Raw genomic sequence first — 125,658 nt, 5'->3', positions numbered from 1 at the left:
AAGTGAATATGTTCATTTTTCAACAAAATAACTACATTTTTAGACGGTTTTTCGCAAATAACTCAAAAAGTAAGTATTTTGTCGAAAAAATGTTCTTAGCAAAAATATAGCCTATAAAAAAGTAAAAAAATGGTGTACGCGTTAGGTCTCTGGATCTCGTAGAACCAGAGTTATAGCCAATGAAAAATAGATTCATATTCACCAAATTTCAAATAGAATATTTCGACGTATAATATCCAAAAAATGAAGCACTTTTTGGGGAAAACCTATTACAACTTTTTTAAAGTGTTTAAAAAAGCTTTATTTCTGTTTTCACAAAAAGTTTCTAGCATTAAATTTAAGCAAGTTACGCTCAAAATAAAGTTGGTCCCTTTTGTTTTTGCAAAAAAAATCTGAGAGACCTCCCCCTAATTAGCAACTTAAATTAAATTAATCGTTACCGCTCCACAAATTATTTTACTTATGTTGTGTTTATATGATCTGTAAGTTTCATTGATTCAAAGTGCTTATTTTTGAAAAAATTTGATTTCAAAGTAAAATTTTTAAAAACTTAAATTTTGAAAAATATGCTTTTTTTCAAAATAACTTAAAAATTTTTAGAGATACCAAAAATCTCGAAAAACAAAAAAAGTCAGATTTGCTTTTCTGAATATCATGTATTTTTTTGTTTTTCTGTTAGACAAAAATTGATTAAGATTTGGTGTTTCTAAATTTGCATACATTCGTGATCAGTGACTCGTTCAACCTCTTTTAACTACAGCCCTTTCAATAATAAGGACTTGGAACCGATGAAACTTACAGATCATATAAACAATATACACTGTGTCCGTAAAGTATGGAACAAATTCTTTTTTAGCTAAACAGAGCATTTTAAGAAATAATCCTGAAACACGTCGATTTTTGATTTTAATTTACCGTGTTTTAAAATAATATTCTAATATACAGAGTGAATTACTTTCGAGTAATGACGTCACCGTCATTTTTTTTAAATAGAACACCCCCATTTTGTCTCAATTTTCGGATTACTTTAGCTGAGCTGATTCCAAAAATGTATCACATGTTGATTCAAGTTGGTACAGGGTGGACAAAAATACAATAGTTTTGTGTGTGCTCATAATATTAAATTTTGATTAATTTTTGATATTAAATTAAAATATTAAATAAAACAATATCAAAAATTAATTAAAATCAAAAATTAATTAAAATATCAAAAATAAAATAAGTATTTTTGATAATATTGTTAATTTAACTAACGCGTTACTATATGAACACACACAAAGCTATTGTATTTTTGTCCACCCTGTACCAATTTGAATCAACATGCGATACATTTTTGGAATCAGCTCAGCTAGAGTAATCCGAAAATTGAGACAAATTGGGTGTTCCATTTAAAAAAAAATGACGGTGACGTCATTACTTACTCGAAAGTAATTCACCCTGTATATTAGAATATTATTTTAAAATACGGTAAATTAAAATCAAAAATCGACGTGTTTCAGGATTATTTCTTAAAATGCTCTGTTTAGCTAAAAAAGAATTTGTTCCATACTTTACGGACACAGTGTATACACAAGTTAAGAAACTTGTGAAGTCGTAACGATTAAGTTCATTTAAGATACTAATTGGGGGGTGATTTTCTCGATTTTTTTACCAAAACCAAAAGGGACTAACTTTATTTTGAGCGTAACTTGTTTAATTTTGATGTTAGAAATTTTTTTTATAAAACAAAAATGAAGCTTTTTTTAAACACTTTAAATAAGTTTTAATGAGTTTTCCCCGAAATCTGCTTCATTTTTGGTTATTTCACGTTAAAGTATTCCATTTGGAATTTGACGAATATGAACCCATTTTTCATTAGCTATAACTCTGCCTCTACTAGGTGTAAAGACGTGACGTATACACCATTTTTTTTTAAAATTTTTTACAGGCTATATTTTTGATAAGAATGTTTTTTCGATAAAATACTTACTATTTGAGTTATTTGCGAGAAACAGTCTAAAAGCGTGGTTATTTTGTTGAAAAAATGAACATATTCACTGCCAAATAACTCGAAAAGTATTGAGTTAGTGAAAAAACTCTATAGAACAAAAGTTATTTAAAATTAGCCAGTTTATCCATTTCCTGACTTTCTTTGGACAAATATTTTCTCACCCCCAAGAGGGGGTGAAAATCACCCCCAGGGCAAAAGCACATATCGGCACAATATCACTTTTTTTCTTTGACTTGTTAGCTATGTGTATGCCAAATTTCATGTCAATCCAAGCGGTTCTTTAAAATTTAGAGGTTTTGCAATATTTTACCGTTAAAGAACGGACTATTATCAGAATATTTATTCGTTATTCATAAAATCAAAAAAACAAAAATATAAATTATTTTTATAGTCTATTTATGTATATAGTCTTATTTAATTACCTAATTAACTTGTATTTTATAATTAAAAAAATTTTAATTTTTTTGAAATGTTTATTAATACATATTATTAGCAAAATTACCTATCGATTAGAAATAAAAAAAATATATTTTTTAGTTACCTAAATCTAAAATTTTTTGTGAACCTATTTGACCGGCCTCAAGAGGCCGCGGCCTCTCGGTGATTGCACCGATTCATTTATATGACCAGCACGCCACTGACCATATCTGATTGAAATCAAAAATAATTTTGACAAATACCTTATAAATCTATATAAAGAGAACATTAAATCCTGCTTTCAGATTGAACTGAATTATCTTACGGGAACATTTCAGACAATTTTCTCAACCCACAAAAAAATGGAAACCTATACTCATCAGGAATTTCTTAATGAATTTTCAGCTTCATATGGAAATTATACATGGGTATTTACAGATGGTTCTTTAGATCCCGAGTCGAGGACAGTAGGTTTTGGGGTACACATACCTTCAATCAATTATAACTTTGCATCCAGATTACACGAGCACACTCAAATATGCACTGCAGAAATTATTGCAAATAATAAGGCAGTATCTGTTTGTATTGAAAAAAATATTAAAGAAGCAATAATTTTTTCAGATGCTAAAAGTGCTATCCAAAAATTACATAACACCATCTGGGGGACAAACAACCACATTGTAAACCTAACTAAAAGACTCATTATTGAGTCAATGGAAGCAGGATTTAATAATCTTAGCTTGGATTCCAGGCCATACTGGAGTAAAGGGGAATACAGAGGCTGATAAATTGGCAAATATAGGCAGGACTTTAAATGTTCCCGCAGACATTAAAATAGATAAATTTGACTTTTTGCCTTTTATTAAACAAAAAATTGTAAATGAGTTAAAGTTGAATGGACAAAGCAGTTTAAAACTAAAGAGAAATGGTATCAACAATGCCAAAGTGATTTTTCTATAAACCCTATTGGTTCCACAAATTCACATTTGTGGATCGAAGGCACTTGACATCAATTATTAGAATGCGAACGGGCCATGTCACACACCAGACCATTTGTTTAAAATTAATTGTAGTGATACTCCTTTTTGTGAATGTGGACAAATAGGAAGTATAACTCATATGTTACTTGAATGCCCAATTAACAAAACAAATCAATTTGACCTGTATCAGGAACTTGTTAATATAGGAAGTCCAACCCCCATTTCAATACAAAATCTCCTACATAATATTAATGACCAAACCTTAAGAAAGATCAATCAATTTTTAACAATCTTTCAAATTAAAATATAAAAAAAAAATAGTTATTTGAAAATCATATCACAATGAATTTAAAGAAGGGAATATGGAAAAATCCAGACCCTTTGAAAAGAGGATTCCCTTCCAGTTAGTCTAAATACGAGGACTGGTCAAGTACCTAAGAGGTGGAGGCCATGAAACTACAAGAAGAAGAAGAATTATATAATATATCTACGAATTTAATCTGTACAATTTATAAGACTATACAAATCAAAGAAAATGTGTGTGTGTGTTTAGATTTATGACCTTGGTTTGAACCAATTGGCCAGCTCAATTTTTTTTATTATTTTCATAGACACAATTTCCTAATTTTAACTGATATACATTATATTTTAATAATTACAAACATATATTACATACATTACATTAAAAATACATACTAATATTAAACACTATTACTAAATACTTATACTAAACCACTAATTGATATTAAAATATTTTTTTTTTCAGCGCTAAGACCTAAACCCGATTCAACCTCGCGGAGGTTTAGGCCTTCTTTGAAATTTTTTTTGCTATTTTTTTTTGTTTTTTTTATTTTGTTTTTTTTTTATTTATTTTTTTTTAATATTTATTTCTTTTTTTTTTTATTTTTTTTTCTTTTTTTTTATATATTTTTTTTTAATTTTTTTTATATATATTTTTTTTACATATCAATTTTCATATTTTTTAAGTGGTTATAAACAATTTTATACAAATTTATATTTCGTGTATATAAAATGGAATTTAAATTGGTAGGGAGAGTAACTCCTACTGTTTGTAGATTCTTATATAACTGTTAAATCAGCATCTGGAAGTTTGCGCAATCGAAAATCACATGCCCTAATGTACCCAACTCCCCGCAAGTGCAGTTTTGAAAAGTGGCCAACCCTAGTTTATTTTTGTGAACTGGATATAAACCATGTTTGTTCCTTGCTCTATTTAAGGTTTTAATGAAGTGCCGATTTGTAATGTCGTTAAACCACGGTTTTCTATAAATTTTTGGTAGGATATCATGAAATCGTATACCTTTAAGAGAGATATCATATTCCAGTTGCCATTGCTCCATTTGTTTTTTCTTAAACCGCATTGTCGTAGATCAGTGACTGGCATTAATGGTTCTTCTATCGTTTCCCCTGTTGTACTAGCATCCTTGGCAAGTCTATCCACTATTTCATTTCCGTTAATTCCATAATGAGCCTTAATCCAAACCAAAGAAATTTGTTTACCTGTATTCGTAAGTAACTGGATTGTTTCTAAAATTTTTATAATTACTACTGATGAAGTGCTTGATAATTTAGTTTGTACTATTGTGTCTACCGAACTTTTGCTATCTGTTAATATAAGGTTTGTTCTAGCATCAGTTTCAAACAGTTTAAAACCATCAGCGAATAGTGGACCAGCGCGAGTAGAGGTGATAGCACTGGTGACTGTATTATGTTCTCTCACTGACCAACTGTTTGCTGACAGTTTCTGACTAGTTTGACTATTTGCAAGAACAAACCTATTATAAACTTATTCTTGTGATGGATATTAATATACCTCAATGCTTGAAGAATTGCGATGAGCTCAGCAGTATAACTAGACATTTTATATCAAAGAAAATACCATTTTATAAATGCAATAAACACAATTGATTTGTTTTTATGCCAAATTGCAAATAAAATGTGACAACTGTCAGATTTAGCTAAAATCACCTAAAATGTCATGTCACTAAAATGTATATTATCACGGACACTGAAAAATGCTCATGAAAAGAAGCATACTATAGGTTTTGTTCCAACTCGATACAAAACCGTTCTTGAATCGTTACGCATGCGCAATAACGAATAATTATGCGCAGTAACACATTTTTAGTTACTGCGCATACTCGTAACCGTTCAAGAAAGGTTTTGTATCGAGTTGGAACAAACCTTATATTATTTATCTATGCCCGTAGCCCAAATACGCCTGAGTTCGCGTATCGCATGGCGCAACTGGAGACCGGAATTTGAATTCTTATTTTTAGGTTATAATGTAGTCCAGGCTGTATCGTCGCCCCCGTTAGGTAACATATTCCGATTCGATTTTGTTGCACAAACTCACTTAAAAAGAGTTCCTTATGACAAATACACATACACAGAGTGCCGCGGTCGGAAAATTGTTTAAACAATTTTTTTAAATAAATTCAAAAAATCAATTTTTTCACTTCGTATATTTTTTTTATTCTCTGGGTCATTATGAGCCAAAAAGGTCTCTTGTAATGTTTCTCTAAAATTGACTGTTGTTGAGTTATACTCGATTTAAAATTTGAAACACGCGAAAATAGCCATTTTCAATAGCCATTTTCAAGGCTTAATAACTCGGTTAAAAATTATTATTATATATATTATATTATGTTATATAAGTCAAAAAGTGACTGAATCAAAGTTGAAAGCCCTCTACAGGATTCTGAAGAAATTTTGTCAATATTTTATTACTGAGCTGATATTTTTAATTGTTAAGGCTATGGGTACATAATTCGCAAATATTTTACGTGTATCCCTACTTTTTCTGTCTTTACACGGCAAATTACGTGTAGTAAAATTCACACTGGTGTGGATATGTAAACATTACTAGAATGTCATTCTACTTGAAAATGTCATAATTAATTTAAAGAGATGGCTTTTGAATGTTCTTGGATAACTGTTATTTTTATAATTGCAAATTATTAATTCAGTTAATAAATGTGATAATTTTTTCACTAACTATGTTTTCAGTGATTGTAATAATTTATTTGTACAACAAAAACTAATAATCAATCGAGAAAAGAGGAAAAGTGTTAAAGTGATTTTTTAATAATATGTTGTTATTTTGGAACGCTTACAATTTTGAACATCTCTAACAACAAAATACTTGGATCACAGGATATATCTGATGTATTCTCTGCTTGGATCTTTCACAAATAATACACAATAAATAACTTTTTATTAAGTTCACGTCTTAAATCAATTATTTATCAAATACACTATATATAAATAATATTTAATCAATTTCTCAAAATATTCCCGATGCAATGTCAAATATTTAAAATTGTCACTAATTGTCAGTGTCTGACTGACAATATATGCTGACAATATTATATTCGGTTGAGTGCGTTGTAAGACAAAGACAGATTTGGAAAATATTACCACGGCATTGTGTTCATTTTTTTCAAATCCTGAAAAAACCAATAAATATTTTTGAAAAATTTAAACGCAGAATGAAAGACTAAATTATTACCGAGGGCAGAAAGTCCCTTAGAATAAATAAAAAGTTTATTTTGAATGAGATATTTGAATTTAAAAATCACACTAAATTTTCTCTTAGTTTTTTCACCCCTGTAACTTATTAAAATAAACATTGTAGAAGTTCTCAGGGACTTTCGGCCCTCGCTAATAACGTAATCTTTCATTCTGCGTTTAAATTTTTCCAAAATACTTATTAGTTTTCTCAGGATTTGAAAAAAATGAATCCCCATTTGAATAGCATTGCAGCCGAAAATACGTTCCGATCCTCTTAACCATGAGCGCTATGTGAGTGCAAGTCAGATGCACCATTAGACGGCCGGAATGGTGCATCTCTTTCGCACTCACTATTGACGGCCGCCTATATGCAGTTAGCGCTCATTGTTAATGATTAAAAATAACAGTTTAGTAATAAAATAATGACAAAAATTTCTTCAGGATCTTGTAGGGTGGACTTTAAACTTTGATTTGGTCACTTTCTAACTTACATAGTAATAATTTTTAACTGAGTTATTAAGCCTTGAAAATGGCGATTTTCGCGTTTTTCAAATATTAAATCGCGTATAACTCGACAAAAATAAATTTTAGAGAAATGCTTTTTTGCTTATAATGATCCAAAAAATCTAAGAAAATTGAACGAATTGAAAAAATAATTTTTTTGAATTTGTTTCAAAAAATTGTTTAAACAATTTTCTGACCGCGGCACCTCCCGGCACCCTCTGTGGATTTGTTATAAGGAACTCTTTTTTAGTAAGTTTGTGCAAAAAAATCGAATCGGAATAATTTATCTAACGGGGGCGACCATACAGCCTGGACTATACAACCGCGAGCAATTCAAACTAATCGGAAATCATTTGGACATTACGAACCATTACGAACTTGGGTCTCCAGTTACGTCACGACTCCCTTCTCTTCAAGATGCGCAATATATTATCTTGTTATTTATAGTATCATGCAACTTACTAGCTGTAAGAAAAGACAGCTTTAGATTATTATTATTATCATACAATAATATCGAGCCAAAGCAGAGCTTATATGGCTCAAAGTACAAAAATAATTGTAGGTCTTAAACTAAATAATATAACATAAAACAAATTCTTACAAAATAAAAATTAAATTAAAGTAAATATTCAAAAGAATTGGTTTTCATAAAAGTTGTTACAACAATAGCAAATTAAAAAAGATACAAAAATTAGAAAGTAAGTATACCTAAAAATTACAAATTTTTTTCTCATAAAAAAAAACATAAAATATATCCTTATATTTTACAACAACTATTTTAACAAAAATTGCTAACATTACACATACAATGTCCAGTTAGTTCTCATCAAACCTGTTTTTGAAACTATTTAAGCTAATAGCCCCTACGATGTCATCACTTAAACTGTTCCATTTATCAAAAACTAGATTTACCAAAAAGTTTTGCCTTACAGTAGTTTTAAAAGGTTCCTTTTTCAATTTATAGTGATGACCTCGTAGTCTAGCATCTTCGCTGATATTAAAAAAATTCGATGTTCCCCAAAATTCTCCCCTAAGAATTCTGTAAGTAGATATTAAATCACCTCTCTCTCTTCTATGAGTCAATGGAGACAACTTAAGCTTTCTTAATCGAGTTTCATAGCTTAATCTTGCATAATTAAAAGGTAGCTTAGTAGCTCTTCGTTGTACTCCTTCTAATAAATTAATATCTCTTTGTAAATGAGGTGACCAAACAGATACCGCAAATTCCAGGTGAGGTCTGACATAACTTTTATAGAGTTTCAAAAACAAGTCTGGAGACATTCTAGGAAAAGCTTTTGATATGAGGTATAAAGCAGAGTTAGCTTTACCGACTACTTTTACTGTTTGAGTAGACCAACTTAACGTTTGGTTGACCGTAACGCCCAAATCATTAACTTCCTGTACCGATTTCAGAGGAACTCCATCCAAAAAATATGTTATATGTGGATTATTATATCCACATTGAACAACACAACATTTACGCGAATTTAATGGAATAGCCCATTTCATGCTCCATTCTGATAGCTGATTAAGGTCACGCTGAAGAGTATTAACAATATCGGGACAGTAATATAACTTTAAATCGTCGGCATATGAAACTGATTTTGACTGCCATCCGCACGTTAAATCAGATACGTACAACAAAAACAGAATAGGCCCTAATATTGATCCCTGAGGGACACCACTGGCTACCGTACGTGGAACACTGCAGTCATTTTCCACTTTGACCGAAAAAGTTCTTTCAGAGAGGAAGTTTTCTAACCACAATAGCAACTCACCACGCACGCCGTAATGTTCTAGCTTCAGCATTAATTTTTGTATGGGTACCTTATCAAATGCACGGGAAAAATCTATATAAATAATGTCAATCGGTTCATATCGGTCCAAAGATAAAGTCCATTCATTAAGAGAGTGAAGAAGGTTGCTAGTTACAGAACGGTTCGGCAGAAATCCGTGTTGAGAGACTGGAATAACATTATGCTCTAACCAAAAGGATATTAATTTATTAGCTATTAATTTTTCCATTATTTTAACTGATGTTGGTGGAACTGTTACTGGGCGATAATTAGACGAAAGGAGTTTATTTCCACTTTTATATATCGGTGTTACTATACCAGATTTCCATGAAGCTGGTATTGAATTTGTTTGCAAAGATTTGGCCAATAAAGCTGCCATTGGAGCCGCTAAACTATCTGCACAATTATGATATAACAAAGGTGAAATATTTTCCGATCCAGGAGACGCAGTAGTCTTTAAAGAACATAATACCTCTCTCACCAATTCAGTAGAAATGTCAATTGTTGATAAACTCTCCATTATTCTATCAGTAGTGGGCAAACCTGAAAACGCAGCATCCGTATCAACTGTAAAAGCAGTGGAAAAAGTCTCAGCAAATAACTCACAAACCTCTTCTTTTAAACATATTTCGCCATTAGATTTTTATAATAACGGAATACCAGTTTTTATACAGAATTTTGATCTAACGTATTTGTAAAAAGATTTGGGACCTCTGGAGCTAATTCTGTTTTCATAATTACTTCTCGATAATCTCAACTCCTTTGTCAATCTATTGGAAAATTGTCTATGTGTAAGTATGTTTTCTTCCGATGGATTTTTTCTTACCCTTTTCCATAAAATGTTTTTTTCTTTAGTCATTGCGATCAGTCGGTTATCGATCCAAGGGCTTCTGGGATTAGTCCTAATAGTGTACTTTGAAGAACATTTATCAATACCTTTATATATAATTTCTTTATATTTATTCCAAGAATCATTACATGAACAATTATCTAAATCCGGCCAAATTACTTCTCTAAAATAGTGATTTAATTTAACATAATCTATTTTACTAAACTCTTTTACTCTTTTTTCATTAATTGCTCCAGTAATGTCCAATTGAGCTTGTGTCTGAAGAACTACATGGTCCGAAATACCTATTGGTGAAAGATAATGAATTTCACTGATAAGTTCTTCCTCATTAGTGATTATTAAATCTAAAATCGAAGGTGTATTACCTTGACGATAGTAGGTTCTTTTACCAATTGGTTTAGATTGGTTTGAAAAAATAAATTGTAAAATGGAGGTTTGAGCCCAGTTACGTGATGATTATGTTAAATTTACGGCAAATTTCAACGAATACGTAACTCGGTGATTTATGACGGGAAAAAAACGTATTTCAGTGCCAAATCATTCACCTATATATTAGTGCTTCCTTTATACATGTTTGAAATTAGAATAATATAAAATCGTAATGACGAATATAGTACATATTTTGTATAGTAGGTATGAATGTCGGTTACATCGCAAAGGTACGTTTATTTCACGTAATAATCACGAAACGGAAATAACTTCCTTTGGTTAAATTTTGAAAAATATTTTGGAAAACAAAATTTGACAACGGTGTTGGTTAAATACGTATCGCTTGAATTTTACTCACTGTATTTTATGGACGTCGAAAAATTAGATGTATTTCACGTAAAAGTAATGTAAATAATACCAATATTTAAACAAAAAGTTTATGATTTCGCTTTTAAAATCATTTAGCATAACTATTTCAATCCAACCTTGATTTGAAGCTGTTATTGCTATTTTTTTCTTTAAAAATATCACAAGGAGCTAAAATGATGTTGAGTCTAATTTTGAAATCGCGCGCGGTGATGACGTACTACCAAGCCTTTCTCCTCCTTTAAATACTATCACGTGACCACGGTACGTGACTAACAAGGACTAACATAGTTGGTTCGAAAACTAAATTAATCGAATAATAGATACGTTTCGATAGGATTATTTTTTTATATTATTATATAAATATTATATAAAATACATAATACTAATTTAAAGTAAGTAGAATAGTTTAACTGTAATTTAAAAATAATCGATTTTTATAATCGATGATCATAACCTCTAATATCAGCTTTTCACAACAAAAAGTGAAACGTAAAGAGCTTTATTTCCCTCGTTTTATTTTAGGCGGGTTTATTTATAATAATGTCTTTCATATTAACGTTTACCTCACTGCTCGAGGGTTGAAGTGCCGATGATGCAATTAGAAAAAACAAAAAAGTGTCGAAGTGTCCTCCTCGAAATAAAAAGTGACCTGTGTTGTGTTTTGTGTTGGCAATTTTTTTAATGTGTCTTTAGGTCGCTACGATTTTTGGTTCATTATCTTATATAACAATAATTATACAAGACAAATGTTTTAAAGTCTCTAAATTCTACTAAATAAATACATTGTTAATACTTTATATATGCTTGTTTTATTTATATCATATGATGATAATAATTACGTGATTCATAAGTTAATTAAGGTCGAATTATTTACGTAAACCGAGGACGTATCTTTCACGTGAATACTAATATATACATTCCCTAAAAGATACGTTAATCAACACGTATTTGCAACGTGAATTTCGCGAAACATTTTATTGCTATTTAAGGTAAATAACACGTCTATTGAAGACGAGTTATTCACGTAATTTAAAGACGTATTTTCAATATGACATTCCAACCAAATTTTCACGTAATAAATTTACGTATATTGGTGACAAATGTACCCAAAATTCACGTAATTAACACGTCGGTCTGTTTGCTGGGGGCTGCCCATGGTTTCTGCTTTTCAGAGCCGCCCGTGGTGTATCCCGAAGCGAACTGAATCCAAGCTGTCGAAGTATGCATATAATAAAAAAAAATTAAATGCGTACGGACGCGTTAGCGACATCTAACTGGACACAGAGAAAATTCTCTATAAGTCGGAGTGCAGAATCCTGGGTAACTATCTGTTGCCTGAGCCTTTACAAATTTATGAAGACACATGCTGATAAATAGCGGACATGGGAGAGCATACAATATACACTAATCACCTGCCCGCTCATCTAGATAAAAATTTCAACAGAATTTTGCATCCTTAGTACTCAAATATGAGTAAAATGGAAAGAGTTTTAGATTAAATTCGATTCGGGGCCACCACCATCAGCTGACCATGGTTTCTGCTTTTCAGCGTCTTCAGAGCCGTGTGTGGTGTAATAGCTTTAATTGATTTCATGGTTTATTTGTGTTTACATAAGCTATATATTTACAACAATATGAAACAGTGCGGATAACAAATTGGAGAACTGCGACCATGGACAAGAGAAAATGAAAAGTTTGGAAATATCTAATGAAATGCGTTTATTGTTGAAATTTATATATTTTTTATAACTTATAAGCTTTTGAACATTTTTCGAAGCAATTTTTCATTCGATACAAATAAAACTTTGAGTTAAATAATCGATGACATTATTTGATAAAGACTTTTTAGTTTTTTCCATTGTAACCTGCTTTAAAAAACAAGAGAACACATTTAACAATAATAAGACAATAAGACTTTTCAACGCTTCTCATTTTTTGTTTCGAGTTTCCGTCATATGTCGTGTATTAATATTATACACGGATTATACGACATATGACAGAAGCTTAAAACAAATGAGAATCGTTGAAAAGTCCTATTAAGGAAAAACCTTTTAAAACAAATTTCTTTGCAGTTTGTTTGATCTTTTTGAGAAAACTGCTTAAAAACAAGTGTTTCATATTACCTACTTACGTAATTTAAAAACAAATTAATACAAATTGCACAGTTTAAATTATTCTCCATTGTGCACTCTCAAATATTTTTTTAAACTTCTTGTTTGACTAATCGCATGAAATAAATTTCACACTTGTAAAGTCGACTTTACATTATACGAGTACCAGAGCTGTGTGGTATATCTTTTCAATATGATGCAAGTCTTCGAAATGCCGCCCCTTAAATATTATTGAAACTTACCTACTAACTTTTATTTTTATTAAAAGATATTACGCAAAATGAACGAAAACTTCTATTTTTAAAACAAAACATACTTTAAATTAAATGAAATATGTATTAACACTACATTAAGTGGGTAGGCGCAAAATTTGTTAGCAATGCTTTTTAAATGCATTCATTTTTTTCGAATCCTGAAAAAACTAATTAGTATTTTTGAAAAATTTAAATACAGCCTAAAAGATTACATTATTACAGAGGCCCGAACGTCCCTGAAAATCTCTATAAAGTTAATTTGAATAAGTTACAGGCAGAGGCGGCTTTACCTATTGTGCAGGGTGTGCGGTGCACACGGGCGCCGGGATGTTGGGGGGCGCCGAGCGCCAAAGAGCGGGTCGTTTACTTTGTTTCAACATAAAATATGCTTTAAAACGATTAATGAAAAATTACATTGGCACTTAGCGCCATAACAGACGGGCGACTGTGGCCGGCCACTCTGTGGATCAACAAAAGTAGTTTACCGTGGGTTCTTATGGCCGGTTCTTCTGTGGCCGGCCACAGTCGCTCGTCTGTGATTCAACGTCCACTCCACATAAGAACCCACGGTCAATCATCGGAAACTACTTTTGTGGATCCACAGAGTGGCCGGCCAGAGTCGCCCGTCTGTTATGGCGCTTATGCGCCATGAAATAATGTTTCGGGGACGTATCAATGGCAAGATTGAGAGGTCGGGAGGCTTATTCCAGAGGCAATTTGGTTTTTGTAAAGGGAAAAGCATGTTGAGTCTATTCGACACTTTGCACAATAGAGGGGATGAACACCGTTGGGTGTTCGATGTTAGAAACAACACTGTTGTTGTTCGATGTTAGAAATGCATTCAATGCGCAGCAATGGAACGAGGTAATGAAGGTAATGGAGAAGTGAGAATGTCCTGGATACCTGATGAACGTGGTAGCGGACTATCTTTCTGAGAGAAGAATTATGGTGGAGAAAGGATCTGTCTTGGGCCCGACGCTATGGAACCTGGCATATGACGGGATGATGAACTGTGGATATGGAGAGGGTACGATTTTCCTTCGCATTCGCGGACGACCTCGCTTGTAGTGGCGGGGTTTCAGATCTTAAATAGCGGGTACGGAACGCAGGCGGCGTTGTGAAGAAATGGATGATACAGTAAGCACTGAAACTTGCAGCAGAGAAGACCGAAGCCATCATTCTGACAGGGAAAAGAAACAGGCAAAGTGTGGAACTACAATGTGCAGGGGCGTGTCTAATACCCAAGAAACACTTAAAATACCTAGGAGTGACGTTGGACCAGAACGGAAAGTGGAGGGAGCACGTGCGTGTGGTGACCCAGAAGGCTGCAAACAGTGCGGCTGCGTTGGGGAGGGTGATGCCCAACATTGGGGGACCCAAATCCGAAAGGAGTAGGGCCTTGCACGGCGTTGTGCAGTCGATCGTCCTCTACGCGGAACCAGTCTGGAATGAAAAGAACTGTATGGGAGAAGAGACCTAGAACTCACTATGGCCGAGAGAAGACAGGAAAGAGAAAGGACAATTGAAAGATGGCAAGAAGAATTGAACAACACGGAGCATGTGGCACAGTGGACAAATATGCTGCTCCCGAACCCAAAATATTGAATGGACTGTAGTCACAGGCGCCTGGATTATTTCCTAACGCAGGTGCTCACAGGACACGGGTGTTTTAGAGCCTACCTCTCTAGGTTCAGAAAGGCTGACACTGATGAATACCTATACTGCAGACACCAGGACACTGTTACACATACGATGCTAGAGTGCAACAGATGGATAGTAGAAAGGAACATAATGGAAAGAGAGGCAGGTGTAAATTTTGTGACAGTGTAATGAAGGTAAAGTGCTTCGGAAGTGATGTCGACCTTGCAGCGGCCATTCCTCTTTCGGAGCGCTGGATGACAGAGGATGGTCTGGTTTGGCAGGTAGGCATTCGGCATAGCCTCGGCGACGAGAGGGCGTTTTAAAGTACCTCTACCCTAAAGTAAAAATGAATCCTGCACTAAGGTCACTCAGGCGGCCTTCTGGACTGAGATGTCTTCCCATGTCTGAGATAAGGATTCCAGACCCTCCCTCTTTAAAGGTGAGGAAAAAAGGTAGGTACTTATTCGAGTATTCCATTTTGACTGCGCGTCTACCAAAGGGCGCCAGGGCATTGACTGCACACGGGCGCTACATGGGCTAGAGCCGCCTCTGGTTACAGGGTAAAAAAAGAGAAAATTGAGTGTAAATTTAATTACAAATATCTTATTAAAAAAACCTTTTGTTTATTCTAAGGGACTTTCGGCCCTCGGTAATAATGTAATCTTTCAATCTGCGTTTAAATTTTTCAAAAATATTTGTTAGTTTTTTTAGGATTCGAAAAAAAAAAAGTGAATGCATTTAAAAAGCATTGCAAGCAAATTTTGCGCCTAGGCTCTTAAGTAACATTTAGAAAAATTATAATGTTACCCTTCTGACTTTAATTTTGGCAAACTCGTCAATCAGATTGGTGTAGTCTAGTTGGGAGAGACAGTTGTAGCAACTAGTGAAAACTATATTGAAATAAATGCTAAATTTTTTAGTTTTGTTTGTGTTATGGAGCTTCGTAAATAGTTTTTAATTTTGAAAAATTTCTTTCCACACTAGCTACCGAGACAGGGAGTGTTAATAAAATTCTTAGTTTACAACTGCATTTGGTCATTTGGGCACAAATAGTGCAAAACCTATATAAAGGTTTCATGTAGTATGGTATCATTTGAAATATATTACGTAATTCGGTTAGAAGATCATTATATCATCCATGGACGTATAAATAAAATAAATCCTCTTTATTTATACGTCCATGATATCATCAGATTTTTTTTCTTTTTCTATTGAAAGTATTGAATCAAGATTCATACAATATTTTTCTAGTGTTTTAGCATTTATTTCCCTCAATTTAAAAATATCATATAAAAATTTAAAATTTTTATTATGAGTTTCTAGAATCGAAAATCGACCAATCAAAGAATTAATGGCAATGTATAAAATATAGATGAACAAATTTATTTTAAATTTAGCTTCATTTGTTAAAAGCTCCTCCACATATTTTTCGTACCCAAGTTAACGCTTTTTTCTCCTGGCCATTGTTTATATAGGGATATATAAACAATATAGGGATATATATAGGATTTTTTTCCCTATACAGGGTGTCCAGAAACTCTACCGACAAACGAAGACAGGAAATTCCTCAGATAATTTTAAGGCAATTTAACCAAATTCATCTAGTCCGAAAATGTTTCCTAAGGGAGCTAGAGCTCTTTGAAGATGGCGTCTTGTAATTAGTTTTTCTTAAATACCTCCAGAACTCTTCCAGTTAGAAAAACGAAAATTGGTACACATATTTATCTTCTAGAGATAAATCGATTTCATCCATTGTGAATTTCTAGTACCAGTCATAGGCGTTGTTTTTGGGTGGGGCAACGGTTATTTTATCGCATAACTTTTTTGTCTTTAAGTATTAAGCATTTTTCATACTGGATTATTAAATTGTGATGTATTCTAGTACAAAAAGGTAGTCGTGTTTTAAGTCGGTAGGACACACCGTTTTCTAGAAAAATCGATTTGAAAATTTTTCGTTTCGTGAATTTGAAAAAAAATTTAAAACAATTTTCAAAAAAAACGGTGTATTTACCAACTTAAAGCAAGAGTACCTTTTAGTACTAGAATACCTCATAATTTAATAATCTAATGTCAATTCTTAAAAAAAATTCTTAAAAATTAAAGACAAAAAGTTATGCGATAAAATAACCGTTGACCTACCCAAAACGGACGCATATGACCGGTACTAGAAATTCGCCATTAATGAAATCGATTCATCTCTGGAATATAAATAAACGTACCCGTTTTCGTTTTTCTAAGTAGTTTTTTTTTTAATTTTTTTTGATATACAAAAAACGAAAAATTTTCAAATCGATTTTTCTAGTAAACGGTGTATCCTATCGACTTGTCGAGTGCTTTAAATCGGTTAAATTATCTTAAAATTATCTGAGGAATCTCCTGTCTTCGTTTGTCGGTAGAGTTTCTGGACACCCTGTATAAACAATGTCCTGGCTCTAATTTTATTTTCAGCTGGAAATTCGGAACTTATATCAAAATTTTCTTCAATTACATTAAATTTTTATTTGGTCATTAGCCATATTGTCTCTAACTTTTATTTTTTTCTATAGTTTCTGACAACACTTTTTTACACAATCTGACAATTTCTTTTATTTTACTGATTATGCCGCCCCCCTGGTGATGCCGCCTGATGCGACTGCCTCGCCGCATCATAGCACGGCACGGCCCTGACGAGTACGCGGATAGGAGCTACTGTGCTCGTCACCTCTTGTCACTCAGGATACGAGCACAGAATAACTAACCATACGAGTAACTTATGTCTACAGCCCATGGACGTATAAAAATAAAAAACGACTACAGCCTGACCCACTACTTTGTGCCGTGTAATTTGGGTTGCCTATAGGAACTTAAATCGGCGAAATGGGCCTGTAAAATAATAAAGTTTTGCTATATGTATTAACCACTTTAAAAATTCACTTTTTAAGGCATGAATGAATCACATATGTAGTACCTTTTTGTAGATGTGATTAAAAGTGAAACTGAGTAGATTTTATTATAAAGAGTGATCTGTACCTATAACTGTGGCTATGCTTGACTTAAAACAACGATTAAACATAAAAAATCACAAATTTTATTTTTGGGAAAGTATCTTAAATAGAAATACCAATGGTGAAAACTATGTAAATACCAAGTATTTAAATACTAAAAATGTACCCAAGTTTTTGGGTAAATTTTTTTCATCCTTTTTGCACATTTCATTTTTTTAACTTGGTATCAGAGTTGATGGACAGTATCTCAAAATTTAAATAATTTTTTGTAGGAATTTAAATACTTTAGACTTTAGAGTATTTAAATACAAAGTACTTATTTATAGTTAGTATTTAAATACTCTACTTGGTATTTAAATACTCTTAAGTCTAATGTGCAAAAAAGATGAATGGTTGAGAAAAAAATTTACCCAAAAACTTGGCATTTAAATGCTTTTCAACATTGATATTTGTATTTATGATACTTTCCAATATTTAATAAAATTTGTGATTTTTTTATATCTAATCGTTTTTATTTTAGTCAAGCAAAGCCACAGTTATAGGTACGTATCACTCTTTATAGTAATAACTTTTCTGTTTCATTTTTAAATACATCTACAAAAAAGTTACTACATATTTGATTATTCATGCCTTACAATGCGAATTTTTAAAGTGGGCAATATAGCAAAACTTCATTATTTGTAGGCCAATTTCACCGATTCAAGTTCATATAGGCAACTCAAATTATACAGCAAAAAGTAGTGGGTCATGCTGTAGACATAAGTGTACGACTTCGGATCGAAGTTGAACGCAAATCGAGTAGCAGTACGAGTTAGTACGATAGCGCCTGTAATTTACAAATAGAAAATGGCGGAACTTAGATTTTCTGGAGAACAGATGCGACAGTTTATTGATTTTTACCGATCATTTAAATGTTCGTGGAATGTAAACTCAAGGGATATCAACAAAATAAATAATTGTAAAGGGACTTAAATAATCATCCAGAAAATAAGAGTTATTTAATTCATTAGCAAATAATATATTATCAGTTTAAATTTGAAATCCTAATAACATTATTACTCAATATTTTGATTATATTAAGTATGTGGCATTGAATATCTGTGTAACTGGGACACGCACAGAAAACTGCAAAGTAAACAGAAAAGCTGTTGTTATAATTCACGGTCGTGTTAAGTAAATATGAAATCATAACAAATACACATTAGTTATACTTACGAAAAGAATGAGGGAGAATATTCAAAGAAAGATTTTGGTAATGTTCAGACGACGCAACTAACATCACATACCAGCTGAGTACTCGTTACTGTTGTTACTTAGTGAATAAATAAATATATATCTACGAGTAATTAGTGTCTTCCAGTCAATCAACCCCCTTGTAGAGGTTGCTACCCCAACAACCATCATATAATGCATTTAAGGCTATTGCAGATATAATGAATATTTCCACATATAAAGTGAAGAAAAAGTAAAAAGAATCGCTCGTATTCAATGTAAACGTTCGTAGTTCTACTCGTAACTCGGATTCGAGTACTCGTAAATGTAAAGCCGGCTTAAGGCTGCACCTACATTGGATCCGACGTCAGTTTGAAAAACAAACTCAAGGTATTAAAGCGTAGTGCCTACACTGCAGTAGGAAGCCTGATCGTAATGAAACCAGCTACTCAGTCCGACGTCGGCCGATATCGGATCGGATCTGAGAAATACGGATCCAATGTAGGTGCAGCCTAAGGCGTTTTTCCAGTGTGCAGTCTCATAATATGTCTTTTCAAAGTGCCTGCTGTAGCAAACAGCTTGAAACAAATCTCACACTTAGGCGTTTCTCCAGTGTGCCGTCTCAAATGTTCTTTTAAATTGTTTTCTGTCGAATACCGCTTAAAACAAAGTTCACACTTGAAGCCTTCAGGTGTAGTGTGCAATATCATATGCTTTTTCAAGGTATTTGCTGAAGTAAACGGCTTAAAGCAAATTACACACTTGTAAGGCGTTTCTCCAGTGTGCAGTCTCAAATGATTTTTTAATTTTGAGCTTTGAACAAATTGCTTAAGACAAATTTGACACTGGTAAGGTTTTTCTCCAGTGTGCGATCTCAAATGTATTTTCAAATGCGATGCACGAATGAACTGCTTAAAACAAATTTTACACGGATAAGGCTTTCCTTCAGTGTGCACTCTCAAATGTATTTTTAAAGCATATGCTTCACTAAATTGCTTAAAACAAATTTCACACTTGTGAGGTTTTTCTCCAGTGTGCACTCTCAAATGTCTTTCCAAATTCGGTGCACGAATGAACTGCTTAAAACAAATTTCACACTTAAATGGTTTTTCCCCATTGTGCGATCTTATATGCCTTTTTAAGGAATTTGATCTAGTAAACGACTTAAAGCAAACCTCACACTTGTAAGGCCTTTCTCCAGTGTGCAGTCTCAAATGTGTTTTTAAATCATATATTCTGGCGAACTGCTTAAAACAAATTTCACATTTTAATGTATTTTCTTCAACGGGTTGACTAATATCTTGTTCTTTATTACATGTAAGTACGGGAATTGTTTTCATACTTTCCAATGTGTTCTCATCTGGGGGAAAACCTAAAATAAAAACTAACATATATTTTTCGCCAAAAATTATACCTGCAATATGTATACTAAAATTGTCACAATCTAAATATTATTCAGTTGTTTACGGCCAATTCCAATTCTATAAAAAGAGAAAATACATTTTATACAATGTAGCATTTTAAAAAAATTCAGTATAAATAGTATAATATACAGCATATTGCTACAAAATTTGTTTTAAAACTGTCTTATGAACAATATAATTTGAATAAACTCTTTTATGAATCTATTAAATATCATTGAGAATCTCGGTTGCAGTCCCCTAGTCCTATATAATGCTTTCCGTTCACACAGTTTACTGCGTAAAAGGACATCTGTGGTTGTTAATTATTTGAATTTCTTGAAAGTGTTCCTGTAAACATAATCCAAGGTTTTGTCGACTTAATTCTGTAAATACGTTTTAAATAAATTCCCCGATTGGTGTGAATTTGAACAATCCTTGAAAGCTTTTTTCTGATTGGATAAATAGAATCGTAAGATGTACGCTTCTGAAGAAGAGTATAGCATTCCAAAATACCGCCATGATGAATAGAAGAAAAATGCTATATTGTTTTGTTTTAAACTCGTCCTATGAACAATAATTGTCCCTTGTATTTTGTGTTGGTAATATCATTCATTTAAATTTTTTTTTTAATTTGTTTAATATTGTTGAAGTTTTTGGTTGCACCCTGTATACATGACTCCTCTAATCTATTTATTTTATACGTAGTTTACGGCACCTGAGTAAACAGTTGCAATTCCTTGTGAAATTCGTTGAAATTCCTTAAAACAGCTACGCATAAAATGGTTTTGTACAATCATCGTATTTTCTTTTGAGCGCGAAGCATCCCATGCGACTATTGGAGTAGGTTTTGAAAGACCCCTTTGAGAGTCTCAACCGATTGGTTGATGAGGTGATTGGAATAGTTCGGGAGAGATGTGCCGAGGGAATGCTTGCGGCGCTACAGAGAAGGAGGATAGTTCGAAATTAACACCTGAACTGCGAGCATCTCGCGCATGTCGAACTCACCGAAGATGGCGGCAACTCAAGTTGAAATAGTTCCAAAAACCCACAACTAGTGTTTTTTTTAAGGATTTAGTCTTCAATGATGTGAAATCGTTCCTTTAAATGGTGTAGTATTTGTTTGGGCGTGACATACTATTGCGTGTTAGAATTTTGAAGCCCTGTGTAGTCAAATATGGTGCAGTTTTTAATAATATGGTTGTTGGTGAGTCTTGCCAATCGTTTCCTTTCGCTGTATCCAGGTTTTTGTTGAATATGGATTACTATTCCTGTTTCCAAGTTTTGCTTCCTAAGCCATAGCGTTTTGTTTTTGATGTGAAGGAGAATACTTTAAAATGAGGTACTGTACAATTTTGAGTATAAAAGAGATTTACTTTCAAGTAAATCTGAAAATTGCAGTAGGTAATATTTTTTGATATTTTTTAGAGATTACTGCTTTCAATATGGTAAAATTTTGTAAAAAGAATGATTGTAAAATGTTAAATATCTAAATACCCTTTGTTCTGTTTTGTTTTTTCTAGCTGTCTAAGTATAATTTGATTAAAGTTAAAGCCTTTATACGCTATGAGCTCGTAGGTAGAGGGGATAATTAAAAATTCGCGAGCGCCAGTAGTGTCAAGTATGTAAGCTTTTACTGGAAATTTGACATAAATGTCACAGTGATTAATTTAAAACATTGAAATTAAAAACATTAATAAGAAATGATGTTAGTTGGTCAAAGCTGTGGTGTATATTTTTACCTTAAATATACTTACGTTTTAAATACTGAATTTAAGTTTTTTTAATATTTCGTAGTATGTAATTATAAATTAATCTAAGCGCCAGCTACACGATAATTGTGAAAGTATCCGAAATAATAATTAATATTTCATTAATAGAACGTTAAAATGATTAGCAAAATGTTTAAAAAATCGATTACAATTTAATTACTTTTTTGCATTGTAAATATTAAGCGAAAACAATTAAATAATAAATTTAAAAATTACCAGTGAAAGTTGCATTAGTAATCCGCTAGGAGCGACACCAGCGAAGCTCAGAGCGTATAATATGTAAATTAAATAATATGCAGTGACATTTGACAGCTATATGACTTTGAAATATGTAGGTCAATCTTGTTTTGAAATACACTGCCCAATAAAGTTTGAATATTTTTTGTATTGGTAAAAGTCATATAAAGGTTATAATTTTTTATTATTGTCATTCCTGTAGTAAAGTCTGTATTTCCTGTTTGAGAATATGTTTTTCAGAATAATAAAAATAGAGTTTTGAAGTTTTAATAAATATTTTGATAATGTACCTATTTTTATTTCTGTAACCCTTAGAAAAATTATTAACCAGATTTCTAATACAACTGTAATTGAGTTTTAGTAAAGGGAAAAGAGAAAATGACATAGAAGCCAAAAAGGATGTAGAAAGTTGCCCAATTAGACCCAAAAGAGGAATCTCATATGAATGTCATCCCAATTGGTACCCGTAAGTACGAACACATGTCCAGTAAGTACCCAGTAGTGAATCAGAGGGATTTTTAAACTGCGTCCTTTTCAAATAGTAGAAAGGTCCTCTAGTAAGTGTAAGTAAGTATCCTTTGTTTATTTGGTAATGGTAGTTAGTTCTTCTAAAACCCTTCCATTCCTTAAAACGAATCCACGACCTACTCACCAAAAAACCAACTGATGCGCCGTACGCAAAAGGACGTTTAAGTGCCTGTTTCTTCTTCTTTAGCCCCATTTCGACCCCCAGTATCCATGTAGTTACTTATATCCCTGACCCCATAACAGCAGACATTTTAAAACACTTCAAGAGAGACACGCTATGCGTGTGAAGCGACATCCAGTCAGTTTCGCTAAAACATCAGCAAGAGAAACTCGCAACGATGCGGTTTTGACACCTAATCATAGATGCCGCCGGCAAATAAATCCTCGAATACCAGTATGCAGTTAGTATAATAGGTTGTGTTTATTTGCGACTGGTATGCTCCTTGTATTGGGTTTTGAAATGATGGTATTTGGTATTTGAATGATGGTCTGCTCCTTGTAATTGGGTTTTGAGAATGGAAAGTTCTGACGATCCAGCGATAATTGTGCAGATACAGCGCAAATAGACTTTTGAAGAGCATAATAATATGCTGTGAAATGAATTGTTGTTTATACATAGTTGCCGTGTGGTCCCTTTATTGAAGATCTGGAGCCCCATAAAATAGACTATTGTCATTCTCCTATTTTGTTTTAAAGTATATGCAAGTAGATGTCCATTTTGTTCCATTTGAACCCAAGGTCAAGGGCTTGTCCAGTGTATTGTTAAAATTGGTGTGTGAGAGATAAATTTTTGTAACAAGTGAAAAGAAAAAAGAAATCCCTTTGAATTTGTCAATGTCTTGCAAAGAAGCCCAAGAAAGGATGTAAGTTTGCCCCGGTTAAACCCAAAAGAGGAATTTCTCAAAGTTTCCCCATTTACGTCTGATGTCCCGCCTGAAAAGGAGATCCTGGTAATGCGTCCTATATCAACTTTAGCTAGGACCTTTCCTGGTTAAGTAAGATATCTTTGTAAGTATCCTGTAGTTTTTTGGTGATGGTAGTTAGTACTTCCTAGACCTCTTTATCCCCTAAACGAACCCATTACCCGACACCGAACTAAACCCTGAGCCGTCGTCTCGCACTGAAAGATTGAGTGCTTTGCTCCTTCTTCTTTAAAGCCCCATTCCGACCCCAGTATCTGAGTAGTTTCTATTAACCCTTTACCCCATCTGAGCAAGCATTCAAATTGCTTCAACAATAGAGCCGAAATATAATTACAATAACAGTACAAGCATTATACTGAATTAAATTAAAATAACAAACAATACAAAAACGTTTTAAACTTACAAAATACGATTAGATCTTAAGGATACATAAGTGGCTTTTAAAATGACTGGTGGTGAAGTTGTCAATCAGATGTAAATCGTAAAAATTTAAAATCGTTAAAAATTATCGATTAAAATCGTTATTTCAGAAAACTGTAATTTTCCGGTACAGGTAGAAAGGAATCTATTTTTAATATATTGTACTTTTAATTATTATACCTGCTATTCAGTATATCTAGTTCTCGAAATTTAACGATTCTACTCAAATACAAATGGCTTTGTAATAGAATGAAGATATGGTTTTATCAAATAATTTGTTGGCAAGTATACATGAAATCGCACATTTTCCAATTGAACGAGGTGGTTCAGATAAGTCGATCTTATTCACAAGTTGGAAACAGCTGCATTATATCATTAATGATATTAAAGAGTAGTGTAATGTCCAGTTGCACCAACAAATAAACGATTGATTTGGATTGCCCGTTTCTTTTAAAATATAATTGTCAACAGTCCCAAACTTATAGTACAATAATTGTGAACTGTCAAATTAAAAACAGAAATTTTAACGATTCTCCCAAAAAATATTAAATTTTAACCTTTTTTGAAAGAAAAGTTATGTGTTTGTTCTGTTATTACATATACAGTCGGAAAAATGAAAGATCACCGATGAACGACCACATCAATCACTTATTTTGTATTAGCTGTCTTTTTCTATAAATAGCAAACGTTTCTTATAGAAAAAGACAGCAAATACAAAATAAGTGATTGATGTGATCGTTCATGGGTAATCTTTCATGGGAGAATCGTTAAGTTTCTGTTTTTAATTGACAGTTTTTTGACAACTATTATATTTTAAAATAAATTTGTTGGTGCAACTGGACATAAGGTTGTTACCTCCGGCTCTCAAAAGAAAATATCTGTAGTTTGCTGATGTTGCCAAAAAGTATAACCCCTCCTACTTATAAATATGAAGCTTAGAGAGACATAACGGAAAAATTATTTTGAACTTGTTTAATCTTGCTAATGTAGAGTAAATGGTGTGGACGTCTTAATATATAATTTGGTATGAAAATGGTTTCCAGTGGTGTACAATTTTTTTTGTAAAAGTGAGATGTAGCGCTACTTGTATTGAAGAATTTTTACAAATTATATGTCATCATCATCGGTGACCGCCGACAGCCCATGGTCACCCGTTGGGGTTTCTAGGCTCTAAAGTTTTACATGGTGTGGAGGCCAGCCACAGGCATAACTCCTCAAAAGTTCTAAACGATATTTATCTAAAATATTACTTTCTTGTTTCTTTTTTTTTGAGGAGGTCTTTTCGGCGTTATGTGTGTTTTGCTTGTTTGACTATAGCTGCCCAGGTTTTTCTTTCCTTTGCTTGTTTTTCCCATTCTCGTATTCCTAGGTCTTTCAGATCCTGGTTAATACCATCAATCCATCTCCACCTCTCGGTCTCTTCCCATTTAATTCCTTTCTAAGTACTTTTTTTGTATTTCTCTTATCATCCATCCTTTCTACGTGTCCTAACCAACTCAGCCGTTTACTTCATATTTCTTTTATTATAGTCGGTCTGTTAAACACTCTATTTATTTCGTGGTTCATTCTTATACGCCATTCTCCATTCTCCTGTATAGGTCCATATATTTTCCTTAAGATTTTTCTTTCCCATCTAAGAAGTTGTCCCTCTTGTTCACTAGTCAAGGTCCATGTTTCTGATGCATACATTACTACAGGTCTCATTACTGTTGTGTATATTTTTACTTTTGAATTAATAGATACTGATTTTGACTTTATGATATTTTGTAGGCTGTAGAAGCATTTGTTTCCAAACGAAATTCTTGCTGTTACCTCATCACTGTTTTTATTTCCTTCTGTTATTGTTGATCCTAAATATTTGAAACGGTCCACTCTTTCAAATATTTGCCCGCTCAGAGATATGTTGCCTTTCGTTTGTACCTTTTCCCGAGTTGTTATCATGTACTTTGTCTTTGAGACATTAACTTCTAGACCCATAGTCTGTGCGGCTTTGCGTACCATCCCTATCTATAGGAGTTTTCCTAAATACTTGTTCCAACGCAAGGTTAAAAAGTGTTGTTGACAGTGCATCCCCTTGTGTTAGAGCTTCATTAATGTTAAATTCATCGGACAGTTGATTTTGGATCCTTACTTTTGCTTTGGTGTTGGTTAGGCATAGTTTTACTAATTTGATTAGTTTTTTTGGTACATTTAACTCTTGCATTACGCTATATCATTCCTCTCCAATTATTGAGTCATACGCTTGTTTGAAATCTACAAATAGATGATATAGTTCGGTATTCCGCTCGTAGAATTTTTCCAGCGTTTGCCTTACTGTAAATATTTGGTCTATAGTTGACCTGCCTTTCCTGAAACCTCCTTGGTAATCCCCTGTTGTTTGTTCCATTATATTATTTAGTCTTCCTTCCAATATTTTGCTAAATATTTTGTATCCAACGTTTAGTAGTGATATTCCCCGGTGATTATTGCAATCTAACTTATCTCCCTTCTTATGTATAGGGCATATCACTGCAATTTTCCATTGCTCCGGCATTATTTCTGTGGTCCATATTTCTAGTATTAACTTTGATATTTCACTCTGTATTCTATGTCCTCCATATTTTAACATTTCTACAGTTATTGTATCGCATCCTGGGGCCTTGTTATTTTTCATTTTTTTATTACCTCTTTTATTTCTGCTTCTGTTGGAGCATATTGGTCTACTTCAGCCTCTCCTACTAATCTTAGCTCTTCTATTTCGTAACGTTGATTTTGTTTATTCAACAGTTCATTAAAATGTTCTCTCCACCGTTTTAACACTCCTTTTTCGTCTGCTATTAAGTCCCCATTTTTGTCTTTGCATAATTTTGTTCTTGGTTGGAAACCATTTTTTTTTTCAAGATTTATTTCCTTATAAAATAGTTTTATTTCATGTTTTTGTTCATGTTCTTCTAGCCTTTCAATCTTATCTTTATTGTGTTTCCTCTTTTTAAATCTTAGATGTTTTTTTAATTGTCGTCTTCTTGTAGTATATTCCTCTTTGGTTTCTTCCGTACTGTTATTCAGCATTTTAAGCCTAGCTTGGTTTTTTTGTTCCATTAGTCTCTGACAGTCTTTGTCATACCATCTTTTTTGGCTAGGTTCTTTGCTTTCCCCCACTACTTCTTTTGCAGCTGTTATCACTGCTTCTTTTAAGACCCTCCATTTATCTTCGATATTTCTGACCTGATTTTCATTTACTTGATTATATTGTTCAATTATGTTTTCTATTTTCGTTTCATATCTTGCTCTCTTTTCCTCATTAGAGGCCAATATATCTGAAGCGTATTTGATCTTTTTTTTTCACCTTTCTCTGTTTCTTTGGCGGTAATTTTTTGTTTATATTTAATTAGCACAAGGTGGTGATCGGAGCTGCTGTTTGCCCCTCTATGACTTCTCACATCTGATATGTCTGAAGCATGTCTTGCTTCTATTAAGACGTGGTCGATCTGGTTTCTTGTTTTCATATCGGGAGAAACCCATGTTTCTTTGTGGATATTTTTATGTGGAAATTTTGTACTGCTTATCACCATTTTTTTGTCTGTTACAAAATATATGATTCTTTGCCCGTTGTCATTACTTATTTCGTGCAGGCTATGTGCACCTATTGTTCCCTGGTATAACTCCTCTCTTCCTATTTTTGCGTTTAAATCTCCTAAAATTATTTTAACGCTATAATTGTTTATATTTGACACTTCTTGGTCTAATCTGGCATACAAATTTTCTTTTTCTTCTGCTTCTTTGTCCTCTGTAGGTGCGTGCACATTAATGAAATTAATATCAAAAAACTTGCCTTTCATTTTCAGAATAGCTATCCTTTCGTTTATGTTAGTAAAGCTTTTTACCGCATGCTTGTATCTTTCACTTATTATGAAGCCCATCCCACCTTGTCCACCTCTTGAATTACCATGACATATTAGATATTTTCCATATTCCCAGATATCTTCGTTCTTCCATCTCATTTCCTGCAACGCTAAAATATCTATTTTGTAGATTTTTATTTGTTCAATAAGGTTTTGTAGTTCTCCTATTTCTCCTAATGTTCTTATATTCCAAGTTCCAATAAAATTTTTCCACTTTTCTTAGTTTTCTTGTTCCTGTTGTACTTATTCACCTTTTTGTTTGTTTTATCCTGTTTTCTAGTTTCTTCCGTACATTCAATATCTATGTCGCCATCGTGGCCACTTTTTATTTCAGCATTACTTGTTGTATTTTGATTTTTTGCGTTAATCTGACTAGAGCTGGGAAAATCCCCCGATGTGCCTTCAGCGGTCAACCGATGACGACGGTCCTGTCCAATACTCCTTGTCCTATTATTGCCCTGACGTTCCCTAACATTACAAGTATGAGGAGTTATGTCTTGGTTTATTATTGCAGTTTGTTCGTTTTTCTGACCTACCTTTACAATTGTGTTATCTTTACCCCTGTTCTTAAAAATAAAGTCTACATCACTATTAAAAACAAAATCAAAATTATCAAATGTTCTCATAAAAAAATCATCATTTCTCTTATTGTACCTATAACTATTACTATTTTCACCCTCAATGCGGACGCCGTCGCCATAATAATTAATCACTTTATCATTACTTTTAAATACATTACTGTTACTATTAAGTACGCTGCAGGCGTCCGCACCGACAGTGAGTATTTCTTTCTCTCTTCGGTTTTCGGCTTTCTCTCTTCTTCCATTGCTGTTTTCGTTTTATTTTCTTTTTTCTTTGTCTCCGTCCAACTTGCTTTAGTTACTTGTTTTTTGAGTACGCTGTTTTCGTTATTTTCGTTGATCTTTCTGTAGTAGAGCTCATTGATAACTCTTCCTCCGAGAGAGATCTATCACCATATTTTCTAACTCTATTCTTCTTCTGATCTTCTATTACTATAGCTTCATTTTCTGTTGATAAGGTTTGCAATTGCATTTAGAAGCAATTTGTTATAACGAATACCTGCATTTTGACCTTTCTCTCTTGCTTCTTTTTGATATTTGCGAAGTTCAATTCTTTGAATTTGTATGTGTTTTGGATAGTCTTCATTTATAAATATGTCTGTACCTTTTAATTTATTTGTTTCTTTAAGCACCTCGTTTTTTTTACTCCAGTTTTTGAATTCTATGAGGATCGGTCTTTTCTTATTAACATTTTTGATACCAAGTCTTCGTATCTCTATAATATCCTGATCTGTATTTAGTTCTACTTGCAATTTTCTTGATATTTCTGAAATCTTATGCTTGATTTGCGTTTTGTCTTCATTTTCGATCTCTTCTATTCCTTGGATGATCAGATTATTTTTTCTTACTTCTCTTTCTACTACTTCTACCCTTCTTTCTTGAATTTGCAATATTGTTTGAAGTTCTTGATTCTTTTCTTTTAACTCTGTGTTTTCTTCTGTTAGTTCTGCCAGTTCTTTAGTGATTTTGTCTTCCATTTTCATGTTTTGTTTTTCCAGTAGGTCTAACTTTAATAGTTTTTCAAGGATCGCATCAATTTTCTGTTCCATATCTTTACTACAGTGGATTTTAGTGTATGGTCACCTTTTTTATAGCAGACCGTAATTACTGTTTTGAACAAAAACGTTACTTATAATGCAAAAAGTTAATGTATTAAAATTGGTTATACTAAAAATTTTTACTTTAATTTTAAGGAATAATTTACTAATTTTGAACTTTTCCTCTTATTAGAAAAATATAATGATATTTTTGAAATCTTTCTTCTCAAACTCTTCTTTGCATCTATTGGTATATGGTTGACAGTTCTTCAGTTTAAATATAAAGTGTACATACCCAAATTCACAATTTTTCTGAGAGAGCACTTTCAAAATCGACTTGCTTGTAACAGGCGGCCACACACTTCCACAAACTCGAAAGGTCTCGAAATTTAACGATTCTACTCAAATACAAATGGCTTTGTAATAGAATGAAGATATGGTTTTATCAAATAATTTGTTGGCAAGTATACATGAAATCGCACATTTTCCAATTGAACGAGGTGGTTCAGATAAGTCGATCTTATTCACAAGTTGGAAACAGCTGCATTATATCATTAATGATATTAAAGAGTAGTGTAATGTCCAGTTGCACCAACAAATAAACGATTGATTTGGATTGCCCGTTTATTTTAAAATATAATTGTCAACAGTCCCAAACTTATAGTACAATAATTGTAAACTGTCAAATTAAAAACAGAAATTTTAACGATTCTCCCAAAAAATATTAAATTTTAACCTTTTTTGAAAGAAAAGTTATGTGTTTGTTCTGTTATTACATATACGCTCTAAGCTTCGCTGGTGTCGCTCCTAGCGGTTACTAATTCAACTTTCACCGGTAATTTTTAAATTTATTATTTAATTGTTATCGCTTAATATTTACAACGCAAAAAAGTAATTAAATTGTAATCGATTTTTTTAAGATTTTGCTAATCATTTTTACGTTCTATTGATAAAATATGAATTTCTTACTTCGGATACTTTCACAATTATCGTGTAGATGGCGCTAAGATTAATTTATAATTACATCTTAAGGAACATTAAAAAAACTTAAATTCAGTATTTAAAACGTAAGTATTAAATTATATTTAAGGTAAAAATATATACCACAGCTTTGACCAACTAATATTTTTTATAATTACTGTTTTTAATTTTAATTTTAAATTAATCACTTTGGCATTTATGTCAAATTTCCGGTAAACGTTTACAGACTTGTCACCACTGGCGCTCGCGAATTTGTAAATATCCCCTCTACGTACGAGCTCACAGCGTATACAGTCGGAAAAATGAAAGATCACCGATGAACGATCACATCAATCACTTATTTTGTATTATAGTCGGTTCGCTAAACTCAGACGCAACTGGCTAGATATTTTAGTCGATAATTTTTTTGTTTTTTGCCAATTTTGCAAAAATTGGCAAAATTACTAACTATTTAGTGATTATTAACTACTTAGTAATTATTTTTTGCCAATTTTACTAGAATTGGCAAAATTACCGACTAAAATATCTAGAAAGTTGCGTCTGAGTTTAGCGAACAGACTATAGCTGTCTTTTTCTATAAATAACAAACGTTTCTTATAGAAAAAGACAGCAAATACAAAATAAGTGATTGATGTGATCGTTCATGGGTAATCTTTCATGGGAGAATCGTTAAGTTTCTGTTTTTAATTGACAGTTTTTTGACAACTATTATATTTTAAAATAAATTTGTTGGTGCAACTGGACATAAGGTTGTTACCTCTGGCTCTCAAAAGAAAATATCTGTAGTTTGCTGATGTTGCCAAAAAGTATAACCCCTCCTACTTATAAATATGAAGTTTACGAGAGACATAACGGAAAAATTATTTTGAACTTGTTTAATCTTGCTAATGTAGAGTAAATGGTGTGGACGTCTTAATATATAATTTGGTATGAAAATGGTTTCCAATGGTGTACAATTTTTTTTGTAAGAGTGAGATGTAGCGCTACTTGTATTGAAGAATTTTTACAAATTATATGTACCTACTAATATTCTCTCCATAGCCCTAAGAAATTTCTAAACAAATTAATATGTGGGATCGGCCATAATGCAACTGAATAACTCAATAATTTAGACATTGAATTATATGGACTCAAAAAAATCAAAATATCCATTTAGTACGCTCAAATTAAATAAAATAATTAAATTTATCAAAATCAAATTTAAGAGGGTAGGCGCAAAAGTTCGGAATAATGCTTTTAAATGTAACTTTTGTCGAATCATGAGAAAACTAATAAATATTTTTGAAAAATTTAAACGCACAATGAATAAAAATCCACAAGGAAAAAGTTTTCCTGTAGTTGGCTGTATACCATGTAATACAAAAAACAATAAAATCCTTTATAAAAGGTATATGTTTAAAATCCCTAAAAAGGGCTACATCACAGAACTAGTTTTCGATTGGTTGACCAATCATCATCAGTGCTTACGTGAAATTTACATGCTAACCACCAAGATATAGTATTACAAAAATATGTGGGTAAAAACCCTTTACAAGTAATCCGTCAAGGAAACATCGGTTAAAAATGCGAACTAAAGGATGGCTGTTTAAAATATTCCATTAATACGCCCCAGGTAACATCTGAGCTATGGTTTGACTTGTTCACATGATGGTAGTATGACAGTAAGTGACGCAGCACAATGAAAGTTTCTTTGGAATGAGATATTTAAATGTAAACATTGGAATTTTGGTGTGGAATCACTGGCTCTTAATATTAAAAGAGGAGTACGGCAGGGATGCCTCTTGTCATCCCCGATTTCAACGTTTACTCCGAAAAAATTTTTAATTATTGTGAACGGTGAAGGCATCAACAATATATGCGGACGATACTGTACTCCTAGTGTCTAGTCAAGAAGATCCGCAAACACTACTTGATAGTGTCGTTGATAATTATAGGGAGGCAGGTCTGGATCTGTAATAAGTAAACAACAGAATATAAAACCGTTTATGTATGTAAATAATACCAAACTTGAGCAAGTTGATAAAATCGTTTACCTTGGACAGCAATTAAATTGTAACGCAGAAAGTCACGGTGAAATTAGATCTACGATAGAGCAGGCCAGAGCCGCTTTTAGAAGGACGTCCATGATGTTATGTAACAGAGATCTAAAATTGGCATTAAGGATCCGCCTACTTCGCTGCTACGTGTTCTCAGTCTTACTTCATGGTGTCGAGTCGTTGACTGTGAATAAAATCGATCTAAATCGCCGTGAGACTTACAAAATGTGGTGCTATAGACGAATTTTAAAAGTTTCCTGGGTGGAGAAGATTCGAAACTTCACAACACTAGAATATCTCAGCAAGACTACTGAGATTATAAAAAGCATCAAGCAGAGAAAGCTAGAGTATTTCGGACACGTAATGGGAGGTCCAAAATATTATGCAAGGAAAAATAGCAGGCAAACGCAGTGCAGGACGAAGAAGAACCTCAAGAAGAGATTGGTATTATGTTGATACAAGCATGCTATTTCGGGTGGCAGTGAATAAAATTAAGATAGCTGTGATGGTAACCAACGTTCTGAAAGGACATGGTACATGAAGAAGAAGATAGTCAGAACAGTTGTTTTTGTTTCTCAGTTTTTTAAAGAAATGTATAAGGGGAAGATGTCTCATATGACGCTCGAACTACTTTATGTTCTAAGTAGGTATATGATTATGATAGCCTCAAGACAACCATGACCAACTTCATGTCACTAATAAATAAGGAACCATTTTGTAACATATATGTACATAACATAAGATTTGAAGTAAAACTTAAAAAGAAATAAAAAGTATATTATTTTTATAATAATTGTCCAATATCAAATATTCAGTATTCATATCCGAAATTGGACAGTATCATTTTATCACCCAGTAGATCGAATGCATTTATTTGTTATTAAACACACACACGTAATTAATTAAATTACATACACATTTGGTCAATTATCAATAATATAATTTGGACATCAGCCAAAAGTTGCTGACATAAGATAAACAATTTACCTTAATTAGATACACAAAATCACGCGGGGCCCGTGTTTACATTGACCCAATTTAAACTTATATAAAACTAAGATCTCTTGTCTAGAAATTCAATTATTATTAATTCATTAACGCGAGTGATTGTCTTCAACGCTCATCATTTAAGTCTCTACTCAAAGTACCCCGGGTCAACATCCATAGTGTAAGTCTCATCAATAAACTCTGCTACTAATATTTGGTGTTTCCATCACAACTTAAAGACCATCTACACTGAGCCAACGAAGGGATAATGTTCATGGTCCTATCGAGAAAAAGAATACTTCAAGGAAGTTTGAGAAAGCCTATACAGTCCACACCAGCAACACCCTCAGAGAGAGACCACTAAACCCGGGAGAACGAGAGCCGATTGCAGAGCAAAGAGCAGTACCATAGCCGAGAGCCGATTGCAGAGCTAAGAGCAGTACCAAAGCCGAGAGCCGATTGCAGAGCAAAGAGCAGTACCAAAGCCGAGAGCCGATTGCAGAGCAAAGAGCAGTACCAAAGCCGAGAGCCGATTGCAGAGCAAAGAGCAGTACCATAGCCGAGAGCCGATTGCAGAGCTAAGAGCAGTACCAAAGCCGAGAGCCGATTGCAGAGCTAAGAGCAGTACCATAGCCGAGAGCCGATTGCAGAGCTAAGAGCAGTACCAAAGCCGAGAGCCGATTGCAGAGCTAAGAGCAGTACCAAAGCCGAGAGCCGATTGCAGAGCTAAGAGCAGTACCAAAGCCGAGAGCCGATTGCAGAGCTAAGAGCAGTACCATAGCCGAGAGCCGATTGCAGAGCCTACCAGAAGCGAGGGACCCTAGACGTCTAAGAAAACAAAAAAAAACCGTAAGTTTTTGAATAATTACAAAATCTTCCAACTGTTACAATCGTACAATTTAACAAGTTTGTATTTTTATTATAATTCAACAATCTAGAACAACAATCTCCACTCTATCAATAGTAAAATAATGTACTTTAGAATGTATACCATATAAATAATACAGGGACAAAAATATATTTGAAAAATAATTTGAAAAAAAAAAGAAACGTTCATAATCATATAGCTTGCTTTAATTTCAATTAAATACTTTATTTCGAAAAAATTAAAATACTACGTAACTTATAGAACGATAAAAGTCCACTCTATATAATAATTTCAGTTAAATTTTCACTATTTTAGAAAATGAAAATATTTTACCTATTTCTGTAAAAATTAATCACATAGATATCTAATTGCCAAATTTGAATAAGATTCCAGTATTAATATTACATATATCATTTACAGATCTTTTATAAATACAAAGGTTCATTAAATTATCCAACCAAAGAATTTCAATTTTAGCGTTAGTGAAATCGTAATACTATTCAGTTTATTTACAAACAGAAATCACTTAGTCAGGCAAGCGACCTACGGTAACGTTGAAAAATTGCAAACTTGACAAGGGCATACAATTACATTTTTATTTATATACATTCTGGCTTACGAGAGAGCGTGATAGTACAGGTATAGTAAATAAATATAATTGTTAATAAGCAGATATTTTTTTTGTGTGAATTTGATGGCCTTGGACTAGCCAATTAGCCAGACATTATAGGCATATTAAGTACATTGCTTAATAAATAAAATACAGTTCATATTGTTTAATATATTTACCGCTGAATTTAAAATTTTATAAAAATAACCATGGAAAGTGTATACGTTAAGCAAGCGGAGATAGGAGCAGAATTAGCGAAACTAGTTTCAAATACTAAAAAGGATTCTCAATCTCGGAGGACTCAACAATACATCCGGGATAGGCAGGAAAAATTAGAAGAATATTGGGCAAAATTTCTGAATAACCACGAAAAGCTGCTAGAAGGAGGTATAACGAAATAAAAATATTTTGAAACAAAATACCATGATCAGGTATTTAAGACATATATTGAGGGGAAAACCCTGTTGGAAGAATATGGAAGGGTGCTGAAAAGAGGAAAAGCACCGAAAGTAAAGGAGATACAGATAAGGAAGCAAAGAATCGAGGAATTATTACGGCCAGAAAATGAACAAGATTTGCAGGAGGATGAAGAGCTGCAGTCAGAGTTAAGAGAATACATGGAAAAGGTGAATACACTAATAATTGAAGCAGCAGTAAATGAGGAACTAGACGCTATAGATAATGGAGAAGTAGAGAGAATAAATCAACTAAAGAGGAGAGTCAGGGAAACCTTGAAGAAAATAAGGCCAGGAATGCAACGGCCAGAATGCACACAGAGGAGGGACGGTGTGACATTACTGCAGGTAAAAATCCCTGTGTATGAAGGCAGGTATGACACGTGGAGAACTTTCCACGATCTGTTTACAAAAGTAATACATGAAAACGACCAGTTATCAAACGCAGAAAAAATGCAGTACCTAAAAACTCAACTAAGAGGGGAAGCCAACAGAATGATACAACACTTAAACATATCCAAGGCCAACTACGAAGTGGCCTGGAACATGCTAAAAGATAGATATGAGAATCCAAGGATGATATTGTTTAAATTGATAGACAGGATGCTACTAGCACAGGAAGTAAAGGAATCTTCTGCTAGAGCATTGAAATCACTACATGACACCTTCCACGAAAGTCTGGAAGCCATAGGAGGGTTAGGAACAGACACGGAAGCGTGGAGCCCATTGGTAGCCCGAATTATCATAACGAAATGGGACAATGAAACCAGGAGGCTGTACGAAAACCACGTTGGAGACAGTAGAGAGATACCGACGTACAAATCGACACAAACATTCTTACAGCGAAGATTCCAGACACTGGAACTGCTGGAGTCAGAAAAAAGACAAGAGAAGCAAGGAGGATCTGGGAGGAAACCAAGAACACGTTGCGTGATATGCAACGGAGATCACGGAGTACCGAACTGCAGAGAATTTCAGGAACTCAATGTAAGAGACCGAAACAGGATGATAAAAGAAAAAGGATTGTGTGCAAACTGTCTAGCACATAAAAAAGAAAAACAATGTTATGTACAATATAGGTGCAGACACTGTGGCGGAGACCATCACCATATGTTGCATTATGAGAAAGGAACCACAGGCAACAAAAGAAACTCCAATGAAACGAAAGGAGAACAAACACAAGAAAGAAATGGAAGAGATTCAAATAATAGAAGAAACGGGTATCAAGCTAATAGGTACAGAGGAGGAAATAATAATCCATACAACGCCAGAGAACAAAATAACGGAAGGCGAGAAAATACACAAGATACCAATGGGCATAGGAATATCAACGACCACCAAAGAGGACAGAATTCAGTAAACTGTGCAAGCCATAAGGAAGGTGAAGCATTACTAGCGACAGCTGTTGTACGCATAAGAGATGCGAAAGGAGATTCACACATAATGAGAGCATTAATCGACCAAGGGTCACAATGCGCATTTATAACGGAACAAGCTGCGACGACGCTAGGAACAACAAGGAAGCCCATACAGGCGACCATATCCGGGATAGGCTCGTCAGGAGAAAAAACAGCCAATTGGAGTATGAAACTTTTAATCGAAACTCATTACGAAAGTGACTTCGAGATGGAAATAGAAGCACTAGTATTACCGAAGATAACAAGGAATTTACCGGAACAGGATATAATTCTACCGGACTATAACGAGAAAAATGCAATACTGGCAGATCCAAGATATTACAAGATAGACTTACTACTAGGAGTAAAAGAATACAGTTACATATTGACAGAAGGGATGCACAGAATAAGTAATGGACTCCTGAGTCAAAACACCAAACTAGGATGGATAGTTTCGGGGATAGCACGAGAGAAGGAGACTACAAAAGCAGAAGTATGCTGTATGATATCCAGACAAGAGATGGACATAAAATAAAGAAATTCTGGGAATTAGAAGAAGTAAATCAGGAAACAAGTTTATCAGTAGAAGAACAAGAATGTGAAGAAATGTATCGACAGACAGTAAAAAAGAGATGAAGACGGGAGATACGAAGTGAGAATTCCGTTTAAGGAAGACGTAACAAAGCTAGGAGAATCTAAGCAGCAGACATTCGCCAGATTGATGCAACTAGAAAGGAAGTTTGCAAAAGACAAACAGTTAGAAGCGAATTACAGACAATTCATGGAAGATTATGAAAACCAAGGTCATATGGTAATAGCAGAAAACCAGGGAGATGGGTACTACCTACCTCATCATCCAGTGAGAAAAGAGGACAGTACTACAACGAAAATAAGAGCCGTGTTTGATGCATCAAGTAAAAGCTCATCGGCAGTAAGCCTGAATGATATTATGCACACAGGGCCGAAATTACAACAAGATTTGACAAATATACTATTACGATGGAGATCCAATAAGATAGCATACTCAGCGGATTTGGAAAAAATGTTAAGACAAATCAGAATGGCAGAAGACCAAAAATATCAAAAAATTTTGTGGAGAAAGGACACAAAGGACCCAATACAAGAATATAACTTAACGACGGTGACATACGGCACGGCCGCAGCACCATTTTTAGCGTTGAGAACAATACAGCAATTACAAGAAGACGAAGGAGCGAGGTTCCCGTTGGCATCGAAAATTGTAAAAGAAAACATGTATGTAGACGATATACTAGGAGGAGCGGAGACAGTGCAGGAAGCAGAAATAGCCCAAAAGGAATTAATACAACTGTTCAGAAAAGGAGGTTTCATTCTCAGAAAATGGTTGAGCAACGAAGAAAAAATAATGGAGAACGTACCGGAGGAAATGAGGAACGTAGACTCCAAGGCATTCAAACAAGAAGAAGTACGGAAAACGTTAGGAATACACTGGTCCCCTAAAGAAGATATAATCACATTCAAAATAGGGATAACGACAGCAAAGAAAATAACGAAAAGACACGTATTGTCAGAAGTAGCAAAACTATACGACCCACTAGGGTGGATAGCACCTGTAGTAATTCAGGCGAAAATGTTCATACAGGAATTATGGGAGCAAAAAACCAGTTGGGATAAAGAATTAACTAGCAACCAACAAAGCAGGTGGAATACATACCAGGCGCAATTAGTAAATCTGGAGAAAATAACATTGCCCAGGTGGAACAACTTAAGCAAGACAAACAGAGTAGAACTACATGGATTTGCAGATGCATCTATGAAAGGATATGGAGCGGTAATCTACTCAAGGGTGTTAGGCCCAGAAATCAAAACGAATCTAATGATAGCAAAATCGAAAGTCGCACCATTGAAAGGAAAAACGACATTACCGAGGCTCGAGTTGTGTGCCGCGGTGCTATTAGCAAATTTAATGAAGAAAACCCTACAAGCATTGAATAGGGAAAACATTGAGGTATATGCATGGTCAGACTCAATGATAACCCTGGCTTGGATAAGGGGATCATCAAATAGGTGGAAAATGTTCGTCGCCAACAAAGTAGAGGAAATAAGAGGCGTTATAGGACCGAAAAATTGGCATAAGGTAGATACGAAGGAAAACCCAGCGGACATCCTCTCACGTGGAAGTACCGCATCAGAATTATTAGAAGCAGAGCTATGGTGGAAGGGACCAACTTGGCTGACTAGTAACAAAACTTTAACGCAGGAATCAGAAGAAATACCAGAGACAAATGAGGAGGAAGTCAAAACGAAAATAACGGTGCACACGACAACGATAAAGGAGGACATATGCGAGAGATTCTCAAATTTAGAAAGAATGAGAAGAGTACTTGCATACTGTAGGAGATTTGCAGACAAATGCAGAAAAAAGAAGGATAGTGGACAAAGTCAGCTGACAGTCCAAGAATTAGAGGAAACGCTATTAAAGGTGATAAAGCACTAATCACAGGCCTACAAGAAATATCTAAAGGACTTAACGAAGTAGAAGACAAAGCACAGAGACTAGAAACCGAATATAGCACGTTGCGAATACAAACGATAGCGTTGCAAGTTATGGAATTCATAAACGAATATACTCAATTTTACGAGGGAATATTAAACCTTCACTATAACCACGGACACTTCATTGATATAGTGAAACCGGGTGAGATAACCAAATTGATAGAGAAAGCAGGGCAGATACTGCCACAAGGGGTCGAAATACGACGACAGCCCATTATAGAAACAGAAGTCAGTCATGACGACAGATATATAACAGTCATCGGCTATTTCATAGTGACAGGGAAAATGAAGTACAGCATGCTGAAAGTCACGGCCATACCACTTAACGTTGAGGGGTCGCTGTTGCGCACATTTGTCGCCCCAAGGAATCTACTGGTCGTAGATTATAACACACTGCACTACTTCGAATTGACCGCAGAAGATAGGGAAAGATGTTTACTGTTGACAAAGACGCAGATAGCGTGCTCACCAACGGCTATAAGGAACATGGATACCCAACCAAACTGCATACTTGAAGAAATTTATGAGCGATCTAAGAATAGCACATGCCCAGTGGTAGCCAGGACAATACAGACAGCTCAATGGAGTAAGATGGGTACCCCCAACCTCTGGCTCGTTATCACGCCAATCACGATACACATATCCATTATTTGCGATGGAAATCGGAGCGAAAGAGTACTGGAACGAGTCACATTCCTGAAACTTTCACCCAAATGTATCGCCCAAACGAAAAATATTACATTACTCCCCACTAGCAGTGGGATGGAGAGAGCGGTAACAAGCTACCTGAAGGCGCCAATCACTCCCGTGGCCCAATTGGTGGCGAGGACACCCCGCAGGTTTAACATGCCTCTAAACACCTACCTGGACATACCAGGAGGAGAGCTACGTCACGCGTTACTTGAGGAGGAAAGTCTAGAACAAGAAATGACGCATACGCAGTGGCAATCGATTCCAGAATCTAATTGGCATTATTTTGTAGCCACCGGGACCATTACTATAATGGTAATAATTGGGATACTCACGTTATGGAAATACCGTCCTGTTGTACGACTATGTCGTTCAGGGAATCCACATACTCAGACTAACGAACAGGAAATACCTGTATTAAGTAGTAATCGGCATAACAATGTACCGTCGACTTCAAAGGCCGACCTCCCACTCTCCACATTTTCATCCAATTGCCCTAATTTTAATCTAGAGATAGAGTCGGACATTGATAGCTAGAGTACGGTTGGAAGATTGTTGATTATTCTTAAACTATTTATTTATTAACATGTTTGAATTTGACTATTTTATGTAATACTTATATGTAAACTTTGAGTATTGACACTTGGGCCAGTTTTTGCCCGATTCCGCAATATGTCCAATATCAAATATTCAGTATTCATATCCGAAATTGGAGAGTATCATTTTATCACCCAGTAGATCGAATGCATTTATTTGTTATTAAACACACACACGTAATTAATTAAATTACATACACATTTGGTCAATTATCAATAATATAATTTGGACATCAGCCAAAAGTTGCTGACATAAGATAAGCAATTTACCTTAATTAGATACACAAAATCACGCGGGGCCCGTGTTTACATTGACCCAATTTAAACTTATATAAAACTAAGATCTCTTGTCTAGAAATTCATTAACGCGAGTGATTGTCTTCAACGCTCATCATTTAAGTCTCTACTCAAAGTACCCCGGGTCAACATCCATAGTGTAAGTCTCATCAATAAACTCTGCTACTATTATTTGGTGTTTCCATCACAACTTAAAGACCATCTACACTGAGCCAACGAAGGGATATTGTTCAATAATAAACATAAGACATTTAACATTACCAGAAGGAGATCTATAACAGTTCAACAATACATACTGACTTATTATTTAAATTTGCTTTAGATGAAATACCATTTATTTCAAAATGCATATCAGTAAAATATTTGTCAAGGCATTACAAGACAAAGTGTATTTTTACTTAGCCAGATTAGAATAAGAATGTCTCTTAGACAGTAGCAAAAAATGAGGAAATCACTGACAAACAATTTTGCAATGTTAATTACAAAAATTGAAATATAATAGGTATTAGTTTGTATCCAAGTTCTCAAAATTTGTGATATTAGATTGTTGCAACAACAATGTTATAACAACATCCTCTAATCATCTATCTTAATCTCTTGTTTGCCTAACCTAACTTAAAATCACTTAACACAATCTAATCAATATCCTTTGTTTGCCTAACCTAACTTAAACTCACCAGACACAATCCAATCCATAGACATACACACAACCAAACTTATATGGAATCATCTGATATTTCTTATTATTTCGTGCGGATTTAAAAAAAAACGAACACACGAAGTCAAACAATATTTATTTTAAAGCAATTTAATAACAAATACATAACAATTAAATAAAACAATAAATATTTAAAAAACAAATTGAAACTAGTTGTTTTAGAGTCAAAAAATTTCAATGTAAAACGAATAATGTTTAAATTGTTTTTATTAATTTTTTTTGTAGTCAGTGTTATCACCTCTAGTCCTTATGCAAACTTCAGTTTGCCTGGCCACGCTCCTAATTATATTATCAACATTTTGTTGTGGTAGGTTGCTCCATTCTTCAAGAGCAGCTTGTACTAGCCGTTTGATGTTTTGTGGATTTTCCCGGCAAGCTCTAACTTTTCTTTTAAGCATATCCCACAAATACTCTATAGGGTTAAGCTAGGGTGAGCAGGCAGGCCATTCCAAACAAGGGATACCTTATGTTTCAATGATGCTTCTAGTCACTAAAATTAAATTTTCTCCTTTTGCACCTCTCCAGAGCCTAACTGCAGGTTATCAACATACCTGTGACCAGGTAAAGTTGATTGGATGAAAATTAAAGGAGTTTTTTTACGGACCACAATTTTTCTCCAGATTATTACAATTCCCCTTTTATATTTGTGAACAGATCTGAGAGTGTTCGTTCTTGCTTGTCTTCCTCGATCTCTAAGTACACGATTTCATGGGTCATCTGATTTTACTTCAATCCTGACTTTATCTGAAAATAGCACATTTTGTCAATTCCCAATGTTCCAATTTTTGGTGGTGAAGACACCAATTTAGGCGATCAATCTTGTGCTGCCTGGATAACTCGGGAACCCATAACTGTCTCCTGCTGTATACTTCTTGGCACGAAATCTTCTTCTTATCGTTTCAACTGAAACAGTTACACCTGTAGCTTCCAAAATCTGCGTTTGGAGCTGCTGGTGAGAAACGGTTGGGTGTCTTCCAGCCGATTGGACAATTAAATGATCGTGGCGAGCCGTTATTACTTTTTGGCGACTTTCCCTTGATTTATTTTTGAGCTTTCCTAGTTCCTGTTTCTAGCATAGGTTTTGGGCAGAATGTCCTGTGTTACGCCTAGCTGTGCAGCTATGTCCCTCTGAGAACATTACTTGCTCCACAAGACCAATAATATTTCCTTGTTGTAAGTTCTATGACCCCACAGGAGGCATATTTTCGTTTTTAGACGCAAAAGTTGATTTATTTATTTTCGTTCAATTTGCAACTCAAGCAATTAACCTATACTGTACCGAGCTGTACAATCTGATTGTCTTATCGATTTATTTACATACATACATAATCGGTTGCCTCTTTTACCATTAGGTGTCGAGGATTCCTCCTTTATATAATACTCTCTGCAAATTTACGCCACTTCTTCCTATCTGCAGCTAAAACTTTTGCTTCTTGCCACGATGTTCCTCTTTTCTTGAGTATTTCGTTTACACTAGTGTTCCAGCTTTTCCTTGGTTTGCCCCTCGTGCTTTTACCCACTGCTTTGGCCTCCCATGTCATTTTCACTTGTCTCTCACCACTCATTCTTATCATGTGTCCAGCCCATTTTAACTTCTTTTCTTCAACTTTTTCGTTGAGCGATTTTACCTGTAATTCATGTCTTATATCTTCGTTTCTTCTTTTGTCTAATCTTCTTGCTCCCACCACTTTTCTTAAGTATCTCATTTCTGTAGCTTGTAATCTTTTTCTTTGTCTGTCATTAAGTACCCAGTTTTCTGCCCCATATATTGTAATTGGCATATATACAGTTTTATATACTGTCATTTTGGTTTTCCTCGATATTTCTTTTTTGTTTAGGAAATTTTTATACAGTGAATAATAAGTTCTCGTCGCCAATTTTATTCTGTTTCCAATTTCATCTTCTTGTGTACCTTTGTTGTTTAACATTATTCGCAAATACTTAAAGAGGTCTACTTGCTCGATTTTTTGCCCTTCCATTTCAATATTTGCAGTTGCTTCTTTGTTGGCTATTGTCATTACTTTAGTTTTCTCCATATTTATTATTAAGTTGTAGTTTTTTAGTTCTTCAGCCCAGATTCTAATGTTATCTGCAACAGCCTTTTCAGTTCTTGCAACTAATACAATGTCATCAGCAAATGCACAGGCTTCAATTTTTATTTGTTGCAAATTTCTATACCCTATAGCGCATTTTTTAGTCTTTTTCCAACACTCTTTAATAACTTCATCCATAACGGAAATAAATAACAGTGGGCTCAACACTCCACCTTGTCTAACCCCGTCGTTATTAGAAAATTCGCCGGAGATTAAGTTACTTGTCCTGACCTGGTTTTTTGTGTTGACATACAAACTCTTTATTACACTTACAAGTTCTTCATCTACTTCCTTGTTTATCAGGCTTTGCCATATTCCTTCTCTATTGACCATGTCAAACGCCTTTTTCATATCTAAAAACGCCAGGTACAGTGTATCGTTTTTTAACAGTGTTTTTTCAGTAATTTGCTGTAGTGTGAATATATGATCTTGTACGCTGTGTGATGGTCTAAATCCACTTTGTATATCCGCCAGTCGAGGCTCAACTATTTCTCGTAGTTTCTTTTCTAGGATAATTTCGTAGATTTTCAACGCTGAGCAGAGAAGTGATATACCCCTATAATTACTGCACTCTTTCGTGTCTCCTTTTTTGTGTATAGGCAGTATTATTGAAATGTTCCAATCCTCTGGGATTTTTTTGTTTGTCCACGCTAAATTTAGTAGGTCATGTAATTCTTGTTTACCCTGTTGTCCAAGATATTTCAATAATTCAGCATCTATTCCGTCGGTCCCTGCTGCTTTACCAACTTTTAGTTTTTCTAGTGCATCTTCAACTTCTTCCATCTTTATTTTAGTTTCATAAACGACTTCTTGCCCTCTTTCAGGTGTTTCATCTGTTATCTGTGTGCGATTCTCTGCTGTTATATTTTCATTGTTTAAAAGTTCCTTGAAATATTCTCTCCACCTTTCTATAATGGGCTCATCCTCAGTTATTATATTTACGTTTCTATCTTTTATCTGCTGTAGTTTAATTTCCGTTTTACTTCTCATATTCTTTAATACTCTATAAAATAATTTTGTACTTTGGGTACTATTTTCTTCCATAGTTCTTCCAAATTCTTCCCAGGCGTTCTGCTTTTCTTGTTTTATCCTTACTTTAACTTTGTTGCGCTGTTCCTTATATTTATCGTATGCCTCTTGATTTCTTTTTTGTATGTACATTTTCCATAGCCTTTTCTTTTCTCTGACTTCTTTTTTAATATCGTTATTCAACCAGCTTGTCTGCTTTTTATGATTATTTCTTCTGGTATACCCGCAAACTTGCCCTGCTGTTTCTAATAGTATTGCCTTAAATCTGATCCACTTTTCTTCCACATTTCTACTTTGTCTTCTCTTTTCAATCCTTGCAAACTGTTTTTCTGTTTTTTCTATATACTCATTTCTTGTTTGCAAGTTTCTCAGCTTATAGGTTCTTATTCTTCCGCTATAGTTTTTGTTTTGTATCTGTTTTCGGTCCTCGACTTTGTTGTTATTCTTGAATACTCCTTCTAGTAGATAATGGTCACTACCTATATCATAGCTTCTTTTCACTCTAACATCTTTAACTTTACTCCTTTTTTCTCGAGGAACAATTATGAAGTCTATTATTGATTTTTCATTTCGCTGGGGCATTTCTCTTGTTATCTTGTGTATTTCTTTGTGTTCAAAGAAAGTGTTGGCTATAACTAAATCATTATCTATACAAAACTCTAGCAATCTTTTCCCGTTTTTATTAATTGTGTGTTCTCCGTGCCTACCTATAGCTCCTTGCCATTTCATGTTATCGTTTCCCACTCTAGTATTGAAGTCTCCCAATATTATGAGTGTTCCCTCATAATCTTCTACTGTCTGCTGTAGTTGTTCCCAAAATTGATTTTTGTCATTTGCTTTGTCACTTTCTCCAGGTGCGTATATTACAATCAAAGTTATAATATCGCTTTTACTACAATTCATTGATACTTTCAATAGTCTCTCATTGATGAACTCCCAATTTCTTATACCTTTTACTTTATCTTTGGGTATCAAACAGGCTACTCGGATAACTCGGGAACCCATAACTGTCTCCTGCTGTATACTTCTTGGCACGAAATCTTCTTCTTATCGTTTCAACTGAAACAGTTACACCTGTAGCTTCCAAAAGCTGCGTTTGGAGCTGCTGGTGAGAAACGGTTGGGTGTCTTCCAGCCGATTGGACAATTAAATGATCGTGGCGAGCCGTTATTACTTTTTGGCGACTTTCCCTTGATTTATTTTTGAGCTTTCCTAGTTCCTGTTTCTAGCATAGGTTTTGGACAGAATGTCCTGTGTTACACCTAGCTGTGCAGCTATGTCCCTCTGAGAACATTACTTGCTCCACAAGACCAATAATATTTTCTCATTGTAAGTTCTATAACCCCACAGGAGGCATATTTTCGTTTTTTAACGCAAAAGTTGGTTTATTTATTTTCGTTCAATTTGCAACTCAAGCAATTAACCTATACTGTACCGAGCTGTACTATCTCATTGTCTTATCGATTTGTTTATTTTCAATAAAAACCTTTATTCTTCACAACAATAACGAGTTTTTTCAAAATATTGTTTGGAAATACATGGTGATTCCATATAAGTTTGGGAGTGTGTATTTATAATACCTACACTGGATATACCTATTTTTTAAAGGATCGAAAACAAAGGGTGAAACTATTTAATTTCCTATCTGAATCATCTGAGGTTTTATCAGGTTTCCCCCCCCCCGCCCAAGGAGGCCATTGTTCACCATTACTATTTAATCTCTTTATAAATAATATTTTCCGAAAATCTTGAATCATCAGTTTTACTTTTTGCAGATGACTTAAAGTTATATAGATGTATAAAATCTGTAGCTGACATACATATATATTGCAAAAGGATATTGACAGGTTATGGGACTGGAGTATACAGAATAATTTTACATATAATGTTAACTTAAGATATAAAAATCAAGTTAGAGACCTGGGCATCACTTTTAATGAAAGCATTAATTTCAATGACCATTTTTCACAGATTACATTGAAAGGTCTTAAACTTCTTGGATTTACATTAAGAAACTGTAGTGAGTTCCCAATTGATGTAACGAAAGTTGTGTATTGTTCTCTTGTAAGCTCTCAATTAGAATATGGCATGCCAGTCTGGTCTCCTATCATCGCGTAGCGCTACAGCCCTGGGTGGGTCCTGGCTGACTGTACAACTTTCTTCCAATTTGTTCGGTCTTCCATCAACCTAGGGTCAAATGGAATGTTCATTTTTTGGAGATCTGCTTGGATGTTATCTCTCCATCGCATTCTGGGACGTCGGAGTGGTCTTTTGCCTGTAGGAATCTCCTCCCATACCAGTCTTACAAGTCTCTCGTTATGAAGTCTGTGCACGTGGCCTGCCCATCTTAGTCGCTGTGATTTAATTTCTTGGACAATATCAGTGTCATTGTAGAGTTCTTTTAATTCGAAGTTGGTTCTGATCCTATACTGGTTTGTGTTAATGTCGTGGTGAGGTCCGAAAATTTTTTTAAGTATTTTTCGTTCAAAACATCTGAGCTTTTCTTCGTTTGATTTGGTCAAGGTCCACGTTTCGCAACCATATGTTAGTACAGGTCTGACGATAGATTTATAGATTTTGATCTTGGAACTTCTTGTAAGATTTTTTGATTTTATAAGCTTATCCAGTGCGAATAGACAGCAATTTGCTGATTTAATTCTGTCTTTTATTTCTTCAGTAATATCGTTGTCAGCTGTGATTACGGCCCCCAGATACTTAAAATGTTGTACTCTTTCGAAATTGAAGGTGTTGACCGTCACATTTTGTCCAATCCTGTCTCCTGTGTATGACCAGTATATCAATTCCTTTGAGAAAGTTCAGAATAAGTTTCTTAGGTATTGCGGTTACAAAATGGGAATTCCAGTTGCAAATATAAACAAAAAAGTAATTTCAGATAGATTAAATCTAACAACATTTTATAACAGACGAATTCAGTTTGATTCTGTATTTATTTATATATTATTAAATAATTTTATTCAATGTCCGGAACTTTTAAGTAAAAGAAGCTTCAATATTCCACAGCATAGACTAAGATCTTTTGAACTTTTTCATATAAACTTTCATGCTACCAATTATGCCTGAAATAATTCATTTGATAGGGCCTTAAGGTGTTAAAATAGTCACTGTGATATAGATCCTTTTAATTTAAGTTTAAATCAATTTAAAACCATGATTTATAGTAAACTCTAGAATTATTTCTAAGTATTGTATTTTAAAGTGTAGTTATAAGATAAATTAGATTAAAAATATAATGTTATTATAATGCTGTAATGGGGTGATCCCGTCTATTTAATAAATAAAAAATAAATAAAAGAAATAAAACTTCTTTAATTAGTTTGTTTAATTTTGTTTAATTTAAGAATATGATTAAAATACCAGCGTTTTGTTCAGTTGTAAAGTGTTCCAGTAAAAGTAAAAGAGATAAAGTGAGTTTTTTTTATAATACCAGCCACATTTAAAGACCGAGATGTTTTAAATCACTATAATCACAATGCACTGTAAACAGAACGACGATATGGGTCAAGAAAACTGATTTTCTGATTATACCGGGTTTTTGCATCCCCTATGAGGGTGTCCTATATCTAGTATTTGAAATTGTTGTAGTTAAAACTGCAGATTTCTTATAATAAAACGAGAAAATAGCAAAAAGAACACCAAAAACACAATGTTTGCCCCTCAGCGACGCTGTCAAAGTCACGTGACCTGGAATGGTCTATACATATCCCATGAGTAACCTATATTAACTGTGCAGAAGCCACATACACACAGCCTACAATACAGCTATGCCCTGTGAATAAAATCTATATACACGGTACCTTGGACCTGACTGCTGTGTATATATATTCTACACAAAGCGCTTAAGGTGTTAAATAGAAAATACATGAATCGTTTATTATTGAAAGAGGGTAAGTACCATTTTCAACTTTTCGAGTTATAGTAAAAACCCCTTCTCTCTTTCTATATGCGTGTCATTTGGTGTTAAATGCAGTTTCGCAGTATAAACTATATCCATGCAGTGTATCAGTGATTGCTTCCTTTCAACACCAAATGACGCGGATAAAGAAAGAGAGACGAGTTTTTTGCTGTAACTGGAAAAGTAGAAAATGGCTCTTACCCCCTTTCAACAATAATCCATTCACATAAAAATTAATGTTGAGTACCCCATACAATGTATTGCTATGTACACTAGCTGAAGCAGAATGCATTGATATTTTGTTTTTAATACTGTGTTGATATGTTTCAGGTTTATGGAACTTCAACCCATAGGTATACTAGTACTCTTGTGGTTTACTTACCATTTAATTCTTCTTCTTTAAATGACGTAAGTTCCTCTTGTTCTATTTCAGTCTTTATGGGGAATTCTTTTAAGTCTAAATCAAATGCACTGTATTCACTCTCTGTTTTGGATTCCTCTTTAATTTCAACTTTATTAATATCCGAAGGTCCATCAACAGCATTACAATATATATCTGCTTGATATGTCTCATCACTAACTTCTTGTTTTACTTCCATTTGTTTATCAAAAATAATTTAACACATAAACAGGGCGACAGGAACTTAGAAAATAGGGTTAGGTTTGAAATTTGGAACTTTGAACATATATGAAAGGAAGAAGAGGAAGGAGTCTTCTTCTTCTCTTCATTTGAATGGCCTTAGCTGCCAGGGCTATCCGGCCAGGATCCGTGAATATAGACTTGAATATTCAAGAGCCGTACCTGAGGTACATCTGGGCTTAAGCTCATAGCTCCTGAATCTGAAATATTAAGAGATAAAAAAAAAACTTTGTAATTGTTTATAAGTTCCATAACTAAAGTTCTACTATTAATGGTCTAGTTCTAGTACTACCACGCAAAACCGCACTAAGCACAAAGCACATGCATTGCAAGCAAGCATAAAGTCATAAAGTTTTTAAGCAAGCTACACACGAGTCATTGTTGATGTTAAAAACTTTTGCACTGCGATTAATGTCTTTGAGTTTAAATTTTTAAACAACACATCAGTTAATGTCGGATCACCTTCTAGTTCCCTTCTAAGCAACTGGGACTCTCTTTGGAACCTAGTACATTCCAATAAAACATGTTGTAAAGTTCCTACACTGCCACATAAACACTGGTTTGAATTCACTACCTTCAATCTAAATAAATGTACAGGAACACTACAATGTCCACTTCTCATACGACACATTTGTGTGATTATACCTCTCCCCAGGTTGGGAAATTTTGTAAACCATGCCTTTTTATATGGAACTGTAACTTGTGAGCAATAAGTAATTCCTTTTGCCTGTCCTATTTGTTGGAATCGATTTTCCCAACCGATCCATAGGTTTTCTTTATATTTAATTTGAAAATCTTTAAAGGAGGCCTTTGGTTCTTCACTAATGGGCAGCTTTCTTCCAAGATTCGCAAGATGGTCAGCTCTCTCATTCCCAATAATTCCAGTGTGACTTGGAATCCATGCAAATTTAATTTCTCTATGTTGTTCATCAAATTCACATAGTTTTTGTTTTAGTTGGAGAGTTTGTGAGTCTATTGCCGCCTTGTAGCTTGATCTTGTGATTTTTTCTAGAGCACTCTTAGAATCACTACAGATGAGGCACTTTGTAAAATTATTCTGTTGGATTAACTCTAATGCTTTTTTAATGGCAAATACTTCTGCTGAGCAAATTGAATTAGCGGAGGGTAATCTTGCTGTTAACTGTGTTCTCTCGTTAAGGTATATCCCAATACCTACATTACCTTGTTTATCTTTGGATCCATCTGTGAAAATAAGTTTATATTCCGACCAGTTATTGAGGTACCATTCCATAAACTTGGTTTGGTTATTTGCTTCTTTGCCCATATTGACAGTTTCATAAGCCATAGGAGAAATCTGAATATTAAGTGGAAAGGAGTGACAAGGAAATAAGGAGCTATGTGCTACCTCATGAATTTCATGTAAAGTATTCTGGAAAGCAGCCAGTATTGGTGGGAAATATTTTCTTCTCCAAAAACTAAAGTAACCCAGAAAGACATTGTGAAATTGCTCAATTGAGGCATATATTGGGTTGTCATAGGCTACTACTTTTAAAATGAATTTAGATGCTAGCCATATTCTTCTGAGATCTAACGGTGTTTCTCCACACTCTGACAAAATTATATGAACTGGAGAAGACCTCATAAATCCCCCCACCACTCTAAGAGCTCTATACTGAACCTTATCCAATTTTGCAAGTAGAGAACGTGCACAACCTCCCAGAAAAATGGATCCATAGTCAAGATGTGATCTAATGTATGCCTTATATAGAGTGAGTAAAGTTGCAGGATGTGCTCCCCACCAAGTTCGACACAAACAACGAATAATATTGACTCCACTGGAAGCCCTCAATGCCATCTTTTCAATTTGACTTCTCCAAGAAAGGGAACTATCTAGAATAACTCCCAAATGAGAAACTTCTTGTTTCCAATCTAAACGTGTGTTATTCACTGATATTAGTAAATTCGGAATATTATTCCTATTTCTATCAAAAAAAATTGCTTGACTCTTGCTAGATGACAGACACATTCCCATATCATGAAGTTTATTAGAAATACTTTCTACTGTACCATTCAATTTTTCCACAACATCCACCCAGCTGTTGCCGGAGCAATAGAGGGCAACATCGTCTGCATACTGAGTAATTAGAACATCCTCTGGCACACAAAATGAAATTATATTGATGACAATATTAAATAGTACTGGACTCAAAGGGGAACCCTGAGGAAGGCCCACATTGGTAGTTCTTGGTCCTAGCAGATTTAAGGAAATAGGATCACGAACAGACACCAAACGATTAGTCAATAAATGTTTAACCAATTCAATAAGTAACCATGGCAAATTGAGATCTCCCAAAGCGTCCAATAATTGGATGATTGACACTTTATCATATGCAGAAGAAATGTCTAACATAACAGCAGCTGCTGGTTTCCTTTTTGAGATATTCATTGAGATTTCATTGACCAGATGAATTATGTTTTCAGACACCCCTCTACCTTTACGAAAGCCAGTCTGGAAAGGCGATAGGATCATAAAATGTTCTACATACCAATCTAACCTTATTTTTATCATGTTCTCTAAAAGTTTACTAACACACGATGATAAAACGATTGGTCTCCAGCCCGAAAGACAATTTATATTTTTATTGGGTTTGGGAATTAAACACACTGTTTGTGATTTCCATTGAGTGGGAATATGCATTCCCTCCTTTAAACATAAATTGAAAAATTTTAACAGGAACTTGATTGCTGACTCTGGAAGATGTTGCAACATAGAAAATGTTATACCATCCTGGCCCGGCACAGTATCCTTTCGTTCAACCAAAACCAATGAAAGTTCGTTTAAAGTGAAGAGTTCACACTCGATAGTATTAGATTTCAATGGGTGAGACGCAATGTCCTCAAATACAGGTGGAGTCAATGAACAAAGCATTTCCTCCCCTAACGATGAATTACTAGGAGTTCTAACTGAGGCTTTAGTGAAAGCCTTATGGAAACTTCTCACTTTTCTCCACATTACTGATATTGGAGTATCAGGTGAAATTGTGGAACAAAACACAACAAATGATTTTTTCTTTTTGGATTTAAGTTCTTTTTTACAATGTGCCCTAATTTTTTTAAAATTAATGAAGTTTTCTAAAGAAGGTACCTGTTTGAACTTCTTGACTGCCTCCCTCTTTGATTTAATTAAAACTGAACACTCTTCATCCCACCAAGGTAATTGTGGTTTATGGAATCTAACACGCTTTTTCTTAGGGATGAACCTGTTTGCTGCGTCTAATATTAGGTTTTGAAAATCTGTGTAAGACTCATTAGGGATGTTGTTAATGTTAGACTCAATATATTGGTTGAATTGTTCCCAATTGGCTTTTTTCACATTAAAGATACTGCGATCTTGAAGAGGGTCATTTCCTTGGGGACTATTTCTATCCTGCCCGTAACACACTACAAAAGGAAAGTGATCACTTGCTCCTATCTCTGGAAAAACTTCCCAGAGGCAGTCCACAGCCAAACCTGGAGATGCTATAGCTACGTCAGGGACACTGTTTGAGTCAGGCGGTGAGATTCTTGTCGCCTCACCCGTATTGAGAAAACACAAGTTATCCTCCTCCAAAAGATCTGCAAGACGATTGCCGTTCGGATTGTTAGATGATGAACCCCATAAAGAATGTTGGCAATTCAAGTCACCTATGAAGAAAAACGGTTTATCACACATTTGAACCAATTCTCTAAAGATCTCCTTACGAAAACGAACATCTGGTGTCTTATACGATCCTATAATAAAATTTTTTTCAAATTTGATAATGATAGCCTGCCATTTTTCAGGCAAGTGAATATGTGAAATGTCTATCCTATCAGCTGCCAGAGACTGATGAATAAGTACAGCTATTCCACCCCATCCATCAATCCTATCATCCCTATAGCAGTAAAAATTGGGAATATGCAAGTGCTGTGAAAATTTCAGATGTGTTTCATTTAGAAGAATGATATTAACATCGTATTCGTTAAGAAACACCATTAGATCTTGCTTATTGTTAAAGAAACCATTAATATTCCAATGCAAAATATTAAATATCATAACTATATATATAATTTGTTACTATTATTTTTTTTTTATTTTTAATATAAAAAATAATATATTATATTATCTGTAAGAAATAAATGAAAATTCAGTCAACACTACTTTTACTAAAATTAGATGTATTATGTGACTCATCAAAACCTGCAAAATCCATATTATTATCAGAGGTTAAATCAACGTTTTTTGAAAATACACTATCCTGAGAATGTACACGATTGCTTGTTAATGAGAGTGCAAAACTTGGGCCTTGTGATCCCGTATACTTTTGTGAATCATTTAATTTGTTTAAAATCGGTAATCTAGGTAAATTTCTGCTTAGATCCTCATTTAATAGAGCTTTATGCGCCTCTTTGTCATAACTAATGTCTTTAAGAATTACTTTATTTTTCCTTTTAACTGGGACCACATGACTTTGACTCTGGAAATGGGGAGTGGAGGATGGGGGTTTTTGAAGTGCTTGAGTAAATGCTCTGGGTGAGCTGGATAGTAAAGAAGGAAAATCCCTACTTCTCCTCTGAAACATTCTCGAATTCTCTGGCTTTTCCTTAATTGGGGGAAACAGCTTGGCAGCTTCAAAAAAGGTGAGATCTTGGAAGACCATTACTTCATTTATCTTTTTCTGTCTTTCGAATTCTTTGCAAATTTTATTTGTGGCAAGGTGATCAAGATCGCAGTATAGGCATTTTGGTACAGAAACTGTGCAGCTTTGTACTGTATGTTCATCGGAACATTTCGGGCATCTTGCTTTTCCCCTGCACTGTCTTTGTGAGTGCCCAAATCTTAGGCATTTGAAGCATTGCTGTACAGGAGGGATGTATGGATCTACTGTTACCAAGTTTGAATATATGATTATTTCTTTAGGGGGAGTTCTTACGTCAAAGAGTAGTTGTACAGTTCCTGTTGGAATGTATGTAACGGTCCCACTGCTATCTAAAACTCTTCTGTTAAGTCTTCTGGCCGATATAATTTTCACGTTTTTTTGTAATTTACTGTCGTTAACTATGTTTTCCATTGAAATATTTATACTTACATCTCTAATAATACCCCTTGATGTTAGCATTTTTTGAGGTATATAAGCAAGAAATCCTTTCTCAAGGATTTCTGTACTATTTAGTACCATATTTGCCTGTTTGGAGGTGTTAAAAATTACTCCAATTCTATTCATGCCTTTTCTACTAATTTCTTTAATTCCAGTCGTACCCATTGTATGAAATACTTTCCCAATATCCATAGGATGGATATTTCCTGCTTTTCCCTTGTCACTCTCTATCATAATAAGGAATGGGCCGAAGTCAGTGTCCTTGTATTCAACTTTTCTTCTACTAATATTTTCAATCCTAGATGATAAGTTATTAACTTCTGTTAACATGATCTGATCGTTTTGGAATTTATTTTTTAAAGCACAGAGTTCTTTTTCTATTAAATTAATGTTATTTTTATGTCTCGGGGCTAGCATGTGTATGGAATTTAAAAAATTTTGCGAGTTCAATGAAAGCAAAGCATAGATCCCGCCCCCTTTGTCAGGGGGGCCGGGAGAGTTAGTGTCCATCTCCTAAGCCAGCCTCTACTCTACTATACTACTGCTACTATGATTATATAAAGGCAAAACTTACAGAAAAGTCCTTAGTATTTCTAATTCACTACTAACGTATTATCCCGTTTTAACTTTTAAATTAACTACTAAATTAATGTTCAAACACTAACTAACTATATCTACAGTATAATTACTTAATTTATAACAATTTTAACGCGATGATTTAAGATTTTTCTAAAAAATAAAACTTGACGTCTCCTGAAGGAGTCACTGTCACAAGATGTGTCACAGGGCGACGCCTGGTGGCCAATTTGAAAAGCATCAACTCTAGCTACTAGTTCATGTTGTTTTATTAGTATGCTTTGAAATGTAAACAACTTCAATAATTGTCATTAGATTGTCTAGTTTATAAATTCTTTTTTTTTTATTTATTTATTTATTGCTTATTTACAATCTACTTCAATACAGTAATAAGTAAATATAATGTATGTTGTTGGCTTGTGGCAGGTGTCGTCCATTGACGACTCTCTGGAATTTACCTAGCAGCTAGGTCTTCTGGCCAAAGTCTTTTCAGACGTCTGTCAACCAGTGGGGGGTTGAATAATTCATCTATGAGATGGTTTGGATGGTCTGCGCTGCGATTCATGTACCTTCTGGAGTGGTCAGCAATCACATCATTGATGAAGGGGATGTTGAGGTCTGCATGAAGGGTTTGGTTTGACACATACCATGGGGCTTTAGCTAACATACGAATAGTTTTTGACTGGAATGTCTGTAGTATTTTGGTGTTGGATGGTTTGCTACAGCCCCACAGCTCGATTCCGTATGTCCACACTGGTTTGAGTATTGTTTTATAGATGGTCAGTTTGTTTTCTAATGAAAGTTGCGATCTTCTGTTGATTAGCCAGCTCATATTTTTAACTTTTAGGTCGAGGTGTCGTCGTTTGGCTGCAATATGTGATTTCCAAGTAAGTTTTTCGTCTAGATGAAGGCCCAGGTACTTTACTTCTGTTTTTATTGGTATAGGTGAATTATTTAGGTGTAGTTGTGGACATCTAATTCTTCGATTTGTGAAATTTACTTGACAAGACTTGTTTGTGTTGACGTTTATTTTCCAGCATTTAAGCCAGTCTTCTAGTTCATTGAGATGATTTTGCAATTTGTTAAATGCTAATATTTCGTTGATGTCTGATGCTAGTATACCAGTGTCATCCGCAAATGTTGCCATTAGTGTATTTTCGCTAATAGGAATATCAGCAGTGAAGATTTGGTAAAGGAATGGGCCAAGTACACTGCCTTGAGGTACTCCGGATTTTATTTGGTGGTAGTTGGATAGAGTACCTTCGTATTTAACTTGGAAGTATCTGTCGGACAAGTATGATTTAAGGAGGAGGTAGATTTGGTCAGTTAGCTGAGTTTTTATTTTAAAGAGAAGACCCTCGTGCCACACTCTATCAAATGCTTGCTGTATATCGAGAAATGCTGATAGACATATTTGTTTCCCTTCTAGGCTCTCTTTTATTTTGTTGACTAATCTATGGCACTGTTGTATGGTTGAGTGATTTGAGCGAAAACCAAACTGATGATCTGGGATAAGGTTTTCTATAGGTATTATTGTTTCTATTCTGTTAAGGATTAACCTTTCGAATACTTTTGATAAAGTCGGAAGGAGACTTATTGGTCTGTACGAACTGGCTTCAGTTAGAGGTTTACCAGGTTTAGGTATCATTATAATTTGTGCATACTTCCATTGCACTGGAAAATAACATAGTCTCAGGAGGCTATTAAAAATAATGGTTATTAAGACGACACCTTTTCTTGGGAGTTTTTTTAAGATTTCGCCAGTTATGAGGTCAAATCCTGGAGCTTTATGAGGGTTAAGCAGGTTGATTTCGTTACGGACTTCATTTGGTGAGAAGTATTTTAGTGGTAATGATAGCTGACAGGGTGCATTGAGGAAGTCTCTAATTTTCTCGTCGTTAATATCGTTGGCCTCTGGGGTGGAGAAGACGGTTGATAGATGTTCTGCAAATCTGTTGGATTTTTCTATATCTGATCGAGCCCAGGCTCCATCATTTTTTCTAATTGGTGATTTCATTACTACCGGCTTTTTGAATTTCTTTGTGGCTTTCCAAAGAGAGTTGTCGTCAAGAGAAAGGTTTGTGACATATCTTTCAAAGGATTCGTTTTTGGCTGTTTGGATAGCGGAATGAAGTCTGTGTGTGAGTCTGTTAAGATTTGTTTTATCTATCGCGTTTCTTGTTCTTTGCCATTTGTGACGGGCTCTTCTTCTCTCTTCTACTAGTGTTCTAATATGGAGGGGTATACTATACCTTTCATCGATGGTTTTTTCCTTTACAGGAGTAGCTTTCCAAGCGGCCTGTTGTATTTGTTCCGTTAAATATTTTACAGCTTCTTCAATATCGTTTTTGTGCTTGAGTCGAATGTCAAGAGATATTTTATCATTTATTTCTTCTTTGAATTGAACCCAATTCGTGTTACTGGAACATAGCCTTGGTGCAGGAGTTTTCCAAATTATATTGGTACTTAAGGTAATCAAGATGGGACTGTGGTCCGAATGGAGATCAAAACTGGGGGTGATGTCGCTGTGTATTTCAGGTATTCCCTTAGTTATAGCAAAGTCTAACAGATCAGGAATTTTGTTGTTATCAGTGGGCCAGTATGTGGGGGTACCAGTTGTTAGGTATTTCAGGTTATTATCTTGTATGATCTTTAATAGATTTCTGCCTTTTGGAGATATCAGTCTTGCTCCCCAGGTTGTATGTTTTGCATTCCAGTCCCCTGCCACTAGGAAATGTGAGCCAAGTTGTTCAAAAAACTCTCTGTATTCCTCCAGATTGATGGTGTGGCGTGGTGGGCTGTAGATAGAAGCTATTGTTAGTGGAAAGGTGAGCGCAGGTACTTTTATGATAGTACTCTGAATTTTGTTGGTGATATATGGAGCAAGTTCGTAGTGTTTTATAGCTGTACGAATTATTACAACTGAACCAGCATGGGCTGTTCCATCTGGATGGTTTGCGTAATAGACAGAGTAGTGTGGAATTTTTATAAAAGACCTCTCAGTTGTGTGACTCTCGGATATAAGTAGGATGTCTATTTTGTTTAATTTTAGAAATAGTATAATTTCTTGCACATGGTTTGTTAGACCATTTGCGTTCCACTCTGCTATTCTAAGTGAGTTAGCCATTACGACGTTCTATTTATCACTGTTGTAAGCATGCTTAGTATCATGCTGTTTTGGTTTATCAATTGTGCAAACATATTTTTAAATTCGTTGAGGAACTCTGTAAGTTTATTTGAAAGGTCTGAATTATTGTTGTTGTCTTGTGAAGAAGTATTAGTTGCTGCAACTTGAGCATATGTTACATGTGATTGGTGTATGTGGTGAGCATTAGTGTTATTATTATTTAGGCTTGCAACTCTAGGTATAGGAATGCTGCTTGTTATATTTTTGTTTTTCGAATTGACTAGGTCTTTATATATAGCACATCCTTTATAGTTTGCTGGATGATTGCCATTACATAAGGCACATGTTGCTGGTGTGTCGCGTGCTTTTTTGCAGGTTTTTGTGTCATGTGATCCTCCGCATTTAACACAGGCGAATGGCCTTAGGCAGTAACTTTTTGAATGCCCGTATTTTTGACACCTTGTGCATTGAACTATTGTATTTTTTATTCTAGGTGGTTCTACTGTTATTATGCAGTTTCGTAGGACTTGTAGGTTAAATATGTTTTTGTTGTTTTCGTTTGGCTCTATATCGACAAAGAATAAGGGCAATGGTTCTTTGGTAACTCTATGTCTAACATTAATTATGTTGCGAACTTTAAAACCCTTATTATTTAATTCATGCGAGATATCTGCTGTGGGTATTGAATGGTGTAATCCTCTTATGACAACTCTATAGGCCCTCTCTTGTTTCGGTTGGTAAGTGTGATGTACAATGTTTTCTTTTCTAAGGTGCTGTATGAGTGTCCTGTAGGTGTCTGAGTTTGTAGGGTTAATTTTTACTGTATTATTTGAAATGGTTTTGGTGTAATAGGTTTCTGCCGCAGTTGCAGTTGAAAGGTTTGCTATCATAGCACTATAGTCAGTAACTCCATAAATATAGATTGGTGGCGGTGAGGGATCTTTTTTGGTGATATTTGTGTTTTGTGTATTTGATAAATTGTCTGTTTGTTCATCTAGATTTTCTTTTGAGAGGGAATCAAATCTGTTTTGTGTTTGGATTTGGTTGGACTTTTCTGAAGTTGTTTGTCTTTTCATCCTTTTTCTCTTATTGGCAACTTCTTGCCAAGGATGTTTATTTTGGTTTTCTGTTTCGTTAAGTTCTATGTCGCTATCGCTATCTGTGTAGTTATTGGTGTTTTGTGTTGATGAGAGTGAGCATTGAGGGTTTGTGGATAATGTTGTGTATTGTGACTGAATAGGGTTTTGAGTGTTTTGAATATTTTGTGCAGTTGATTGACTAGGAAATTGTACTTGGTTTGGTATAGCTATTTGGGTTGGAATAGGTATTTGGTTTGAGCATGACATTTGATTTGTTATCTGGTTAGATGGTGTTTGATTAAAATACAAAAATGGTACTTGCGGTTTTACTGCTGTTTGGTTTGACTGGTTCTGGTTATTTATTGTTGGGACATCCTGTATAGTATTCATTTGTTGATAAATTGGTTGGCCATTATTATCAAATCCTAATAAGTTCCCCGAAGGGAACATATTTCTTTTGTTTGTTTCACTAATCACTTGGTTTTTGTTACTTTTCACTTTAACAATTTTTTGATGCTGATAAGATAATTACTAGTTAATTAGGTAGTTTTACGATAAGGAAGTTCTCTAGCGCTTTTAATGACGGTACATGTTCACGCTTCGAGAATCAGATTGCTACGTTTATAAATTCTTAAAATACATTTTAAATTCAAGATCCTGAACTTTATTTAACTTCTGCTGCGCACAATAGTATTATAAGATACTAATAATACTAATATAGGAAAACTGACTTTGTCATTAATTTGTGTACATATTACATATTTGCGGTCAGTTTATGTTGTAATGGTTGTAATTAATAAATTAACAATGATTTCGACTTAAAAAAAACTATTGCAGTGTTCCTCAGTATTCATTCCTATACGTAATGACGTAAACTAACCAATGCCAAATCACACATTTTGTTAATTTAACGTTTGTATTAAACGTAGTATGTATTTTTTTATTCTTTAAGCGAATGCAAAATTAAATAAATAAATAAAATGTAGTGTATATTCTGTACATAGAATGTACATCGTTATGCAAAATATTCCGACCACCTCATAATTTCCAGAACACAATTAAGATAAATCCACCTAATCAGTTTCCAGTTTTTATTTAATTAAAAATTGTTATTTGTTGGAGTAAAATAAATTGTAGTGTACCTATTAACTAAATTAAAAACAAAATTAAAAAATCTAAGATAGATTAATAATTTTTAAAACGCTGTGTGATTATCGGGGGGCCAGATTTTTTTATGAAAAAAAGGTAAAAACAAATTAGTAGTTATTTTTGAGTCGTCGTTAACCTATAAGATGTCTTAAGACCGCGTCCCACCATCAAATAATTTGATCAAACAGTTTGAGCAAACTCCGGAAGCCAGAAGTACGTCAAAGTGACGTCACAATTGCAGTTTTTTTGAAATTCTAAAAATCTGTGCTCTCACTATCAGTCTAGTTTGATCAAATTTTTGTATTGAGTTGTCTAACTTGTTTGTACTTTATTTAAAATTAAAATATTTTCAATATTACCCACAATGAACACTCAGGATGTGACGTCACTAACTCACTTTCAGTTTGCTCAAATTATTTGATGGTGGGACGCGGCCTTTAGTGGTTACTTTGGCAAAACACTCGAGTAAATTATTTTAAAATTTAACGTTTTAGGACTATGAACTATGAGGTCAAATGACAAAATGAATTGTTTTCCTACAGTTATCGTCCATCTTTGAAATTTTGAGCGCCCTCTGTCGGAATTTAATTTTGCGAATAACACGTTATTCTTCTTCCTTTCTTCTATTGGCTTGCATACGGGTGCATTCGCCAGCGCATTTGAATATTCGCTGGTATCGCCAACTAGCGGATTACTTGTGAAACTTCGGTTGGAAATTTATTTAATTCATATCGTGTAATATTTACAACGCAAAGAAGTATTTAGATTGTAATCCATGGTTAATATCGGTAAGTACAGGATTTATGATTCATTATTATTTTTTTAAGATTGTACTGATCATTTTGACGTTATATTGTCTAATTTCCTTCTTTCCTACTTCCGATGCTTTCATAATTATCGTGTAAATGGCGCTATAAGTATATTATAGAATGTTAAAAAACCAAATTTTAGGATTTAAAACGAAAGTATATTTAAAGTAAAAATATATGCCATAGCTTTGACTAACTAATATGTTTCCTATAAGGGCCGGTACTTTATGTCCCGATTAAACACCGGTTAGCTGACCGAGGTTTAATTGGCACAGAAAATACGGGCCCTAAAAATAACAGACTTCATAAATGCAATTATTATAATTATGATTATAATTATAGGTAATAACTAGAAGTGCATTTATGAAAACGTTTGTTCCAACACAACGAGAAACCGTCCATTTAACGATCACCGTCCTGCGCAGTTAACAAAATAACCCATGGAACGCACGATAATCAGACACAGAACAAATGGAACGTATTATTTTATAGTAAGGCGATCGTTACATGACGGTTCTCGTTGTGTTGGAACAAACCTCAAGTCTGTTATTCTTAGGGCCCGTATTTTCTGTACCGATTAAACCTCGGTTAGCTAACCGGGGTTTAATCGCGACATAAAGTACCGGCCCTCAATGTTTTTAATTTCAATGTTTTAAATTATTCACTTTGACATTTATGTAAAATTTCCAACCGAAGTTCACTGACTTGTCACTACTGGCGCTCATGAACTTTTAAGTAGTATCCCCTCTACCTATAAACTCACAGTGGATTTGTCTTTTGTCTAGCTTTAGGCCAGGCAATTGTACAGTATAGATTTATTAACTATTAAATATTTTACGAATATATCATTTTTCTTCCATTGAACTTAAGAATCAACACATCTTACACAATAGGGTTAAGTTTAATTCTAAACTATAAATTTTGTTATACAGTGGAACCCCGATAACCCGGAAGTCCGGCTAATCCGGACCGATTTCCATCACACAAACATTTCAACAATAAAAACGTAATAATGCAGCTGAACCTAATGCAACCGAAACTGACTTAATTTTTTATACAACTTTACGTAATTTAGATTTACTGTGCATATGTATTTCATGTTTTTTGCAATTATAATGGAGTTTATCTGTAACGACACCGTATTTTATTAATTTTTATTATATTCTCCGGCTAACCCGGATCGGCCGCGGTGCCGATTAATCCGACTTGTTCTACTGTATTGGCAAAATGAATTTTGACAACTTGCATCAAAATTTAAAAATAGGACAAGCTTTAATTTTTCGTCTGAAAGTAGCTTCACATTTAGGCCACAGAATAGGAATCTAGGCTATGCAAGCCCGTCTTGCATGGCATATCTCTTGCCTAGCAAGACCTTTTACATCGGAGCTATTTCTGAGTAATTTTAAGCCTCGTACAAACCAAGTTCACGAACAGCGGTGTGGACGAAAGTTCATAATGGGTTCGCATAAACAGTTAGTAAACAAAACGATCTGGATATCTTGGAATTCGCTTAAACCAAAAATATGTTAAGTTCATTATTTACTTTAGTTTGATTGAAGATTTTAATATAATTATTTCAACGTGCTGTTTTTATTGTCGTTTATCGTTATTTGGTATTGTTATTATTTATCGAAAATAGAATGGTCCGAGAAATTCCGAACATAAAAAGAAAAATCGGAAAAAGACGTCATCAGAGAGATGACGGAGATATTACAAAAAACCCAATGCTGTTTATTAATTCTTCAAAATCTGATACACTTATAGGTACGGTTAAAATTGTTAAATAGCCACTTATTATCCATTTGTAAATATTTCAATAAATGAGATCCTCCATAAAGCTATAGCTTTTTCTTTTGTTTATCAGAAACCATTTTAATATAGAGAAATGCAGCACAAGCAACTAATTCGTCATTATCCATAATTAGCAACAATAGAAATTCGAACAGCAGCAAACTGTTCGATAAAACTGATCGCGAACCACACTCCTTGGTAACTATTTGGTGCCTGAGCTTTTTACAAATGTATAAAGACACAGGCCGATAAATAGCGGACATGGGAGAGCCTACGATATACACTCATCACCTGCCCGTTCATCTAGATAAAAATTCCAACAGAATTCTGCACCCTTAGTACTCAAGTATGAGTAAAATGAAACATTGACGATCGCGTGGATTAGGAATTACCTTTATTAATATGAAATGGGCGTATAAGGAGAGGACATCTCGTTCAACTCGCCAGGGGGAAAGACATGTAAGGAATTACGATCACCGCTCGTATAGGATAGGTAAAAGGAAAACCGTCGAAATTCGTTCAGAGCACCAAAACGACGGGGGAAAATGGTCAGGATAACTCACCTCTTATTCCTCGTTGTTGTTTATTATTCTTCGATCAAGGCTCCAAGAACTAGGCTTCAACTAGGCTTTTCGTTCCGTCTTTTATATCGTCCGAGACGGTATAAAAACAGGATTTACTTAATTCATTGGAGTACTCTAGACGATAAAATTATATTATCGTCACAAGCTTTAATTGATTCCATGTTTTATTTGTGTACAACAATATGAAATAATGGGGATAACAAATTGAAGAACTGTGGCAATGGACAGGAGAAAATGAAAGGTTTGGAAATATCTAATGAAATGCATTTATTGTTTAAATTTATATATTTCTTATAACATATAACTCTGAACATTTTTCGAAGAAATTTTTCGTTCGAAAAATGGAATGTTTGGAAATATCTAATGAAATGCATTTATTGTTGAAATTTATATATTTCTTATAACATATAACCCTTTGAACATTTTTCGAAGAAATTTTTCATTCGATACATATACAAATTTGAGTTAAATAATCGACATTTTTTGATAAACACTTTTAACAGTTTTTTTTTCATTATAGATTATCAAATGTTTTTTTCCAATAACCTGCTTTAAAAAACGACATAACGCATTTAACAATATTGAGAGGCTACGGTACCACGTCATCAAAACGGAAAACGCGGTCCAAGATTGCGGCTTTAATTTTTAATATTTTGTTGAGATATTTGGCACACATATTCGTAATATACTAAAGAAGAATGGAGGTAAGAGTCTAATTTCAGAAATGTTAGTATGTGGAAATTACTCTATAATTAAATACAATATTAAAAAACGAGCCTGTACCGCCATTAAGAAGAAGAAAAAAATACACTTTCTTCAAATAAACTTTTTTATCCCATGCCTAGATTTTGTGTCATATTAGAACTATAAACTAAAATTTTTTATCTCTAACAAGAAATCAAACATATTATAACTAAATAACTGATAAGTCAACATAAGTCACTGTCATTTTGACAAACCTGCGTCAGAATTTCTAAGGGTAACAGGTAATATCACGATTCTCTTATCTGTTCTGTTATTATTCGTACATATCGATATCTCTTCAGTGCAGTAGTGTATTAGTTTAAGAATTCGTTGTTGATCCATAGGGAAGTAGTGTTTATTTTATAATTAATTTATTATATTTTTGTGTAATATAGTTGTTGGACTATTGAAAGTTGTTGGACTATTTGAAAAAATAGATTATTGTTAAGGCCATCGGTACATAATTCGCAGATATTTTACGGCCATCCCTAGTTTTTCTGTCTGTACACGGCAAATTACGTGTAGTAAAATTCTCACTGGTATGGATATGTAAACTTTACTTGACAATGTCATCATTAACTTTAAAGATGGCTCAGATGAATTATTTCATTCATAGGAGATTCTGACCAATAGAAAGCTACAGAAATCTGAATTAAATCGATCATTTTTGATAATCTCCCGTCGTTAAGTATATTACGTCAGATGCCCTTCGTTGCTACGAAAAAATACATTCAGTGACATTAATTGTAACAAAAATAAGAAAACTTCTGTTGGAGTGAAAGTAAAAAGAAAGATATACTCCAACAGAAGTAAGGAAAAAAAAGAAGAAAAGAAAAGACTAAGGTAACTAGTTGGGGCCTCTTATGAAAATAAAAATGAAGGGGCTTCAGCGGTGAAGCCGTAGTAGGAAAAAAAATAAAAAATACTACTAAAGTGCAGTAGTACTGAAGAAAGGGGAATTAGAAGGGATAGAAGTAGAAGTGGGAAGAGACAGAGGCAAACTGAATAGAGTTGGCTAGCAAGAGATGCAAGAAAACCACTTGACACTCAAGGATGGATACGGCTCGTTTGCATGCCTGTCGAAGAACAGTAGCTCTATATAGATAGTAATGATGACTAGAAGATGAAATAATAAAATAAGAATAAGGTACTGAAAAGGAAGGAGATGAATAATGACTAAAAACGAACAAAATAAATAAAACTAACTAATCATGGGCGCCATGAAAATGATCTTCGATCATTTTCCCAGGTATCTTATACTGCTGTCAGATATTAAATATATCAAACCTGTAATAATGAACATAAAGGAATAATAAAAATAAATGATATACAAAATAAATAAACATATTTATTAAAAATAACTACCAGATTTTTAACAATCTCTGAGTTAAGCAAGTTCATATTATGCTGTGACTCTAAAATGACATAAGTTATACAAGAAGATATATATATTTTAAAGATAACAACAATAATGTTATCTGTTACAAACTTAAATATAAGTACCTCTTACTAACATATAGGGTACAAAATTACATAAGTCTTCTACCAAATGGTTATAGTACGCCTGCTACGTACAACTAAAGGAAACCGACGAAGATGAAAATAATACAAATAAATAGGCCCAAGCCTCACTAAGAGAAAATACAATACTGAATAAAGCAAAATTAAATATACAAATGAATAAACGTTATAGAAGTGAAGTTAAGAAAAATACCGACAAAATGACCTAAATTAACCGAGCAAATGCAATGAAATAAAGTAACGACGAAGTAACCGAACAAACGAAATAAAGAGAATAAATACAATATTTGGGAAACAAGCATGTAATGTTACAAAATAAATTTACCTGAATTACATAAACCAATATCAAAGCAATAATAAAGTATTAAAAACCTAATTTTCTCTAGGCTTATTCCTGTGCACAAGAAGTTACCATAGATACAAAGTTTGGGAACCAAATAATCTAATATACAAATACATATGTCAAAAAAAAACAGAGGTAACCTAAATCTGGAAAAAAAACATAGTGTATTTTACAGATAGTCTGAAATATAAAAAAAAAACCAATAGTTACTAAAACTCCTCACTAAATGTTCCCAAACGAGGTTGCGGTTGCATCCTAGAAAATGAGCATCACTATGATGCACCTCCATGCCCCCCCGTAGGCCCAGGTGGCAGGACGAAAAGGAGCTGGAATGTCCCCCAAAAAGCTTGTTCCCAAAACATACTCCCAGTTTGACTTGGCGGTAGCTGCAATAAGGTCAAGGTGGCTTCCCTAGGTAGTCAAGGTGGGTACGACATCACATGAGGGTTAGTTTTCTTCCAAATGGCTAAAAACATATACTTCGTTTGATTTCTCATATAAACCGGTAAACAAAAGTAAAGAGAAGAAGAAATAATCGAGGAAAACTTTTTAGAAGCAATAACATAAAAAAACAACCATTAAAAATGGAACAAAAACTAATCTCAGGTAACCTTGAACTATTTTGAGTTTGAAAACATGAACAAATAATGGCATTGCATTTGAAATAGGAATATAAAATATGACTTATCTGAAATAACATGAGATTAAGATAGTAATAGCCATCTACATACATTTTATATACCTTAATGAAATGGTATTGAACCAGACAAAGATAGTTACATGACAATTTATAGATATATTGGAAATGAAAATTTATAGATATATTGGATGTTCAATCGGTTTAAAACGTACAGAGAAATGGTAATTATTTCCAATATTAATTTGAGGACTTCAAAAATGTTTGGTTATGTAAAACCAAAAACCCCATTAATATAAAGATCGATATAAAGATAATATAAAGATCGAAATAATCTACATCCTTCACCTAAGGGACTGGCTAAGAACATTTAACAATGAACCAACTATTTCATATATTCAAGGTTAACTAAAAAACATTAGTAGAAAAAACGATTTACCGGTTAATTTTTTATTCCTCTTCCACTGATGGTACTCCCATCCTTACTCCAGGAAACCCGTACTCCAGGAAACAAGTGGTGGTAACTTTTTACTATACTTCCAAACTTAGTTGAAATAAAAATTAATTTCGAAAAAAATTAACCGCCATTTACGGTACTAACCACCAACACCAACCTGTCAACCTCGCAGCCACCGGCCAAGTGCCTCTCATTCCTCCCACAGTCAGCGAGGAAAACGTCAAACTCTCACGGAACACGAATTAAACGACAAGGAACGGTTCAACAACTATGTTCCGTACAGTGTGACGTCACATGAGAAGTCCTTTACGATAAATTAAAGAATTGAAATGGGAGGTCAAGAGAAAATAATTATTTTTTTAAAAATAATTACAGCGCTAAAAATGATAATATAACGGGTGGACCGTTACAATCCCCTCCTACTCGGGGAAAAAAAAATTTTTAACCAAAAAAAATTTTTTTTTTTTAAACTTCAAAATATTAACAACTAAATTTACAATAGTCTAACAATCCACGTTGATTCGCAAGATTACTTCTAAATATAAACTAATGGTCAAGGAAAAATAAATCAATACATGACTCAAACTCATACTAAAATGTTACTATGTTACTCTCTGCTACCAAATATTAACATATATTGCTCAAAAGTCAAAACAAAACTAAATATTGTACTTAAGTTCATAATAATAACTGAGTGTCGAATTGGGCACTAAAACCAAAATTGAACTATCCATGGACATCAGATTTATAAAGGGTATATCCAAGAACGGAACAACCAGGAAAAGGTGTGAGCCAATTCGAACCATATCAAAAGTAAATGTACCAAAGTGAATAAAAAAAATCAGTAACTAAAATAGGTAAAGAATTGACACTTTATCCAAAACTGAACTAACAATGGACACCAGATTCATAATAGTATATCCAGAGAAGAACAATCAGGAAGATTTATGGAACAATTCTCACTAATGTCAAATAATACCAATAATAAACATACCAAAGGAATCCAAAACTCAATAACCAAAATAAATGTGGAATCGGACACTTAATCCAAAGTCGAACTATCAGTGGACACCAGATTCATAAAAGGCATATCCAAAGAAGAACGACCAGGCAAATTTATGGACCAATTCACACCAATACTAAACCACATAACAGATCAGGTCTACGTACACCCACCTCCGGTAATACGAACCTATCCAACTAAATACACAAAATAAATGAAGAATCGGACACTTATCCAGGATCGGACTATCAATGGACACCAGATTTATATAGAAGTATATCCAAAGAAGAACGATCAGGCAAATTTATGGACCAATTCTTACTAATACTAAATAAACTAAATTATTGGATCCAATGGTAACTAATACTGAACAAAATAAATAAATTAGGTCTACATACACCCTCATCCGGTAATATGAACCTATCTGAACTAAGTAATCCAAAATAAGTCAGAAAAAAATTACTAACAGACTAAGTAACAGAGATGTAACCAAACTAAATCAAAGGTAAGATAAATACCTAAAGTGTATTGACTAAAGTATTCTAGAAAATACATAACTTAATTCATGCTGGTATTCGCGAACTATAGCATGTTGCTACAACAGATGTATGAGAATAACCAGACACAGATAAGTTACTAATATAAGAATAAGTAAGAAAGAAAACAGAATGAATAGTGAACTTACAAGGTCTATGGCACTATGATAAATAATAGGAAGAAAAAAAAAAAATATGATAAGTGATAGGGAAAAAAAAATTGACGAGAACGAGCACAATTTTAAATAAAACTGCAAATTCATGCGTTCTCACATACGTACATAGAATTATTCAGGAAATATTCCAGAATCTGAATAACAAAACTAATGCCTACGAAAAGAAGTGGGAATATATTCAAATGAACAACTCATCTGTCTAAACACTCCAAATACTGACTTAACGAACCTACTATGTATAGGGATGGCCTAAGCATTGATTTATAAACAAGTGCGCAAGATATTTATCCATGTTTACTCATCAACTCAAAGTACAAACATACTATGAAGCAAAAGGCCTAATATGAACTAAATACTTCCCTATTAAATTGTAAAAAAACTGAAATAAGTAAACTGATTACAGAAAAATGTTTAGGAAATGTAATGATGAAAAGACATCTGCCTACTCTGCCATGAGGACATAGATTACGAAACCGGACAGCAGTGATCAGTTGCTGAATTTCGAACCCACGTATTCACCAACTTTGAGCATCAACAGACTAAGTAGTTTCTAAGAAGAAATATGAAAGACTCAAGAATTCATACATACTTACATCAAAAATTCCAAACTAATTCCAGAATCATACTGTGTAGGATAGAAGGATATAAATTATTATAAAGTGTTTAAGATATTGGAGACAAATAATGTTAATAGAGTAACCCAATAACAAATTAAAAACCACATCTTTCCAATATGGCAAATTCAATAATAAGATATAAATATGATCAAAAAAAAAATTAGTAAGTAATCAAATATTCCAAATAATATAACACATAACCTGAGATAAGTAGTGCATAACATACAGTTCCATAATAATATCCATATTAAACAAGAGTACCTACTTGTATGAGCTTACCTGTCCAAATAAGTATATAAATATATAATAATTCAACAACCCTTCTAACTTAAGGGGTTAGGTGTGCAAAAACTAAACAAAAATACAAGTGAAGTTCTGATTAATTGTATAATCCTACTGACAGGATTAGCAATTAATAACATTGACTCATAATAATAATTACAATGCACCATGCCTAATACCAAAAAAAAAGTTAAACTCATACATAAAGTACTACATAATAATTAAATTAATAAGTAATAAATTAAAAGTCATCAACAACAAAGCCAAAGATGAAATCAAGCAATGTATGTAGGTACCTGCATTATCAGATGACAAAAAAAAAATCAGACTAAAATTTCTAACCATACTAAAGATTGAGCTAAGCTAAAGACAAACAGAAGAAGAGATTAGCTTGAACAACACTGTTAAGGTAATCTTCTTCTGAAGACTGTTCTATAACTTAGTAGGAAAATAGTATCAATGTTTCCTAACTAATAAAGAATTTATATTTAAATCTCAACCTAAAGTATCTGATTTCTATGAGCATTATATTATGGTACCCACATTGATATAATATTATTATCAACAATAATAAAACTAGAAACTGAGATGGATAATGGAACTACTTTACTATACAATAATTATAATTGTTATATTTAACACTACCAATTAAAGAAAAATAGTTTGGATGACCATCTGTAACCATCCGAACCATGCGAATTCAACGTATCATGTATAGAAACTAATGTCTGGACTGATATTGCTTTGTGGTGTGTGCCTGTCTTACCAAACAACCCAAATATCAAAAATAACAAATATAAAATATAATCTAAAGTTTGTAAGACAAAGATACATATGGAGAAAATATTAGCGACACACCAACAAATCAAAATGCCAGCAAAATATATAAATAATCAAATCAATAGCGTAAATAAAATACCTAAATACTGAAAATGATTTCTAGTTATGTATAAAATATAACCATACTAGAAAAAAAATGTATGCATATATTCAACGATTAATTGTACGCGCAAACGTACTACCATTGGTAGAAGGAATAAAAATTTAACTAATAGAACATAATGTCAGTTATGTATACTCAATCTAAATACATAAATAAGTTTCCAATAAAAATACAAAATCCAAACTAACATATGAGCTGTACCACTAAAACTAAAAATGAGGTATCGAAATAAACTAATCAAAACCAAAAGCAGCATAAGTCTACCTGTTTAGTATTCGTAAAGTTTTAAAGACCAAAAATAAATCAGAAGTAACATGTATACAAAGATATCAAAAAGTTAATAAAACAGAAAATTCCAATAAAAGAAAATTGAACTAAAAGAACTACTGTCTTAGAACCATAAACGGTTGGCACCACGCATTGGGCAGCCAGTGTAACAAAAATAAGAAAACTTCTGTTGGAGTGAAAGTAAAAAGAAAGATATACTCCAACAGAAGTAAGGGAAAAAAAGAAGAAAAGAAAAGACTAAGGTAACTAGTTGGGGCCTCTTATGAAAATAAAAATGAAGGGGCTTCAGCGGTGAAGCCGTAGTAGGAAAAAAAATAAAAAATACTACTAAAGTGCAGTAGTACTGAAGAAAGGGGAATTAGAAGGGATAGAAGTAGAAGTGGGAAGAGACAGAGGCAAACTGAATAGAGTTGGCTAGCAAGAGATGCAAGAAAACCACTTGACACTCAAGGATGGATACGGCTCGTTTGCATGCCTGTCGAAGAACAGTAGCTCTATATAGATAGTAATGATGACTAGAAGATGAAATAATAAAATAAGAATAAGGTACTGAAAAGGAAGGAGATGAATAATGACTAAAAACGAACAAAATAAATAAAACTAACTAATCATGGGCGCCATGAAAATGATCTTCGATCATTTTCCCAGGTATCTTATACTGCTGTCAGATATTAAATATATCAAACCTGTAATAATGAACATAAAGGAATAATAAAAATAAATGATATACAAAATAAATAAACATATTTATTAAAAATAACTACCAGATTTTTAACAATCTCTGAGTTAAGCAAGTTCATATTATGCTGTGACTCTAAAATGACATAAGTTATACAAGAAGATATATATATTTTAAAGATAACAACAATAATGTTATCTGTTACAAACTTAAATATAAGTACCTCTTACTAACATATAGGGTACAAAATTACATAAGTCTTCTACCAAATGGTTATAGTACGCCTGCTACGTACAACTAAAGGAAACCGACGAAGATGAAAATAATACAAATAAATAGGCCCAAGCCTCACTAAGAGAAAATACAATACTGAATAAAGCAAAATTAAATATACAAATGAATAAACGTTATAGAAGTGAAGTTAAGAAAAATACCGACAAAATGACCTAAATTAACCGAGCAAATGCAATGAAATAAAGTAACGACGAAGTAACCGAACAAACGAAATAAAGAGAATAAATACAATATTTGGGAAACAAGCATGTAATGTTACAAAATAAATTTACCTGAATTACATAAACCAATATCAAAGCAATAATAAAGTATTAAAAACCTAATTTTCTCTAGGCTTATTCCTGTGCACAAGAAGTTACCATAGATACAAAGTTTGGGAACCAAATAATCTAATATACAAATACATATGTCAAAAAAAAACAGAGGTAACCTAAATCTGGAAAAAAAACATAGTGTATTTTACAGATAGTCTGAAATATAAAAAAAAAACCAATAGTTACTAAAACTCCTCACTAAATGTTCCCAAACGAGGTTGCGGTTGCATCCTAGAAAATGAGCATCACTATGATGCACCTCCATGCCCCCCCGTAGGCCCAGGTGGCAGGACGAAAAGGAGCTGGAATGTCCCCCAAAAAGCTTGTTCCCAAAACATACTCCCAGTTTGACTTGGCGGTAGCTGCAATAAGGTCAAGGTGGCTTCCCTAGGTAGTCAAGGTGGGTACGACATCACATGAGGGTTAGTTTTCTTCCAAATGGCTAAAAACATATACTTCGTTTGATTTCTCATATAAACCGGTAAACAAAAGTAAAGAGAAGAAGAAATAATCGAGGAAAACTTTTTAGAAGCAATAACATAAAAAAACAACCATTAAAAATGGAACAAAAACTAATCTCAGGTAACCTTGAACTATTTTGAGTTTGAAAACATGAACAAATAATGGCATTGCATTTGAAATAGGAATATAAAATATGACTTATCTGAAATAACATGAGATTAAGATAGTAATAGCCATCTACATACATTTTATATACCTTAATGAAATGGTATTGAACCAGACAAAGATAGTTACATGACAATTTATAGATATATTGGAAATGAAAATTTATAGATATATTGGATGTTCAATCGGTTTAAAACGTACAGAGAAATGGTAATTATTTCCAATATTAATTTGAGGACTTCAAAAATGTTTGGTTATGTAAAACCAAAAACCCCATTAATATAAAGATCGATATAAAGATAATATAAAGATCGAAATAATCTACATCCTTCACCTAAGGGACTGGCTAAGAACATTTAACAATGAACCAACTATTTCATATATTCAAGGTTAACTAAAAAACATTAGTAGAAAAAACGATTTACCGGTTAATTTTTTATTCCTCTTCCACTGATGGTACTCCCATCCTTACTCCAGGAAACCCGTACTCCAGGAAACAAGTGGTGGTAACTTTTTACTATACTTCCAAACTTAGTTGAAATAAAAATTAATTTCGAAGAAATTAACCGCCATTTACGGTACTAACCACCAACACCAACCTGTCAACCTCGCAGCCACCGGCCAAGTGCCTCTCATTCCTCCCACAGTCAGCGAGGAAAACGTCAAACTCTCACGGAACACGAATTAAACGACAAGGAACGGTTCAACAACTATGTTCCGTACAGTGTGACGTCACATGAGAAGTCCTTTACGATAAATTAAAGAATTGAAATGGGAGGTCAAGAGAAAATAATTATTTTTTTAAAAATAATTACAGCGCTAAAAATGATAATATAACGGGTGGACCGTTACATAATGACAATTATTGTTTTAAAAATTAAAAAAGTGATGACTTTCAATCGTCAAATATTTATAAAAACTGTGTGTTTAATGGTACTTACATAATAAATAAATTACAATAAAATTTTGGTTTTGAACAGTTTTATTCATGAAATAATCGCAACAAATTGCACTCGACCTCTGAAATTAATATAGAATTTTTGCTCTCGTGACACTTTGACATAATTTCACTCGCCTTCGGCTCGTGAAATTAAAACTGTCAAAGTGTCACTCGGGAAAAATTCAATAATTTCAGAGCTCTTGAGCAATTACTACTGATAATTTTTTCACTAACTATGTATTCAGTGATTGTAATAATTTATCTACTGTACAACAAAAATTAATAATCAATCGAGAAAAGAGGAAAAGTGATTTTTTAATAATATATTGTTACTATGAAACGCTTACAATTTTGAACATCTTTAACAACAAAATACTTGGATCACTGAATATATCCTGGTGTATTCTTTGCTTTGGATATTCCATAAATAATAAACAATAAATAACTTTTTATTTATTAAGTTCACGTCTTAAATCAATTATTTATCAAATACACTATCAATATTATTTAATCAACAACTCAAAATATTTCCGATGCCGTGTCAAATATTTAAAATTGTCACTGATTGTCACTGTCTGACTGACAATATGCTGACAATATTCTATTCGACTGAGTGCGTTGTATGACAAAGATAGATTTGGAAAATATTACCACGGACATTGTGTTCATTTTTTTCGAATCCTGAAAAAACGATAAATACGTTTGAAAACTTTAAACGCAGAATGAAAGACTAAATTATTACCGAGGGCCGAAAGTCCCTTAGAATAAGTAAAAAATTTATTTTGAATGAGATATTTGAAATTAAAAATCACACTAAATTTTTTCTTAATTTTTCACCCCTGTAACTTATTAAAATAAACAGTATAGAAGTTCTCAGGGACTTTCGGCCCTCGCTAATAACGCAATCTTTCATTCTGCGTTTAAATTTTTCAAAAATACTTATTAGTTTTTTCAGGATTCGAAAAAAAAATGAATGCCATTTGAATAGCATTGGATCAGAAACTACGTACCCATCCCCTTAATTGGGAGTTTTACTTATAGGTAAAGTATATTTACGTAAAAATATTTCGACTTCTAATGCGAATATATAAAGTTTTATGAGGATTTTTAGTCTATAAATATATCATCAATAGTTTCAAATTTAAATAAAAAAATCAAAATACACGCTTTTAATAAAATTTTAACCTATTTTGGTTTATTTATATAAATATTTATTAACTTATAATTTAAATAATATTTATTAACTTATAATACAATTGTTTTCTATTACTTCCATTTAGCAGCGCCTACGAGCGTAAGTCACAATATTCAAGTTATGTCAAATAATCCCGCGCGCTGTTGCCAAAGTTTCGCAGAATTTTAGAAAAAAGTGTGCTACTATCTCCCGAAGTTATATTGATGATGCACTACTGTTGGCACTTAAGTCAATAAGACTTTTCAACGTTTCTCATTTGTTTCGAGCTTCTGTAGTATGTCTTATATTAATATTATACACGGATTATACGACATATGACAGAAGCTCGAAACGAATGCGTTGAAAAGTCCTATTAAGAAGCAACATTAGGGCGTTATCAATATTACTTCGGGGGATAGTATCATACCCTTTTTCGAAAGTTCTGCGAAACTTTGGCAACAGTGGCAATATTTGACATTATCTAAAATTCTGACAATATACTCATATGCGCGCTAAATGTAAGTAATAGAAAACAATTTTATTATTAGTAAATAAATATTTATAAAAATAAACCAAAATGGGTGAAATTTTTTTTGTTAACATAGGTATTTGCACGATATAATAATAAAACAATAATAAATAATCATTTCGTTGTGAAGCGAAACAAGAGGCGTCTTATTTAGTTCATAGAGCGCCAAAAGCACTCTAACTAGTTTCAACCCTTATGTTTTAAAAAATAACTTTAAATGACCCTTTCCCATTTCTTAAACTATTGATAATATTTTTTAGAGTAAAAAATCCCCCTAAAAGTTTATATACTCGCATTAGAATTCGAAATATTTTTACGTAAAATACATGGTGTAACAAAAATACAGGTCGTAAATTAAATCACATGTTTTGGGACCAAAAATAGTTCGATTGAACTTAACCTACCTTAGTACTGGACACAAAAAATGTTATAGCCCCTTGAAGTTACAAAATAAAAATCGATTTTTTCCGATGCATTGAAAACTGTTAGAGATTTTTTATTGAAAATGGACATGTGGCATTTTTATGGCAGGAGCATCTTAAAAAAAAATAAAAGTGAAATCTGTGCACCCCATAAAAATTTTATGGGGGTTTTGTTCCCTTAATCCCCCCAAATATTTGTGTACGTTCCAATTAAATTATTATTAGTATTATAATTATTATTAGTTAAACAAAATATTTTTAAAACTTTTTTGCCCTTTGTAATTTTTCGATAAGTCAGTTTTTATCGAGATATTTTGAGCATTTGTAAAATCCAACACAAATTTTTACATGGTAATTAAGATTATATAGACCTGGTAATAATACGAAACTTTATTGTGAATTTACATTTTTTGGTATATTTTGCAACATATTAATATCTCGATAAAAAATGGTTTAACAAAAAATATTTAGAGGCAAAAAAGTTTTAAAAACATTGCGTTTAACTAATGGTACCAGAATAATAATTTAATTGGAAAGTACACAAACATTTAGGGCGTTTAAGGGAACAAAACTCCCATAAAAATTGTGTGTAAAAATTAAAAAAGAAGCCGTATCTCGATAAAAACTGGCTTATCGAAAAAAATACGAAGAGGCAAATTTTTTTTAAAAACATTGTGTTTAACTAATGGTGCCGCAGTAATAATTTAATTGGAACGTACACAAAAGTTTGGGGGGTTTAGGGAAGGAAACTCCCATAAAATTTTTATGGGGTGTACAAATTTCTCTGTTATTATTTTTTGAGATTTCCCTACCATAAGAATACCACATGTCCATTTTTAATAAAAAAATATCGAATAGGTTTGGATATACATCTTGGAAAAAATAGATTTTCATTTTGTAACTTCAAAGGGCTATCATTTTTTTTTGTGCGCACATTTGTACTAAGGTAAGTTAGGTTCAATCGAAATATTTTTAGTTCCAAAATATGTGATTTAATTTATGACCTGCATTTTTGTTACACCCCGTATACTCAGCAATCTATAAGTCAAACTCATAAGTAACAATAATCTGTTTTCAAATAGTCCAACTTCGTTCTATTACACAAAAATATAATAAATTAATTATAAATAAACACTACTTCCCTATGGATTAACACTAACGAATTCTTAAAATAATACACTACTGCACTGAATAGATATCGATACAGAAAACAGAACAGATAAGAGAATCGTGGTAATACACTTGGAAATATGACGAAGGTTTGTCAAACTGACAGTGACTATTTCTCTATGTTGTCTAATCAGTTATTCGTTATATGTTCGATTTCTTGTTAGAGATAAAAAATTTTAGTAGGTCCAATGTGACACAAAATCTAGGCATGGGATAAAAAAGTTTATTTGAAGAAAGTGTATTTTTTGGTCTTCTTAACAAGTTCACTGTCCAGATTTTAGAATGGAAATTGCTCATAAGTCCAGTTATGTTTTTGTAAAAATTGATATCTTCTGACTATAAATAAATAAATAATGTTGCAATATATATAAATATGTAATTAAAAGATATTTGTTTTAAAGCATACCACATATGGACTGTGGACTCTATAGAACAAAAATGACCAAAAGTTGTCTCGTGAGTTCACAGACCATATGTGGTATGTGCGTACTTTCCTCACTTCAGATGAACAAACGATGAGTACAGATCGAAATCCAAGTCCAAAGCCTAATATGATATTGGAATACATAATCGAAAAAAGGCATCGATCTTTCTGACGAATTGGCTAGCTACTATTCACTAATTCACAAGACCTTGACCTGGTACAAAAAAGTTGTTGTCGATGTTCTTTTCGGAGTGGGTGTCATAAATACAGTTTATTTGTTCAATAAATTGAACCAGCAAAATAAATGTACAATATTGTAGGCCCACATGAGTATTGTGAAAAATCATTTGGGTATAAACGTTGTCCAGACACCTGCCATACCTACGCCGTCCACGTCACCAGTACAGCATTTTCTTAAACTGCTGGATAGAAAAGATGGAAAAATTATTAGACCTAGGTGTGCCGGATGCTATAATGAATTTCGTCAAAAAGGAGAAACATCAGCAGCTGCCACTAATAAAGCCAAAAGAGTTTCACAAATATGCAACATCTGTACCAAACCGTATTGTCTACAATGTTTCCAAAAAGTACATTGAACATGTAACTTTTTTTGATACTTTTTCTGTTTCATTAAATATTAACTTTTTATTATATTGTATATTATTTTATCTTACTTACATATCCATTATTTAATTTGTTAAAAGTGAAAACGCAATAAAATATAGGTGTTTAGTTTCGATATTGCGTTTATACCAATTACCATAAAATTACACATTTTATCTGTTTGTCCCAATACTATTTATAATATATGGGATATGTTCTGTCAAGTTCACGTCTAATAAAGGCCATTATCCTCACGTCCACTTTTATAAACAACCTGAAAATTGTATAGACGAACAAACCTCATATGGTCTGTGAACTGGTAGTGCTTTTAGTCCACAGACCATATTATGTGGTCTGTGGACAGTGAACCTGTTTTTTTTTTAATTTAAAAATTTAAAGTAATTTAAAAACAGGGGCGGTACAGACTCGTTTTTTAATGTTGTATTTAATTATATAGTAATTTCCACATACCACACAAATTGGGCTCTACCGCCATTTATTACTATATCACGAATATGTGTGCCAAATATCTCGACAAAATATTCAAAATTAAAGCCGCAATCTTGGAACGCGTTTTCCGTTTTGATGATGCGCTACTGTTACCTCTTAAGGAAAAACCTTTCAAAACAAATTTATTTGCAGTTTGTTGATCTTTTTGAGAAAACTGTTTAAAAACAAATGTTTCATATAAGTAATTTAAAAACAAATTAATAAAATTTGCACAGTTTAAATCGGTGAATCCCAACCGGGTGGCGATCGCCCCCTAAGGTCGATTTGAGATTTTCAGGTGGGCGATAGAGAAAAGGGGGGCGATTAGCATCTGTGAAAGGAGAAATGGGTAATTGAGGAAAAAATAAAATACTTTCGATCGGATATCCCTACGATAATAAAAAGTAAATATCTATACCAATGAAGGTAATAATAATTCAAACATCTCGTCTAGCAACAGAGGGCAATGAATAATCATACTACAATTTAATTCTCCTAATACATTATAATAAATTCTGCATTTCCTCTCATCGAGCTTTCGTATTGTGCGAACATCCGCACAAAAGAGAAAAAGATAGAAGTGGGATAAGAATTATGAAAGTAGATACCGATCCTGCTGATCTGACTCGAACAAAAAGCGAACGGCCGAAGTTGTGGTCGTCTTGTCATAGATGCGGTAAATAAAATTAAAGCAAAACCAAAAAAATGACCGAATATTTCGTACACTCTGTGAAGAAAATGATGAGATATTTAATACATTGTTACTACATACGGAAGTCCGATACCTTTCTAAGGCTACGGCTCCACGGGCGAGAAATTTACGCTAGCATTAGCAGTCAAATGAACTTGAGGTTCCGCGGAACGGAATACGCTCTGAGCTTCGCTGGTGTCGATCCTAGTGGATTACTATTCAACTTTCACCGGTAATTTTTAAATTTATTATTTAATTGTTATCGCTTAATATTTACAACGCTAAAAAGTAATTAAATTGTAATAGATTTTTTAAAGATTTTGCTAATCATTTTGACGTTCTATTGATGAAATATTAATTTCTTACTTCGGCTACTTTCACATATATCGTGTAGATGGCGCTAATATTAATTTATAATTACATATTACGGAACATTAAAAAACGTAAATTCAGTATTTTAAACGTAAGTATATTTAAGGTAAAAATATATACCACAGCTTTGGCGAACTAATATTTTTTATAATTAATGTTTTTAATTTAAATTTTAAATTAATCACTTTGACATTTGTGTCAAATTTCCGGTAAAAGTTTACAGACTTGTCACTACTGGCGCTCGCGATTTTATCAATATCCCCTCTACGTACAAGCTCATAGCGTATAGGGATAGCCGAACTGTACCGACTACAGGACTTGTGTGTAGTCGGTTCAATTCGGCTATTCCCATTCCGCCATTCCGTTCCGCGGAACCTTAAGTTCATTTTACTGCTACTGCTAGCGTCAATTTCTCGCCCGTGGAGCCGTAGCCTAAAGGTAATTACTTACGGTGGTTTTTCAGTCCATGGATACTGTTATTGAATTTCTTAATATGACTGACCCCACACTGAGTACAGCACTACAAACGAGCCTTCAACTACAAGTGAAGAACATGGCTATGGCTAAAGCGAAGGGAGCAGTCGGAGCATTCATTGACACAATATCTATTTTTGAAAAAAATATATAGAAAAGAGATCTGACCAAATTCCCCAACTTAAAATATTCTTGTGGCGATTCTGAGGATCTTAAAACATATTGCCTCCACCTTCAAACATTGAAAGAAGATCTGCAGTCCCGATACCAAGATTTGACTAGTCTGAAAATGCCAACTTTTTGGCATTTTGGCCGCGGATAAAACAAGTGTATCCAATCTTGTGGAATGCAATCCAATTACTACTATTAGCATTTCTCACAACATATCTAGTGGATAAAGGTTTTAGTTCTGTATAGTGCCGGCAAAAAAATCTTTACATTGCCAAATAAATTACCAAATTTGAAGACAATTTGCATGCGTTCTGTCTGCGCTTGGAGGGGTTAGGGAGGGGAGAGGGATGCGTACTTGCGACGGCAATTATCTGTAGTTTACGGACCGCTTGGCTTATTTAGGGTATTCTGCGCGCTTGCACTGTAAACAGTTGGCTTTGTGCGGGTAGTCAGTGTTAAACTTCTCATTTACCGCGTAAAGTTTGAGATCGTCAAATTCTAAATTTAACTGACAAATATGGGTCGAAAGAAACTCACAAAAAAGGAGAAGGTTCGTGCTTTAACATTACTGGAGAAAGAAGACTCTGTAATTACCGTAGTACGTGATATTGGTGCTTCAAGAGAGGCTATTTTTTATCAACTGAAACGTTCGGCTGAAACATTTCAATTCATAAATAGCCTCTCTTGAAGCACCAATATCACGTACTACGGTAATTACAGAGTCTTCTTTCTCCAGAAATGTTAAAGCACGAACCTTCTCCTCTTTTGTGAGTTTCTTTCGACCCATATTTGTCAGTTCAATTTAGAATTTGACGATCTCAAACTTTACGCGGTAAATGAGAAGTTTAACACTGACTATCCGCACAAAGCCAACTGTTTACAGTGCAAGCGCGCAGAATACCCCAAATAAGCCAAGCGGTCCGTAAACTACAGATAATTGCCCTCGCAAGTACGCTATCCCCTCTCCCCTCCCAACCCCTCCAAGCGCAGACAGAACGCATACAAATTGTCTTTAAATTTGGTGATTTATTTGGCAATGTAAAGATTTTTTTGCCGGTTGTATATTGAAAAACAAACAAAGAAATAGGCTTGACATAATAGAAAGAGGGGATTTGAGGTTGCTAAAGCCGGTTCGCTAAAGTCAGACACAACTGGCTAGTGATTTTAGTAAGTAATTTTGTCAATTTGGTAAAATTGGCAAAAAAATAATTACTAAATAGTTAGCAATTTTGCTAATTTTTGCAAAATTGGCCAAAAACAAAACAATTACCGACTAAAATCACTGGCCAGTTGTGTCTGAGTTTAGCGAACCGACTATATTAATCAACATTGAGCCACACATAAAGAACTTATGTGAGGGACATCAGGCCCAAGGAAGAAATTATTACTAACCATTTGTCATTTTAAAGAAATGTAAAAATAAACAAATATCGTACTGATTGATTATTTGTTTCAATTTATTGGGAGGGGGGGCGATTATAGTATGTGAAACCTGTCTAAGGAGGCGATCATGGGAAAAGGGTTGAGAACCACTGATTTAAATTATTCTCCATTGTGTACTCTCAAATGTTTTTTTAAACTTCTCGCTTGAATAAATCGCACGAAACAAATTTCACACTTAAAACGCGTTTCTCCAGTGTGAAGTCTCATATGTGTTTTCAAAGTTCCTGCTGTAGCATACAGCTTAAAACAAATTTCACACTTGTTAGACGTTTTTTCAGTGTGCAGTCTCAAATGCTTTTCCAATTTTGAAGTTTTAACAAATTGCCTGAGACAAATTCGACACCAGTAAGGTGCAGTGTGCTCTCCCAAATGTATTTCCAAATTCGCTACACGAATGAACTGCTTAAAACAAATCCAACACTTATATCGTTTTTCGCCAGTGAATGATCTTATGCGCCTTTTAAAGAAACTTGCTCTAGTAAACGGCTCTTCACACTTGTAAGGTGTTTTTTCACTGTGCAGTCTCAAATGTGTTTCTAAATCACATATTCTGACGAAGTGCGAAAAACAAATTTCACATATTAATGCATTTTCTTCAACGGGTTGACTCATATCTTCTTCTTTATTACATGTATGTACGGGAATTGTTTTCATACTTTCCAATGTGTTTTCATCTGGGGAAAAAGCTAAAATGAAAAACTAACATATAGTTTTCGACAAAAATTATACCTGCAATATTTATAAGAGAGATATCGCAAGTCCATTTTTATCGCACGCTAATAGTGGAATACGCTATTTTGACATGTACGCAAACGCAGAGTGAATGTTACGCTAATACCGGATGGTCGCCCCCAAAATCGATAATGCCTAACTTCACGCGCAACTTATCTTATTCACTGATACGAGAATTATAAAAAAAATATGCATTGAATCCAGATCCCGTAATTTTTTTAGCAATATAAAGTGAATACAAAGACATACATATTTTTTTTTGTAATTCCATCTTCAATTTACCCTGCACTTCTTGTAGACTTATTGTCGATAAGTGTCTTTATATGTTTTGGACGGCGCCCATACCGGATAACGTCTCACGCTATTTAGGTCGAAATAAGGTACGGTAATAACGTTGAATGCTAATTTGATATTTGGGATGAAACATAAAAATAATTTATAGAATACAAATGTTATAAACTAAAAACTGTGAATCATATTGTTTTCTGTGTTACGTGTGTTCTTATTTTGTCTACAATAGACTACTTTTTGTGCTTAGGATATTAGTTGTTTAGATATTTTATCACTAATGACACACATGTGGAATGAAGTAAACACTTCTGTTGTATGTAGGCATATATGAATTTATTAAAAAATCCTTAAAAGTTATCCACGAAGGAGTGGAAGTACAAAACGTTTTCGGTCAGACTGACCATCATCAGTGTAAACCTGGAAATAAGTAAACCACTAAGATTAAAAAGCAAAAGGTTGAAATTTTGATAGTTGAAAATTTTTTTAAGAAAATGTGGTTACTTACGTCCAGTGTACAAGTAATTGTAACTAGCCACTTCAATAGGTATAAAAACCTCTAAAATACATTATTGTTACATTCTATATGTTAAAAAGTGGTCGACATTAAGTCGATGTCTTAAGATTTAAAGATCACATGTGAATGTATTTCATCCTTGCTCGAAAATTGCACAAGGTAAGTACTTGTGTTCATGTGAGAGGTTACGAACCAACTGATTAGACAGTCTGGTGCCAGAAATGTATGACAAGATGTCAAAGGAAGTTAGGTGGATTTTTCATCTGTCAACCGAAAAATTTTTTAACAAAGAGATCAATATTTAGTTTTGATTGGTATATTGAAAAATGCAGGTATTAAAAAGTTTAATGTGAGTTCTAATGTAAAATTAAGGTATGGGCCATTCCACGAACATACGCCTGTTTTGGATTACTTCGACAACGAATATTTTACTGTGCAACGTAAGAAGTACGAAAGTAAATGGCGCTAATAATTATTCCAATTATCAACAATGTAATTTGCAATTTACTTTCGTTCTTCTTATTTTGCACAGTAAAATATTCGTTGTCGAAGTAATCCAAAACAGGCGTATGTTCGTGGAATAGGGTATAATACATTCCTTAGTACAAACTGAATTTAAAAAACAAAAATCTGCTCCAGCAATATGTGACGTCATAAACTGTTTTTCAAAATTGAAAGAGTGGAAGAATTAAATTTAATTAAGTAAAGTTGATATTGTGATGAATGGATATTGTTGGAATTGTCTAAGAGTATTTAAAAGGCCAAAGATATTAAAAGTATGGTTGGTTGCATATGTTACAGGAAACTAATTATTGATAGAATAAGAAAATACTAATATCTGTAAATTGTGTGACGTACAGAATGAAATGAGAGCTGAAATCAAAGAGGAAAATATCGTTAAATATATGTAAGTGTCTTAAAAGAAAAATAAACCTTTTATTTTCTTTGATTGTAGAAACCTGCATGTAAAAACTTTTTAAGCTGCATATTGAGCTATTGAAAGTTATGATTTGAATATTAGGGATATTGTTAAATGTTAAGATATTGTGGTAAAATTAATTAAATATTTGTAGCTGAGAATTTATTTTTAAAAAATAAATAAATGAAATTCTGAAATATGGTTGGTTGAATATATATCAGGAAATTTATAAAGAAATAACTGTTAAAATCTGTAAATTGTGGGAGGTATAATATAGAAAGAATTAAGAACTGTTATTAAATGAGGAATATCGAGATAATGGAAATGTACACACTTAACCAAAAACACTTGCCAACTGTTGAACTATTGAAAATTTAGATTATATTATATTATAAATTTTAATAGTAATGGAAACAGAGTGGATGAGTGAAAAAAGTAATTTTTATTGTTGGGCAATCAGCAGAAAATTTTTGGTTGTTATATTGGGAAGATATTTTATATTATTTTAAATCCTGAAAATTAAAATGCATGTCAACCTGCTCAATATCCAAATTCATTTTTTCAATTAAAAACAATAACAGTATTTCTCAACATAAATTTCTAGGTTACGGGTGATTCCATTTCAAATCACTCAATTTTGGATCGAAAAAACATTTAGTTCTCCGATTTGTCTGAAAATTGGTATATAGCTTCTGCGGGACGTAAAAATAAGATATTTAAGGTCAAAAAATCTTCTTCTTCTTATTTTTCTCAAAATGTTATTTTATGCAATTTTACAGTGATTTGGTGTTTATTTAAACAAATTTACATTTTCTATCGTAAAGTTTTTTTTGTAAACCATAAAAATCATGTTTCAGTACTTTTGAGAAGCATTCTCGGTGATTTTTAATTCTTACATTTGGAGTTACGCAGAGTCTTATATCTGAAGTTAAATGTATTTTTTCCAAAGTCGGCTAAAAAACATAGATATAATCCAAGTAAGATTTTTAATACAGAATGGATGATGAAGTTTATCGAAAATTAATTAACAAACAAAAAAATCGTAAAGTATCAGTGGAAAACATAATATTTTAATAGAAAGGGCTCAAAAATGTCATCATATGGCATTATAACAAGTTATTTTGATTCAAAACAAATTTCTGATCAAATTTTATAGTGTAGAAAACGTTAAAATACCGTTTTTTTTACATTTTCCTCCATTCCCAAAATACATCATAATCTATTTGGCTTAAAAGTTGCCCACAGATAGCCAAAACTTGTAAGCCAAGACTTGTAAGTGGTTAGAAGCATTTGAATTATATTACAATACCAAAAAAGTTACATGCAATATCATAGTCAAAAATATAGGCGTCTACTGTAAGTACAATTAACTCGGAAAATATCGACCTCACGACAAAAATTGTTAAAAAGAAATTGTAATAATTGTAAAAACGATTTATTTGGAACAATTTAAGTTCCTACCATTTTCGTCGAAAAGTTAAAAATGACGGAGATTTTGAGCCAAACAGGTTCTCATTTAAAATCAAGATGGCAACTAACGTAACGGAAGAATTCATTCGCGATTTTTTAGGCTACTATTGACTCCCCTAAAGATTAGAAAAAGAAAATTTGGGGCAGCTCGGCATGTAAGGTCAAATGCTATCACGACTGGACTAATATACTTTTGAGTCTGATATTATTGCATGTAACTTTTTTTGGTATTGTAATATAATTCAAATCCTTCTAACCACTTAAAGTCCTATGTTTTGGCTATCTGTGGGCAAATTTTCAGCCAAATCGATTATGGTGTATTTTTGGAATGGAGGAAAATGTATTTTAACGTTTTCTACACTATAAAATTTGATCAAAAACTTGTTTTGAATCAAAATAACATGGCATGTTATAATGCCATTTTTGAGTCCCTTCTATTAAAATATTATGTTTTCCATTGACACTTTACGATACAAATGACTCAGCGCCTACTTTACGGAATCGTAGCACATCGATTCACACCGCAACGCGCGGATATCTCGGAAGAGAATACTTTTGCCGTTCGACGTAGTGTAGTGTAGCTTGTAGCGATTCGATACCCAGTGTATAGGGCTTTTCATCGATTGTCATTTGTTTCGAGCTTCTGTCATGTGTCACATAATATATCTACGTCATACGTCTTTGGTTTGTGTCATTGGTATCATAGAGGTATATATTAACATAGAGGGAGCCTACCTTCCGCGCTTCTTGACGACAAGATCTCATGGACTGGTTTGCTGCATCTCTTTCTAACACATTGTATCGAAAATCTATGATGACATTCAGTGTGAATATAGGCACGGAAGAGGAGGACAACTGTAGCAGCTTTACTATGCGTAAGAGCGAAACAGCACTAATCCAAATAAAAAAGATGGTGTCGTCACTTCGCTCTGAATGACACTCTCTCTATGCTAATATATAACTCTATGATTGGTATACACCAATAACGTATGGCCTAGATATATTAATATTATGTGACACATGACAGAAGCTCGAAACAAATGACTGTGAATGAAAAGCCCTATAGTTAGCGCTTCCACAACGGAACAAACCGAAAAATATGGACGTGAGCGGTCCAAGGGTTGTCTTTATGTAAGTAAACAGATGTTGCACTTAGTCCTAATCTAGATGCTGAATTCAATGTGTTGCTATCGGAAATCATTATAAAATAAATAATGGTATTAGTTTTCAAAGAAAGCAAACATAGTATGATTTTTAAAGTGAAAGTTTTGTTAGATCAGTTTTTATGATAATTCATTCTGCAGTATAGATAAAATTTGTTTTGATGATCGATTAAATCGGGAAATAAAGTAGGAAATTCCCTTTCGTGTTTCATGTATTTTTGAAAGTGTATGTTGTTATTCCTCTTCCGCGCACAAAAATAGAATACAATGGAAATATGCTTTATTGTCATTGAACATTGTACAATTTTATAGACAAATTTTAAAACGAGCCAGAAAAAAACAATAGCAATAGCAAATACGATACATATACTCAAATTACGTCAACGGTTTTCGTTGTGTTGGAACAAGCCTACAGTTATTAATGCGGGACTATCTGATCATGAAGCAGTGTATACGAAGTTTAACATCTTCAGCAAACCCTCCTCAAAAACCCGACGTTTAGGTAGGATTTTTTCCACCCATAATTTTCGTAAATTCCAAAATTTATGCTTAACTTCTGAGTGGCACTTTCCTTCTATAGACGTAGACTATAATTTCAGTGTTTTTCTAGATAAGCTTCTCCGCATCTTCAATAAGGCATTTCCTTTAATCCCTATTAAGCCAAAACATCGGAAACCTTGGGTTACGAAAGGTATTCGCGTATCAGCCAAAAATATGCGTTCACTACTATACATCAAGAAATTTACTACCAATGTTTCTGTCACTGAATATATTATATCACGAAGTACAGGACAACATATCTAAAACTTGTCAAATCAGCTAAAAAAGCCTATTATCAAAATCGTCTGGGAAGCTCTAAAAGTGTTGCAAAAGAAACTTGGTCTATAATAAACGATCTTCGAAATAAAACTCAGTAAAAATATAACATCAACTATTTTGCCGCAACAAGATCCCATTTCCAATCTCCCTAACTCAAGAAAGGTCTCGAATTCATTCTTTTTAAGACCATCGATAACTCTGAACTGATCCAAACAATCAATAGTATCAAAAGCAAATCATCCTGTAGTACTGATGGACTATCTATAAAAATTTTCTCTAATCTCACAGAAAATGTGTTGAAAATTCTCGTCTCTCATTAATGATTCCTTCGAAAAAGGTAAATTTCCAAAGTGCCTAAAGACAGCCATTATTATTCCTCTTCATAAGGGTGGTGAAAAATCTGATGCCTGCAACTATAGACCTATTGCCTTACTACCGGTACTCTCCAAAATTATTGAGAGACTCATTAAAACTCGACTTATGTCCTTTATCGTTGACAACAACATTTTATCACAAAATCAGTTCGGCTTTTTAACAAATAATTGTACCACTGATGCCATGTTTTCTGTACTACATGAGGTTTACCAAGCACTAAACAATAATCTTTATACTGCCACTGTTTTCTGCGACTATGCCAAAGCTTTTGATTGTGTAAATCACGACATCTTGATTACAAAACTAAATTTCTATGGAAATTGAGGTATTTCTTTAAATTGGTTCCAATCCTACTTGAATAATAGGAAACAACTAGTTAGAGCAAATGATACTGACTCTAGTCTCAAAAACATTGTATGTGGAGTTAAACAAGGTTCAGTATTGGGTCCTCTTCTGTTCCTTATCTTTATAAATGACACCACTAATTTAAAAATCGATGGGAAACTTTTTCTTTTTGCTGATGATACCAGTATCACTTGGAGCAACTCAACTATTGCATCTCTTCATGAAACTATAACTTCGGATCTACTGACGATAAAGACCTGGTCTGACTCTAATTTACTCTCTTTTAACGTAAATAAAACAGTAGCATTATCCTATAAAGGAGCTCTTCAACCTTTGCCTCTTAATAACAGCTAGATCAGTACCGTTGATTCTGTAAGCTTTCTTGGTATTTTTTTTAGACAGCAACCTCAAATGGTCCCTTCATATCGATTCGTTAAGTAAGAAACTCGCCTCAGCTTGCTATGCAATAAGATCTGTCTCAAGGGAACTCAATTTAGCATCTTCTAAAATAACATATTTTTCGTTGTTCGAGTCTCATCTTCGATATGGTCTTCCTTTATGCGGTTCTAGTACAGCTGTTCAATTTGATGTTATTTTTAAATTGCAAAAAAGAGCAATAAGATATCTGTTTGGCCTCAGAAGATCTACACATTGCAGAAGTTACTTCAGAGATCACGGAATTTTAACACTTCCATCTTTATATATCCTAGAAACGGTTTGTTTAATTCGTAAACACCTTCATGTCTTTCCAGCAAGGCCCAATTATCTTTACTCCACCAGAAATTCAATATTTGACATTTATTCTCTACCTAAAAGACCATACTATTCAATAGAAGAATTTCTTAATGAATAACTAAGAAAATTGGGTTTCATAGTAACATAAACTTGTCAGTTCCTTATGTATTTTATTTTATTTGTTTTAAGTATGTTCAATTTGCAATTTATATAAATTTTGCAATAAATTTTTTGTGTCTTGGCTTTTATATCTTATATTATACTGTACATATTTTGACGATTTATCTAATTTTAGTAAATTGTAGTTGTTATTTGTTATTGATATTATGTTTTCTTTTGACTGTATGTAGGCTTTGTCCATAAAATTGTAAAAATTTTCAGTGATAATCAGGCATATTTCTATTCTAACCTTCTGATTGAGCTGGCGAGATCTGGTCATTTAATTCCGGGCTGTAGCGGTCCGTTCCGTTGGCGACCGATTTGATCTCATGAGCGCAGACCTTAAGGCGTTTCTCCAGTGTGTCGTCTCATATGTTTTTTCAAAGTTCCTGCTGTAGCAAATAGTTTAAAACAAATTTCACACTTGTTAGGCGTTTCTTCAGTGTGCAGTTTCAAATGTTCTTTTAAACTATTTTCTGTAGAATACTGTTTAAAACAAGTTTCACACTTGTAGCCTCCAGGTGTAGTGTGTAATAGCATATGATTTTTCAAGGTACTTGCTGTAGTAAACGGCTTAAAACAAAGTTCACACTTGTAAGGCGTTTCTCCAGTGTGCAGTCTGAAATGACTTTTCAATTTTGACCTTTCAACAAATTGCTTTAAACAAATTTCACATTGGTACGGTTTTTGTCCAGTGTGCAATATCATATGACTTTTCAAGATAGTTGTTGTAGTAAACGGCTTAAAGCAAATTTCACACTTGTAAGGCGATTCTCCAGTGTGCAGTATCAAATGATTTTTTAATTTTGAATTTTCAACAAATTGCTTAAGACAAATTTCACACTGATAAGGTTTTTCTCCATTGTGCACTCTCAAATGCCTTTTATAATTCGGTGCCCGAGTGAACTGCTTAAGACAAATTTCACACTTGAAAGATTTTTCCCCAGTGTGCACTCTCACATGTTTTGTCAAAGTACCTGCTTCACTAAACTGTTTTAAACAAATTTCACACTTATAAGGTTTTTCTCCCGTATGTGTTCTCGTATGTTTTTTTAAATCACTTGGATGACTAAATTGTTTAAAACAAGTTTCACACTTGTATGGTTTTTCTCCAGTGTGCACTCTTAAATGTGTTTTCAAATCACTTGCTCTACTTAACACTTTAAAACAAAATTCACATTTATAAGGTGTTTCCCCAGTGTGTATTCTCATATGTGTTTTCAAATGACCTGTTGTCGTAAACTGTTTTAAGCAAATTTCACACATATAAGATTTTTCTCCTGTATGCGTTATCATATGTTTTTTTAAATCACTTGATTGGCTAAATTGCTCAAAACAAATTTCACACTTATGTGGTTTTTCTCCAGTGTGCGATCTCACATGCCTTTTCAATATACTTGCTGTAGTAAACGGCTTAGAACAAAATTCACACCTGTAAGGCGTTTCTCCAGTGTGCAGTCTCAAATGTGTTTTTAAACTACGTTTTTTAGCGAACTGCTTAGAACAAATTTCACATTTTAATGTATTTTCTTCAATGGGTTGACTCATATGTTGCTCTATGGGTATTGTTTTCATACTTTCCAATATGTTCTCCTCTAAGGGAAATCCTAAAATAAAAACTAACATAAATTTTTTTGCCAAAAATTATACTTGCAATATACAGGGTGTTTCATTAAGAATTGTCCATATCGTAACTGGAGAAACCTTAGCACAAAATACGAACATTTAACCCAAAACACTTAAATAAATTATTCTTCCTTACTGAGATACAGAGTGTTTTATTACAAATGTTCTAAAATGATTTTAGCCCATTGTTAAAGCACCTTTTAAATTTTTTGTTCAAACTTGACACACAGTTTACACATGTTAGGATACTTTAACTAGTTTTAAAAGATAGTTTTCGGCTGTTACCTGAGGAGTGCTGTAGGGATATATGTTATGGCGAGCACGCCACTGTGTGTGTTCTTATTTCAATATCTAGACTACATCGGAGATGATAAAAACACACGCTGATAATTTCGAGGTGTCATTGATATATTCCAGGACTATGAAAGATTTTAAGAAATATTTTGTATTCATTAATTCAGTATCGTTTTGTACCCTAAGCTGTTAACATCTCAATAAACTTGTGCATTTCCTTCAGTAGTTTCGTTACTTAATCCTCCAACGAACAGACATCATTTTATACAGAATAAAAGTACCGCAGTCAGTAGAATTTCCAATTAGAAAAAGTAATGACTTTTTTTAACCGATTTTAATCGTTAATTGGGAAATTGGAGAATTAGTGACTTAGTATTTGAGTTGGACTTCGAGTTTGGTAGGCAAAACGAGAGGTTGTGGGGCCGGTGTGTTTGGCGATAAGGTAAATTCGGAATCGAAACCTATCACAATAAAAACACCGGTTTTTAAAAGACCTATCGTTATCGATAATAGTTAAAGATAAAAAGTGTACTTGTGCGAAATAAAAAATAGACTTTAAAGTGTATATAATAATATTTATATTAGTGCTGACGATAACATCTACTAGTTTAATTTAAAATGAATTGAAACAGACTGTATGACTTGTACACACTTCTAAATAGGTCAAACCGGCAAACAGGTGTATGTTCTCAAAGAAATTGAAAGTGTGTAAAAAAATTTTTAATAATCAGCTAAGTACTTTCAACACATAACGTGCCATCATCAGAGCTTCCTAAAAGGACATTTAAGATAAGAGACTTTTTTTTTATAAACAAAAGATTGAAAAAACTTACGTCCTCTTATAAATCCTTCATAGAAGAGTAATTGTTAAAATTCACATGATAAATCATGGATACTGGGCAAAAGCCACAGATATCGGGTATAAAACCCTTAAAATTAAAAGTTTATCACATCTAAATTCTTTTTTAGTTTAAAATTACAACATGGCTGCGTCAAACCATTGTGAGTTCACGTGAACAGCTGAGCGCTGTCATTCATTCAAATGATAAAGAAGGAACCACTAATTTATGCGCCCTCTATATTGGTACCTATGTAAATAAAAATTAAAAATTAATTAAATTGAAAATGGCTAAAAAGCCATGTGTTGGTTAAATTAATTCTAAGTGAAGATACTAAATTTTTAAAGTTAAATTTTCAAAATTACAAATATTAATATTGAAGTGAAATGTTAACGTGTATGTAAGTTATCAAAATTCTTTTAAAAAACAAACCGTTATGGTTTGACCAAGTGTGGAAGAAGTTAGATGAAAACAAACCAAGGAGAAGTCTCATTTGTCAAGTTCAGAGTTCGAAAGCTGTTATTTTATAAAATTAACAAATTTACCAATAAATTAAGTCAAATCTCAAATATTCTACTTATATGTAATTAATGAAAGAAAACTCAAGAATACCGAAAAAGTAATGTTCAAAATACCTACAGCAATTGTTGGGTATACTGTATACTAAACCAAAATTATTAAAGAAATTTCTTAAAGATAGGATCAAATTTACAATTTAATTGAATCTGAGTAATAGCACAGGTTTGAGGATTTCTTTTCATTTCTCTACTTATTTCTAGATCTTCTAGTAGATTCATTTTAGTATAGTTATTATTAGGTATGCTATGTAGGATCCTACTATCTCTTTGGGGACTAAAGCTGTGTTTCGATGCATGCAAATGATGACCAAAACTAGATTTATTGATCTTTGAAAGATGTTCTTTAATACGTGTATCCAACGGTCGCATCGTTCTACCCACGTAGGTCACAGGGCAGTCACCACATGACAATTTATATATGCCACTTTTAGAAGTTTTTTTAATTCTGTCTTTAGTATGAGAAAAAATAGACCTGATGTTTTCTTTACATTTAAATGAGAGTTTTAAGTTAGGAATGTTATTTAAGATTTTGGCTATATTGTCTGAAGGATAACCTATGTATGATATAGATCTATACATAACTTCTGAATTGGAATTGTCAGGAGTAGCATTATAAACTAGAGATCTGTTCCTTTTATTCCTTAATTTGTTGAGTATGTTGTCAACCAAAGTAGGGGAGTAACCATTACTATACGTAAGTTGTTTAATAATATCTAATTCAGAAGTAAAATTTGTGTCTGATAATGGTAAGCTAAGTAAACGGTGGATATAGCAATAAAAATATGCCATCTTCTGTTGAAAAGGATGATTAGAAGCCAATTTGTAACCCAATACTTTGGGTATTGTGATTGAGGGGGAGTAAAAGGTAAAAATTTAGGTAGAAGTAGACGAGGGAAGTTATTGAATATATTAATTGAAAAGGGCTTAGCTCAGAAGAACCGATTAAAGCTGTAGGAGAGACACAGACTCTCAAGTGTGGATTCAGGCTAGCTTTATTGCACTGAATGTTGGCTTTGAAATATGAAAACAAGGTATTGGATAATGATATGATATAAACAAGGAAGGAAACTAGGGATAGTGTGGTCAGTCTGAGTTGGTTTTCTAAAGACTGAAAAACTTAATTTGTTCTCTATTCTAGTCAATGTTAGGTCTAGAAAATTAATAGAATTGTTAGACTCTGTTTCTAAAGTGAATGTTATGGCTGGATGTAAATTATTGAGTGAAACTAGAATATTTTCTGCATCAGAGGAATTTCCATCTATAATAGCTAACACATCATCCACATATCTGAACCAATACAAAATTTTTTGTAAAGGATTATGATCTGAAGAATGATTGTCAATTAATTAATGATTAAACAACTTGCATATAGTAATGGTTACTCCCCTACTTTGGTTGACAACATACTCAACAAATTAAGGAATAAAAGGAACAGATCTCTAGCTTATAATGCTACTGCTGACAATTCCAATTCAGAAGTTATGTATAGATCTATATCATACATAGGTTATTCTTCAGACAATATAGCCAAAATCTTAAATAACATTCCTAACTTAAAACTCTCATTTAAATGTAAAGAAAACATCAGGTCTATTTTTTCTCATACTAAAGACAGAATTATTCTAAAAGTGGCATATATAAATTGTCATGTGGTGACTGCCCTGTGACCTACGTGGGTAGAACGATGCGACCGTTGGATACACGTATTAAAGAACATCTTTCAAAGATCGATAAATCTAGTTTTGGTCATCATTTGCATGCATCGAAACACAGCTTTAGTCCCCAAAGAGATAGTAGCATACCTAATAATACATACATAATAATACATAGCATACCTAATAATAACTATACTAAAATGAATCTACTAGAAGATCTAGAAATAAGTAGAGAAATGAAAAGAAATCCTCAAACCTGTGCTATTACTCAGATTCAATTAAATTGTAAATTTGATCCTATCTTTAAGAAATTTCTTTAATAATTTTGGTTTAGTATACAGTATACCCAACAATTGCTGTAGGTATTTTGAACATTACTTTTTCGGTATTCTTGAGTTTTCTTTCATTGATTACATATAAGTAGAATATTTGAGATTTGACTTAATCTATTGGTAAATTTGTTAATTTTATAAAATAACAGCTTTCGAACTCTGAACTTGACAAATGAGACTTCTCCTTGGTTTGTTTTCATCTAACTTCTTCCACACTTGGTCAAACCATAACGGTTTGTTTTTTAAAAGAATTTTGATAACTTACATACACGTTAACATTTTACTTCAATATTAATATTTGTAATTTTGAAAATTTAACTTTAAAAATTTAGTATCTTCACTTAGAATTAATTTAACCAACACATGGCTTTTTAGCCATTTTCAATTTAATTAATTTTTAATGTTTATTTACATACCAATATAGAGGGCGCATAAATTAGTGGTTCCTTCTTTATCATTTGAATGAATGACAGCGCTCAGCTGTTCACGTGAACTCACAATGGTTTGACGCAGCCATGTTGTAATTTTAAACTAAAAAAGAATTTAGATGTGATAAACTTTTAATTTTAAGGGTTTTATACCCGATATCTGTGGCTTTTGCCCAGTATCCATGATTTATCATGTGAATTTTAACAATTACTCTTCTATGAAGGATTTATAAGAGGACGTAAGTTTTTTCAATCTTCTGTTTATAAAAAATCTCTTATCATAAATGTCCTTTTAGGAAGCTCTGATGATGGCACGTTATGTGTTGAAAGTACTTAGCTGATTATTAAAAATTTTTTTTACACACTTTCAATTTCTTTGAGAACATACACCTGTTTGCCGGTTTGACCAATTTAAAATGGCCAGTGGCGGAACAATTCGAAAGGAAACCAATAGAAGGAACGAATATAGTAGCGACGAAGAATCGAAGAATAAAAAATATAAAGGGGATGAATTGTATTTTGAAAAGAGTAATATGACGAGACGAACACCGAATAAAAGCAACGATACAAATGAAGAGATGATAAAAATGATGCGGGAAGTTATGTGGAAAAATGATGAAATGATGGCAGAAATAAGAACCATACGGAAAGACCAAAAGGAAACGATGGAATATATCAAAGAGCTAAAAGAAAAAAACAAAAAATTGGAAGAAGGTTTGAAAATGGCAAACAATAGAATAGAACAATTGGAAAAAGATAGAAAAGGAGAAATAATATAGTATTAAAGAGCCTAACACTGGATCCTAACGACAGAAAACCAGTAAAGGAGTCAGTAGAACAGTTCATAGGAAGAAATCTGAAATTACAGGTCAAACTGAGAGGAGCGGTGAAGATCGGACACCAAATTTTTGTAGCAGAAATGGAAAACCTAACGGATAAGCTGAGTGTACTAAAAAACAAAGGAAAACTGAAGAATCTACAGGGACAAAAGGTGTATATAGAATCAGATTTAACAAGAAAGGAAATGGAAATACAAGCAAAAATTAGGAAAATGGCAAAAGAAGAAAAAGCCAAAGGTAATATTACGAAGATAGGATATATGAAACTGGAGATTAATGGGAAGGAGTGGAAATGGGACCATAATAATGAGAAGATTATACAAATTCACAGAAACATCGGGGAAAGGACTCCAAAAAAGTAATAGAAAATAATGAAACCGGACACACAACAATGACGACCAAGGCAATGAATGGGAAAAGCGATAGGGAAAAAGATGATGCACAGGTAAACAAGGATGAAAATAAAAAGAAGGGGAAAGCTAGATTGCAGAAAAAAGGAGAGATAAAAATGGGAACATGGAATGTGAGAAGCATCAACGGAAAAGAGGAAGAACTGGTAGAAGAAATGATAAAACAAAAAATAGAAATACTAGGAATAACGGAAACGAAGATAAAAGGAAAAGGTCTTAAGAAAATACACAAAGGATATTGGTTACTGTGGGTAGGAGCGGATACAAAAGAGAGGGCAAAAGAAGGAGTCGGGATAATAATTTCACCGAATAGACTACAACACGTTATAGAAGAAACATATGTTAACCAGAGAATATTATCGGTGAAAATGAAACTGATTGACGAAGAAATATGGACAATAATAACAGCCTACGGAGTAAATGAAGATGCAAGAAAGGAAGAGAAAGATAAATTTTTCGAGGAGCTCCAAATGCAAATTGATAATGGAGAAGAAAACATAATTGTAATGGGAGATCTAAACGGTAGAGTCGGAAACAACAACAGCGGAATAGAGGTGTGCATGGGAAAAGAAGGAGAAGAAATACTAAACAGAAATACTAAACAGCAACAAATGGAAAAGAGTACAGGATACGAAAGTGAAAAGAGGCTCAGAGATTGGCAGTGACCACCATCTAGTAATAATGAGAATTAGAACAACAGAAGAAAAAGAAGAAAAGAGAAGAAAGGTAGTAAACGAAAAAATAAAAAGCTACAAATCAAAAGAGGAAAGATATAAGAAGAAATTCCAAGAAAAATTAGATAATACTCTGAAAGGTAGGGCAAAAAATACAAATATAGAAGAAAAATGGGGATATCTAAAAACCACCATAATCAAAGCAGCTGAGGAAACTTGTGGGAAAGCAAAAATAGCAAATACTAACATGAGGAGAACGGAATGGTGGACGGAAGAAATACGAGAGAAAATAAAGAACAAAAAAGAAAAATGGAAGAGATACCTAAGTACAAAACACCCGGAAGGTTACGAGGCATATGAAGAAAAAAGGAAAGAGGTTAATATAGCGGTGAAAGCAGGAAAGGAAAGGTCATGGGAGAGATTTGGACAAAAAATGACAAACAATTATAGGGAAAACCAAAAACTCTTCTACGGCGCATTAAAACAACTCAGACAAAAGAAAGAGCACACGATGCCGAATATAAAAGACAAGAATGGAAACGTACTAACAGAAGAAAAACAAATAATGGAAAGATGGAGAGAATATTTCAAAGAGCTAACTCATGCAGACGCGGACAACATAGGGGAGATACAGAAAGGAATGAAGAACAAGTGGAATCCATAACAAGAGAGGAATTAGAAAAAGCAATAGAAAGAGTAAAATTGGGCAAAGCACCAGGCAAGGATCATACCACCCCGGAAATAATCAAATTCATGGGGACAGAGGGAATGGATAGCATGAAAGAACTAATGAATGATATAAGTAGAGCAGAATTACCAAAGAGGACTGGAAGAAAGACATTATACTACCAAAACACAAAAAGGAGACAAGAGAAACTGTAATAATTACCGAGGTATCACCATATCAAGTATCCCTGGGAAGGTATTCGCAAGAATAATAGAGACAAGAATAAAAACCCAAATAGAAACAACTATGGAAGACACACAGTGTGGATTTATGAAGGACAGAAGCACGAAAGACCTAATATTCACATTAAGACAAGTAAGTGAGAAGGTAATCAAGAAGAATAGAGAGATACATATGTGCTTCATTGACCTGGAAAAGGCGTTTGACAGAATCCGAAGAAAGGACGTATGGAAGACACTAAAAGAAAGGGGAGTCGACAAACACATAATAGAAGTAATAAAGGATATGTACAAAAATAATACAAATACAATAAGAACCAATAACGAGGAATCCAGAGAATTTACTACAGGTCAAGGCGTCAAACAGGGATGCGTGCTGAGTCCACTGCTATTCTCAGTGGTACTGGATGAAGCAATAAAGAAAGCCAAGAGAAAAATGAGAAAACTAACATTAGAATACTGGCAAATGAAACGGACTCAACTATCGGAGCTACTATTCGCAGACGAGATGGTATTGATAGCAGAAAACAGAGAAGACCTACAGAACAATCTTGAAATCCTAGAAGAAAAACTATCAAACATAAATATGAAAATTAATACAGAGAAAACAAAAACAATGATAATTTCAAATACAAGGAAGACACACGCAATAGAATTAGACGGGAAACAACTAGAGCAAGTGGAATATTTTAAATACCTAGGAGTAATAATCGAAGCAAATGGTAAACAAGGCATGGAAATAAACGAGAGAATGGGACGAACAAGAAGCTTATTTAACGCTATGAACACAACATTTTTGGGGAAAAAAGAGATACCGGAGAAAGTAAAAACGGTAGTCGTTAAATCAGTAGTTAGACCAACAATCATGTATAAAACCGAGACATGAACATTGACGGGGAGACAAAAATCCAGAGTCAATGCTATGGAAATGAGGTTCCTGAGGAAAATAGCAAACAGAAAGAGGACAGACAAAATACGAAACGAAACAATTAGACAAAACCTAAAACGAACCAATTAATGAAAAAAATAGTGGAGGGACAACTTAGATGGTTCGGGCACGTGTGTAGGATATCGAACGAGAGGCTTACAACACGAGTGTTCGAAACGAGAGTGCAGGAGAAAAACAAAAGAGGAAGACCAAGAGTTATGTGGGTAGATGAAATCCGGAAAGAAGTCGAGAAGAAGGGATTGACATTGGAAAGTGCAAGGAACCTAACGCAAGATCGGAAAGCATGGAGACTACAATGCCAAACTCAACTCCACCAGCCTTACACCTAAAGGTAGAAAGGCTTAGGACTAAGTAAGTAAGTATTTGAGTTCCGAGTGTAAGACCACGAGGAAGGAAAACTGAACGAACCCGTAAGCAACTTTGAAGAATTTCAAGTGTAAGGCCACTTGTTGTGTAAAGCCACAAAGTAATTCGGAAGTTCTGGGGAGGCGCAACTAGCAACTCCGTGAAATCTTCTCACCAGCTTCAGTGAAAAGCTACTCGACCCTGGAAACGGTGAAGCATTTTCACAGAAGAAGCAACAACATCCCGGCTACCATACCGACTACATACAGTTTAGAATTTCGACCAGTTCCAGTGTAAGGCCACTTGATCTGGAAGGTACAGCGTGCTCACACCTGTTTTCTACCCGTTCCAGCGTAAAGCCACTTGATCCGGGAAAGTGCAACGTTCTCCACCCGTTCTCTACCCGTTTCTGGGTAAAGCCACTTGATCTGGGAAAGTGCAACGTTCTCCACCCGTTCTCTACCCGTTCCTGGGTAAAGCCACTTGATCTGGGAAAGTGCAACGTTCTCCACCCGTTCCGGTGTAAGGCCACTTGATCTGGGAAGGTGCAAAGTTCTCACGGAAGTATTTGAGGTTAGTCGAATTATATTCATTTTGTATTTGTTTTCATTTTTTTTATTTACTCTTTTTCGCTATTTTCAAACTTTTAAGCTATCATATCTAATATTCGCATTTTTTTATTTGTTTAATTTATTTTTGGTAAATACAATGGCAATTAGTAACGTAACAGCAACTATGCCAACAATAACTTCAGTCAGTACTTCTAATAATTATATTAATTCTGAGAAAGCTATCAAGCTTATAAATGTTTTTAATGGGTCCTCTTCAAAATTACATTATTTTATAGTTTCTGTTCATTTGATTTGTACAAAATTAGACCCAGAATTGCCAATTTTACCTTTCATTTTAAAAAGCAGATTAAAGGAAATCACATTATTTTTTCTGATCCAGAACATAATATATTTAGCCAATTAATATACACGACAATCAAATCCTAAGTAATATTATCAACTTCACTGAAAAAATTGATGCTCGTAGATTCGATAAAATATTACTAACAAAAATAAAGGATATTCAGCATATTTCGCCTTCGGTTAAAACAAACAAACGACAGATGCTCTGTCAAGTGTTTCAATAAACCATATCTATGGAAAAGAAAAGGAATTTGCCGAATTTCAGAATGTTAAAGCTAACTTGGTTTTAAATAATTTTTTATATTTTAACAAGCAAGTCTTTAACTACATTAATATATTAATAATTACAACAAGACATTAATAATAATAATATTTAATATCTTTATAATCAGAATAACAGAAATTATTTTAAAATTATAAATGATAGTTCTTCTGGTATTGCTGACTCAGATTTTAAAAAATAATTAAAATTAAACAACACCACCGCCTGGAAAATTTTAATATCTGTCGACCTTTTCATTTTTTTTTGATAAACAAAGGAAATTCTAACTGTTATTATAGATAGTCCAGCGAAATTTGCGCAAGCTTTATTTTAACCCTATCCTATTATATTTTGTGATGCTATTAACTGAACGAAGTTGAAGTGTAACACGGCAAGTAATAGATATGAACTTTTATTATCCATATTATAAAGGAATTTAATCAGTAATACCTAATTGCAACATATAATTCGATTACCTTGTGGTACACTTCATCTACGGCCTTCTCATAACAAAAGTAGAATGAGTTATTGCCGGTTGGTTTCTTTGTTTCATGTGGCCCTACCTGCCCTGTGCGAAGCATGTCCAGAGAGGCTCTACACTACAAGCCAAAACTTCTAAGCTGCAAAAGAAGCCATTCTTGGACACCCCAACTTCGGTCTTCAGGAGGGAGGTGTTATGGCGAGCACGCCACTGTGTGTTTTTATTTCAATATCTAGACTACATCGGAGATGATAAAAACCCACGCTGATAATTTCGAGGTGACATTGATATGTTCCAGGACTATGAAATATTTTAAGAAATATTTTGTATTCATTAATTCAGTATCGTTTTATACCCTAAGCTGTTAACATCTCAATAAACTTGTGCATTTCCTTCAGTAGTTTCGTAACTTAATCCTTCAACGAACACACATCATTTTATACAGAATAAAAGTTATGTACTTCATTTTTTACTCCTTTTCCCCATCACAATCTACGCCACTGCCGTAGTAATCATTTCAGCATGTTTCTTTGATTCTTCACCACTTTTACGTAAATATCATCCTTTTGTCTCAATGCGATAGAGTAAGTAGTTTTCAAGTTATTTGAGTTTTAATGTAATAGATTCGATAAGTATTTTAAACACATAATCTTATTAAATGTAGTTTAAAATACATACAGTTGAATCCAGTTTCAATGCTTTAGTTGGCGTCCACTTCTCGTACCCATATATCAGCACCGGTCTACTCAGTGTTGTGTTGTAGAGGCTATACATACATCTTTTTGCTGTCTAAATTCTACCTATTATCTCGTTATACGCGATATCGTTATCTGCGGTGATTGTCTCTTAGATATCTAGTCTCTATTTTTTCAAAGTTACAGTTGAGTCTACGAGTCTTTACCCGTGCGTCATCATTTAAAGCATACGAAATAAGTCGATGATAAGTCGGAAATTGAAATTTACTAAACGCAACAGCAAGTGACAGTAAGTAGCTACTGCTCCTATCATGGGTTAACATTTGAATTATCAAACAAGTGTTTTATCTCGCCAGGTATTAATGACGCACAGGTAAAGATTCCTGGACTCAACTGTGGTCTTATGGAATCCATTACTTTAAACACAAATAACTTGAAAACTACTTACTTTATCGGAATGAGACAAAAGGATAATATTTATGTAAAAAGTAACAAGGAATAAAAAACATGCTGAAATGATTATTACGACAGTGGCGTAGATTATGATGGGGAAAAAGGTAAAAACGAAGTATATATCCTTACAGCACGCCTCTGGTAACAGCGAAAAAATATCTCTTAAGACTAGTTAAAGTATCCTAACATGTGTAAACTGTGTATCAAGTTTGAACAAAAAATATTAAAAGGTGCTTCAATAATCGGCTAAAATCATTTGAGAGTATTTGTAATAAAACACTATGTATCTCGGTAAGGAGTAGTATTTTATTTAAGTATTTTAGGTTAAATCTTCGTATTTTGTGCTAAGGTTTCTCCAATTACTATATGGACAATTATTAATGAAACACCCTGTATATACTACAATTGACACAATCTAAATATTGTTGTTTTCGGTCAAGCCCAATTCTATCTTTTTCTTAACATGTCATACACCAAAGTGCCTAGGCGACTATCTCATTATTAAGGTTCTGTTCTTGGCGGCGTGATACAGCTCGCCTGTGTTGTGTATTCCTGTCCATTCCTTAAACAGGATAGTTGTTTGCGGACGACTCCTCTCCTACATTCGATCTTCCCTTGTAGGATTAACTGTGGTAGGTATTTCATATTTTGCTCCTCTTAATATGTGCCCAAGGTAACTAATCTTGCGTTTCTTAATTAATCCAAAGGCTCTCTTAAGGACGTCATCGTTTCGAACTCTATCCACCCACGGTAGGCGCATCATTCTTCTCAATGCCCACATTTCAAATGCTTCAAGTTTGTTGATTGATGTTCTTTTAAAAGTCCACGTTTCCATGCCATAAAACAAGATGGACCATATGTAGCACTCGACCATTCCGTAGCATATTTCGAAATTTAGGTTTTGATTACATAGGAGCGGTTTGAATTTCATAAAAGCTTGTACTGTCATTTGTATTCGGGTTTTTATTTCATGTTGTGGATCCCATTGTTCATTGATTGTGGTGCCAAAATATTTAAAAGTTTTCACGAATTTTATACGATCGTTACCTATGCATATTATCGGGTTATCTGGAGGGTTTCTGCTAATGAACATATATTTCATTTTCAAAATGTTGATGTTGAAGCCATAGTTTTTACCTATGCTATTCATCCTATCTAATAATAACTTGATCTTCCAAATTGTCGGTTATAATCACTGTGTCGTCTACCTATACAGCGTAGGTTGCTAATTGGTATGCCGTTCACCTTAATTCCTAATTCCGTGCATTCTAATGCTTCCGCGAATATATTATTTTCCACATACAAATTAAAAAGCAGCTGAGAGAGTACCTATGTATCCTTGGCGGGCACCCTGCCAGATTTCAAATTCATCCGTATATTGGTCTTGATCAATCTTCAACTTTGCCACTTGGTTCCAGTATAGATTTTGAATAATTCTGATCTCCCTCTGGTCAATGTTGGCTTTATGCAGTAGTTCCATCATGATATCATGCTTAACATTGTCAAACGCCTTCTCTTAGTCTATGAAGGTGAGGTATACATATTTTCGTTGATCTAAGCAGTTTTTTATTAAGGTGTTCAAACATAAAATTGCCTCTCTTGTTCCTAGTCCTCCCTTAAGACTTGCAAGCCGAGCAGAGGCCTTCGGATAACTGGTGAGTTATCCGAGTCATAACTGGTGAGTTACAACTGGTGTTGTCATAACTGGTGAGTTACAACTTTCAACCTTGGCGCAACATCGCCGCCTCAAAAAGAGGAATGAAGCTTACGCAAAAATCAATCAAATACTTTTTAAAACAGTAATATTGATAATGTTTTTATCTTTTATAGACAGTACTGTATTAGTTTTGTCATTAAAATATACACAGTTATGGTTGTTTACGTGTTTTCTATTAGTATAACCAATCTCAGTGTTAACCGAGTTTTTCCGTATCCGAGGTAGTCACGGTCCTAATTACCTCGGATAATCGCGAGTCTATTGTAATTTATTTTTTATACTATTACTTTTTTGAGTTTTTTTTTGTAAACTATTACATCTAAGCCCTTTATTAAGTATAATTATTTGAAAAATGTGTGTTTATAAGAATATATAAAGAGATATGTCTCTATTTGTCCGACAAACCGTTGTCACCACTGTCACCAGATGCGTAAATTTCTTACCGCTGGTAAATCACCGCTGGAGGGTTAAATGGTGTGGACTTCCTAATGTATAATTGAGTATGAAAATGGTCTTCCAGTGGGGTACATTTTTTTTTGTAAGAGTGAGAGGTAGCGCTACTTGTATTGATTTTTTTTTGCAAATTATATGTATTTACCTACTTATGTTCTCTCCATAGCCCTAAGAAATTTCTAAACAAATATGTGGGATCGGCCATAATGCAACTGAATAATTTAGACATCGAATTATATGGAGTGAAAAAAAGGCAAAATATGCATACAGTATGCTCACATCAAATAAAATAATTAAATTTATCAAAATCAAATTTAAGAGCGTAGGTGCAAAATTTCGAACCAATGCTTTTTAAATGCATTAATTTTCTTCAAATCCTGAGAAAACTAATAAATATTTTTGAAAAATTTCACCGCAGAATGAAAGATTACGTTATTACCGAGGGCCGAAAGTCCCTTAGAATAAACAAAAAGTTTTTTTCTAATGAGATATTTGAAAATAAAAATCACACTAAGTTTTCTCTTTTTCTTTTCATCCCTGTAACTTATTAAAATAAACAATATAGAAGTTTTTAAGTTTCTCCTGCGTTTAAGTTTTTTACCTTTGTCTGGATTTGAAAAAAAAATAAATGCATTTAAAAAGCATTGGCAAGAAATTTTGCGTCTATAAGTGAACACATGTAAAAGGTGTATTTCTACAAGTGTATTGTAGTTATAATTCATTTTATATAAATGTAATAATATATTTATATACAAAAATAATACAAAAAATTGAAACAAAAACGGAAACAGAAATAGGATCAAACTACAAGATAGCCGATTGTATAATTAGTACAATAAGTGAAGAAGGAATACAAGAGTATAAGAAAATAGCAATACACAAAATGAAAAACAAAGAAATTAAAGAAAAATATGAAAAAGACACAGATACAGAATTTGATAAAATAACGGAGGAAAAACCGAGGAGGACAATGGAAGAAAAATGGAAAGCTTAAAGAAATTATTATACTGAAGAAAGTGGAAGAGGTATGTGGAAAAATAGTAATAAATAAACATAGGAAAAGAACAGAATGGTGGAGCTCTAATGTAAAAGAAAATATCAAAGAAAAGAAAACAACATGGAAAAAATATCATAAAACAAAAATACAATCCGACAGAGTAAAATATATAGAAAAGAGAAATATAGCGAAAGAAGCAAAAAAAGAAAGTTGGAGAAAATTTGGAGAAGATATAAACGAAAAATACGTAGTAAACAATAAATCGTTTTGGAATAGTATAAGAAAAAAGAAATCAGAGCAATAAAAGATAAAGAAAATAAATTAAGGACAGATAAGCTGGAAATATTATAAACATGGAGGGAACACTATGAAGAAAAATTTGGAAGTACACCGCACGAAAGGCTGAGAGAAAAATCTTAATATATGGACTGAAGAAATTGAAATATATTTTATATATTTATTTATTTTACGGATATACCATTTTTACAAAAAGTAAACGTCAACCTTTACAAAGTATAGGTTGCGTTAAAAAATACAAACCAAAATTAAAATTAAGCAAAATTCAGTTAAATCAGTATCTTAAGGTATTAAGTAATGCTCAAAACCTCAACTGATTTCTTAAATGTTGTAGATATTCCAAATAACTCATAAACTATTGCTGTGCTCAGTGGCAGTTCGTAAAATTCTTGTAATGGGTTCGTTTTGACCATAATTTGTCGTATGAAATGGAATGTTAAAAATCCCAGTGTTACGAGTTCTTCTAGTATTAATATTGAAACTGATTAAACTTAGTAACTCTGGATCTTGAACATATCCATTCATAATCTTAAAAAGGAAACATAAATCTGCTTTAAACCTTCTATGGTGTAGTGAGGAGATATTAAGTATGGACAGTATATCATCATATGCATATTGTTGTCTAATAAAGCCAATTTTGTAAGAAGCTACCCTCTAGAATTTATTTTGAACTCTCTCGATACTGTAGAAATAGATTGGATCATAATTATGAAGCCTATAACTTAAAAATTCGAATTTTCCCAGATATGAGGTATACACCGTTAGATGTGTCTAGAGTCCTCCTACAAACGCTCAGTTATTGGCACAATTCGTAGGTTGAAATTTTGAGTAATTGACGGAAAACCCAACTTTCCACAGTTTATTTTTCAGTTTTTCGGCTATACTGAGCGGTGTGTATATATGATCCTGACGGATTAGACACCATTTGAAAGCTTAACTCAACACTATTTATTTGGTGTATTTGCGGTTCTCCTGTCTTTTCTTGAACCGAAGATATATACCGCCAAAAAATATGCCGTTTTGTACCTACCAAGTCCTATAGCTGGATTATGGATGGTCAAAAGTCACAAACTACACCGGTTCTGAATCGGCCCTGACCCCCTCTTCAAGCACAGAAAAAAAATTCAGATCGGTTAAACTTTTCCACATACATACATATCCACAAACGTTACTGAGCTCGGTAACTTTTGAATGGTATAACCAAATTTTCAAAATTAGACATGCGTTGGAAAGGCACTGATCAGTACTATCAGAAGATGTAAAGATCTGACCTAAATTTTTAAATTTTTTGGGAGTTTTGGGGACGAGAACGAAAAACAGACCCTAAATGGGAAGGTCCACACCCTTGGACCAAAATGGACAGTTGACATATGGATGGGCGAGTCTTGTCTTAAACTTTAAGATGTGATTTGGCCCAATTTTCAGTTCATTCAGGTTTAGAAAATAGAAAATTTCGTGTATATATAGTGTCGCATGTAGGGGTATTGTGCGCCACTGGCGAGAACTGCCGTTCTCTGGTAATTTGTATTTTTAAGTTGCCTGGAAGGTACACACAGATTAACAGCATGTAAAAGATCAGGACTGCTAAATTGACCTCGAATTAATTTGAGTATAAAACATGCATCATACATTAATCTTCGAGATTCTAAAGTAGAAAACTTCAACTGACTTAAAATTCCCTGATAATCATGTGCCTGCCTAGGTATATTAACCTTTAACTACCCTAAGGAAATACACTTAAAAACAGTGGATTTGTTTATTTTTTTTTTAAATACACTTAGTTGTTTGTTATAAACCTTATTCGGCATCAGTGAATACTTGTGAGTTCCTTCTCAGTAAGCCAATTGGGATTTATAACTGGAATCATGGAATAACTGGATTCCACAATAAATAAAATTACTACTAAATTTTTTTGAAATGTGATTTTTTACAGCAGAAAAAGTATTGTTTATAAAGAAAAATATATTTTGTGCCACAATGACTAAAAAACAATTGAAATATGTACTTATACTACTACTTATATTAATATAATCGTGGCGTATATTGTCCACCATCGGAAACAACAAATAATAAATTGTAAATTACGATCTTCCCAGAAAGCCGATTATAACGAAACTAAAACCAAATTGTAAAGCACATTCCAGTGATAGGTTAGAGAGATAAACAAGGTCAAAAATTAAATTTTTAAATATATTTGCAGTAGAATTCTTATATCTGGCGTACAAAATACGCCAGTGCGTGTAGTTAAAGATTAAATCTATATGAGCATAAACGAAGAAATCTGTGCTGAATGTTCTTAATCAACTTTTTATATACTTCATAAATAGGAGACCACACTGAAGAACACTCTAAGAGAGATCTTACCAATGCACAATACAACACTTTAACTGCTGGGCATGATAACCCTTTTGAATTGCGAGTAATAAATCCCAACATTTTAGCTGCTTTCACTAATATTGTATTAATATGATTAATGAATTGGGAGATGACTATCAAAAAGTATACTCAAGTCTCTAATACTACTGACTTCAGATAACTCCTTTCCACCAATGTAGTATAAGGAGTCAATTGGTTTCTTAACTTTACGAAATGTTATTTTATGGCACTTCTGAGCATTTAGCTGTAAATGATTTTTATTATCTTAAGTAATCATCCCTTCTACCAAATAATTTATACTGCTTATGTATTTTCTTTTTTAAATATATCAACTTCCTTAATTTAGCATTAAGGCCATGGGTACATAATTCACAAATATTTTACGACTATCCCTACTTTTTCTGTCTTTACACGGCAAATTGCGTGTAGTAAAATTCACACTGGTATGGATATGTAAACATTACTAGAATATCATTCTACTTGAAAATGCCTTGATTAACTTAAAGAGATGGCTTTTGAATGTTCTTGGATAACTGTTATTTGTATAATTGCAAATTATTAATTCAGTTAATAAATGTGATAATTTTTTCACTAACTATGTATTCAGTGATTGTAATAATTTATTTGTACAACAAAAACTAATACTCAATCGAGAAAAGAGGAAAAGTGTTAAAGTGATTTTTTAATAATATATTGTTACTATGGAACGCTTACAATTTTGAACATCTTTAACAACAAAATACTTGGATCACAGAATATATTATCCTGATATATTCTCTGCTTGGATCTTCCACAAATAATACACAATAAATAACTTTTTATTAAGTTCACGTCTTAAATGAATTATTTATCAAATACACTATACATATATCAATTGTATTTAATCAACAACTCAAAATATTCCCGATGCCATGTCAGATATTAAAAATTGTCACTGATTGTCAGTGTCTGACTGACAATATTCTATTCGGCTGAGTGCGTTGTAAAACAAAGATAGATTTCGAAAATATTACCACGGACATTATGTTCATTTTTTTTCGAATCCTGAAAAAACCAATAAATATTTTTGAAAAATTTAAACGCAGAATGAAAGACTAAATTATTACCGAGGGCCCAAAGTCTCTTAGAATAAATAAAAAGTTTATTTTGAATCAGATATTTGAAATTAAAAATCACACTAAATTTTCACTTAGTTTTTCACCCCTGTAACTTATTAAAATAAACATTATAGAAGTTCTCACTGACTTTCGGCCCTCGCTAATAACGTAATCTTTCATTCTGCGTTTAAATTTTTCAAAAATACTTATTAGTTTTCTCAGGATTCGAAAAAAATAAATCCCCATTTGAATAGCATTGCAGCTGAAAATATGTACCCATCCTCTTAAACCAAATCGGAAATGAACTTGAAATGATGAGAATGAAAATCAACAGACAAAACCAAAACAATGATAATAAATAACAAGGAGGACCTAAACAACAAAGAGATAAGGTGCAGTCAAATAACATTAGAAAAAGGATCAACCTATAAATACCTAGGGAGTATAATAACTGATGATGGGAGAATAGACGCTGAAATAGCAAACAGAGGAAACAAATTGGGACTCATTCATTATATTTTAGTGTTTGAATAATATATTATATTTGTGTATTTATCGTACTGTGAAAGTCCTTACGCTAAATAAATAAAACCCATACTAGGACTTAAAGACATACAAATGGAAGTGAAAAGGAAGATTCATAATACAATAACAAGACCAGTAATAATCTATGCAAGTGAAAATTGGACAATACAGAAGAAACAGTAGTCAAAAATAGAAGCCATGGATATGAAACACTTAAGAGCAAGAAAATCAAAAAGGAAAAGGACAAGAAGAAGATGTTATATAATTAAATATTTATGTTAAGTTTAACTATCTTCTCCTAAAGTGGCTCTGAAGATTTAAAAAAACTATTAACATTACCAGAAGAAGATCTATGAAAATTCAACTATAGGGCCGGTTGTTCGAACGCTAATCAACAATGATCACTATCAAATATTTAATTACTGTCACAACTGTCAATGTCAACTTTGATTGGATTGCTGAAAACATAATTATTGATGAACAATTATGAAATTAGTTAATCAATTATGTTAATAATTGTTATGTTAATTGATTAACTAATCTCATAACTTATAATCATATGCGTTTTCAGCAACCCAACCAAAGTTGACATTGACAGTTGCGACAGTAATTAAATATTTGATAGTGATCATTGTTGATTAGCGTTCGAACAACCGGCCCTACATCCGACTTTTTATTTAAATATGCTTAAGAAGAATCACCATTTATTTCAAAATGCATATCAGTAAAATATTTGTCAAGGCATTACATTACAAGGCAAAGTGTATTTTTACTAACACAGATTAGAATAAGAATGTCTCTTATGCTGGGGCCACACTAACTTTAACATTTACGTTCTTTGTTGTATTAATTTAAATATGGGCATGGTACATAATAATTCATGGTGAAAAATAATCTGTTGTTAATATGTTGGCCGCTGTGGGCACAAATGTTGTATCTCATGTTGTTGTTAAAAATATAACGTGGATAACAGCCAAGTGACACACTGTAGTTGTTACAAAAGGATAGAAACAAGAGGCTCTGGCCATAATAGGGACCCACTAGTATTTCAACATTATGGCAGCCAACGTGTTAACCCTTAAGTACTAACATCTTAAATCAATGGCGTAAACACTAACTAACCGCCTGAGAGACGGGTTTAATATTTTAGTGGATATCTTATTTTTGTTAAATGTTTTAATGCAAAAAAATATTGCGATGACTTACTGAAAGTATTAGTTATCTAAAAAGCACAGTAATTAATATAGTTTATCTGTATTTATTAAAATAAAAAACATTAAACAAGAATGGATCGATTTTGTGTGTACTTTTTCACGCCTGAAAAAAAATGTGATAAAAAAGAAATGAATCAAACAATTTTGATAAAAATTTATAATCGGGTTAAAGAAAGAGTAAGAAACATGAAAAAAAATAAGATTTTTAAAAAATGTTAACACAAAAAAAAACTGACAGTCACTAAAGTTGGTAGAGTGTAGCGCACTCCAAACAAATCTTTTTCGCACATTCCAAGCAAATTGGTTTTTGACAATGGAAACATACATAAGCTGTTCTTCTTTTCTTTTTATAGTGACAAAAAGAACAGTCCTTTCTTTTTTCTAATTTTTCTACTCTTACTTCTGGACGCAGTTGAGGTTCATCTATACCTAGCATATGCTCAACTTTAGTTTTCTAGGTAAAGAGGAACTTTTTAGTCTTCTATTTAGCTGAGGTTGGATAAGTTGAAATGCCAGTTTTTCTATAAAATTGGGCCTTTCTAAATGAGTGTTATTTTTAAAAGAGTCATAAAGAATATAAGCATTTACTGTACTTATATCAAACATTCTGAAAAATATAGCCATAGGCCAACAGCAAGTTCGACAACTGCTTGTAAATTTGGCATATTTTTCGTCCATTGAATCGACACCACCCTTTGTTGAATTATAATCCACAATTATGTGTGGTTTTTTAGTCTCTGTATCCTCAGTGGCTGCGTGATGAGATGATGATACCAAAATTACGGCTTTACTTTTATGTGTTGTGTGAAAGTAAAGTAATGTGTTTTATAAAACCGTAAATTGCCGTTCCCACTTCTCGTCGTCTGTTGGGTAAGAAGATAGGAGGAATTTCTTTACGATTTTTGCGAAGAGTTCCAATGCAAGTTAGACCTTTGCTTCTCAATACCTCTACCAGGTCTATAGATGTAAACCAGTTGTCAAAGGTTATAGATCTGTTGGTCCCATAGAGAGGAGTAGTTAAGCGTATAACAGCCTGTGTCGGCTTGCTGTATCTTTTCTGTTCCTCTGTAACTTCAGTACCGTCAGAATTTTTTCCCGTATATATATATATATATATATATATATATATATATATATATATATATATATATATATATATATATATATATATATATATATATATATATATATATATATATATATATATTGATACATGTATCCATGTGACTTCCAAAGTAGATTCTCGTAATACGTTGTTACTTCATATATACCGTTATGACTTCCGATTTCGGAAGTCACAACGTTTTGCCTATATTTTTACGAATTTGGCTACTAGATGGTATCAGAAGGCTTATATTAAAAATTTCGCTGGAAGTCATATCGTATCTAACATACTCATAAGATCAGATTTTAGTTCGACGGTATATCACCAGCGCTAGTTTCGCTCCCGTGCTACTATACAGGTTATGTACACAACGCGTAGCGTCTTCCGTATACCACACCGCTCGGTGTGACTTCCGTTTTTTGGCAACTCTGTGTAACGGTTTCCAGACATTTATCTGTTGTAGATTCGCGGTCCTAATCGTACTTAGTGTTTTGTGTGCCTTTTGTTTTTAAACATGAATAATAGCAGATCTGCTTTACTTTTAAAGTTAGCCTTAAATGAAGGTACAATAAGTGATTATATATCTCTATAATTATATATTTTCTGTACTTATTTTAATCTATAATATTTACTTACCTATTTACTTATATAAATTCATTTTTCTCGTGTTTTTGTTTACTTCCATTTTTACAATGAACTTCTAATTTAATCTACACTCACCGGCACGAAAAACGGGCACCCCAAAAAAATGGGTAATTTTTGATGGCTCGTATCTCCCAAACCTGTTGTCCGATTTAAGTAATTTTTTTAATATGTTATAGCCTTATTCTTTAACAATATAGCTATGATAATATTGTTGATAGACAGGTAAATTTTCATTGTATACCGGGTGTACCAATCAAACTGGGGTTTTTTCTCAATTTTCACAACACCCTGTGGAATATTCTAGCCTTTATAAAATATTTAAATTAAAGCCTAACTATAGCTCCAGGTTTTATTAACATTCTGTTTTTTTATTCATTCCCTTACGTTGGATAATAAAAAAGTTAAGGACTTTAACAACTAGCCATGTTCTTTATCGATATAGGTGTTTCTAAATATAAGTTCGACAAACTTTAAGGGGTAATTTCTGCATGAAAAAATAATGATCGTTTGGCAAAATAATTTTATATTTGCAAGCATTTGCGGACATAGCTTTATCAAGTAAACGATCATTATTTTTTCATGCAGAATTACCCCATAAAGTTTGTCGCACTTATTTAGAAACACCATGTATTGATAAAGAACAGATAAAGAACATGTTTAGTTGTTAAAGTCCCTAACTTTTTTATTATCCAACATAAGCGAATGAATAACAAACAGAACGTTAAGAAAACCTGGGGCTATAGTTGGGTTTTAATTTCAATATTGTATAAAGGCTAGAATATTCCACAGGGTGTTGTGAAAATTAAAAAAAAAACCAGTTTGATTGGTACGCCCAGTATACAATGATAATTTACCTGTCTAGAAACAATATTATTACAGCGATATAGTTAAAGAATAAGGCTATAACATATTAAAGAAATACTTAAATCGGAGAATAGGTTTAGGAGATACGAGCCATCAAAAATGACCCATTTTTTGGGGTGCCCGTTTTTCGTGCCGGTGAATGTATATATTAAAGAATCTAAATTATTTTTAAAAATCTTATTAAAAGCTTAAATACAAGAAATGTAGGTAAATGTTCTCATTTAACGAAATTTCCGAAAATTGCGTATTTTTTTGACCCAAGTAGGCTGAAAAATCGATTTTATAGTTATTGTTATTTCGAAAGTAATAAAACGTGTAAAAATATACAAAAAAATTGAATGTACAATTACAATATAATGGAATTAAATACACGAAAAAAGAGCGATAAAAAGTTTAAAGTAATAAATTCTAGTAATAATATGAAATACAGTAAACTCTCTCTTAAGGGGGTAGGCGCAAAATCTCGGTCCAATGCTATTTAAATGCATTCATTTTTTACGAATTCTGAGAAAACTAATAAATACTTTTTAAAACTTACACCCAGAATGAAAGATTATTATTCCGGAGGACCGAAAGTCCCTTAGAATAAACAAAAAGTTTCTTGATAATGAAATATTCGAAATTAAAAATCACACTAACTTTTCTCTTGTTTTTTTATCCCGTTATCTTATTAAAATAAACATTATATAAGTTTTCAGGGACTTTCGGCCCTCGGTAATAATGTAATATTCCATTCTGCGTTTAAATTTTTCAAAAATACTTATTAGTTTTCTCAGAATTCGAAAAAAATTAGTGCATTTAATTAGCATTTTACCAAGATTTTGCGCCTATCTCCTTAACGGACACCTCCTCTATACGGACGGTATTTAAGACAAAACTCATTTGCCGATAATATTGAACCTGTACTCTTCAACGGACACTCCCTTAAAATGATGTGTAAATGAAAAAAAATACATAGGTATTTTTTCCAAATATTTTAGAATACAAAACTACATATATTTTATTATTTAAAATTAATACAGAGATGTCAACGAGTGATATTTGATACTGTTTAATTTATCAGCATTGATGTTTCTACTACATTCTCAACTGTTTAGCAAAATGTGGGATCCGTAATTAAAATATAATATGTGTGTCGGTCATTAAAAGAAACGTGACACCGTAACATTCATATGTTGTGACTAAAAATTCTGCTTGAACGGAAATGTCTGCTTGAACATATCCAATAAAAATTTTATTTTCTTTTAAAAATGTTTGGGATTAAAGGGCGACTTGACTGTATGATAAAACAATAAATATACAAACAAAACTTGTAATTATCAAGATTTTTGCTGTAAACTCGTGGAGAAATACATCAAATACTTAAAAAGACCTTAAATTATACAAAAAAACAGTTGAATAATTGAAATATGCACTAAAATATTATGCTTTTATACATTTATAAAAAACGCAATGATTATTGGTGTATTGAAAGTAGGTATTTTATTTTACCTAGTCCAGGTTGTATCTTAGTCGATAGGAAAAATATTCTGATTCGTTTTTTACGATCTTACCGAAATACATTCGAACCCGCTTATCTTATTGGAATAGACTTCGTGCCAATCAAAAGTATTCCTATAACCGGGATATTTTAATAACCGATCATTGGTCGCTAGTAGAAACGTTTCCGGACCGCAAATTTCTATTCCTTAAACCGGGATATTCCTTTAAGAGGTATTCTAATAAGCGGGTTTAACTGCAGTATAGTTCATTAACGGTTTTGCTCCAAATTTTAAAGAACGGATTGACGTGAAATTTAGCATACACATAGGTAACATGTCAAAGAAAAAAGTGAAAAGAAAACTTTGCCCTGGGGGGCGAGTTTCTCCTCTTCTCGGAGGTGAAAAATATACGTTCAAAATAAGTTCGGAAATGGATAAACTGACTAATTCTAAGCAACTTTTGTTATATAGAATTTTTGTTATATAGAGTTATTTGCGAGTCAATATGGCAATTTATCATCAAAAAAACACTTTTATACGGTTTTTTTGCCAATAACTCAAAAAGTAAGTATGTTATCGGGAAAAACATTAAAAATATAGCTTATAAAGTAACAAAATTGATGTACGTATGAACTTTTTAGAATCAGTAGAAGCAAAGTTGTAGCTAATGTAAAACAGGAAACAGGTTCATATTCGTCAAATTTAAAAACGAATAATTTCACGTGAAATAACCAAAAAATGATAGCAACCAAAAAATGATGCACTGTTCTGAGACAACTTATTACAACTTTTAGTTAAAGTAGGTCCTATTTTTGTTAAAAAAATTCGAAACAGCACCCCTTAATTGGAATCTCATATGAAATTAATACTTACCGCTTCACAAGTTACTTAACTTATATAATATTTATATGATCTGTATATCTTATATGATCGGCTCAAAGGGCTAATTTTTGAAAAAAATTGGTTTTAAAGTAAAATTTTTTGCAGAAAAAAATGCTGTTTCAAAATGACATAAAATTTATTAGTGACACTAAAAATTACGAATAGTAAAAAACGTAGGTTTTGCTTTTCTAAATATTTAGGATTATGTGTTTTTCTTTGAGACAAATATTGGTTAAGATATGGCTGTTTAAAATTATCTTACACAGTTGGTTAGTGACTAGTTCAATCCCTTTCAATTACATCCCCTTAAAATAAGCATTTTGAACCGATGAAGCTTACAGATCATATTTATAAACAATACATACACGAGTAAATCAACTTCTGAAGTGGTGACTATTCATTTCATTTCGGATGCTAATTAGGGGGTGAATTTTATAATTTTTTACAAAAAAAAAGGATCTTCATTTTGAGCGTAACTTCCTTAATTTAATGCTAAAACTGTTTTAACCTTTTTTTAAACACTACAAAAAAGTTGTAATGAGTGTTCCCCAAAAAGTGCTTTAGTTTTTGACAGTTCACGTTGAAATATTCAATTTGGAATTTGGCGTGTATGAACCTATTTTTCATTAGTTACAACTCTTCTCTTACTGGGTCTAGGGATCTCATTCATAAGCACACCATTTTTTTTTACTTTTTTATGGGCTATATTTTTCCTAAGAATGGTTTTTTCGATAAAATACTTACTTTTTGAGTTAATTGCCAAAAAAAGCGTTAAAAAATGTTTTTTTTGTTGAAAAATAAACATATTTACTCGCAAATAACTCGAAAAGTAACTAAGTGAAAAAATGCTATAGAACAAAAGTTGCCTAGAATTAGTCAGTTAATCCATTTCCGGACTTATTTTGAACGTATATTTTTTCATCCCGAGACGAGGTAAAAGTCACCCCCATGGCAAAAGCACACATCGGCACAATATCAATGTGCTTCTTTGACATGTTACCTATGTGTATGCCAAATTTCATGTCAATCTAAGCGGTTTCTTAAAATTTATGGGTTTAGCAATATTTTACCGTCAGCGAACGGACTAATAGTAGAGGATCCGATATAAGGCCGATCTGCATCGATCTATTTATTGGATAACGTGTGCGTGAAGTAACAATGTATTTTAAACGGGATTTACTTTTTCGCACTGTTTTTGACACACTTTCATATAATCAAATATCCTTAACTTTAGCGTTGTCATGGTGATGACATAATGAGCAATAAATTACAAAAAAAAATTTGACAGTTTTGTGGTTTGAAAGAAATTAGAATGTTTAAATAAGTTCTAAAAATTGTAGAATAGGAATGAATTCCAGTGATGGAGAGTTACAGTTATTTTATTTGTTTATCGTAGATAAAATATTGTATGAAACTGTGCGTGAAGTACTTTTTGCGAACTTACGCGATGTATAGCACTCGCTCCGTATAGCACTCGCTCCGTTGTCGCTCGTGCTCTAAACATCACGTGCATTCATAAAAAGCATACTTCACGAACTGTTTCATAAATAACTATTTTCATTTATTAAAAAAAATGTTTCGACCCGGGTAGATATTATTCCAGATTTTCAGATTTCAGCACAGTGTTAGATGGTTGGGGCATATATGGAGAGCAGGTAGCGTAACAACTATAAACTCAATTTTACAATGGAAACCCGGAGTTAGAAGGAGACGCGGAGGAACTAGAATAAATGGTTACAGGAAGTAAAGGAAAATTTATATAGGGCAGGAATTAGAGACTAGCAGAAAAAGACAGAGGATAGAAAGAAATGGAGAAGCACAGTCAATAGTATCGAGTAGCAGACTGGGACTAATCTGCTCTAAAAAGATGGATCTAGATAGCTTTTTAGCGGCTCAACCCCACCTGGTGTATTTAGCCATTTAATTTTCTTATTACACATTATTATTGGTCCATCAAAAATTAAAAGGACGGTGCCTGTAATAAAATCTAAAATTCAAAATTTAATCAAGAAAAATAATAAATATTAAAATTTCCTATAAGTTCAAATTTATTTATTAAAATTTTTGATATAATTTTCATAAATAAATTACTTACTAATAACACTTTTTTAATTAATTAAAAAAAATCCATTTTGCAACAATAATAAAATATTAGTATTTGTAAAATAAATATCAATCATATCATAAATAACACAGGTTTACAAAAAAAAAAACTAAATTTCGGACTATTTGAAGAAACCATATTACAAGGGGGTTTTTGGGGTGGCTGATCACGAATCCGGGGTCCGCTCACCCCTTTCACGCCAGGTAAAGGTCATTTCAAGGTCAAATCAAGATAAATCGACAGTCGCTCTGAGAAAGTATATTAGGGCGTTTTTGGTGTCGCTGATGACGAATCAGGAGTCCGCTGACCTCTATCACGTCTAGTTCAAGGTCAAATCAACATAAATCGACACAATCGCTCTGAAAATATAGGGGTTTTGGAGTCACTGATCATGAAAACTGCGGTCCGTTGAGCTCTACCACGTAAGGTAAAGGTCATTTCAAGGCCAAATCAGGACAAGTCCACAAAACTGATTTGACCTTGAAATGACCTTTACCTTACGTGGTAGAGCTCAACGGACCCCAGTTTTGTGATCAGCGACCCCAAAAACCCCCTAATATACTTTTTCAGAGCGATCGTGTCGATTTATCTTGATTTGACCTCGAAATGACCTTGAGCTAGACGTGATAGAGGTCAGCGGACACAAAATTCGTCATCAGCGACCACAAAAACCCCCTAATATACTTTTTCAGAGCGACTGTCGGTTTATCTTGATTTGACCTTGAGATGACCATTACCTGACTTGATAGAGGTCAGCGGACCCCGGATTCGTGACCAGCGAACCCAAAAACCCCCTAGTCACATGGTTTCGTCAAATATTCCGATATATGTATTTTTTTTGTAAACCTGTTTAATCAAAAGAATATCAATCTTTTAAATTAAATAGACAACTGTAAAACATAGAACTGCATTCACAACTGTATTCACAGTAAAAGTTTCAAAATATCACACATTACGCTTAAAGTAAGAGGTAAATCAGCAGACGAGTCGTTGTGACTTCCAAAATATGACAACACCGCTGGAAGTGACAACGCACCTTGAACTACCCTATATATGGAAGCCATAACGTATGCTGTACGCTTCAGTATATACATATATATATATACAAAATTTATTTTGGTAAATCCTTTCCCCTCAATAGGTAGACCCATTTTATAAGCCCCCCTTTTGCCAAATACACAATTTATAAAAAATAATTCCTAGTAGAAAAGGTGGAAGTCGGACAGCCTCTTCTGTATACCGGAAGTCACAACTTAACGTGCATCAATATATATATATATATATATATATATATATATATATATATATATATATATATATATATATATATATATATATATAAGCATTGAATAAGTAGCTAGTTCGAGCATCAGTACAACACATAATTTTTATACCATACTTTACGGGCTTACTCGGTATGTACATTTTGAAGCGACATCGACCTCTGAATCCCACTAGCATTTCGTCAATAAAGGCTGAAGTTCCTATAGTATAGCATGCCTGACAGTTGTTAATAAATTCACTAAAAATTTCTGAAATCGGTGCTGCTGGATCCAACACTGCTCTCTCATTTCTGTCTTCGGGATTGTCAAATCGCAAACATGACAAAAGGAATGCACATCTCTCTTTTGACATAATGCATCTCATTATTTCTCTACCTGTTCCATTAGTAGCAAAAATACTATCCAAGTTTTCATTGTTTGATTTAAATAAGCATGTAAATGCTAAAAATCCCAAAAATGCGTGAAATTCTGTCATGTCAAGGTCTTTGAGAGAAGGTGAATTTTGATTATTGTACTTGGCTCTTTCTTTGCCGATTTTCACATTCGTCCACCTAAGAATTATGTTGCAAATATTATCACTGAATAATAACTTCCAAACCTGCAAAGGGTCTGCACTATCTCCAATTTTAGCTGCAGGGCTTAATCCAGATAACTGTAAAACTATATTTCTCTGTGAACGCCGGCCTCTATTTGAAGTGGGAGGACTTTTTGACCATTTGTATCTATTTCTACCATAGAAATAATTCCCTGTCTCCTCTGGATCGTCTTCTTCACTGCTTTGGTCAACATTATCTTCTATATAAGCCTGTTCTACCTCATTTTCATTTTCTGAAACTAAAAAGAGTAGTTTAGGTAATGTCATACTATGCGGTCTACCGTCACGTTTCTACTACAGCTTACGGTCCACCCAGGGATGCAGTGTATACGCTGTATTCGACAAAAAAATCTTTACAAAGTGAATAAAACGTACACATCATAAGAAATTCTATTTTAATTTTACAAATCAATACTTTCAATAAATAATTCTTCTACATTAAGTGTTTATTTACTTTGTAAATATTGGTTTTTTTTGTTATTGTATACATGTGCAGCTAATCACCATATTCTTTTCTCAGAATGGTTTGCAAACAATAATGAAAGGCACCTTTGTAGATGAACTGTTTATTGCTAAGTACAATAAACATTTATACTACTATAATTTAGAAATATAAAATAAACTATCCAAATTTAGTTTCTTTACTAATATGCAAATAACACCCAAATCCTTTTCCCAGGGAATGCACAAATATGAACCCCTCTTTTCAAATAACATGGCCTAGTAGATTTACTTTCATTTTGTTTTACATTGATTTTGCTCCAAATGTTTATTACTTGTGAATAAATAGTTTTTTCTACAAGATTTTTCTTGCATCTCATTATTTTGTGCAAATCTTTCAGGTAGATCGCACCCTAAGGTAGACCGCATACTACAGTAGCAACGAACTTTAGTACAATACATACATAATAATTCCAAGAGATTTTACTTACCCTCTATTTCCGAATCCATTTCGTGATCGCTGTCAATGGTAACACTTCCATCATAAATTGACTCAATTTCACTAAAGTCGTCATCTACCTCATCAAGCCATTTCAACAGTTTCCTCATAGTTCTTATCCCCATATTTCACCTTTTTCGACGTACTGGGTCCCTCATCCATTTTCAGGTAAATAGTAAATAATTACGAACACTAACAACCCGTCTATTAGACAGAAATCACACTTTGACTCAATATCTTTGGAATAACAACCTGCACCAAACTGCCGATTTCAATACTAATAGATAACACTCAAACTTGAAAAGTCATAAACGGGTGACCTTCAAAATTTTTTAGGTAGGGAGATATCCCACTTTCGACAAGCGATGCCGTCTGAGAGACGGGTCGTTAGTACTTAAGGGTTAAATAGAAAATACATAAAAATGAATATTAAGTAGGTACCCAATACAATGCATTGCTACCCTAGCTAAAGCAGAATGCATTGATATTGTGTTTTAATACTGTGTTGATATGGTTCAGGTTTATGGAACTTCAACCCATAGGTATACTAGTATTCTTGTGGTTTACTTACCATTTAATTCTTTTTCTTTAAATGACTTAAATTCCTCTTGTTCTATTTCAGTCTTTATGGGGAATTCTTTTAAAAATAAATCAAATGCATGGTAGGCACTTTCTGTCTTGGATTCCTCTTTAATTTCAATTTTACTAATATCCGAAGGACTATCATCAACAGCATTACAATATATTATTTCTGCTTGATATGTCTCATCACTAACTTCCTGTTTTACTTCCATTGATTTAAACTTTGGTTTTGTTTATCAAAAATAATTTAACACATAAAAAGTAAACAAAAACCAACAAACTGTCACTCAGATGTCATTGTCAATACCGTTGAAATAAACCATAGAGTTAAAATATACCTCTATGAAATAAACGCATGTTCCATCCAAACAACTGTCAAACATCAAAAGCATACAGCACAAAACTTGACATATAGGGCATTGCAACATGCTGTTAAAATTAAATCAATATGGCAGCCGGGAGGCATACAAAAATTTTATTTTATCATGGGGCTGATTCTAATTCAATTCTTATGTATTTACAATTCGACAAATGAGACCTGGCGGCTGACCTTGCCTGAAAATACACAGCGATAAATGCACAATACGGCAAGGTCACGCGCCAGGTCTCGCTTGTCCAATTATACATAGAGCAAGAGCCCGTAGCCGCTAGGCATTCCATATTTAATAAAAGCTGAAAGTTTCTCTGCTCATGTCCCCAACACAGATAAAAACGGTCAGCGAGTACGGAGTTTGGATCGTGGTTAGTTGAGCAGGTAACAGGTGACAAAGGTGTGTAAAATATTATATTACTTTAAGCTTCTTAACTAGTCATGACAAGTGACGTAATAGTGACAGATGACGTTACAGAGCCACTGTGACCGATAATTTTAAATGGAACTTTATGGCAAGTGATACCTCTTTTGAAAGGTATTCAAAATACCTATTCAGTCATAATAATTTTTTTGGATTTTAGTTGATTTTGATATTGGTGAATAAATTAAATAAATATAATATTGTGGTTTCGCATTTAATTAATAAAAACGCTGTGTCTAGGTACACGCTAACGTGTACGCAAATAAAAAGTTAGGTACACGCTTAAACGTCATCAAGTCAGTGACGTCATTATTTAGCGTGTACTATGACTGGGTTTTTTGGTACACGCTAATTTGAGCCGCGTGTATGCTGTGGTATTAAGTATCTGTAAGTATGGCGAGTGTCAGAGTGTGGTTAGAATTTGTCTAATCGCCTTATGTTTACACTTTAATATTGATTTGTAAAGAGTTTCCTTATTTCTTACTTGTTTAGTGTTTTTTTTTAAATTAACTATGGAGTGTGGACAATTACTGAGTTCTTTTAATAAGTTTAACAACATTCTAAAACAGTATGAAAAAGATAAGAGACAAAAATTCGTGATTAAGGGCAGCAGAAGTAATAAGATAAAATATACGGGGCGATTGATTAGTGTGATAAAGCTCAGTAGATCCGCTATAGTAATAGATAGCAATAAAAGTTAGTAACAAAAATTTTAGCAAACTTTGAGGTTCATATTACAAAATTACTAAAATTAGTTAGAATGTTATAGGGCGTTCGATAATATATTGGCAGACCAAACTTATGTTTTTTAAATGGAACACCCTATATTTTATTTTATGTTCGAAATCTTCTTAACTTCCATATCACAAAAATATAAAGGTTTATTATGTTATATAGGGTATTTACAAAGTTATAACCAATTTTCTATGAAAATCGTAACAAGTTCTACTCGCTGTATAAATAAAAATAAACACCACAGCAAAAATAAACACCAATATAAACTGGTATAATTAACTTATAAAAATTATTTTAGTAGTATTTTGTATATATCATGTTAACTAATATTTATTTTGCTAACCTGAATATATACTTTTATATACATATTGTTTTATTACAATTAAGTTTGAAACATCTGAATAGCTTTGCTTCCCTTCCCCTTCCCTTAATAAAAATATTTTCTATCAAAGAAACAACAAACACTAAACATATCAAAATAGCGTGTACCAAAATATAAAGTCACTGACGCTCGGTTTCATAATCAGTTAATGTGGACTTTAAATTTTAAGTTGGTACCTTTATCAATGCAATTCATATGGGTAAATGTCAAAGTTAAAGTGAACTTTAGTTAATGTTCACTTTAAGTTGATTATGAAACCGGGCGTGAGTACGCTAAATAATGACGTCACTGGCTTGATGAAGTTTAATTCGCATGTACCTAACTTTTTTATTTGCGTACACGTTAGCGTGTACCTAGACACAGCGTAATAAAAACTCAAATGTCCGCCAATGGTTTTTTTGTCAAAAAACTTTACGTTTTTCAAATCTCTAGTAGCTTTTACGTCAACGTCAACCTTTTTGACAAGTAATCATATGTGGAATTTTGAATTTTTATTAATTAAATGCGAAACTACAATTTTATAATTATATCATTTATTCATCAAAATTAGATTAAACTCAAACAAAATTAGTATGACTGAATAGGTATTTTCAAGACCTTTCAAACGAGGTATCACTTGCCATAAGGTCCCATTCATTGATATAAAAATACCCATTTAAAATTATCTGTCACAGCGACGCTATGAAGTCATCTGTCATAATTACGTCACCTGTCATGACTAGTTAAGAAGCTTTCGTCCGTTTATTTCCTCCCTCCAAATTTCACTGAGGCGGGGGGGGGCGGTGCGGACTTTTGACTAGCACTGTATAAAATTTTATATATTTTGTAACTTATCCCATCTTCCGAAAATATTTGGATCAGCATATAAAACTTTTAATTAATTTCCTTAGTTGTTTATTTGATTAAAAAATGATGCATAGTTTTAATACACTTGTCTAATAGATATTTTGAAAATTCTTTGGCGTAACTTTTAAATTTTTGCAGATCTTCAAAATTTGAAAAAAAAAAAAGGAGTAGGTAGGTACCTATCTATTTGCACAAGTAATAATAGTATCAAACATTTCAAAATATACTTGTTTTTCGAGATCTGTGTCATACTTTCGTATTTTTTGGGGGTGTTCGGAAATATCAAGCGAATCCAAAACGTCACTGCGTATATATTGAAAATTACTATCTCTGAGATTTTTTACCAGCTTTGTTATTCTATTTTTGGAATAAATAATGTCAGTTGACTGATTTTCAACAACACTGAATATCACATCAGTTTGGATAAACACTTTCTTAAAAATATGTAAAAAAAATATTAAAAGAATAATCATTTAGTTTTCAAACCGATTGCTTCACGGATCGAGATATCATCACTTGCAAAATTGTCGCCTTTTTTAATAAAATAAAATTAAAGGCCCCGTCTCACCATCAAATAATTGACAGTTATTTGATCAAACTTGACAGCAATAGTGACACAAAGTGACAGTTAGTATGTATAGTTTGTGTCACTAGTCAAGTTTGACTGTCAAGTTTGATCAAATAACTGTCAATTATTTGATGGTGAGACGGGGCCTTAAAAACTTCCAAAAGCTGCTTACGCAAATCTGCTACAGTGAAAACTAACCGAGATTTAAAATTCCAAAAGCTACTTTATTTCATAATTAATTTCATCCCGAGCGCACTATTAGCAGGGTACCTGGCTTGCCTGCTGCTGGTGTCTGCCCATCACCGATCGGCAGATTGTTTATGTGCCGGACTCTGTCATTTAAATACGGGTGAAATTGTGGTGAAATGTATAATTGGTTGCCTATCGACTAATATTCCACGGCGCTTCAAATGGTAAATCTAGGGACGGCTTGCCGTCCCTGTCGAAGCAGATCTTATAAAAAAGAATTCACACAATCGCAATCGGATGCATGGGATTATTAATTTGAAAAGTTTCTTACGCGTAGGGATCACTTAACGTATCGGATTGATCGAATTCTTTTAAAAACAATGAATAAATCTCACAGATTTTTTTCTATTTTAGGCCCGGTCTTTTCACCTCCGAATAAAAGTTATTGGGAAGTTTATCTGACAGATAAAAAAAAGTAGCGTCTTTTCACTCTGGAATAAAGTTATCCCGCAGATAAATTGACGTTATATGTCA

At 33.2% G+C, this 125,658-nt stretch overlaps 2 protein-coding genes across 2 annotated transcripts; both read right to left on the bottom strand.

Moving 5' to 3' along the window:
* Window positions 1–12,574: 12,574 nt before the first annotated feature.
* LOC126879572 (zinc finger protein 239-like) lies at window positions 12,575–55,519 on the bottom strand. The gene is made up of 3 exons (XM_050642741.1): window positions 55,348–55,519; window positions 49,438–49,895; window positions 12,575–20,443 (listed from the first exon to the last, which is right to left on the bottom strand). The coding sequence occupies exons 2-3, from the start codon at window positions 49,652–49,654 to the stop codon at window positions 19,584–19,586; spliced, it is 1,077 nt and encodes a 358-aa protein (XP_050498698.1). The 5' UTR covers window positions 49,655–49,895; window positions 55,348–55,519; the 3' UTR covers window positions 12,575–19,583.
* A 31,114-nt stretch (window positions 55,520–86,633) lies between these two features.
* On the bottom strand, window positions 86,634–121,885 carry LOC114344834 (zinc finger protein 664-like). Its single transcript, XM_050642738.1, has 2 exons — window positions 121,600–121,885; window positions 86,634–91,380 (listed from the first exon to the last, which is right to left on the bottom strand). Exons 1-2 carry the CDS (start codon window positions 121,820–121,822, stop codon window positions 90,116–90,118), a joined length of 1,488 nt encoding a protein of 495 aa, XP_050498695.1. The 5' UTR covers window positions 121,823–121,885; the 3' UTR covers window positions 86,634–90,115.
* Between the last annotated feature and the right edge of the window lie 3,773 nt (window positions 121,886–125,658).

This window comes from Diabrotica virgifera, chromosome 2 (genome assembly GCF_917563875.1).
Source record: "Diabrotica virgifera virgifera chromosome 2, PGI_DIABVI_V3a".
Taxonomy (NCBI): domain Eukaryota; kingdom Metazoa; phylum Arthropoda; class Insecta; order Coleoptera; family Chrysomelidae; genus Diabrotica; species Diabrotica virgifera.
This window is presented reverse-complemented; position numbering and strand designations above follow the sequence as displayed.

Coding starts and splice junctions, on each gene's coding strand:
- LOC114344834 (XM_050642738.1), bottom strand. CDS start 121,822: ATGGAAGTAAAACAGGAAGTTAGTGATGAGACATATCAAGCAGAAATA. Junction 91,381..121,599: donor TAAAGAAAAAGAATTAAATG/GTAAGTAAACCA, acceptor TTTTTATTTTAG/GATTTCCCTTAGAGGAGAAC.
- LOC126879572 (XM_050642741.1), bottom strand. CDS start 49,654: ATGGAAGTAAAACAAGAAGTTAGTGATGAGACATATCAAGCAGATATA. Junction 20,444..49,437: donor TAAAGAAGAAGAATTAAATG/GTAAGTAAACCA, acceptor TTTTTATTTTAG/GTTTTCCCCCAGATGAGAAC.